This window comes from Telopea speciosissima, chromosome 9 (assembly GCF_018873765.1).
Source record: "Telopea speciosissima isolate NSW1024214 ecotype Mountain lineage chromosome 9, Tspe_v1, whole genome shotgun sequence".
Taxonomy (NCBI): domain Eukaryota; kingdom Viridiplantae; phylum Streptophyta; class Magnoliopsida; order Proteales; family Proteaceae; genus Telopea; species Telopea speciosissima.
The window spans coordinates 12,013,826-12,132,675 of record NC_057924.1 but is presented as its reverse complement, the minus strand read 5'-3'; the positions used below and the strand labels follow the sequence as shown (position 1 = coordinate 12,132,675).

Genomic DNA, 118,850 nt, shown 5'->3' with positions numbered 1-118,850 from the left:
GTGAGTTTGAGCACAACTTTGTAGAATTCGAAAGGGTTTGCAGTAAGAGAGGCCAGGTACTATTCCTCGAGGCCACTAGGCTGTTGTATATTGGAGGCCAATTTATAAACACCCAGATTGCACCAATATAGACATCTATATTAAGGAAAGTGCTCATTGGTACAACTCAGCCTTCACCATCTTCACTTGATTCAATCTAATTTTATGGAGGAACCACACTTTGTTGAAGATAGAAAAGTTATACATCTTCAAAAGTCTTTACATTACATTACTTAGTTACAACAACCCTAGAAATGGTTAAAAAATGAATTTAAAGTTTTATAAAATTAATGAATTATCATTTTCAAATTGGGCATTAGGTTCTATGAACTTTGAATTCGTTAAAAGGTATGTGAGAAACTTGAAAGTAGGTTGTGTGCCGTCCATGTAATATACGACTCCAAACCTATCTTTATCAAGTTTTTAGCTTAACTGAGCATAGGAAGTGATTAAAAGTCATTTTGGTTTCATAAGTTGCAAGAAATTTCATTGAAACTGAATTTAGTAGCATATTTTATGATTTATTGTTTTGAAGTTGTTTTAGGAAAATTATTTTTTGCCCAAGTTTGCCATGTGACACATTGACGAAAAATAGAAATCCTTATTAAGTTTAACAATCCCATTTAATAGTGGAAAAATAGCATACATAGTTAAAATAACTATACATTAAGGATTGATTTGCATTAAAAAAATTGGTAGTGATTAAGCACTTGTGGAATGATCTAGTCAACACATCCGACCAAATTAAATAGACCAAAAAAGTAAATAAATAAATAAATTCTAATGCTAATTTTGTAAATGCACTTATATGCAAATATAATTATTAAGAGTAAACCTTTCTTGAACGGTAACCCATAAATCTGCCACATGCAAATTATTTAAACCTCAAATTTTATGGACTTGAAGACCTTGAAGTATTCACATGTAAAATTGCAACCCAAATAAAGTTTGCCAAGCCAAGTGAAAATTTTAAGGTTTGAAAATTTATGGACATACATGGGGATGCATGTCAATGAACGAGAAGATACTTAATTAAATTGGATTTTAAAATTTGACATGTGATTATTAATGTATAAAATATTATTTTGCATCGAATAGGATTAATTTCTAGGTTTACGTTTACCGGTGTTGGATAGGTTTTTCCCGATATTGGTGGCATTCCTTTTGACATCGTCTGGGTTTTATATGATATCAGATCCTTGTCTGTTCGTTCGAAACAAAATATAATTCATGTCGGGATCCATTAGGGTCCATACCAACGTCAAGTGCTCTTTGTTCGACATTGGGGATGATTTGACCAGCATCCGGCATGTTGTTGGCGCCGGGCATTGTTTTGGATGTCAGAACTTGTTAAACCTCCGTATCAACACTTTGTATCCATGTCCCACACACGGTCTACTCTAGCCAATATCGAAATTGGGGAATTTGTCAGTTGAATTAAAAAAAAAAAAAAAAAAACTTTAAGAACACGACAAAGGGCAATCAAAAGAAGGTTATATAGTCTAAATACACATATAGAGGTGTCATTCAGACAATCCCTATATATTTGCAAATGGTCAACTGTCAATAGAGAAATATATAAAAATGGACAAAAAATATTACAGAATTCCATTCAGGCAATACCCAAATGGTAAACAAACCAATTAAGAATCAAATAGATAGATTAATCACCTTCGGCATCACCATCAACAAGAAAATCTATATAATGAACAAGGAAACATAAAAAAATTTAGAGAAAACAAAACCTAGATCTAGCAAAAGCATCCCACATGCAGTCAATGTCAAGAAAACTTAAATGACGGTCCGTATAAAAAAATGACAAACAAGAACGTGTTACCGCCTTCATGAAAACATCGGCTACCACATTAGCTTGTTGGAAGTTATGGGTAATTTACCAATAGATCCCACTCAAGTATGACTGAAGAACTTACCACCTAGCCCGAAAGATCCATGGAATATTAGAGGAAGTAGAGGCCAAAACAATAGACATAGCGTCAAATTCAATCCAAAGCTTATAAACACCTTTCTCTCTAGCTAGTTCCAACCCAAAAGCAAGGGCTTCAAATTTAGCAAAATAGTATGTTTGCACCTCAAGAAAATTTGGAAAACACCATAGACGAACCCCAAGAAACTTTCTAAAGATACCCCTAGTTCTAGCCTAGGTTCTCGAGAGTATGTCCATCAACATGGATTGAGCTCCTCTCCAGGGAGCCCAGCATTCCTAGGGGGCATTCAACCGTTGGATTGTGCCGCACACCAAGATGTGTGCGACACAACCCAACCCTTGGATGCCCCCTGGCGTGCCCTCTGCCCTGGGTGCTAAGGTCCTTGGAGAGGAACCTGATCCCATCAATGTTCAACTTATACCATCCTTCCTCTGGTTTGCCCTAGAAAGCTTCAAGAATTTAGGGAGCATTTGCTAGTCGAGAAAAAACTCCAAAAAATTAAAGAGTACGACCAATGGAGTAGGCAATGCATCCATAAGAGCTGCAGCCTCACAAATATACTCTTTGACAGATAAAGTCACCACACGTTGAAGCTTATAGAAACACCCTCTTAACGTTTGGAGTTTCTTTTAATCCAAATAATATTGGAGAGCAATACAAAGCCACCCACCAAAATCTATCCAATATTTGAGGACTTTAGTTTGGAATTCAACTATACCATAGCGTTCAGAAAGGACATCCGGTCATTGTTCTTTGTGCCGCAGCGCAAGATGCAGCTAGATACATGGGGTGACATTTCCACCATTCAGGGGATGGGGCGGTCATGTGGCCCACCTCCCATGTGTCTGGGCGCAGCCTGCGACCCCGACACAGAAAATATTTTCCCAAAAAATATAGAAAAAAGTAGAAAAAATAGCAGCCATTTTATTTTTAGCGTGTAACTTTTTTTTAATGAAAAATGGTACTTTAAGAAAAATTAAGGGGAAAAGAGCTTTGTCCGGGAGTGTGTGCCTTGCCCTATGCACTGTGTTGCATTAACAAATCGCTCAACGGTCCTTCGAGTGCCGTAACCTGCAAAAGACCCTGGGTGACAAAGGAGAACCGGTGTGGTTCCGGCCTAGGACTCTCCGATGCCTAAGTTAGATTTCTCTGAGCAAACACATGAATATTAGTATTCAATATGAGTTAAGATGTCCCCTGATGGGGTTGTGTACCTTGCCTTTTATAGTAGTGTATGGCGGTGTGGAGAATCCCAGTTGATGTAGAGTATTTGCCGTACGTGATAGAGTCCTTGAGTAGCAGGGCTCCTCCTTGATAGGTTGTCTTCTCGTGAGACGTGGTGTCACGATAGACTTAGTAGTCGTCTTCTTGTAAGACGTAGTGTCCTTGATAGACTTGGCATCCTTGGTGGATAGACCTCATCTCCGTGGTAGATGAGGTTCCCAGTAAATGAGTCCGTTCAGACTACGTGACTCGTGGCCTAAAGTCCTTGGTGATGTGATCTGTGTCTTGTTGATGGCGGTGATGACTGTCGTGTTCGAGGGAGACTGTGCCCGGGGATGACGTGTCCGGGGAAGCCATGCCTGGGGATGACGTGTTCGGGGAAGCCGTGCCCGAGGATGACGTGTTCGGAGAAGGGGTCCGCGCCCCAGGGGGGTTGGCGCCCAGGGAGGTCCATGCCCCCAAGGGGGTTGGCGCCCAAGGGTGGCCGCGCCCATGGGTGTTGGTGGATGGTGTTTCACTGACTCTGTCTTGGTCCACTCTTTTGGGTCGTGCCATGTGGCGATCTCTGATTGGTTGGTGTGAATTTGGGTTCATCATTTGCTCCCCACTCTCTTGGAACGGAGTGCTCAAGAGAGTATCCTCCATCTCCTTATATCAACTAGGGGGCTCCCTATAAATAATTTCTTCTCTGAGGGTGTGCTTGTGAATAATTTGGTGAGGGAGAGATCATAGGTTCAAACCCCTCCTTGCCCATCTTTTTGTCTTTTCCCACTCTTTTTTTGTAGATATATATGTCTTTGTCTTCATTTCACTTTTTACTTTTTGCTTTCCATCTTCTCTCTCTCTTTCTAACTTTTTCTTCTTTCACCTTTTGGCTTGATCTTTGGCTTGTGTCCCATGACCGTGCCCCCTAAGTGTTTGATCATTTGTCACATGGAGGGGCATTTTGCTTAGCTCTTAGGCACTTGTCTTACCCTTGGTGCTTTGCTTGGTTTAGTGTCTTGGGCCTTTGCTTATTGTGGCATATACCCTTTGCTTGCCTTGGCTTGGTGCCTTGCTGTGGATTCTTTGTTTGGGTTTTGACCTGGGGCTCGTGCTCTTTCGAATTTTAACCAACGTCTAGTGGCGCTCCGCGCCTGGTGCCCATGGCCTCGATCAGTGTCTTACCGCGCTTGGTGCCTACGACCTCGATCGATGCCCGTGGCTGGGTGGTCTGTGCCCTTGGCGATCCGTGCTTGTGACGATCCGTGCCTGGTGCCTTTTACCTCGATCGGCGCCCTGTAGCGATCTGCACCCGCACAACGATCCGCGCCCGTGGCTGGGTGGTCCGCGCCCTTGGTGATCCACACCCTTGGCGATCCGCGCCTGTAGGCGATTTTTGCCCGTGACTAGGTGGTCCGCGTGATCCGCGCCTGTGGCGATATGCGCTTGTAGGCGATTCGCGCCCGTGACTGGGTGGTCCGCGCCCTTGGCGATCCGCGGCCGTGATGATCCGCGCCTGGTGCCTGTTGCCTCAATCGGCGCCCTATAGAGATTCCCACCCGTAGGCGATTGGCGCCTGTGGCTGGGTGGTCCATGCCCTTGGCGATCCACGCTTGTAGGCGATTCATGCCCGTGACTGGGTGCTCCGCACCCTTCTTGAGGTCCGCGCCCCTGCTTTAATATACGCCCCTCTTGGCGATTCGCACCCCTGCTTCAATTGGCGCCCCTCTTGGCGATCCGCGCCACACTTGGAGTCCGTGTATATACATAGCACTCAATCCGCGGTTATGCAGGTCCGTGGTCTGCGCCTATTTACTGCGCTCAATCTGCGCCCGTACTCGATCGGTGCCCTTGACCACGTCTTGGCTGTGTTTGGTACATGTTGTCTTTATTGTCTCTTCCTTTTTTTTTGAGAGTCGACGCCCATTGATGGCACCCTCGTTCGATCCGTGCCCATTAATGCCCCTTTGATTGACGCCTGGTGAGGCCCATTGGATCTTGATTCGCGCCTTTGGACGCCCATTCGATCCGATTCGCATCTGGTGACCCTCATTTGGTCTGCGAGCATTGATGCTCATTCGATCCGCGATCATTAACGCTCGTTCAGTCCGCGGTCATTGACGCTCGTTCGATCCATGATCATTGTCGCTCATGGTCCGCGGGCATTGATACTCATTCGATCCGCGATCATTGACGCTCGTTCAATCCGCGATCATTGACGCTCGTTCGATCCACGGTCATTGTCGCTCATTAGATCCGCGATCATTGACTCTCATTTGCTCCGCGGTCATTGACGCTCGTTCGATCCACGATCATTGACGATCGTTCGGTCCGCGATCATTGACGCTCATTCGATCCGCAGTCATTAACGCTCCTTCGATTTATGATCATTGACGCTTGTTTGATCCACGGTCATTGACGATCGTTCGGTCAGCGGTCATTGAAGCTCATTTGATCTGCGATCATTGATGCCCATTCGGTCCGTGCCCGGCTCGATCGACGTGCACCTTCTCTGGTATGTTCTTTTCTTTCTCCTCTTCTTACGCTCTTCTTTTTTCTTTTTTTTTATTTTTTTATTTTTTTTATTGAATCTGTACTGATGGATGCAGGTTGGCATCCCTCTCTTCGCGTTGGTTGCTTGGCTTTGGGAGACCATTGTTCTGAGTAAGTAGCTAGTCTGCTTCATTGTTTATCCATGTCATCACCTGACGACTCTGATCCGACGATGGTCGTGGTTAGATCCGCTGAGGAGTCTTCTTTGGGGTCGTCTTCCCCTGCGTATACTTCTTCTTCTTTGCCTTCCCCTGTTGCTAGTGATAGGGAGGAGGAGGTTTCTGGAGACTTTGCCCCTAGTAGGGGTCGTAGGGCCTCCAGAGCTTCTGTCTCTGTTTGTGACCCTAGTCTTGACTTCCTTGGATTTGGCGGTTCACGTTCTGGAGAAGACCCCTCATTATGACTTCTCGGGGTTCTCGGAGGTCACTACACTGTTACCTGTGACTACTACTGTGGCTCGTGTCTCTCCTGACGATGGTGCTGTGGTGACAGAGGAGGGTGCAGTCTTGTTAAAGGAGAGTGTTGCTCACCCCACTAAGGCCGATATGATGTCCCCTGCTAGGTCAGATGTCGCCCCTCCATCAGATGCTCCATGAGTTTATAGATGTTCCTTTTGGATGTTGAGTTCGTGGATGAGAACTTTTTTTATGAGAACTTTTGGATTGTGATGCTTGCTTTTTATCTTTTGTATGTACTTGACTTTTTCTTCTGGTGATGTTGATATGACATGGATTTGATCCTTGTTGCTTTGATGGTTCTCGTATCTGTGTAATCGCATGTAGTTGGCGGTCCATAGGGATGTCTAGTCTCGGTGGTCCACGGATCTTGGTGGCATAACGCCTTAGGCATGACGCCTCGGTGGCATAACGCCTTAGGCATAAAGTCTCGGTGGTGGCATAACGCCTTAGGCATAAAGCCTCAGTGGTGGCATAACGCCTTAGGCATAAAGCCTCGGTGATGGCACAACGCCTTAGGTATAAAGCCTTAGTGGTGGCATAACGCCTTAGGCACAAAGCCTCGATGGTGGCATAACACCTTAGGCATAAAGCCTCGGTGGTGGCATGACGCCTTAGGCATAAAGCCTCAGTGGTGGCATAATACCTCGGTGGTGGCATAACGCCTAAAGCCTCATTGGTGGCATAACGCCTTAGGCATAAAGCGTCGGTTGAGTAGTAGAAGAAGCTGAGTATTCCTGAATTTTTTTTCAAATTATCCTTGAAACTGTAATGCCATCTACTGTTACTGTTGGTGGTGCTGCTACTCCGCTGTTGTTACTTCTACTGATAGTACTTCTTCAGGTGTAGTGAGTTTCAGGTACGGTCTACCTTCTTGCCCCCCAGAGTTTTCGAACGGTATGTCCCAGGACGTATCTGCTTGGAAACTATATAGGGTCCTTCCCAATTTGCTGATAGCTTCCCTTCTTTCCTTGGTTGTGATGCACTTGCCCTCCTTAGGACTAGGTCCCCCTGATGGAATAACCGTTCACGTACCCTGGCATTGTAGTACTTGGCTGTTCGCTGTTGGTAGGCTACGTTCCTCAGTAGTGCTTTCTCACGCACCTCATCCAAGAAGTCTAGGTTCGCTCGCAGTTCATCTGTGTAAGTTCTTTCATGGAAGTGTAGTACTCTGTGGGACATGGCGATGACTTCTATCGGTGCCAATGCTTCTGTTCCATATGCCAGGCAGAATGGACTTTCTCCTGTGGGTGTCCTTACTGTGGTGTGGTATGCTCACAGAACACTCAGTAATTCTTCGACCCACTTCCCTTTGGCTCCTTCCAGTCTTTTCTTTATTCCGTCCAGCAGGGTTCTGTTGGTGACCTCCACCTGACCATTGGCTTGTGGGTAGGCTACCAAAACAGGCCGATAGTCAATGTTGTAGCTCTGACAGAAGGTGCTGAACTTGGGGTTGTTGAATTGCTTCCCATTGTCGGAGACTATGATCTTTGGCACACTGAACCTATAGATGATGTCGTCACGGACGAATTTCTCCATTTCATTCTCTATGATCTTGGCCAATGGTTTGGCCTCTACCCATTCGGTGAAGTAGTCGATGACAACCACCAAGTACTTGCGGTTGCCTGATGTTGCTGTGAAATCTCCCAAGATGTCTACCCCCTACATGGCAAAGGGAATAGGGTTGAGGATCGATGTAAGTTTGGTGGTGGGTAGATGGGGTACTGGGGTGAACAACTGACATTGCTCGCAAGCTTTGACATACTGGATGGCTTCTTCTTGCATTCTTGGACAGTAGAGTCCTTGTCCGGGATTGTGTGCCCTGCCCTACGCACTGTGTTGCGTCAAGAAATCGCTCAGCGGTCCTTCGAGTGCCGTAACCTGCAAAAGACCCTGGGTGACAAAGGAGAACCGGTGTGGTTCCGGCCTAGGACTCTTTGATGCCTAAGTTAGATCTCTCTGAGCAAACAGATGAATAGTAGTATTCAATATGAGTTAAGATGTCCCCTGATGAGGTCGTGTACCTTGCCTTTTATAGTAGTGTATGGTGGTGTGGAGAGTCCCAGTTGATGTAGAGTGTTTGTCGTAAGTGATAGAGTCCCTGAGTAGCAGGGCTCCTCCTAGATAAGTTGTCTTCTCATGAGACGTGATGTCACGATAGACTTGGTAGTCGTCTTCCTATAAGACGTAGTGTCCTTGATAGACTTGGCATCCTTGGTGGATAAACCTCATCTACGTGGTAGATGAGGTTCTTAGTAAATGAGCTCGTTTAGACTACGTGACTCGATAGCCGGTGGCCTAGAGTCCTTGGTGATGCGTTCCGTGTCTTGTTGATGGCGGTGATGACTACCTTGTTCGAGGGAGACTGTGCCCAGGGATGACGTGTTCGGAGAAGGGGTCCGCACCCCAAGGGGGTTGGTGCCCAGGGAGGTCCATGTCCCCAAGGGGGCTGGCGCCCAAGGGTGGCCGCGCCCATGGGTGTTGGTGGATGGTGCATCATTGACTCTATCTTGGCCCACTCTTCTGGGTCATGCCACGTGGCGATCTCCGATTGGTTGGTGTGAATTTGGGTTCATCACACTGACACATCAGTGGCGAAATGATTGATGCCCCACACTCTCTCTCCCATTGGCCCCTGCACGTGCGTAGGAACCACGTTCCCAAATATAGAATACTTTTCCAAATATTAATTCTTGATTTCCCAAAAATTATTATTTTAGAGTATATAGACTTATGGTGTACACATCAAATATCAATATTTAACTAAATAAGACATGAGTCAGCTTCACAATTTATGTGCATATTGTAATTTTTTTGGGCAAGTGATCGCATGGTCTGTACACCCACATTGGGTCAAGGGTTGGGGGGGGGGGGGGAAACGTGTCTGGGTATCTACCCAAGGGGCAAGGGTGTCAATTGACGATGCCCTATGAGATGGCACATGGGGCACAACCAAGCAGGGATCTTTTTCCCATTTTGTAAATCTAAACTTTAAAATCCGTAAAGTTTTTGTCCATTTTGTTTTTAATAGTTGGTAAAATATTTGATTGTATCTTTACCGTCCTCAAAAATTCTGAATCGTTTTAAACATGTCTTCTCGAACAATTTTTTGTTTTATCGTTCCGGTTATGGTCTTGACCGTTTTTTTCGGGTAACATATATCTGGCGTACAAAATCTCCTACTAAAAGCATTCTCCCAAGTATCTTTCACATTGGCTGGTCAGGAGTCTGCCCGAACTCGGAATATAGTCCACTCACATAAACACCTTTGTGTCCCATCAGGACCAGTCCGGGTTCAATAGTTTGGAATCTGATCACCGTTTTCGGTTCGATTCCGTTCCAAATCAACCAGAATCAATTGAATAGTCCACCAATCCGTCAACCACTGTTTGCGGTTCCATTCCACTTCGGATCAACCAGAAAGAAATTGTATCGGTTACAAAAGCCTTATAATCGGCCTCAAGTCACCTTAGAATTGACATCCGACTGAAATTGAGATCCAGGTAGCCGATTTTCAATCTGGATGGCCCAATTGGTCCAATTCTGGTAGTCTGACCGGAATTTCTCAAATCCTGTGTACCACCGACCACACTAGTCTTTAATTTGGTAAAATATCACTAGTCCACTTCTACTGGAGAAGCTCCAGAAGCTTCAAGGCAATAAGCATCTCTCGACTCCCTCAAATCCAAATTGCCTCAAACTGTTGGTTTACATAACTAAAAAAATAGTATAATTAAACTATGGAGAAAAGTTTTCGGTTGGGCATGGTTTTATTGCACGGTATCGGAACAGGTATCGATCAACCCAAAATTGATACAGTATTGGATCGGTATGGGCAGTATGTATCAAACAATTTGCCCCTGATTCTCCTTGAAAAATTGGTTTTTTAGCCGTTTTACCCCTTGTTCATAACATGCCACCGACACAGTATTGGGATCAGTAAGGTCCAAAACTGGTACGGATCACCCAATATAGGCGATTCGATACCGATGCTTAGAACCATGATGTGGGGGGGGGGGGAGTGTACCGTCCATGCTAGACACTAAGGATGCAAAATGACCACCTCGCCCCCATGAAAGTCTGAATTCCATCCCCATGATGCCAACGTGCGCTCTGTCATTGATCCTGCACGCAGGGGCCATGCTCGGATCTTTATCCCCTACAATTCCATGCCCGTCCATTTCCTGCAATTCCTCTCATAGAGTGCGCAAAAATGACCACCCTACCCCCTGCTCGAACACACTGCCTGGGTGGGGGTAATTTATCTACTCCATTTTCTATCCGCTTCATTTTCCCAAGTTCCTCTAATAGAGGAGGGTGGACCCCACCCAAGTAGTGTGTTCGAGCAGGGGTAGCGTGTCATTTCAGCCCCCATCTATTATTAGAGGAACTTGGGGATATGGACCTACCCAAGAAATAGAGTAGATAAAGGTCCCCAGGTAACCCAGGTGGGATCCACCACCCCTATTAGAGGGACTTGGGGAAATTACCGGACAGAGAATTGCATGAGATAATTTTCCAGCCATGCTCTCCCACAAAGCCCTTAAACTATAAAATGAAAATAAAAATTATGGGTCAGTTAAGTGATTTTGGCTCATCTCCAAGGAGCCCAGCACGCCCAAGGTGCTGTCAACCGTTGAGCTGTGCAGCACACATCCCTAGATGTGCGCCGAGATGTGTGTGGCACAGCTCAATCGCTGGATGCCCCCTAGCAGCACCCTGGAGACGATCCTGATCCCACTTAAGTATTAACCTTCTTGGTCATTTTATTGCCCAAAAAAAAAAAAAAAAAAAAAAGAAAAGAAGAAGAAGATATACAGATAAAGAACCGGTCCTGATCGGCCCAGTCATCTCACCACGTGACTGAGACAAAGATTAATTTTTTTTTTTTGAGTAAGAAGAGAGACAAAGATTTATGACCCGTCTTAAACGTCAATTTGAAGTTTGAAGTTGAAGTTGGAACTTGAAAAAGACAATCAGATACTTTAAGAAATACACTTCCCTTCTAGTTCTAAAGTAAATTATTTAAATAAATTGTTTCATGAAATGCAACGGAAAAAACTTCAATTTCAAAAACGTATTTCATATTCCTCTCTTCTTCTTATAACGCGGCAGCAGTAATGAGAGTCCAAATCTTGAAATCTTGAAATTTTCAAACCAAACACACAATACCCTATTTATACGTGGAGCCATCATTCCCTCTTTCCTCACAAATCCTCAACTGTAAGTGAATCCTCTCTCTCTCTCTCTCTCGATCTGCTGTTGCTGAGTTGCTTTAGCTTCTCTTTTTCCAAAACTCATGGCCATGCAGCGTTCTCTAGCGAAGCACTTAGGACGTAAGCTTCTTGTTAACAACAGAAGTGATCGAAAACAACCGATGGCTCGGTCTTGTGGTGTTTTTATTAACCACAGAAGCATCGACACCAAACGCTCAGTTGCTGGTTTGCTTTACGATTACTTCCTTCGTCTAAATCTTCACCCTTTCTTAGACAGCAAGAATATGAAACCTGGTGATAAGCTCTTTGAACATATCGATTCTGGAATTCGATCTTGTAAGATTGGTGTTGCTATTTTCTCTCCTACTTATTGCAATTCTTACTTTTGCCTCCATGAATTGGCTCTTTTAATGGAGTGCAAGAAGAAGGTTGTTCCTATCTTTTTCAACGTCAAGCCGTCGGAGCTTGCGGTGTTAGACGATGGGATTTGTCCGGCCAAGGAGTTGCAGAGGTTTAGAGGTGCACTTGAAGAAGCTAAGTACACCGTAGGCCTCACGTTTGATTCCTCTAATGGGTAAGAACCAAGAGTCCCTTATTCTCTTCTAATTTAAGACTGCGTTTGGTATGCATTCTTGGAATTCTCTAACTGATTTTTATTATCTAACTACAAAATCGACCTAGAATGCATTTCAAGAATTCATACCAAACGCAACCTAAAATGCTCGTGTTTCTTTATTTCTTTCTGATGAATTGGTTTTCTCTTGTGGGTACGTATTAAAGGGACTGGTCTGAATTAATAAGAAACACTACGGACATTGTGGTCAAGAGTTTGATTGAGTTGGAGGTAGAAGAAGAAAGCAAACGTCGCTCCTCACTCCCAACTTCCATTACTGGTCATCACCTTATCTGATGATGGATGATTAAATGGAGACTAAATTAAGAGCCCAACAATAACTTGAAATTGATTCTTCTAATTTTATGTGTTTAATATATTGGGTTTGTGAGCTCAAAATTAAGCCTCAAACTCAATATCAAGTGTCATTATATTCATTCATTTATTTTTTCTCTTTCCTAGTCAAATTTTTTCATTGATTTTTTGTAACATGAAATAAGGAATCCTCATGGTAATCAATGTTTATGTGTGTATTTCCCCCCCCCCCCTTTTTTTTGAATCTGTAATGATGTTGATTGATTACCAAAGAAAAATAAGAATGTAAATTGATTTACTCCATGACTCAATGATACAATGGACGTAATATTTAATCTTTCTTTGTTCATTAACATTTGTTTCCTATAGTATGGATGTAAACGGATCGAATTTGGTTGGATAGTGGCATTATCATATTCATATTCGATTATATTTAGACGGATTCTATTAGTTTTCGGACGGATTTAGATAGTTTCTAGATATTAATTTTTGAATACGGATTCTCCTAAATGGATATGAATACGGATTTAGATAGTTTTCAACTATCCGTTGACATCTTTACAGTTTTGTTGATGAGGGTTAAGGTGAGACTTGAGAGCTCAACAATTACCATTTCTTCTACTCTTCTTAGTCTTTGATTTTCTTACGTTTTTTTATTTTTTATTTTACCTTGTATATATTTTAATTGATATGTGATTCCATGTATCACAATGCATTAAACAATATATAGAAACTAATAGAAAATCTAGAAAAAGAATCACATTATCTTAACTTATAAAATTATAAAAATAAGAAAACAAATACCATAAGGTAACTTATTTTGATAGAAAGACACAAAGATATATTTCAGACATTTTATTATTGTCGGATTGCTAAACGAATCGGATAATAATAGGTCGGATAGGGGGATTATCATATTCGTATCCGATTAGTTTTCGGACGGATTCAGATTCTCCTAAACGGATACTATCACGGATCGAATACGAATTTTTGAATATCCATTTACATCCTTACCTATTAGGACTCTTATGTATTAGCTAATTTAAGTTTCCCTTTCTTATGTAATTATTTGACTGCCACTGAGGATTCACGATAGTTACATACCACTGAGGGTTCACGATATCATTTTCCACCCATTCCCCCCCTCCCCCAAAAGAAGTGTAAACACCAACCCGTAGTTTTAAAACAGAACTTGCCACCAAGACACCAAGAAGGCCGACTCTGATTTTGCCCAGTTCAATGATTGCCAAAACACAGCTCACAAAAGTGTCACCCACATACTTGGATATGAGAGGATTACCATAAGGGTGGTATTTCCGCCATTAGAGGGGCGGGGCGATTATTTCGCCCACCCCCATGTGTTTGGGCACAGCCTGCAACCCCGGCACAGAAAACATTTTCCCATTTATTATTTCAACCATTGGATAAAGGATCAAATATTGGTTGGGCTGATCTGGTTACTGGTTAGCCTAGCTCAAGTAACAACTGTTTCAGATGGGCCAAAAACCTGAGCTCATCCAAACCTCGCCCTATCTTTGAGGCTTGGGCTGGAATTTTTGGTTCGTAGTCCCAGCTAGGAATGAGAAATCCCAGCCCGAGGCCAAGGGCAGGTTGGGTTAGAGTTGAGGCGTCAAACCGCGGCAATGTTCCCTGTGGCATCAGGCTGCCAATGAGTTGTGTGTCTACCTTTGCTCCACTGGTTCTTGTTTGTGCTAAGAGAGAAGGCAAGAGTATCTTACCCCTCAGCTCTTTCGTTGGGTTTCGGTCTATCTCTGCTATTGTTGTTGTATTTTGTGTTGTATTATTTGCTTTTCTTTGCAATAAAATCCTACCTTAATTGAAAATTTAAAAAAATAATACATTAAAAGACAGAAAGGCCGAGAGGGATATGCCTCCCATCTGCTAGCCATGAGAGCCTCTGAGTTTGCCCACCTTTTTATTATTCTTTTTTTTATATTTATATTTTATATTTATTTATTTATTATTATTTTTTATTTATTTACTTTTTTTTGGGGGGGGGATGGGTTTTAATCCAAATTTCCAATACCAAGATGATGCTAGACTGGAGAGAGGAGCCCACTTTTAGGGTTTTGCATGGACTTTGAAACAGATCGATAATAACCCTTGACTAAAAATACTGAGAACATTTTGAATCCATCCCTTACTGCAACTACCTCAGCACAATGGTGAGGTTACTCCATTGTGACCTAACAAAACGCAATCCAATAATTAAAGCTGACCTCAACTGGGGATCTAATTAGTTCCTAACCTCTTGAGCACGGTTCGCTGAAGACTAATAACGGTTCAGTCTCCTTGCCTGCAACATTTTGCATGGAAATACCACAGCTTGCTAGCTGAAGCTGAAGCTGAAGCAAGCTCTCTTAACTGCATTGGGTAGTCGAGTTGGTGGAGCACCTTGGAGGAGATTACAATGCCCAGCCCTTCTCCAACTCTAAAGGAGAAACAGGTTTCGTCACCCAAGACGATGTGCTAGCTCTATCCCGGCCCAGTCTTCACTGCATGCCTTCTATGGTTTCCCAACATCCACCGTATAGAGACGAATCAGGTTCCTCTCCCTGAGTTTGGATTCTGTTCCCATGTGGGACGACTGGGATGAGAACCCACAGCCCCAGAGCCCCAGAGGGTGTGGATATGTCCCCACCGACCCCACATGGGAAAGGGATCGATCTGGACTCCCCACACCTCATGGATGGTGTGACATGACATGCCCTACGATAGTTACCCGCGCGCAAGGGAAGGGATCTAGACTTATTAGACAAGATCTTATGAATTAAGGAAATGCTTGATATTCAGATAGACATAACAATGAAAATGAAAACACGACATCCACTACGTAGAAATAGAATTAATTAAAACAGATCTATGATCATGGGATCGCTTCACTTATGATTCTTCCTTCTCTAGAGGTGATCGAGGAAAACTTTTTTCTGAAAAAAAGGGAAAATGAACCCAGCCCGGTAGTATCCCCTTGTGTCCAAACACAAGAGGGGGCCAAAATGATCACCCCACCCCTTCATTTGTTGGATGCCTCTGCAAGCCCTCTCATTGGCCCCGCACTAACCATCTGGTAAAACAAAAGATATGGTTATTGTTAGATTTTGAATGGCAGTGGGGTACATTGGGTAGTTGAACTGTCCTTTTCGTAGATTCGGTTTTGATGGGGCCATCTCTAATCTATAATCTCGTCGTATGCTCTTATATAAGGTAATGTGTGGATGCTCAGAAAGAAAAAAAATATATTAAAAATATAATGACATAAAAATTATGATGGTATAATGATTGATTTATGTGTATCTCCCTCAAACTCAAAGAATGTCAAATTATTTTGATTTTTTTTTCTTATTTCCTGCTTATTCCTTCACACGTGGAGGCACCTGGAATTAGTTGGTTATAGGATTCATATATAAACCCTAAAATTACTCATCCATAAAAACACTCATACCTTGAATCGGGATCCTACTTCTGCCTGCCCGGTTCTGCCGTGTGTGCCCCCATACACAGCAGGGCGATGAAAATACTGCCTTACCCCTATCCGAGCTGGGTTAAGGCGGTCTTTACCACCTTGCTGTGTGTAGGGCGCACGACAATACCGGGCAGGTGGAAGTAGAGGATCCGGACTCCTCATTCCTTAGTAGCCCCCACGGCACGTCCACCACAAAAAGGCATTCAGGCCCTCTCACTTCATAGTTGGAGGCCCATTCAACGATTTATCACCAACCGCAAACCATCCACGGCTCCACTTTGATTTTCAAAGGTCAAAGAAAAAAAATATTACATTTGAGTGGAGGATCCATGTTGAACCAGTCCAGAGCTTACACGATTTGGTTTAACTTTTTGACTGTTCAAAGATGTCGAGCAGAGAAACATTAGTGAAAGGACTAGTGATAAGCCCATAAAGCCCATCCCCCCCAACTCTCGGGCCCAACTACTCCTTACTATTCTACAATATTTTACCTGAGAATCTGAGATGAGTGCTAACCAACTTAGCAGCACCTTAGGTCTGTGAAGCCCAAATGCAAAAGCCATTCTTCCTCGATCTTCATATACATTACTTCTTTCGTCTCTGTGGTTTCCATCTCTCAGTTTTCAACTCTTCTTCACCTGGAGTTAGACCCTCTCACGTAGGCGAGAGAGATAGTCTCCCTCTTTTATTAAATAACTTTTGAGAATAAAACAAAGGACAATTACGAGAAAGTTATAGTTTCTTAGTTCACCACTTTGGTAACAACAAATTGAAGTGTAAAAAAATGTATTATATAGGCAAAAATAAAGTAAGACTACAAATTATTTAAACGGTGTCACTAAGAAAATTATTTTTCAAAGAATCATTCTAAAGAATCAAAGTTTTTTGCCTGATACCAACCTAGTCGTGATCACTCCAAAGAAATGATACTAGCTAAAAGTGTAGTAGAGGTGACTTATCCATCTTCGTTGAGAAAATATTTGGTAGGGGATACCCTATATACGAGAGGTATTGGGACCTTATAAGGAAACCATGAGATAAGATTTCATTTCATAAATTGATGATTGTTGTTGATTACTCTAGGGAACTAATCCAAATACATGGTTAGCTAGGTGTTTCTTCTGATGATAGAGAGAATGACAAAATAGCTGTGAAACATAGTTTGGTCGATGTTGAACAAATCTCCAATCTAATTTGATCAGTTGTAAAGCATAATTTGGTCGATGTTGAACATATCTCCAATCTAATTTGATCAACAGATCTCTATTATGAAGGATTAAAACCCTCTGCAATGCAAGCATTTGGTTGTGCACTGCAGTGCGGCCCAGGGAGTTCGACACATGGTAAAAGCTTCATCTAACGGTGCAAGTTTGATGCAACACATTTTTTTTCTTTTCTAATTTTTTCAAGCTTGATACCATTGAATGTCACATCTTCCACGTATCGAGCTCTCAAACCCGCATTACAGTGCCCCAAAATAAAGGCACTACCGACAAATTTTTTTTTTTTTTCCCTATTATGAATGACACTACTCTTAAAACCCCCCCCCCCCCCCCCATCGACTTAAAGATTTAGGTAAACACATTGATTTCCATGAGACTAAGGACCAACCCAATAAAATGCTGACCTCACAGAACCTCATGATCAAATTCTTATACAAATCTTTTACTTTAACACCCCCCCCCCAAAAAAAAAAAAAAAAAACACAAAATTCGTATACCAATCAGCTATTGGAAAGAATTAAATTTTCTTTGTCATTACATTACGACAGGTGGACCCACTTTGACTTTTTTTTATCGTTTGTCTCTTTTTTTTTTTTTTGAAAAGGAAAACTTTATATTATATAAAATAACAGAAAGGGAAAGAGAGAACAAAAAAACAGAAAGGCCAAAACCACAGACCCTCACAAAACAAAAGGAGGGCCACTGGTAGACCCACTTTGACTTTTATTTTTATCGTTTGTCTCCTTTTTCTTCGGACGTAATCCCGTAAATAATCCTCTAATTGTTAAAAAAAAAAAAAATTTAAATAAATAATCCTCTAATCCCAATCCAACCAATGGAAGGGAAGGATCAATGTTTCCACCTACCCTGGGTAAAAGATTTTATACCCATGTTTGACTCTGAATGGCAGTTGGGTCCACTGGTTTGTTGAGCTTTCCTTTTCGCAGATTCTGGGTTTTGTATAATCTCTAATGTCTAATCTTGTCGTTTAACCCAAAAAAAAAAAAGTAACAACAGAATACTATCCGGTTGTGTGCACGCCTAGACACACAAAGCATCTTGAGTGATTGGAAATTTCACTTTTATATGGGGGCAAGATGGTAGTTTCTAGGCATCCAAGGCGCTTTGTATGTTTAAGTGTGGAATTCAAGTAAGGTGCACGATCGGGTAGTGATCTTTTTCTAACAAAAAAACCTCTAATATAGTCGTATGCTCTCTTTTTTTTTGGGGGGGAATAGGCAACATCTGCCAATTAGCAAAAAGATTTACAAATCTGAAAGATACAAATTACGTTAAAGAATTTTCAGGGGAAGTGTGGCCCTACATCCAGATATAGATGGGAGCAAAATGATTGTCCCACCCTCCATGAAAGATGAAAATGCCCGTCCTATTGATATTTCTGTGTGCTTCCATTGGCCTTGTGTGCATGCATGGGTCACGCTCCCTTAATGAGAACTTCTTCAATAATGTTTTACATGTAGAACCCTAACACGATGTAGAAAAGTAAAGGAAAAAACGCAAATAGAATCACACAATGCGCACAAGAATTTACGTGGTTTGACAAGGTTGGTTATGTCCATAGTGATATGAGATCTATTTCACTATCAATAGAGAATAAGGTTACAGTCACTCGTCCTCACATCTCTCTCAGATTTTTGTTACAGAGAAAAAACTCTCGTTACATGTTTATAGCAAAACCCTATACAGGAGATTTACTGAAATACCCAAGGAGACCCCACACAACAGTCCATCATCCGAAGTCAAGACACCAAAACCTCAACATTACAATCATATGTTGAAAAGATTTACCAAATCCCCATATAAGTAAAACAAGCTAAAGGAACAAAGTAAAATACCCCCAACATCTCTCTCTCTCTTAATAAAACTAATTTACCATTTAGTTCATTTGCCATACCACAAAGCTAGGCCTGTAAACGGATCGGATTCAGCTTGGATACGAATCAGATGTGATCAGATCCAGATATTCCCTGGCCGAATACGAATGCCTCTAAACGGATTCGGATGCGGATCGAATTTGGATTTTCGATCATCCATTTACATCTCTACCTTGTGTAAATCTGGATCTTCCTCTTCCTAGCGGATACAATTCACTCTCAATCCATATCTCTTAGATCATTATTTTCTTTTCCTAATATTTTAGAACCTGTTGAACTTCAAAAACCCTCAAGATCATTATTTACTTAATTTTTTATTATTAAGTTTTTGGATTTTCTTTCGACGAATTTTTATCGGAATATTCGGATTTTTTTTTCTTCTGGATATCTCTAAACGAATACAAATGTTCCAAAACAGATACAGATGTGGATCGAATTTGAATTTTTGATTATCCATTTATAGTTCTACACAAAGCTCCATTTCCACAAGTTCTAGTAACTCTGGATCATCAACATGGGATCTTTATCCTCTCAATTACATTGCTCGTACTTGACTCAAGTACATCTAACAGAGGAGACAGAAATGACTATCCTACCCCCTGCCCGAACACACTGCCTGAGATGGGATCCACCTCCCTCTATTAGATGTACTTGACGGTCAAGTACGGATAGTGTAATTGAGAAGATAAAAATTCATCAACATTCAACATCGCCTTATTTAGAAAACAGACCAATGACTCAATGATGGCACACAAAACTAAATAATGGATAGAAATTAGAAGATCCGATTCACTTAAAAGAACCACAAGAACAAAACGGTAAATTCTGGAAATTTGTGACAACATAATTACCGATAAAAATCCTTTGCAATGCAACATCTAGCGGTGCAGTGGCAGTGCGGCCTCCATAGAGCGCCACATGGCCTCTACAAATCGTGTGGTTGAAAATCGTTTTACATAATTTCAAATGAAACTACCCATTTCCCCCATTTTTACTACCCAGTTTGAGAACTATACCCGCCCGACGACTAAAATCAAAATCGTGAAATCCCCTAGGCTCTTCCTCTCTATTGATAGCTTCCCTGCGAACCCAAATCCCATTTCTCCGATTAGTAGTACAAGGAGATATGTAATATCTTAAAATTGCTAAGAGCAAGAATCCAAGGATCATTCCAGAGAGCAATGGAGGACCCATTACACACCTTTGGACAGACCAACAGTTCAAGCAAAGGAAGAATTTGAGACAACCATCCCAAATTAAAGAACCCTTTTTATTTATAGCCGCCTGATCAAAGAGAGAAGAATAAGGGAAATATTTAGCTTTTTAACTCTAGACCATGAGTCCTGCCGCGAGTCAATAATCTCCAATACAACTTGATAAAAAGATCCCTATTATGGATGACAGTACTCCTAAAACCTAAACCATGCAACCCCTTCCAAAACTTAGCACTAATAGAATCCAATTGGTTACAACCAATAATCGAAAAATGAAAACAAGACATCCAGTACATAGAAATAGAATTAAGAATAAATTTAATTAAAAAAGACCTACAATCATAGGATCAGTTCATCCATGATTCTTCCTTCTCTTTAGGTGAGGCAAATTTTTTTCTGAAAAAAAAAAGGGTAAAAGAACACTGCGAATGATCTCATCCCCACCCCTACTATTGGATGCCTCTACATGCCCTCTCATTGGCTCGCTAACCATCGGATAAAACAAAAATGGCAATGGGGTACATTGGGTAGTTGAGCAATCCTTTTCGCAGATTTTGTTTGGTAGGGCCGTCTGTAATCTATAATTTCACCGTTTGCTCTTATATAAGATAGTGTTTGGATATTGGAAAAAAAATATAATAACAAAAATTATAATGATACAATGATTGATTTATGTGTTTATCTCACTCAAACTAAAATTATTTCAAATTATTTTCATTTTTTCTTCTTACTTCCTTATATCTTCACACGTGGAGGCACCAGGAATTAGTTGGTTATAGGATTCATAATATTACCCCAACATTACCCAGCCATCAACACTCATACCTTAGTAGTCCCCCCCGCACGCACGCACGCACGCCCGCCCGCCCGCCACAGAAAGGCAATCAGACCCTTTCACTTCATAGTTGGAGGTCCATTCAACGACTCATCACCAACCACAAATAAAAAATAAAAAAATTATATTTGGGTGGAGGATTTATGTTGGACCAATCCAGAGCTTACACGATTTGGTTTGACTTTTTGACTGTTCAAAGATGTCGAGCAGAGAAACACTAGTGATAAGCCCATAAAGCCCATCCCCCAACTCTCAGGCCCAACTACTCCTTCCAATTCTACAAATTTTTACCTGAGAATCTGAGATGAGTGCTAACCAACTTAGCTGCAGCTTAGGTCTGTGAAACCCAAATGCCAGAAAGAGAGAGAGGGGACTAATTACGAGAAGGATATAGCTTCTTAGTTCACCACTTTAGTGACAACAAATTGCACCTTAAAAAAAATGTATTATATAGGCAGAAAAAAAAGTAGGATTACAAATAATGTAAAAGATGTCACTAAGAAAATTATTTTTCTAAGAATCACTCTAAAGAATCAAAGTTTTTGTTGGATACCATCCTAATTGTGATCATTCCATAGCTAAAAGGATTGTTAGAGCAAACACCAACCAAAACACGAAAAGCAACAAAAACAGATCAAGACGACATAGGGATTTAACGCAGTTCACACATTAGTATGGTGTGCTATGTCCACGGACGAAGGCAAAGTTGTTTCATTCTTTAAATCGGAGAAAGTTACAATAAAGATCCCTCAAGAACACCCAAAACGGCACTGCTACTCTCTCCCAAAAACCCTAAATCGAAAACCCCAAATCTCACTCACCTTACAATAAAGCGGGTAAAAAATATAAATACTCCATCGAATCGGATCAATCCATCAAGTCGGCCTAAATTTCTTAGATCTACTAGATAAGAATCAAAATTCCAAGATAAGTAGGTTTCAAATTTGTAGGTCTCAAAAAAATAAAAAAACTTTAAGGATTGAATAAAACAAATTTGAAACCCATTTATCTTGTAATTTTCGATTTTATCTAGTAGATTAAAACATTATTTCCCCCTCTCCACCTAAAAAAAAAAACCCTACAATTTGGTGGAAACCGTGGAATGTCAGGTCCCCATGTTGTTGTATGCATGTTGAACAATTACTTGATTTGACTCTTGGACTGTGGAAAGATGTAGGGTATCCTATTGGAAAATTATCTCCTCCAGTTCCTTGTGAGGCCTAGTTCTCAGTGCCTTTAATAAAGGGGGTGGATCCCACCGAGACAGAGTATTTGGACAGGGGTGAAATGGTCATTACGCCTCCCATGGTAGGGGCATTGGGGAACCCGGGGTTTCAACCATGTCGCTGCCCCCCTATAGTAAGCACTAACTTTGAATAATTCCTTTCACCTTTAGGTTTTAATATTTTCCAAAATATTCTTCAAGATTCCAAGTCCTCGCCTATGATGATCCAGATCTTCTAAGGTGCGGGCTGCCTGTCCTGCCGTGCTGGCCAGACACAAGGTGGTGCGCATTGACCGCCTTACATCATCAAGCCCTGAGCTTTGTGCCTCAGAAATGGATAATGAAACCGTATGTTAGTCAAAAAGGGCGGCATGCACAGCACAACCAGGTGGTGTTCTTTTTCTCATACTAATATATACACAAAATTTGAGCATGAGTAGTATCACCACATGGTATATTTAAATAGTGGAACAACACCCACCCTGTATGAGATGCGTCCTAGCATATGAATTATAGAGAGAGTTATCTTTTCATTTTCTTAAGGATAAGACAGTTCAGAACTAGAGATGACAAACTTGATGGGTCATCTTATTACTTCAAGTGATGTGCTTAACATTCTATCTTTCTTTTTTAAATTAAGTTCGGAGTCTTTTAGTTGATTAGTTCCTCATCATCATCATTATTTTTTTAGGAAAAATGTTCTGTGGAGGGGAGGTGCAGGCCATGCCAAGATACAGTGGGGGGTAAAATGACCGCCCCACCCCCATGAAAGGTAGAATTTTCACCCCTTGAGATGTCAGAGTATGCTCTCATTGGCTGTTGCACGTGCATGTCCCCTGCGCTCTCCCACATAGAACGTTGTCCCTTTTTTTGTAATTCTCTCTTTAAAATGCAATCACTAATTTAACAAAGACTTCAAATCATCTCCACCTATGTGAATCGAAATTATTATTATTCTTTCGCATACACTCTAATACGTCATTTGTTCCCACCATCTAGATAGTAGAGAAAAATCGTCAATGATAATATACAGGACCTTAAGACAACAAATTTAAAAATAGGGAAGAAGAACGTGGCTCCTGCACCACTGCGGGGCCAATGAAGATGCTTAGGGGCATCCAACAAAAGGGTAGGATGATCATTTCACCCTCTTACGTGTGGGTGAAGGGAACATGACTGACACCATTCTTTTTCCCTTAAAAATAAGTAGTGTTTCCTATGGGGAAGTGTGGCTCCAGCACATGCTGAAGCCAATGGGAGAGCATGCAAAAACATCAACAAGGGTGTCAATTCACATTTCATAGGGGTGGAGCGTCGGAGTGGTCTTTCCGCCCCCCCACTCCATGTGTTTGGGCATGGGTGTCACTCTCCCATAGGGATCAGGATCCTCTCCAATGAGTGCATCACCCAATGAACACCCAATGGCTAGACTGGCTGGAAGTGCTAATACGATGCGTGCCAGCCAGCCCAGCCATTGGATTCCTCATTAGACACTCATTGGACGATCTCCTCATTAGAGAGGATCTAGATCCGGGTAAAAACCAATGAAGCAAAACTTTATTTTCATGAAATGAACATAAATCATTGGTTTTAAATCTAAGTATCCTATCGGTGTATGGATCGAAGGTATACGTATCGATATTAGTCAGACGGACCTGATTCTGATACAGCACCATTATGATCAAAAAGTGATTTTTATTAAACCAAAAAAAAATAGCCGTTTGATTTGAAATTGATCCAATACAAACTGATTAAACAGATACGTATTGGTATTGATATCGGCAATGACAGACAAGTTAATTAAAACATTGGGAAAATTTCACGGACACCCCCTAAAATTATTTAATATCTCAAAAACTTACCATATTTGGTCAAAATGTCACTGACACCCCTTATTTGTATGAATTTATTTCAAGATAGTCCACTCCGTTAGTCTCTGCAGTTAAGTGTCTGTTAACTCTTTTAAATGACGAAATTACCCTTATCACAGTGAAATCCCTATAATACCCTTAATGATGAATTAGTGATGTAAGAAGTTAGTTTTTTAGAAAAGACAATTTTGCCCTTGTTTTTATTCAATACTTTTTTTTTTATTCCTTTTTTCTCCCCTTCTTCTTCTTCTTCTCTTTCTGCTGTTTCTTCCGCCGCCGCCACCACCACCACCGCCAACCCCTCCAGCAGGTTTTTTATGTGTTGTGGCTTCCAGTTCCAGTGCATAAAAAATAACGAAATGGACATAGTCACAATTTTTCTTGAGTCACAATTTTTCTTTTTTTTTTCCCAGTGCATAAAAAATATCCAACCCATCTTCCCCAAACCTCTGCAATTTTTCTTTTTTTTTTTTAAAACCCTAAACGATTTTTAGAGGAAGAACAGAAAAATCCTCCATTATCCCAAATCTGTGGTCATGATCATCATTATCCAGTCCAAGGAAATCAAAAGGACTAATCTCATCAAGCTCTCGCACAAAACCGCCTTCACAATGAGGGCAAACTGCATCTCACCGACGAAGTTGCACAGGCTGCCTGCTCGACATTTTCCCCTCTCACTGTGACAGGCCACCGTCGAAGTTGCACATCTGTGATACCAATGTGTGTTCCCACTGCTCGACATTTTCCCCTCTCACTCCAGTTGGATCTCTCAAACAAAACCCCTAATCGGATGCTCCAATTCCTTACTTTTCTTGTAAATCATCTCAAAAGCTACCAATACAACAAAAAAACAACAATAATTAAACTAAATCATTTTTATAAAAACCATCCTCACTTGGGTTTGGCTCCACAAGCCTGGGTTGCTGCCGGGGTGGTTGTGGCCATTTGTTGTCGCTGCTGCTGCTGTGGTTGCAGAGAGAAAGACCCAGACGGGTTAGCGTTAGGGTTTTTTTATAAAAGCCATTGCCGCCTTTTTCAAATTTCCATTCTGATTTTTAGTTTTCTCGTGTGCATCAATTGCTTGAGTCAAAGATGAGTCTGTTTGCCTCCAATTTTATAGATAAAATGAGATAGATGGACAATTCACCTTGCGAATTAAGAGAAATTTACTTTTGTTGTCATGCCTCTGGTTTCCGTGGAAGTTAATGATATATACACACTGTGTATACACGATAATCCTCAAATTCTTCTAGCAATTTGGAGCTGTAACCAAAACAAGTTATTAAGCTACAAGTGCAATTCAAGTAACCCACAGATCAAGAGAAATTTCAGTATTTGCAATTGCAATTAATTAGGCTGAAATCTCTATTATGTTTTATCATTTCTCCCTACAAAATGACTTGCAGAATGAGTCTCTTGAATCAGATTCAAACTTCGATTTACTAGTCTTTGAGAGCTGTATAGTTTCAAACTGTCAATAATTGCCCTTAATTTGACTTTCCTCCTGCTCCTTGATTCTCTGTTGTCCCCTGTGGAAACAAGTAGTTATGCCACCCAGAGAAATATTATTAGCTTCAACAGAATTTCTAACCAGAAGGTGGGCAGGAAACCCCATCGACGACTGTTGGAGATGTGACCCAAACTGGGCAGCCAACCGGCAACGCTTAGCCGATTGTGGGATCGGATTTGGAGCTGGGGCGCTGGGTGGAAAGGGCGGTCAGATCTATGTAGTCACAGATTCGTCGGAGGAAGAGGCGAAATCAGGGATGGTTGCCACTTCCCTTCATCTAGGCCGGAGCAGGTGATGATCGCCGGAGCCGCAGCCATAGAGGGAAGAAGATGAAATGACAGTTTTATCCTTTTATTTAAATAACTAAGAGGGTAAAATGGATATTTAGAGAAGAAGATGAAATGACAATTTTGTCCTTTTATTTAAATAACTAAGAGGTAAAATGGATATTTCACCTTTGGGTACTAACTGTGCTTAACGTTTGGGATGTCTGTGACATTTTGATCAAATATGGTAAATTTCTGAGATATTGGATACTTTTAAGGGATGTCTGTGAAATTTTTCCTACAACATTTTGAAAAGTCTATAGACAACTGGTTGGTTTATTTCTCTATCTGATTCATTCAAACCTCATTAAGGGTTTCTACTTTCTTCGTTAGTTAGGTTTTAATGGTTATGATGATTACACGTGGCATATCTCCATAAAAAAAAAGTTCTGAGTTTTTTTTTTTTTTTTTGAATTGAGAGCTTTATATATATATTTTGAATGGGGGGAATGGAACCGGGGAGAGGATAAGGTACCAGCAAGGAGATTTGAACTCGAGACCTCCTGGTGAACATGGGCATGAGACGCACCACGGCTCACCAACTGAGCTAGGCAGTTGTTGGTAGAAATTCTAAGTTAGATGGGGGTGGCTGGCAAGTAGATTATATGTCCTGATCATACTGATGGCAATGAAGGTATAGTGATCACTGAAATGCCACGTAATTTATCTTCAAGCGGGGGGTAAGGCAGTCATTGTGCACGGTCTTATGTCTACGCAGCACAAGCAGAACAGGATACCGCGCCATAGAGGATCCAAATTGTCTGTGTTGCACCTATGATGGGGTCAGCTGGAACATTGCTGCAACCAGGGTAGCAGCCAAGTGTTGTCCGGGAAGATCCCTATATATCCTACTTGCTCAGTGAGCCCTCTCCCTTAAACTTCTTTCTTTTGTGTGCTTTCTATTCCATCTCTTCTTCACCCCTTACAGAGTCATAGTCACTCCGAATCAGAAACTCTCAAGCAGGAGAGATTGAGAGAGAGAGAGAGATGATGAAGCAAGAAGAGTTGGTGGAGGAGGAAGGAAAACTGCAAGGGCAAGCAGAGATATGGAAAATAATGTTTAGCTTCGCAGAATCCATGGTCCTAAAATGTGCAGTTGAGCTTCGCATAGCCGATATCATAAACTCCCATGGTCATCCCATTACTTTATCAGAGATCGCCACAAGCATCGGCTCTCCTTCTCCAGACATCAACTGCCTCGCACGAGTCATGAGGCTATTAGTTCGTAAACGCATCTTCACCTCATCAAAACCCAATTCCGACGACAAAGAAGCTGTCTATGGGCTAACCAACTCCTCCAAATGGCTACTAAGAGACTCCACCGAACCAACCCTAGCAGCAATGGTGTTAGCAGAAGACCATCCATGGCTTATGGCGCCTTGGCATTACTTTACTAAATGTATCCAAGAAGGCGGCACGGCTTTCGCCAAGGCTCATGGTTGCCACATCTGGGACTTCGCTGCGGCCAATCCAGAGTTCAACTCTCTCTTCAACGAGGGCTTGGCTTGCACTTCCATGGTTGTTGTTAAGGCTATGTTGTCGGCGTACAGAGAAGGGTTTGCTGTTATGGAATCTGGGACGGTGGTGGTGGATGTGGGAGGAGGGATTGGGATGGCGGTGGCGGAGATCGTGAAGACTCATCCGCATATACAAGGGATTAACTTTGACCTACCACACGTCGTTGACACTGCACCTCAGTATCCAGGTGTCTCTCACGTTGGAGGTGATATGTTTGCTTCCGTTCCAAAAGCTGATGTTCTCTTCCTCAAGGTAACCTTAACTACTTAACTCTCTCTCTCTTAATAATGGTTAATTAACATCCTTGCGACTTTCCATCATTTTGTGTTTTTCTTTTGATTGGATTCCATGCGAAAGCAATTATCTTAAATTGGATGTGAATAGTTAGATATGGATGAATTTTATTTTTTTTTGGGTTTTTTCGGTAAAAAAAGCTTTACTGAATTACAAGCTTCATAAAACCATAGAATGGAAGGAGTTCGGCTCCTCTGCACGAATTAATGTGTGAGAGGTAATCATCTGTCCTATTTTTGCCATTTATAAAGGGAGTATGATTATTTATGAAAAACAAAATAAACATGGGATTGGCTCTGAGATGTACGTTCACCTACACATACGTGCAGATGATCCATTGGGTCAAAGAGTTAATTCTACAGTTAAGATCTGAGCCTTCTTAACAAGGGTACTCAGTCATGTTGTTTTCCTTCGTCTTTAAAATAAAAATGAAAATACATGATTTCAAACTAGATGCCAAATGAACTGTAACGACCGCATATCCGTTGGGGCATTATTCTTAGAGGGTCCTTGTAACGTTATGGCATTTGACATTTCATTGGTCACTTGTGTCAGTACAGTTAGTGCATTTGATTGTTGAGAAATTTAAGGCTATTATGATTCATATTGATTGAAGAAGCTCATTTCCACTAAGTGTAACGAAAATATATATAACCATTTCTTACTTGTAGAAATGAAATTGTGGAAACTTATTCCCATTATGAGATGTTAAAACTGATGAAACTGAAGGTATATAACCACTGGTCAACTATGAAAATTGGTGATGTAACCAATGACTGTATGTTGAGCATTTAAATGAATAACCGTTTGAATAAAATTACAATCATTTAATGCAAAAATTGATTGAAGGAAACAACCATGAAAAATCATAGTAACAATATCGACGATTAACGGATGAGTTTTTTCGAGTTTTTTTCACTATGAATCAGGTCCCTAGTAAGTCCTTCATTTTTTCAATATATATATTTTTTTCAATTTAAAAACTCAAATAGAGGGGTAGAATTAAAATTCGACCGGTGAGTGTAGAGGAACTTTGTCTCCATTCACCTACCATTTTTGAAAGACCATGCTACATTGCTACAATCAATTGTGTTTTGTTTTTTTTCTTTTGGGAAAGGATTTCTTTCACGACATATATATACTTATTTTTCTTTTATAGTTATCTTATGATAAGGATAAAGGACACGTTGACAGGTAGCTTGCCACGTGTAATATATGATTCAATGATTGATGGGATCTCTCCGGTGCATTGGGCCTACCGATTCACATTATAGGTTTGGACTTTGGAGCCATCCATGCTTGTCATTTTATGCATACATTTGAGGCACTACTTAACGGTCCAAATCAACATATGGTAGGATCAGGTTCGTCTTCAGGGAACAGGGAACACCCAGTGTGTTGTCAATTATTGGGCTGCAGCATACATTTCTAGGCGCACACTGAGATGTGTGCGGCACAGCTCAGTCACTGGATGCCCCCTGACAGCACCTTAGGAGTACGCCTCCCTAGAGACGAGGTAAATTCCATATGATATATATTTGACACTTCAAATTTCCATTTTTAAACCAAAAAAAAAAAACAAAAAATTGACACTTACAGAAAAAACTCAAAAAAAAAGAAAAAAGAGAACGTTGTTGGTGCCTCTAAAGTCTGCACGTGCATGTTAATCAATGGGAATGTGTAGGCAAACATTTACTTGGATGGATTTTTATCTTTTTATGAGGGCAGAGTTGTATTTTTCATGGGGATAGGGTGGTTTTGTGTCTAGGCGCAGGAGAAACATTGGCCCCACGCAACTAGGTAGAGATCTTTTCTCCAAAAAAATGAATTTTTTTTGGTGGGGGTAGTAGAGGATTCTTAGGGTAAATGAGGAACAAAACGTGTCAAACCTCCTAGGTGTTAGGCTGTACTACACTCGGCAGCCCTCAAGGGCAACATATGGTATCACTTGATAATTTTTTTTCATTTCTATTATGTGATTAATCTGCTTTTGGTTCTTACAATTTTTTTCAATGTTCTATTTTGTCATGTGAATGTTTGATTTAAAATTTGAACAAGATTAAATAGAAGCTCAACTAAATATATTAAGACAGTGTTTGGTATGCATTCTTGGAATACTTTTTAGGTCAATTTCACATTCTTGGATGATAAAAATAAGTAATTTTAAGAATGTGAAATCAGCCTCCAATGTGAGATTATTTCTAACACTTGCTAATGCCATCTTCTTATATTTCTTTCATAATGTATAGTGGGTACTGCATGATTGGAGTGATGAAAACTGCATAATTATTTTGAAGAATTGCCGAAAAGCAATGCCAGAAAAAGGTGGAAAGATTATCATTGTTGAAGTGGTACTTGAGCCAGAAGGTGAAGGCTTATTTGCTGAAACTGGACTGGTTTTTGATTTACTTATGGTTGCACATGCCACTGGAGGGAAAGAGAGAACCAAGATAGAATGGAAGAAGTTGTTGGAGGAAGCAGGCTTTCCTCACCATAAAATCATCCAGATTCCAGCTCTTCCATCCATTATTGAAGCCTACCCAGAGTGATTTAATTTCTTGATTATTGTGCTTAATTTGTCTTCGAACCCTTGGCAAGGATATCCAATAAGTAATCTAGTTTGATGAATTTTAGTGGTATTTTCTCTTATAGAGGTTTCAGCTAATGAACCTACCTTTAGTTCTATTTCTATAAACGTGTTTTGTGATGACACTAAAATCATATATGAGCTTGTTTATTTCGTTGTCATTAATTCTTAGACATTGTTTTGAGAAGTTTACATTTGATCTTAGGGAGTTACATTTGATCTTAGGGAGTGTGAAAACTAAAACCATGAAATTTATCTTGATTTTGTATTCCAAGTTGTTTTCTAATAATGGAACCATCTTACAACCATTAAAGTTCTTCTTCCTTTTTTATTGGGCCTAAAACCGTTTAAGAACTGGTACCATCCTGTCCCGTTAATAATCTGGACTGGGACTTAGGTATGGTCTCGTTTACTAAATGGAATGGTACTGAGATTGGCACCTTTGATATCGGTACTGGTATGGATCCGTCCCGAATATTGGGAACTATCCCAATTGACACCCTTAGCCATAGGTGAAAGGAATACCACCACTGGGATGCCACAATGATATGCCCCTTCAAACTATCCTTATTTCCCACTGTGTTCGGGCCCCATCCGTTCATCGTGCGTGACTGAAAACTCGGTCTAATAAGTTTTGGAGGAAGTTTTAAGGTCATCAATACTTGGATCGGGATCCTCTGCTGCTGCCTGCCTGTGCGGTCAACGTGTAGCCTCACACAGGCAAGGGCGAAATGACCGTCCTACCCACTGCCCGAGTAACTTGCTTGGATGGGGTCCATGCCCCTACCTGTGTGAGGCTTCACGCCAGCCGCACAGGCAGGCGGCACCAGAGGATCCAAACTCTCTCTATATATACCCTTCATTGTTTCCCGATGCACATCCAACACCAATGAGAATCATCGGTGAGGGAATTCCTCCTTCACATTGGCTTGAGGAAATTTTGGTTATGTTTTAATCTCTAGCTTAAAGTTTGCAGTTTTCATGAATTGGGTAGGTTGAAGAGACAAGCCCAGGCCCATATTCTCCAAGTTTGGACAAAGCTTACGACCAACTGCTGGCCTATCGCTTTAGAGCTTTGTAGTTCCTTTCATAAATAGGTTTGGTTAGAGAGGCAAGCCCAGGCCCAGATTCTCTAGATTTGAAGAGGCTTGGACGAACTTCAGCCCTGACTCCCATTAACTGGGCCGGTCCATCAAGGAGTAAGGTATTTTGTACCCTTTGACAGTCCTTAGATATAAAGGGTAATAAAACATAGGGGAAAAGTTCTGTCTAGGAGTGCAGCTGTTGCACCAATGCAGGAGCCAATGGGAGCACACATGGAAGCATCAATTGGGACAGCATTTCAACTTTTCACGGGGGTGACAGAGTCATTTTGCAGGGCCTGAGTCTGGTGCAGGAGCCATGCTTCAGGACAAAGTTCTCTTTCCCCTAAAACATATCACATGTATTTACAAGCATGATTTCCTGAGCTTGCCTCTTTCTTTTTATTCTTATTTTTTTTTCATTTTTCTTATCTTATTTCTTCATTTTTATTCTTCATTCCTCTAACTTTACTTGCATTTTGTGAGGACCTCAGTCCCAATCCACTTGGTTTGCTACTTTAATTTGAAATTTTAATTAAGAACCATTAGATCATTGTCAGTCCACGTGACGCCCTAGCTTTGGAAGCAGAGGAGTCGAATCCCCACTCAGGAGATATTCTTGTCTCTATCATTTATTAAGGAAATTATTCTTGTTTGATTAAAAGAAAAAGAAAAAAAAAAAAAAAAAAGATTGTTATTTGTGGATCGAGTTTCTCTTCACCCACAGTGAAGAGATTCTCTAGCTTCATTCTCGTTGGATAGGACTCCTAAGGGCAATGACAACTTTGTACAATAGAAATATATTCATGACCAAGACAAACAACAAACAGCTCCGAAACCCAGAAAACTCACCTAACGCAACATTGGACCCAACCCTAGATATCAGTGGACATTGCCTATAGCTTCTAGTTGTGAAATGAGAAACCTATTTCTTCTAGAGTCCGTCCATGAGAATCTCTTCCCTCCACCAATACTGCATTATATAACTTGTCTTATTTCTCTAAATTCTAAAATTCTTCTCACATCAGATATGGATTAAAATCCTCTACTGTGGAGGCATCTTGCGGTGTATTGTGGGTCTGAGAGTTCAACACATAGAAAAATCTTCATCGGAAGTATGGGTGGAGGATGTAAGATAGTTTTTATTTTTTTCTTTCTTATCAAACTTGGCACTATTGAATGTCACATCTTCCACATGTCGAACTCTCAGACCGGCATTGTAGTGCACCGTAAATTACGGCACTATAGAAGATCCCCCCCTCCCACCCACCCACCCACCCGTGGCAGATATGACTAATGGTAGAATAAAAGACTAGCTTGGCTAGGGTAACAAACAAATTACCTCCAAACTCACGAGCCACATTAATAATTGTTCTCTTGTCGCATCATAGAGAGCAGTTGAAAGTTCTTAGTTTCCTTTCTTCACATGTTGACGGAAAATTATCACCTCCAGTTTGCTGACCGGCCCAGTTCCCCAGTTCCTCTAATAGGGGGATGGTGGACCCCACCCGGGCAAGGTGTTTGGGCATGGGTAGAGAGGTCATTTCAGCCCCCCTTTGTTAGAGGAATTGGGGAACTGGGCCGGTCAGCAAACTGGAGGTGATAAAGATCCCATGTTGACCATGACAAAAATGTGTTACTCCCCATAATTCATAGATTTTTTTTTTGGTTGAAGCTCTTTGAAATGACTCTGGAAAATAATAGATTTTCAGTTTTCAAATAACGTGATTATATAAGTGATTCCCTGAATCTCTGCCCCACTGTCAATTTATAGAGAAATATTGTAAGTCCTTACTTACAGGCCCATCGTCAGGGGAGAGGGAGTGAGAAACAGAGGGGGTTTTATATTGAGTTTCAACCGTTGGATGTCTCAGCTGTCACGTATCGGTATCTTCACCTAGTATTACCATATTATCGAGTTTTACGAATTAAAAAAACTAATTTTTCGATTTTTTAAAAAAGAAGAAGAAGATATAGAGAATATTCATGAATTTATGGATTGAATCTAGACCAATTTGATAAATGGTGGAAAAATTCATGAGTTTTTTTAGCGTTTGTAAATAATCTAGAAAATGAATAACCTGACCAGCAAATTTCTTGCTTCAAAATTTTGGTCCTTATAGATAATTTGGGAATCAAATTATTTTGTCCCAAAAGTAATGATTATTAACAAAATTCCAATGAAAAAAATTAAGAATGAACCTTCTATTTGTTCCCAAAATTTTAACTAGAGCAATAATTAATCTGCCATTTTTTTTTTTTAAACATTTCATTTTTTGAGATGGAATTTTCTAATTGAAAATGGAATTAAAACTGAGTTGTTCTCCTTCTAAATTATTCTTGAATCCAAAATTGTCACTATTTTTATTTTTATTTTTTGGTAGAAAAAATTGTCACTATGATTGTATGGTACTTCAATAATCTAGAGATCAATTAGCTGCATGTGACCCATGGAGGAGAGTTCAGATCCTCCCCAACGTGCCAATGAGTGCAAGGCACATCAGACAGTTGGAGTTGTCCTTGGGGCGTGTGTATGTCGAAGAGAATTTTTTCATCATGGGGGAAATACTCATGTTACATATGATACACATTCTTATTTTTTTTCTAGGTCAATAATGCATTTCAACAAAAATATATCAAACACAACCTTAATTTCAAAAAAATCTACTATTCAATTTTAAAAAATGAGTTTTTGGATCAGCATGCTTTTCAAATGGACAGAATTAAGGTAAAAAATGATCGACATATTCCTTAATCGATGGTTGAAATATCACATCAAAGAGATTAAAATGTGGTATAATTGTTCTCTTCCTTCCCTTTCACTTGTCTACTCTGTTTTGGCATTTACATTGCAACAGGTAATCTATAGTAACCAAATACTTCGGCCCTGCTACAAATCCATGACCAAACAGGTCGAGTTTAACTGCGTACGGGTTTCATGCATCAAATAATTAAGTTGGAATCGTATGTAATTGAGGTGAAAACTTTCTTAAGGATTTACATACAGATTAAATTTGTTGACTTGTATCGGATCGGATCGTAAGTTCATAACTCATACCTAGAGATAAGGCCACATAGGGGGAGAGTGGCCTCGGCACGGGTCAATGAAAACGTGCGGGTTGATACATTGGGGTGTGGGATTTCTGTCTTTTATGGGAGGTGGGGTTGTCATTAATTTAGCCCCTCAATGACAATTCAACCTTATCCCAACTAAATGGGGTTGACTACAGGAATCCTTATCCTTCAATCGACTTTGCTCAATGTCATATTTGATACAACGCATAAGTTATGCATGTCTTTACTCATTATTTCTCTTAAAATCATTTTATGTCTGTCTCGATTAAACATGGTCATGTCACATCAAACGACTTTCTCGTAGTTTATCATGTATCGGAACTATTCCCAAATTAACTCTGATATGATCATTCCCTCTTTTATCTTTTTTAGTTTTGTTACACATTCAGCTCAACATCCTTATTCAACTACCCTAAGGTTATCTATAAGATGCTTCTTAACTGTCAAGCACTCTACGCTATACATCATAGCCAATCATATGATTGTCCTACAATTTTTTTTTATTTTTTTATCTTCTTCATGTTCAACAAAATTAATGATTCCAATCCAACAAGTTTTGGATAAGATCCACCCTTCTTACATTTTAACCATGAGGTTGATGAAAAATTAGGGCACTTTGGAGTCTTATATGTTGGGAAAAATAATCCTTTAATATATGTGTGCAAGTTAACAGAGATCTACAATGATACCCAAATATGTATAAAGTAATAACACACCAAAGCAAATTAATAATTACAAATTACAAATGCACACACCAATTTTAACGTGGAAAAACCTTTTAAAGTGAAAGGAAAAAATCACAGGACTTCGTCCAAGTAAAACTTCCACTATGATAAATAATTCAGGAATCAAATTATTTTGGCCCAAAAATTAATGTTTATTAACAAAATTCCAATGAAAAAAAAATTAAGAATGGACCTTCTATTTGTTCCCAAAATTTTAATTAGGACAATTATTTATCTACTAATTTTATTTTGCAACATTTCATTTTTTGAGATGAAATTTTCAAATTGAAAATGGAATTAAAGCTGGGTTATTCTCCTTCTAAATTATTTTTGAATCCAAAATTGTCACTATGATTATTTGGTACTTCAATAATCTAGAGATTAGCTGCATGTGACCCATGAGGGAGAGTTTGAATCCTCCCTAGTGCGCCAGTTAGTGTAGCGTGCATCAGATGGCCGGAGTTGTCCTCGGGGCGTGTGTCGGAGAGAATTTTTTCATCATGGGGGAAATACTCATGTTGCATATGGTATGCATTCTTATTTTTTTTCTAGGTCAATAATTCATTCCAAAAAAAAACATATCAAACACAACCTTAATTTCAAAAAAGTCTACTATACAATTTTAAATACTTCCAAAGTTGCAGTCTAGTTAATTCTCTTTAACCCCGATTTTGAATTGAGATCGTCAAGCGTTAAGGTGTCCAGAACGTATAAAATATTGAGGTTGAGAAGATGAGATCACAAATATATATCAAATAAAGAACTAATGGGTTCAGATATTTAAAATCATGGTTGGAAAATTAAGGTTGTGATCTTTGGTTCCAACTATGAGTAAGGGTGTCAATTTGGGACCGGAACCGGGAACCGTCCCATTAGTAAATGGGACAGTATTGATATCTGATTTTGGTACCGAATGATAAATGGGACGGGACGGTTCTGGGATGGAATTTCTAACGGTACCAGTACCGAAATACCAATTAGGTACCAAATGGTACCGAAACTACTAGTATCTTTTAAAAAGAAAGAGTATATAAGATTAAAAAAAAAAAAAAAAAGGATATAAGAATTACGATTTATTAGGGTTTTACTAATTGTCTTTTGAATACGAAGAGGAACAACAGATCAACAGTCGTAGCATGAAGTCTCTCCTCACAGAATCTGCTACATTGCTACTCCCTCCTACCTCCTCCCTCCTCCCTCGACCAACTACATCTACTAGGTTCTTCCTTTTTGCACTTCATACTTCGTACCATATTATCATATGACATGTGTGATAAATAGAGTTTTGTTTGGGAAAATCAAAGAGGAAACACAACAGGATTCTTCCATTTTGTAGGACTTCTCTAGATTTAAAAAAATGAGAAGCTTATTATATGTGTTCTTAGGGAGTTTGAAGAAGTAAAACTATGATTTCATAATTTAAGTTGTTTTATAAAAAGCAGTAGACAACTTAGATTTTATGATAGTGAAAAAATTCCGCAACACTAATAAACCCGCATTGATAGAAACAATTAAACTTCTTCTTCCTTTTTCTACAGTGCCTAGAACCGTTTAAGAACCGGTACCGTCCCGCCCCGCTAGTAATCGGGACTGGGATCTAGGTTTGGTCCCGTTAACTAAATGGGACGATACTGGGATTGGCACTTTTGATACCGGTACCGGTACCGTCCCATCCCAAATACCGGGAATCCTCCCAATTGACACCCTTAACTATGAGTCAAGTGTTGACGGTTGTTGCACTCGCAGTTGCACCTGCGAGTCAAGTGTTTGACAAAACGTCCCACCCACAATGAAAATTTTCTCCTCTTAGGTTCCCTGCCCGGTCAGGTTCGTAGGTTCCTCTCATAGGGAGGGCGAAAATAACGACCTCACCCCACCTGGGCAGGGGGTGAGGTTGTCATTTCCAACCCCCTATGAGAGGAACCTATGAACTTGACCGGACAGAAAACCTGAGAAGAGTTAGTTTCCCCACAATGACCTTTTCAGCATGCTTTTCTAATGGACAGTATTGAGGTCCAAAATTATCGACATATTCCTGAATCGATGGTTGCATTATCACATCAAAGAGATTAAAATGTGGTATAATTTTTCTCTTCCTTCCTTTTCGCTTGTCTACTCTGTTTTGGCATTTATATTGCAATAGGAAATCTCTAGTAACAAAATAGTTCGACCCAGCTACAAATCCATGACCAAACAGGTCAAGTTTAACTGCGTACGTGTTTCACGCATCAAATAATTAAGTTGGAATTGTAAATAATTGAGGTGAAAACTACCTTAAGAATTTGCATATAGATCAAATTTGTTGACTTGTATCGGATTGAATCGGATCATAGGTTCATAACTCATACCTGGAGAGAGATGAGACCAGGTAGGGGGGAGTGTGGCCTCGGCACGTGCAGACCAATGAGAGCGCGCGAGTTGTCACATTGGGGGTTGTGGTAGGGTGGTCTTTTAGCCCCCTCAATAACAACTCAGTCTTATCCCAACTAAATGGGTTCGGCTACAGGGATCCTTATCCTCCAATCAACTTTCCTTAATGTCATATTTGATACAAGGTATAAGTTATGTATGTCTGTCCTCACCACTTCTCTTAAAATCATTTTATGTCCGCCTCTAGCTCTTTCAATTTGAATCAAACCACTCTTATATGCTAGAGCATCCAAAGGTCTCGATTAAACATGGTCAAGCCACATCAAATGACTTTTTCGCAGTTTATCATGTATCGGAACTATTCCCAAATCAACTCTGATATGATCATTCCTTATTTTATCTTTTCAAGTTTTGTTACACATTCATCTCAACATTGAACATCCTCATTCAATTACCCTGAGTTTATCTATAAGATGTTTCTTAACTGTCGAACACTACACACTATACATCATAGCCAATCATATGATTGTCCTATAAAATTTTCTTTTATTTTTTCTTCTTCATATTCAACAAAATTGATGATTTCAATCCAACAGGTTTTGGATAAGATCCCCACCCTCTTGCATTTTAACCATGAGGTTGATGAAAAATTAGGGCAATTTGGAGTCTCATATGTTGGGAAAAACAATCCTTTAATACATGTGTGCAAGTTAACGCAGATTCACAATGATACTCAAATATGTGTATAGTAATAACACACCAAAACAAATTAATAATTCCAAACTACAAAAGTACACATCAATTTTGACGTGAAAAACCTTTTCAAGGTGAAAGAAAAAAACCACAGGACTTTGTTCAAGTAAAGCTTTCACTATGATAAATAATGGGATTACAATTTCTTTTCTCTAGACAATATCAAAGGCTACCAAAAACATTAAGAACAATAACCCTTCTTGGATTACAAAATAACTCATCAAATAAATGTCACTTCACAAGATCACAATTCTCTCACCTCAAATCTGCCATGAAAAATACGAAAAAGCCAAAATACTTTCATTTTCGTCCCTTCATAGAAAAAACGTAATCATACCATAACCCAAGAGAGAGCACATTTTCTTCTTTCTTTCATCTCTTCTTTCACTCACAGAAAAAGCAGAGATTGAAAGAGATCTCACTCACTAAGGAAACTGACTAAATGATCATAACAGTGGGTCCCCCTCCGAACGTGAGGAGGATCTCAAACACCAGACGCATCATCTTATTGGACCCATTTGCAAAATTAGAGCCCAACCTACAGCCAATCATTATTTAAAGGCGCTTGGTTTCCTCTCTGTTTATGTGGAAGAACAGACACAGAGGAAACCAAGCGTGACCAAAATGTCTTCTTGGAACTTCATTGCAGTTCTACTATTACTTCTAGGAGTGATGTACTGGTGGTTTACTGGTGGCCGGAATGTAATCGGCCATCGCCGACTGCCGCCCGGTCCTCGAGGACTACCAATCATCGGAAGCCTCCACATGTTAGGCAAGCTCCCACACCATAGCCTCCGTAAATTAGCCAATAAATATGGACCCATCATGTTCATTCGACTTGGCCAAGTCCCAGCCATGGTAGTCTCTTCCCCTAAAGCAGCTGAATTGGTTCTCAAGACCTATGATTCCATCTTTGCTAGTAGACCCAACACCATGGCATCCAAGCATTTGTCTTATGGTGGCAAAGGTATAGCCTTCACCCAATATGGCCCTTACTGGACTAAAATGCGTAGGCTATGCACAACTGAGTTCTTTGGCCACTCAAAGATTGGATTGTTCAAGTTAATGAGGGAAGAAGAGCTTGGCCGCCTTGTTGAAATACTCAAGAAAGATGCCGAAGCCGGTACCATGGTGGATTTCACTGCTAAGGTTGGATCACTCATCGAGCAAATGACTTACCTCATGGTATTGGGCGAAAGGGATGATAACTTCAATATCAAACCAGTTATTAAGGAAGCTCTAAGGCTTTCTGGTGCCTTCAACTTGGATGATTATATTCCTGGCTCACTTGATATTCAGGTAAGTTTCTGTGACTTTCAAACACTGTTTTAAAACCAGGTGAGTCAAGGATCCAGATCTTCTATGGTGTGCTGCCCATAGCGGCCTGTGCGACGCAGACTGGGCCGCGCATGCAATGATCGCCTTACTCTTGCTCGGGCAAGGTATTTGGGCAGGGGTAAGGCAGTCATTGCATGCACGGCTCAGTCTACGCTGCTCAGGCCGCTACAAGCAACGCACCGTAAAGGATCTGAATTGGGTGAGTCAAGCACCTGACTCTATCCTCCCATTCTCAAATGGGCAATTAATAATTTTTTTCTAGGGTTCAGGTAGAATCTGACCGATTCCCAACAGATTCTGACCAATTTAGAACAAAATTAATTAGATCGGAATCAGCTAGATGGGTTTGTTCGAATTGTTACAACCTCTAGCAGATGGTTCGAAATTGATTCTAAAAGAACATATTTCACCATGTAGTGTTAATTTATCCCTTTTTAGAATGGCTTCAGTGGCCACATTTATGTTAAGTCTGGTCGGTCGGGCTGTTATACCTTTTGATTATGGTATGGTATTGTCAAATCTGAACATAAGGCTACTTTATTTGTTTGAATCCCCATTCCGAGTATAATTAGTATGCCTCTAGTGAATAAGTGGGCTAATTCTAAAGGGCCTTAGTGATACAAGGGTTTCGCTATATGGGTATTTCCATAAATTGTACCTATCTAGGGTTTCGCTATGTGGGTATTTGCACAAAGTATACCTATGTAGGTTTTCACTATATGGGTATTTCTGTAAAAGATATTTATGTAGGGTTTTACGATAAATTTGTAGTGAGGTTCTTTCTTTGTAATCGATCTGACAAAGGTGTGAGGATGAACACTAAGTTTTTGCTTTGTGTGATTGTTGTTTGTGATTTCCATTATTTCTTACTTTGTTATAGGTTCTTGTATGTTATAGGTTCTTACTCTTTTTATGCTAAAAGCCAGCAAGAATATATTAGAAAAACGAAAAGAAGAATTAGACTCATCTCTCCTGACATGAAAAGAAATCTAGGATTCCACCTTCGACATTGCCATCAGTAGGAAACTAGATCCCAAAAACAAGCTAACAAAAGCTAATAATCAAAACGAAATTTGGTACAATATTGAACATCCCAATTCAACTCATTCCACACTTGAGAAGGGAGATTGGAAAAAGCTTTAGAGGTCCCATAAATAGCCACCTCTTTAGCAAGGTTGTCTACCACCCCCATTAGTTTCCCTGTAACAGTGAGAAATTTTCCACGCAATAGAGACAAGGTACGATTTCAACGCCCATCATTTTTTACGACAGAACCAAGGAGCTGAATTAGACAGAACTGACCCAACCTGTCAATTTTTGACCTAATTGACAGCCTTGGGCTCATATGTTACATTTGAATCCAAGGCATTTCCATGACTAGACTCAACCCAAATTTGTCCAGTTACCATTGAATCAGTTGGGTCCATTTTTCAAACATCGTACACATATATACCACAAAATGGAAGCTCAAGATAAGAGAGTTCCTAAACCACACGTTTGCTAGCTAGGGCTCAATAATTCAATTTCATGTTCCAAAAATTGATTGTTCTCTTGTAACACATTAATTTGATTCCTTATTGTAGGGATTGACTCGTCATATGAAAGCTGTGAACAAAGTTGCTGATGAGTTCCTAGAGAAGCTCATTGACAATCACCTTCAACCAACTAAAGACCACAAGGATCATCACAAGGGCTTCATAGATACAATGTTGTCTTTGATGTTAAAATCTGATGGGAGAATAAAGGATCAGCAGCAATACATGATGGATCGAACAAATATCAAAGCAATCATGGTTGATATGCTTGTTGGTTCAATGGATTCAACAACAACCACAATTGAATGGACATTTTCAGAACTCTTGAAACATCCAAGAGTTATGAAAAAGCTTCAAGAAGAGCTGAAGAATGTTGTTGGTATGGATAAGTTTGTGAAAGAAGAGTATTTATTAAACCTAGAATACTTGAATATGGTGATAAGGGAAAGTATGAGGCTTCATCCTCCTGGACCATTGCTTGTTCCTCGTGAATCAATGGAGGATGTAACAATTGATGATTACTACATACCTAAGAAGTCTTGTGTTATTATAAATGCTTGGGCAATAGGTCGAGACCCTAATGTATGGTCCGATAACGCCGAAGAATTTCTCCCAGAGAGATTTATAGGCAACGGTGTCGACATTCAAGGACATGATTTCCAACTTATCCCATTTGGATCAGGTCGTAGAGTTTGCCCTGGTTTGCAATTGGGATTAACTCTGGTTCGACTAGTTCTTGCACAATTGGTTCATTGCTTCGATTGGACGCTTCCGAATGGAATGTTACCTAGTGATTTAGACATGAATGAGATGTATGGCCTAACAGTGTCAAGGGCGAAGCCTCTCCTCGCTGTTCCAACTTATCGTCTTCATGTCTCTAAGTTATGAGAGGAGAGTCTATGTATAAGCACTAGTAGTAGCAAATCTATGAACCATGTTGACTACATCTCTATGAGGAAAGGCTATAGCAAGAGATCTGCATTGCTGAAACATAAATCAAGCCTCCAATTCAATAAGGTATCCTTGAGCCTTAAAGGATGCTTGCAACTATAGACTTTCTATTCACAAGTGTGTTTTTCTGAAGTAGTTCCTCCTCCTTCTATTCTAAGAGATCATATGTTGTAGTTATGTGTGTATTAAATCCAATAATTTTAGTAATTGTTTTGCATCGTATTATATATTGAGCGTATGTTTGTACCTTGACCTTAGGTTTAAACCTTAAATTGTTCGCTAATATGGTCAATGCATTATGTGTTATTAGGAATAATGATTCTAAACAAAAGAAATGTGAGTATACATATATGTGTATATTGAACTGCATCACATCAGAGTCCTGAATGAATAACTGTCAATTGTATTAGGAACAAGATCTTTAATGCTATTTTATAACTAGCCCCTAGACCTGTGAGGTCCTTATCGCTGTTGAATATTTTGGATCTTGGTGTTCAAATTGTTGATGTCCTAAATGAATAACTGTCAATTGTATTAGAAACAAGATCTTTAATACTATTTTATACAATGTTACTTTTCTCCTCTCTACGCATATGTGTCAGCCCGACAGCCTCTCTCTTGTTTTGTGAGTTCTGAGTGTAAGAATTATGGGCTTAATTAATTATTTAGGTTGATTAATTGGTGAGAATCAATTTGCACAGACCGATTCAGTTCACTCTTCAATTTAGGGATATACTGGCCCAATATAACCCATTGTCGTTTAGGGTTTAAGGTCTATACAGTATTATATATATACTATATATGTTTTGGGTCTTTGCAGCCCTCATTCTATTCTTCTCCACTTTACCATAAGAGCGAGAGAAATGAGAAAGAAAAAAAAAAAAGATGTCTGAGGTGCTATGTAAGACTCAAATCAAGATAGAGTTTTCTTGATTATTCACCATCCACATACAAACGGTGTAAGGTAAGTTCAATCTCTTCTCTATGAATTATTACATCGCATTCTTAGTTTATATTGTATGGTTTGCTATGAGAGTATTGTGTTGTTTTCTATATGACGTGATGGATCATTGGATGAACCCAAAATCCAATCTACTTCCAACAATTTTGTAGGGGATTGTGTTATTTTCTATAGGATGTGATGGATCATTGGATGAATCCAAGATCCAGCCTATTTCCAACAATTGTAGTAGAGAGGAGAGAGAGAGCTGGCAATGAATCATCTCTTGATCTTAAAATGCATGTGAATATTTATAGCAGAATAGAATATGGAGAACAACGGAAGAATAGGAAATTCCCAAGAGCGCGGCAGTCATTTAGTATGGTCCTCTGTGGCCATTTAGTAAGGTCTTGTGTCTAGAGTCTAGACGCAAGGGCCATGCGCGGCACATGACCAGGTAATATTCTTTCTCCCTTAACATAAAGTTGCCCACCAAAATCACAGAGAGAGAGAGAGAGAGCTCAGACACCCAAACCCTCTTTTATTGCTCAGGTATCTCATGAGGCAAAGCAAAATCAAAGAATCTTAAATATCACCATCTAGCCGCGTCTTCGTCCATTGTTTCACCTTATGCCAATCGACTAGGGCTGGAAGAGACAGAGATGGAACTCTCAGGCGTGGACAGAGTTGCAGACGTTGAGAGCCCCGGATGAGTGGGCTCTGAAGCTCTAAAGCCTTTCTTTTAAGAGGAACCAAGTTAGATGGGCTGTCAGCAATGGGCTCTAGCTCTTCACTTATAAGTTACAACCGAAGTAATAAATGGATCGGGCTTAATGAGCTGTGTGGGCTGAGCATCTTTTTAGTCTAATTTTCGAAATTTTCGTTGAGGCTGAGGAATCATAGGCCTGGGCCCTAACTTCCAGAACCTTATCGTCCAACATACCTGCAGGCCCAGTACCTGGATGTGGGCCTCCGCCTGAGAAGAACCAGAACTATGGGCTTATGCCTATCAATGATAAATCCGCCCAACTGTAGAGCTCAGCCCTATAGATGGAAAGGCCGAGAGGACTGGCCCTTGTTCCCTGGGCTAACCTTCAGGGTTCCAATCCGTGAAGGCTCTTCCTGCTCCGCCTTGCAAGGCTGAGACCCACCACAGCTAGGTAGTGGAAGGTACTCAGGTAGGGGTGTCAATTGGTCAGGTTCTGGGCTATTGGTCTGGTTCTCTAGCTGTTCCGGCTCTAAGATGTCAAGACCATATCCGAACCAATAAGCTCACCGATTCCAAATCTGCGATTTAGGACCATTAAGTAATGGGTGGTTCGGTTCTGATTCCTAAGCGGGTCCAAACATTATTATAATGTAGAGCCTAAAACAAGGACAATAGGAGTTGCTCTAGAGAAACGGTAGACGTTCCAATGTGTCAATGTATATATTATCAACTCGTGCGAACAGATATGTTAGACTTGAACTAATTTTGATGTCTACAACTTTCACATAATTCCTCATATTTAGACTTTGTTTATGCAAAGAAAAAGAGAGCGAGTTTAAAAATAGCAAACTATTATAATAATTCGCCATTTGTTATCGCCAATTTGGTGGTTCGTGAATGAAGATTTTTATTGAAATAATAATCTATACATTGCACTTGTTAGGTATGAGTGGAGATAATACCAAAAACACAGCTTCTGAAGTTGTTTTTCCTTTATATGACATAATTCGTCAGATTTTATTACATGATAATCTAGTCCTGGTCATTTTTTTTTATTTTAATGGTTCCTTAACAGTTCCTGGGACCAGACCAAATCCGGACCAAGAAGCTATTGGGTGGATTAGTTCCGGTTCCTAGCGGGACGGTTCCTATCCAAAATTGACACCCCTAGTGGAAGATGGCCATCAAACTCAGGCCACTGCAGGGAATTATCATGCATACTACTAGGAAACTGTCGGAGGAGATGGAGTTGAGAAGCCTACGGAGACAAAAGCCAGTGGAAATGTTCCTCAAAGTTGTAGTAGCATCAATAGGAGTGAGATGTTTCGCATTCATGGGGGTGGGATGGTCATTTCGCCTGCTTTTGCGTCTGGGTGCAAGCGCCCACACTTCTTTTGTCATTTTGGCCGATGCATGTAGTAACCCAGTTCATAAAAATTCAAAACTTACTGGCTGATATGCCTGTCTTTGTCACCCCTTCCCCACTGCATTTATCATTTTGTGACTTCTTCTCGTCTTTCACCAGTATCTATGGGCACTCTTTTGTGTACAAAAAGTATGTTGTATAAGTCTTTTTGGTTATTTATCTTTTATTATAAACAAAAAAAGAATTGGTAGCAAATAATTTCTTTAACAGATAATTATCCAAATTAAAAATGAAAATTTCTTATTGACACCCCTTAAGGTGTTAGATAATTTGAAATGAAACTTGACTTTTTTACCCCTTTAATATAACATTTTTTTTCTACCAAAAAAATATTACATTTTTTTTTTAATGAGGATAAATATTGTCATTTTACATATGCATTTGAAAAATATGCAAAACAATGACAGCTCTAGATAATGACATAACAATAAGTAATTTTCTAGTTATTTTTTAAAACTCTTTTATATCCCCCAATATAAAGATCTTTTGGGAATAAGAAAATGGGCAATTAGAAGGTGTCAAGTTTAAATACACCTATAGAGGTGTCCTTTAATTAGAGCCCTATTAAAAATATATGAAATTTGCTACTAGGAGCCTAGGAAGCAATAACCAATCAATGCCCAAAGTCCATACCAATGAGTTTAAAAGTTTTTTTTCCCCACCTTAAGGGGAAGGTATTAATATAAAGAGATTCTCTCATTGACTCTGTAAAATATGAGGCAACGACATTTTGTTATTTTGGGTGGACATTTTTACCATTATAACTGCATTTAATACAGGTCATACACATGCATGGTCGTGCATGAAAACTTATCAATTTTTGTATAACAAAAAAAGTATTTGTTAAACCAAGATTTCTAATATACTTATCTATGTAAATAAAAGTCATATGACCAATCAACTATCAGAAAAATAATCTTTAATTTTCTCTCCACCTATTTTATGGGTTTGTAGTGTCAAAGATCTTGTTAATGTATTAGACAAAGTTTTCCTTCACCGCAATGAAGATTCAGTCACCATCCTATGATTCACAAGACCCTTATAGGGTTTAACCATCGAGGTTCATTGAGAACAAAGAACTACGATAGTGTGTAGTCAAAGTGATAAGGTTGGTTTCACATTCTTGTTTAGATAAGATGAGAATGGTCATGAGCAACCATATATGTATAAGGCCAAATAAGATGGCTGCCCTCCTTTAGGTCAAAGTGGATAAACCAAAATGTTAAGTTGTTATAATCTTAAGAGACAAAATAAAATCTTCTTCTTATGTAAACGAATTTCTTGTACCCTTGACAATTGTGAAATGCGATCAAATTAAGGTCTCAAATGTCAAAGGTAGTGAAACCATCAATTCATGACACATACAAAGGGCAGCTTTATGTTATCTCTTCGTTCAAAAAAGGACATACCCAATGCACGAAGTTTTTGGCACGGTAGGGTCTGATGATGGTTATAACGTATGCAGTCTTATCCCACTTCCTGGAGAGGTTGTTTTCCGATTATATTATCTCTTCATTTATAGAATAATAATCCTTACTAGGGTATGTTTCTTACGTTCTATCACGGGGCACCATGAGATGACGTCTGCCCCCTGAGTAGATACCCAGGCGTGCTCACCCATTGGCCCAGTTGCTTATGTAGAGACCATGCCACCAAGTAGAGATCTCTTACCCTATTTATTTATTTATTTATTTTGGGGAGGTGGTGTTGGGGTGGGAGAGGGTGTAGTAAGCCGTGTTTAAACTTTAACCATGCATAGCTTCATTACATATTATTATTATTTTTTTTTTTGGGGTAGAAAGAGGGCTATTCATTCATGCGCGCCCAATGCTAGAAAAACACGAAACATAAACTGGATAGATAACATGACAAGCACAAGGACCTCGTACACAGTAGCCAGGACCAAAGAGTGAAAGTCGACCCGATCGCACATGCTATTGACCCCGTACACATAACATACTACTTAGACTACCAACAAATGGAAACATGAAACCACTTGTGATTAACCATGTGTTAATGCATTAAATGTACGTTAACCAATTTGGATTAGACACTTGGCGTGAGTCTTAAGATATTGGTTAATGGGATTAAGATCAATAACTCATACAGAGCCATATCTGATATCATTTGTCATAGAGAAATTTTGATCATCTAATTAATGGCAATACATGCAATTAAGCACAATAACTAGAAATAAGACAAGCCAAATTACGTTTATTGTGATCATAAAGTTAATGATATTTTTATTAACTGAAGGTGTTAAGTTATAAGTACACCTATAGAAGTGTCATTTAGTCACATACTCCTATTAGGTTAATTAGTCAGATTTTTATCATTTACGTTGTAAAGAAGTATTTATATATATATATATATATATATATATATATATATATATATATATATATATATATATATATATATATATATATAAAGGTAAATGACACCCAGGGTACCTAACGTTTTAACAAATTGTAACTTTAATTCCCGATGTTTCAATCTATATACTTATTACTTGTCGTTTCTATTGATGTTCAAATTTTGTTGAGATATTCTTTATATAATCAACTAAAAAATTAATTTAGAAAAACTTTAAACATTTATTTTGACATATGAGAAAATCAGAATAACTACAAATATTAAATGAGAAAGAATTATACCAACGGGTACAAGTTAGGTTGTGCTAACTTCACATGAACATGTTTAATTAACTGAAGACAACTTCACATGGCCATACAATCTTTCGCGTATGTGGTTCATAAGATTTGAGAGTATGATTTCAATCTCATTTTTTTAAATAAAATGATTTCAATCTCATTTTTTTAAATAAAAAAAATTTTGAATTGGTTCACAAATGCAAGACATTCATATTCTTGTAGGGAATGAAATTCCCTCTCTTCTTCTTAATCAAGAAGGGCATCTGTCTTTTTCCATAGACTTCATCAAAAAAAGAACATCTTAGGAGCTCCATATGCTTTTCTCTCTCTCTCTCTCAAAGTCACAACCTCAAACTCTATTCAAATCAATTCTCATCTAAAGAGAAAAGTAGGAACATATGCCCTCAAAGGCCAAACATTTAAAAAGAAAAAGAGAGACCACTCAATCAGAATATACCTTCCAATCAAATCACAGCTGAAGTGGGTCCCAAGTGGATCTCATATAACTCCAAACAAAACACAAAAAAGGATGAGAATCAACAGCAAAGTAGTTCTCTTTTTGTTTTGTATTTCCTTGTAAAGTTAAAGTTGGGGTTGGAGTAATTTGAACCAGAAAGGGGAAAAGCTTTCTTGGTGGTGTTAAAATTTGATACATTAATTTTGGTTCATCCATGACGATTCCTTGTGAAGTAGCTAAAGTCATGGTGTTGAACTCTTAGCTGCTTTAGCCACGAATCTGCAGCGCTCAACATTGACATCAACCTCTCTTGGTCCCGACCACCACCACCACCACCACCACCACCTCCACCTCCACCTCCACCTCCACCCTCACTGTCACCCTCACTGCTTGAGACCCACACGTTGCCTTGCATCTTATAAGTGGCGAGCCCGAAGGGAGGAAGAGCGATACCTTCCCTTTCCTTTCGCTTTCTTTTTGAGCTTCCAATCTCTTCTTCTGGTTCCATATCTATATTTTGACATTGACAACTCATGACGTTAACATCCATTGATATTTATTTCACTCATTCACACTTCAATTCCTTGGCTTTGTTTTATTAACAATTGAGCTGAGCGTATATATATACATGAATGTGATATTGATATAGAAAGTATGAAAGCATGGACAATGCTATTAATTGTATCATGTGCATCTTGAGCCCAGACACATGGGGTGGAACAGGGACGGAGTTTGCATCATAGGGGGAGGGGGGGCTGGTCATTTCACCCACCCCCATATGTCTGGGCGTACCCTATGCCCCAGTGCAGAGAACTTTATCCCATATTTTATGGGGAGAATGTTCTCTGTGCCGCAGCGCTGCGCCCAGGCACATGGACAGCCTGTGCAGGGGGGCAGGGTGATCATTGCACACACCCCCATGTGCCTGGGCGTAGCCTGCACTGCAGCACAGAGAACAGCATCCCTATAAGAAAAAGTTTCCCACGGTGCCAGTGTATTCTCATTCTCTTACCATGGATTATTTTTTTTTTTGTTATTTAGATGATACTATTCTACATGACACTATTGATACGACAACTCTCTAAGAAAGTGGCTGATCTAAACCGTCCATCAGGAACTCATCACCAAGGTCTCATCACTCATGGTATGATGTAATGAAGGGAAAAAAGAAATCATGAGAAGAGAATCCATGGAAGCATACCTTGGAAGGATGATGAAAGAGTGTGGTAGGTGAGAAAGCATGCCGACAGATCCTTCACGGTTCTCCCTGTGGGAATGTGATAGATTGGGTACCTAAAGCACAAACAAGACTTCATCAGCTTTGCTTAATGTGTCTCTTAAATCTAAAGATCATAAGAATAGGGAAATTTTAATTGAAATCAAAGTTGATAAAGAAAAGAAATTGTGATTTTTATTTATTTATTTTTTTGCTCATCGACATAATAAATAAAAAAAATGTACAAAACAATGAAAATGACATGATAGTAAATCATTTTCAATTTATTTTGAAAACCTTTGTTTTTATCCTTAACATAAAAAAATTTTGAAATAAATACAAAGGACAAAAGATATTTTTCAAAAGAAAATCATGAACAATGCTCATGTATTATGGGGATGTTTAGAGCTAGTGTGTGAATCATGGATGATGTTGGCCCTTCTGTAAGCATTTAAACAAAATCTTAGATGTGTTGGGTGGTAGGGTCCCTACAAAAATGATCAGTACCATCTGATCTCTCTAAAGTTACATCTAAATAATCCACCACATTTGTCCCACAAGACATGAACCATGAAAAGTCCTTTTTTATTAACAGGATTAATTGCATTATCCATCACAGAATGGTTTTGTACCTTTGCATTGGATGATGTTCTTCAAACCACAGTAGAATAGGGCCACCACCTAAGGGCATCTTAGGGTTTGATTAAAGAAAAACCATTAATCTATTTATTTAGGTCCCCCCAAACTATTTCTATCCTCATCTATTGGTTCCAAATACATCTCACACATTTTGGACTTTTTTATAGAAACAAAAACCAACTTCTATTTTTTCTAAACACCCATTCTAGTATGCATTCCTGGCACCCAAATCCCTACAACTAGGTCCTTCCAAAAACTGTTTCTAATGAGATTCTGTTTCACACAAGCAAGGCCAAAGGCCAAAGGCATCTTTTATATCCATGTGTGTGTTTTTTAAAAGAGAGAGAGAGAGAGAGAGACCAAGCAACTGCCATCCAACTAGCTGGGGAGAGATCAACACTTCTCAAAGTCATTAATCCAGGATATCTTCTAGCCAATCCATTGATCTGAAAAATAAATATAAAAAATGGAGAAAAACCCAGTAAGATTAGGTGATCATTTGCAAGGAAATGGTCAAGTCAATTACTTGATTTAAAAGAAATAACTGAGATTATATTTGAGTTAATTAGCACCATTCTTTTCCTAAATGACAAGTGAAATTCATTTAACAAAAGTACTACTGACAATAACATCACATATTTAGGATAAACTTGAGGGAAAGAAGTGAATTTTTCCAAAAGAAACAAAATAGAGTAACATAGAATAAGGTGAAGCAATAATGTGAGAAAAAAGAATTATAAGAAAATTTTTTTGCATCTTTTCAAAAGTCAAAAAGTTTTTATCAAATCAGAAAAAGGATTCTAACTAATCCATAAGCAGCTTCACTAACCTGGAAAAAACCTAGACCATTCTAAAGCTCGAATTAGTAGTGCTCATGGGGTAAAAAACATAAATAAGAAAAAAAAAAAAAAAAAAAAAAAAGGGTACCTTATCCATGAGAGGAACTCTTCCATAAGGAGCAGATCGTTCAAAGTACTGAAAGTAAAGGTAACCCAACCGATCACTAAGATGCCAAAGGGTTTCTCTCTCAAAACCATATTCTTCAGAGGAACCACCATCCCATCTCCACATCTTCTCACTCTCACTTTCATCACTACAGGAATCACTGAAGGAACATCTAGTCTCACAATCCCCTGCTTCAGACTCTTCCCTGTAAATAAGCTTTAGAACATCAATTTTTATTCCCAAAGAGGAACCCATCTGTTTTTTTTATTTCTATAATCAAATCAATTACAGATAGAACTCACTTGAAATTAAAGTAAATATGGAAACTATACAGGTGTAGTTCATGAATCATCAATTGAGATATGATCTTTCTGATCAGAAAAAAGGGTTGGTTTAGAATGGAGATTGGGAAGTTTAGGTTCTGATATGGTGGTATCTGGGCTCTAAATTTGTTGAACTGTGAAGAACAAAGGAAGGAAAAATGTCTTAAAAGTGAACAGTTTTGAAGCTGGAACTTGAAGCATTGTTAACTAAATAAATCCAAAACAGAGAAAGAAATCTAAAACATAAAATATTGAATGAGGGCTTACCGGAATCTGGTTAAGGTTGCATTGCTTGTGAAAATCTGAATTGCAGAGAGATAAGGAACATAATATTGAACAACAGTTTCTTCATTGTTCAATATAATTGGAGTTCCTGCCCCATAAGCGCTCCATTCACCAAAACAACTCCATAGATCTTCCAATGTGAAATACTCAACTGTTTCTCTTTCCCAAGGATGCCAAAGCCGATTAAGATTTTTCATGGCGGTCTGCAAATCAAGGAAAAAAAAAAAGGGAAAACCCAGAAAAGTTACGAATTCATACTCTGTAACAGAAAAGGAAACAATTGAGATGAACAACAATCGAACGAACCTTCGGTAGAAACTGTGATCGAACAATTGGTGTTGTACATTCTAGAAAACATTCGAGGTTCGATTGCGTTGGCCCTCTCTCGAAAATCATTCTGAGAGAGAGAGAAAGAGAGAAAGAGAAAAAGAGAGAAATTTCCCAGTACCCACCCCTCCCCACCCAAGAAGAAGAGGTAGAGAGAAGATTGAAAAAAGGGATTTCTATATATTGCTATTTGGACAGCTAATTTATATTTAGAAAAGTGAAGAGATGAGGAGAAATCGGTCCAAGCGATTTTCTATTTTCTAATATTTGGACAGCGAATTATAAAGGGAGAATCAGCAAAGTTCCTCATAATAAGGATATTAACAAAAGCATCTCTTTTAAGGGCTCAATCCCATGAAATCCCTATAAAAACTGAAATCATCGAAACCCAAATTCCTACTAAAAGGAAAGATATTATTGAAACCTGAGAATCCGTCAAAATTTTCCCAAACGAATCCAATCCTTATAAAGACGACACAAATATTTCCGATTACCGGAAAATCGGCCTCTCTGGTTGGAGACTTGAATGGTTCTAATCTGATCACAGCGAAGGAAGGATTGAGGAAACTGGAATCGAGGGTAATCTTTCCTGTTGAAGAAAACCCAAAAACAAAAAAAACGAAAAAAACTTAAAAATGAAACCTTGCAGAGAACTCCAAGATTTCAGCTGCTTTAAGCACGATTCAAGAAATGCCTTTCTTTCTAAGAAGTGACGGAGATTCAGGGTCTGTACTTGAAGATGAATCAAACCCACTTAGAATGTGTAGTAAAGAACGGAGCCAGAAAAAGACATTCATTCACAAAATTTAAAAATAAAGAATAAAAACGCGCTATGGTCTTTTTGTAACCCAGAATTTAACAGGATAAATGCATTTTATCTGTGAAAACGAGAAAGCAATTTGATTGGATGAGTTCATAACTTAATAAGAAATTAAAAAAATAAAAAACTGATCTAAATGCCTATAATAAGTCAAATCTGATGTATTTTATTATTTTAGTTCGTGCTACTTTTCTCCTGACCCCCACAGAAATGAAAAGGAACGGTGAATCCAATCAGCCATGGTTTCCGCGTAAATTTTATCTTTAATTTGTAGAATTTCAGAAATAAAGAACTGGAACGACCCCATACGTTGAAAATAACAAATCAGAGTAGCAGAAAAGTGAGTCCTTGACTGTTCTTCTTCCTTTTTTCCAAATTTAATTTGATTTTGGAGTTCGAAAGTCGACTTGGTCCATCAATCCATGGCTTGTTCATAAACACTTTACTTTTACTTTGGGTTTCTCTAAAACACAGTAGATTAGAAGATTTAATTCAGAATGGAATGTCTGTAATCTGAAATATCTTCCGTTAATTGTAGATTTACGCAATTTTGAGTTAATTGTTTTGAGTTATCTTTATCAACAAATCAAGAACAGTGGAGATCTGCAAGTGTAGGGTAGGCAGGGTACCGTAACTGTTGGGAATCAATTGTGACCGTTCAATTTTAGTGAGCAAATCCGTTTTAATGCCTTTAACAAAAGGAAATTCTGTACTTTTGGATACACATTATAATCTATTCTGATCATGAATTGTCATTCTTTAGGCCGTTCGATTGGTATCTTTTGAAAGTTGAAAACAATGGAAGTGGTTTTCCTAGACAACATGTTGATTTAATGGATTCTATTGATGAGACAGATATCTCCCAACGCATTAAAATCCTCTGTAGTACCAGCAAGGCGGCAGTGCACATCCGACGGCACAGCAGAGGCCATGTGTACCATGTGTGCGACCTGGCCTCTGATGTGCCGTTCGATGTGCACTGTCGCTCCGCCGGTACTACAGAGGATCCTGGTCCATCTCCCAACTCGCCGGTTGGTAGATCCCATGGTTTTGTTGAGGAAAAAAAGAATGTATTGAAATTACGAAGTATGAAATTTAAAATATGACTATTAGTGATATGTGACGGGGTGTACAATTTTATTTTTGAGTTGTCGTTGTACACAATTTTTACCCTTAAAAGATTTCCACGATATCCAATGATCCGAATTAAGAAATCATCTCTTAACATGGTATAACTAGATGTTTAATCCAAAGATTCCTATAGCAAATAGGTTGTCTCGAAATTCTTTTTATCTAAAATCAATGCAGTCCTTTGGCGACCAGTCATAACCATTGAACCCACTAAATAAAGGGAAGAAGTTCCCCACAATGTCGGTTGGGATGGAGATTATTTTCCAGACCCTATCACATGATGAGCCATAGGATTCATACTGATACTCTGACAGTTTGACTCCTCAAATTTATTATGGATCTTCTACTGAATGAAACTGTCTCTTGCCCTCTCATTAATGTGGTTTTCTATTTTGACATCCTAGAAAACCATTGATCCTAATAAGTTATTGAAATTAAGAGAATAAAATCAATTTATTTTAATCAATAGAACCACTTTCCGCTTGGAACCTACAATTAGGGATGTAAATGAATAGTCGAAATCTGTTTCCGTATCTATGTCTGTATTCATTTAGTACTATTCAAATTTGTCCAAAAACTAAATGGATACGGATATGGATAGGCTATATTTACATGTAAACGGAGAAAATATTCGATCTGTATCTGTGTCCGTATCCGTTTAACACTATCTGAATCCGTCTGAAAGCTAATCGGATCCAGATGCAGATATAGCACTATCCGCGCTGAATCCGATCCGTTTACATCGCTACCTACAGTCATTAAAACTTGGAGAGAGTTTATCGTAAGCCATGGTGAAGGGCCTTATACTAAGAAGACGGATGTATTGGCTTGTTAAAGCCAGGGGAGAAGCGAAGAGAACTTGTTAGAATCCACAAGGTACAATTACGACAGGAGATAGCAAGACTCACTGAAGAGTTGAATCTAATGATTGAAAGTAGCACAATCGGTTATAGGGTGACTGCCTGATAATTCATATATAGCCTAGACATCCTCCTCTTTCTTTCGCATCAAATGGTATTTTACAATAGCAAGGGATGATGGAGGTAAGTAAAAAGGGGGAAGGATGCTTTAGGACCCTAAGATGGTGATTGAACCTTTTCCAACCGATCATTGAGATGGTGGTGATGGTGGGATAGTAGTAGTAAGACCATCAGTAGAAACAGAAGGATGGTTTTTTTATTTTTATATGAAATTATTGTTTTGCCCATCAAATAAACCATGTGCTCTTCAAAACATAGTTGGAAAATCGGATTTTGACTAGGACGAGTTGCCCGAGTCGAGTCAAAATTTTGGAAAACCTGGTCAAGAGTAATGTAACTAGGTCGAAGTAGAAAATGACGAGATTGGATCATACATCGTCCGAGTCGAGTCAAATTTTTGGAAAACTTGGTCAAGCGTCATGTAGACTAGGTCAAAGTAGAAAATGACGAGATTTGGTCATAAATCGTCCGAGTCAAATAAGACTCGGTATTTTTATCCAAGTCATGACAAACTTGGTGAGTTTAGTCTTTTTTTTTAAAACCATAAAGCCGATATTCACTTAGAAAATAAGTTGAGTAAAATAGTAAATCTCACTTTCATCAAAAAAAATTTGTGTTGTGTGCGCTGAGTGCGTGAGTTTAGTCCCACATCATGTGTGTGCATGTGGTGTTTGTTGTGTATATCTGTCATTCCACGGTCCTAAAAGTCGGTTAACCTTTTGGGATTGGTGTGTGGCTTGTGTGATTACACTTTCATCAAAAAAATAGTAAACCCATATTCTAGTAAGAAACCCTCAACTCCTCGATTCCCTTCTCTTGTTCAATGGTATAAACTCAAAATGCATTGATATGTGATCCTAATTATTATTATTTTTATGGTTTTCTCATATTTTTTCTGTATTTTATGACTTTTTACTAATTTATACATATTTATTGCATTAAAATTTTAAAAAACGTGACTCATCTTAACCGGGTTTGACAAGGCCAAGTCACCAAATTTTTCTAAAAGACGAGTCAAGTTAGAAAACCTAGTTTTCCAACTATGCTTTAAAGAGAAAAAGTGAAATCTATTTCAATTACAAAATTGAAACAACTCTTCAGTTATTTCAAAATTTTTATTCCATTTTGATTTCTATTTCACTGAAATAAGGTGCAAAAATCAAACCAAATAATTTTTGAAATAGAAATCATCCCAATGAAATTGAAATAGAAAACATGCCAAATCAGTCCTAAGTGTAGAATTTTGAATACTTCATCCTTGGGCTGAAATCCGACGTGGGTTAACAAAAAACGTCGACTCACTTGTTCTCCCTACTTTAAGAACTATTTTGATCAATAAAAAGTAACTTCAAAGTTGATCCCACAAGATTAAATATGTTTTTTTTTTGTTTTTTGTCAAATATGGGATTTAAATGAACTCATTTTCAAACCAATTTTGAGTATGAACATGTTTACTGCAAAAAAAAAACATTTTATTTGAAACTTAGGCTGATTTTAATGTCGTTTAACCATATTTTAACCTAGTTAACTTTACAAGGGCCTTTTGGTTATTTTAACTAGAATGATTTCATACACAATCGAGATTACATGGAAAATTTCAAATCACAAAATTGAACCTTCTCACAATTCTCAAGCATTTGTTCATTGGCCCCAGCGCGTGTGCAAGGGCCACCTTCAAGAAGGAATTTCCTGAATAAGATAACCATGCATATAACCTAAAGCTTCAGACGTATAAAGTCTTGAAAGCTAAGGAATAGAATGAGGCCATTCTGTCCTACACATGATGGACAACGCCTTCTTAGCCAAGGTATCTATTACACAATTCGCAGTGCTTGAAATACAAGAGAAACTAATGGATTGAAAAGATGACAAAAGTGATCTAATATCCTGTAGCACAACTGTAACCTCCAATGGTTTGAGTCTTGAGGGATCATTGATCAGATCAATTATCTCCTTATTATCTGATTCGATTTCTTGGCGAGTGAAGCACGATTCGAATCCCTAATACATTGCACTTCTAGACGAGTGTAGCAAACTTATTTGCGCCACATGGAAAGGTGATGTGGCTATTCCAACCATTGGATATTGGATATCAGAACATAGTCCGGACTAGCTACATGTCATATTTCAGAGCCTAATTCAATTAAATATCATCCATGGATTTGTCTGCATCCCCATGTATGTCCAAGTACACATATTTATACTCTGACTACTATTTTGTATTCACCCATGGTCATGCTTTTCAAAGCTTAGTCATACATGGCAAACTTTGTTTGAACTCAAATTAAATATTTAAAAAAATATTTAGGGGTCTACCTGTACACAAAATTTTGACACTCTCTGAGTCGCCATTAGAAGAACCATTTCGGTCTATCCACCAAACTATAAATCACATGCCTTTTCTAAGGATTGAATTCTTTTTTCCGGCCGACCTATTCACCAATTTGGTAATTGTGATCAAGATATTCTCTCTCTCTCTCTCCATTTTTGAATACCATGAACATGTTGTCCCACATGATCCTTTTACTTTGAAAATGTGAATCGTTAATAAACCCACTTGACCACTTCATTTGTCGACTCTATACAATCTGATATTTCTATCAAATATAATTCTATAATTGAGTATCAAACCTTTGGATCTATTCCCTCTTTTTTGTTTTACTTGTAGTCAATGGATTAGTTCTTTACTAGAAATAATATAGAAATAGAATAAAGATATCTTTTTTAAATGAAAAAGTAATGGAATAATATCTTTAGATATCTCAATTGGTCAAATTTGAAGCAATTGTTTTCGAAAAGGAAAAATAACTCTACATGGTCGTGTGCATCATGTGCCCAGATATAGGAGCACGCAAAATAACCTACACCTCCATGAAATAAAAAAAAATTATCATCAATGTTGATGACCCTACATGCGCTCTCATTAATCTCTTGTCTTTCAAAAAAATATCTAAAAGAATATTAAATATTATTTAGATTTTGATTTCGAGACGAAAGAAGTTGAATAATTTTTCCATGTGATGTTATGAAAAATTGAAAATTGATTGAACAGATATGATTTATATGATTAAGGTGGGATATGAAAGTTTTCTCAAGGTCAATCTCGACTAAAGGAGTACCAATCTTTTTTCTTTCTTTCTGTTTTTTTTTTTGGGGGCGGGGAGGGGGTGTGGGGGTTAAAAGGAGTAACTATACAATTGTTAGACTAAAAAAGTCACCACTCCACAAGGCCTAGGTAGACTATAAAGCAAGCTCGCCTTCTTAAGGCTTTATAAACAAAATTTTCCCTCAGAAAAATGTTAATATTACTGCAATACACTTTGACATCACGGATCTATCAAATGTTAGATAAATTTTATGGGCAAGCAATCTCTACTTGGTCACATGGTCTCTACACAAGCATCTGGATCAATGGGTGAACACACCAAGGGAGCAGAGGCGTCATCTCACGGTGTCCTGTGAGAGGGCGTAGGAAACATCACCAAGTAGAGATATTTTTCCAAAGTTTTATTTATTATAGGTAACAGTTGATTTAATAGGAGTCCAAAATATACTATTGGTTCGGGCTTAGATTACCTGGGCTAAATTACTAGACCTAGATTTTAAGGGAAGGCCCAGCCCAACATGTATCAGTAGATCATGTGGGTTTATTGAACTGGTTGCACACTGCAACAATCTCATCCAACTCTTTTTGGTTTTTTAAATTGGCTATATGTCTAAACCCGGCTGGATTGGCCGAGTAGCCCAACCTTTTAACCCATATATAAAAGCAAGGAAAAAGAACGCTAACCAGGCCAGTAGCCCCTGCACCTAAACTCATGCTGGTACCAAATGACTACCCCACCCCTATGGAAAAGTAGAAATCCTACCCCCATGATTCTTCTGTGTACCCTCTCATTGGCCCGCGCATGTGCAGGTCTTAGAGGCTTGGTTAGAGATCTTTATCCCATAAAAAATGGTTGGTGTTTTTCTTTAGGGGAGTGTGGCTCCTGCGTGCACGGGGCCAATGAGAGTGCACGCATTGGCATCATGGCAACAAGATTTCCTCCTTTCATGGGGGCAAGGCAATCAGTTTGCCGAATTTTTATCCTATCTTATTATTGCACAGTGCAGTGCTACATCGTGTGGTGGTTGCAGAGGCCATGTGCATCATGTGGGGTCCACTGTACCACATGGCCTCTGTAGCACTGCACCATACAGTAACAGGAGAGGATAACAATTCCAGTTTGCCTCCCTCCTCGGTGTCTGAGCGTATGCGATACACTCTCACACGGAGAATTTTCTTCAATAAAAATGTGGGTGGGGAGGAGGGGACAGGTTGGGAGGTGGATGGGGAAATGCTTGACCACTTAGAGTTGTAAATGCCTAACATATAGCACAGGATGTGAATCCACTGCCCAATGACTGGTGACACCGAATTAAGGGTCAAATGGTCGGTTCAGTTACAGTCCTTTTTCTTTATATATCAATTGATAAGGAATTAGGTTTATAAAAGCTTAATTCCGAAATCGTTAGCTATTGATTCGATCAGTTCCGATCTGTTATTGCTGTAGTGAATGAATTTACAAGAAGAAAACAAGTTTCTAAATACATTTTTTTTCTAAATCTCCCATAAGGTTTGAACACTAGAAGAAAGATTTATATTGTATAATAGTAAAGTAGTGAAAATCTTTAGTAGAAACTACAAGGGTTACGGTGCTCTAGCTAGGGTTCGTCGTACGACTTTAAAATCCGTCATTATATATGAAGGTTGATCGTTACTTATATGAACATTCCATGATCTAGACAGAGTCGATGTAAAACTAAATTCTGTGATACAACATTTAATCCAAATAATCGATTTGATTGATCTCATCACTCAATCCAATCTCTTTTTTTTTCAGTTTCTTAAAAACCAAAACTAATACCAATCCAATAAGGATTCGATTCGGGTGTAAATTTTAAATACCCCTACACCGAATCATAGGTTAGTTGAGAAAGGATTAGGTAACCTTTGATGAACTGTTAATTAGCCTCAATTAATCTCTCTCTCTCTCTCTCTCTCTCTCTCTCTCTCTCTCTCTCTCTCGTCCGTCTTTAAGAATTACTTGGAAGACATTTTCTAGAACTCATGAATGATGTGAGCAGTGAGTTCATATTCAATTAGAGAACAGGCAACATGGAGATGTTTGACTTTTTGGGTTTGTTTCAGTGGATGAGTGGAAGATTTTCTTATTTGACAATGGAATGCAAAAAAGTGACGCCCAAGTGTAGTTGCAGAATTGGTCCTCTCTCACTCTCTGTCTCTCTTTCGCTGTGTCTCACTAGTTAATGCTCTTTATAATTGGGGCAGGAGTTAGTTGGACCGATGGACAGGTGGACTCTACAGCCACTTTAATCCATTACTTATTAGATAGTGATAAGAAAAGAAGGAAAGCATAAAAAGACACACACATGAGGATGGTTGAAGGTTTCTCCTTTTCACTTTTCATAAAGAGCCAAAGCCCAAAGGGAACGTGCCCAAAGGCATGGTATCTGCACACAAACAAGAAAGAGAAAAGGCTGGGCGCATTCTGAGGGTGTAAATTGGTTGGGTTTTGGGTTATCGGTTTGGATTCTTAGCGGTTTCGGCTTTAAGGTGTTAAGATCATAATTAGATCAATAAGCTTATCGCATCTAAATCTGAGACTCCGGATCGTTAATTAATGGGTGGTCCATTTTCGATTCTTAATCAGTTTCAAACATTATTGAACCTAAAACAAGGACAATGAGAGTTTCTCTGGCAAAACGGGAGCTTCATCATACGTAGATATAGTCTTGTAGAGCCCAAAATAAAAATATTGATGCATATATAAATAAAGAGACAGCTTTAAGAGTTCATAATTTTCATTTCAAACTCAACTCATAAACTTATGGCTTAAAGAGCAACAAAAGAATGCCAGTTAAAAGTCTCAAACAATGTAATATTATTAATAGGTTAGGGTTTAAAGCCTTGTAGGGTTTTTAGAGATCTAATTTTCCATTCAATTTGTTTACATATCATCTGGTTCCAATGGTTACGGTGCTACCGGGTCCTAAATGGGCTATCAGTTCTAGAACCGTTGGGAGACTCGGACCAGAACCAGCCCAGACCAATAGTATATCATTAGGACCAGATCCGTCCTAATAAGCTATTGGGCTGTCCGGTTTCGGTTCCGGTTTTCGGTTCAGATCCTAAATTGACACCCCTAGGACATTGCTCGTATACCGCAAGTTAGTATCCGTTGTGTCTATCTCTCTCTTCCCTCTTTTGTAATGATCGCTTACCCCACTTGTATATGTCCCATCCCACCCACCCACCCACCCACCCCCATTACTATCAGTGGCACCCGTTTGATTGTTGCACGTAGGCAATTATCCCTCTCTCAAAAGATACAAATGCATGTAGGGGGAGGGTTTCCTACAAGGGTTGTGTAAGAAGGAATCTACACACCGAAGCCCACATGGTTAGAATAAAAAAGAGAAATGTCGGTGTGAGGCCTACTGATTATTATGTGAAGAGGGTATAAAAGGACTTTGGACTTAGTTTCCCTCTACCCATAGAGGACGGTTCACCCACCATCCTAAGGTTCACAAACCCCTCCTTATACCATTTCCTGCCCTCTCCTGCCCTACAGTGAATAGGATCCCATTCACAGTGGGTGAAGGAAAACTCGGTCCATAAAAGAATGTGTAAAGGACAATGTAGCAATCTAATGTTTTGAATTGAGGATTTACTTAAGGGTGCATCTGTTTGTAACCAACCAGGTTACAAACAGAAACTTGTAACCGGACATTTTTATCCCCCATTATAATAACATAGCAGTAGAATAGAAAGGCTAAAAATGTGATTTCCCAACAAAAGAGAAGGACAGAGAATTTGTGCAGGGGAGGGGGAGGGGGGAGGGATTTCCATTGTCGACGCTCTAATCCTGTGGCTGTCTACACCACCAGACTTGAGCCACCGTCCTCTTGCTGACTCCATCTAACTCATTAAGTCCCTCTGGTTGTTCTGGCAATGAAGACAAAAATAAAATAGCCTTTACCTTGCTCGTCTCGCTTATGATCAACTGATCGATTAGTATATCGTGTTTTTTTTTTTTGTTTTTTTTGGTAAAGATTGGTATTGTGTTGCTGTCATCTTCAAAAGGCACTCAACGAAGCTGCAGCTCTTTGACAAGAGAACGAAGAAGAATTATGAGCAGGGATTTGACCAACCGATTGTGCCTCTCAGGCTTCCCTTCAAAACCACATAATCCTCTACCTTTCCTTTTCCATCAACATTAACAATTTCTGTCCTTTTATCTTCTCTCTGACACTTAAGTAGTAATGCAGAAAGACGTAGAGCTAGGGAAAGCAGGGGAGCTGAGATGTCGGTGGAGTTGGGGAGAGCAGGAGAGTGAAGGTGGAGATGGGGGTGGGGCGGGCAGAGGTTGGAAGGACGAGGTGGGTTCAGGGAAATACAGGAGAGGAGGAATGACCAGAGCCGGCAAGGTAGGGGAAGGAAGAGGGAGAATCAGAGGGGGACGAGTGCCGGAGACGGAGAGGGAGAGAGAGGGGGAGAGGGTGAGTGACATTACAAAAATAATTCCACTCAAGTAAAGATTGAGAAACAAAATAATGGGTAAAAAAGGAAAAGAAAATGATTGTAACCAGATTGGTAACAAACAGCTTTACCCTTTACTTAATGGGTGGGACCTATAGTTTAATAAGGAGGACAATTTGACTAAATTATTGGGCCTCATGAGATCCGTTGTACAACAGTACAGGGGTTGTGTGTCATATTATGAGGACCAAGGGCCACTCATGTCCTTAGTTAGTAAGTATGCGTATAATATGTATATTATATGTGTATCCGAACGTTTGGATGGAAAATATTTTCGTCTACACATTTTTTCATATTTTTATAAAAAAATATGTTTTTTAATCGATCTAGTATTATACTCGTATAATTCGGATATCATACGGTTTATACTTTTTAAGTTTTAACCCTAATGTTTAAAAAAAAAAAAAAAAAATCCAAAGAAATTCAAAGAAACGATGTTTCACACTTTCACTTTCCCTTTTGCGATTTGCGTCGAACACTCGAAGTCTCGAACCCTAGCAGGCAGCACCGCAGCAGCAGCCCCCCTCCATCTCCAATCATTCTTCCCATCTCCGTTCAACAGCCACTTGCGATCGTTAAAGCTTCAACGGCAACGGCAACGGCGACGTTTCTCCTATGTGGTTAGTATCCCTTTCTTTATTTCTTCTTCCACTGTTGTTCTTCTTCACCATCTCCGTTCAACATCCATCATCATCTTATTCCTCACCATCTCTGTTGTTGTTCCTCATAAGTTTGACAGTAGATGTCAAATAAAACCTGCAAACCCATACAACAGAGAAGCAAAATACTGAAATCTAAGTAGAATTTATGCAAATGTTGACATTTATTAAATCAAATCATTCACAACACCTAGCTAGCTACCTCTTTGTGCCAATTTATTCCTGTCGATCCATATGCCCAATTTGCCAGCTAACTAGTTATTAGCCATGCATTCTGCATACACTTTAGTTAAAAAAAGGGTCCCCCTCCCTCCTCCCCTCCACTTTGCTGATTCTCCCAAACTGAATAAAATATCTCGGGAAATATATCAGAATCAATTCATCTCTTCTTTCTTGAAACACACCAATTGATGGATATAGACGTGATCGAGGATATATGAACTACTACTAGTTATTGTGTTTATTTTAGTTCATAAAATCATGATATTATTTTGTTTATTAGGTGGTGAATGCATGTTACATAATGAATATATGCCTTTTTTTCAAAAGTATTATTGCCTTCTATGCCGTATTATACACGTATTAAATACGTATCATATTATTACTATATACATTTTATTAAGCCGGATTTTTGAAAAGTATTATTACCGTTTAGTCCATTTAATTGCCGTACGTATCCATTCCCATTCAATTGTCGTTCCCAAACTTACTAACTAAGCTCATGTCTCCCTCCCTGCCTAACTAAAAAATAGGGAAAAAGAAGGTTGCTTGATCATGCCCTCTACACCCAGACACATGGGTGGCAAAATGATCAACCCACCCCCATAATAGATGCTTGGGTGTACGCTCCTATTAATCCACGTACTGGTACAGAGGCCACACGACCAAGTAGCGTTCTCCCTCCCTTAAAAATGTGTTAGTAGTAATTGGTCAGTATGATGACCCTTTAAAATAATATGCGGGAAACCCATATTAATCTGAAATTCTACAAGATTGCTAATTCTATTTTTATTGTTAAACTGAATATGATTTCTTATCCAATATGCTCTGCTCACCGCTATGTCCAAATAGTTTGTTAACTTCTAAACTTGTTGCTTCGTTTTTATCCAATAACAATACTAGGAATGGTCATTTGGAAAGTTCCATGGAAACTTTAGGCTCCGTTTGTTTCGGCATAAAATTTTACTTGAAAATTCCCATTTTAAAATAATTTAGAAGTGAAATTTAAATGTTGAAAAGTGTTCCAATGTTTTTTTACGGAAACAAACATTAAAAATTTTGCACCATGTAAAACTTGACATTTACAAAGTAAAATTTGTCGCGAAAAAATTTTCAAGTAAAATTTTGCATCGAATCAAACGGAGCCTTAAGATTCATCCAAAATGGCATGGTAGAATCCCCATTAAAACAATTGGGATAATTTATTCTGATTGATCATACTTGTGGTTTGTGTCATGTTGTTGATGAATCTTAATAGCATATTTTCCTCTCTTGTAAAATTTTCATAACGTTTGATTTGCAGGACCCTTGGACTTGGAAGACCGAAGCTCTCTAGTCTACGGATTTAGTAATCTCCAGATTGGCCCATTTCGGTTTGGATCGAACGAATTCACCTTGTTATTCTTAAAAAATTGAACTTTTTTTAACGTTTTTACCTTGGTCCTCAGCAATCCGCCAATACGGGATTGGCTAGGAATCGGTATCATCCTCTATCGATATAGATACAAATCGATCGATTCAGCCGATTTGATACTGATTCCTCAAACCATGCTCTAGGTTTTCTGTCTTCTTCATTTATTTAATCCTCCTTCTTTCTAATACTAATTAAGATAGCACTTATCATTATATAATCTTTATTGTTGCTTTTGTTAATTTCTATTTCATTTGAATCGCTCGTGATCAATGTTGTTTTGGCAAGCAAGCACCCAATCCCTTACTCCATGAGTTCCCTTCTTATCAACCCTTCACTTTCCTTCCATGGTTACTTAAGCCTTCCATCTCAGGATGCTCAATCTTGATATTTAATGGCTGTTTTGAACCATTAAATGGAGGATTAAGTTGGGCTGCTTTAATCTTATTTAACCATACATTTGCTTGGGGAGTTGGGGGTTATATAGTCCTTCTCTTTACCTTAAGGGATCACTTAAGCCTTCCATCTCAGGGTTGTCCAATCTTTATGACTCCTCCCCCCTCCCCCCACCCTCCCGCCTCAAAAAAAAAAGTAGAAATAAAATAAAAACTAATAAAGGACAGCTTTCTTAACCTTTGGTGAACAAAAAATCTTTTTAGCTATGAGGACCTTTGATTGAACCCAGGAAGGGTATTATGGTCCTTCACTACTAATGGGTGGGAGTCAAATCACTGTGGTTGAAGAGATTCATTTAACCTTTGGTGACACAAATTTTTTGCTATAAAAGGATAAACAAATTTGCCTCCAACTGGAGCAAAATGAGTCCATGTGGTTAAGGTTGTTGCTACTTGGACCGCAAGAAAAAAAACATCTTTGCAAGTTATTTTATCCCAATTTTCAACTTGGGCCATATCATGGGCCCATTCAGTAAGAACCACTAGGATTGGCTCTAAGGGTGTTAATTGGTTGGTTAAGTCTATTTTTTTGTTGGGCTGAACCGATTTCCTTTTGGGGTTTCAATTTGTTATTGGGCCAACCTGGACCAAACATGGGACATGCATGTAATTAAGTGGGAGTCCTAAGAAGAAAGGGGATGTTGTGGAGTTGTGGGTTCAGTAAATAGGAGTTGTAATTGAATAGGGAATTAAAATCCTCTATAATACACCGATCTTGCGGTTCACTACAGTTCAGGCTTGGGAGCTCGACACATGGAAGATGCTTCATCCAACGGTGTGAGCTCAATTGAACCACATTTTTTTTCTTCTCGAGCTCAGCACCGTTGGATGTCACATCTTCCACATGTCGAGTTCTCAAGCCCGAACTGCAGTGAAGATCGGTGCACTACAGAGGATTTTTTTTCCCTGATTAGGAGTGTGTTGTATGTATGGCTAGTGGATAGGTAGTTCTTTTATTTGAATAGGTAGTGTAATTGTGTGTAATACTTTAAATAGTATAGTAATAAAGGAGACATCGATTGTTTGGGTTCCTACAATTTCATATGGAGAAAGAAGATTAGTGGCCTCCAAATTACGCCACGACGTCAGGCTTCGTCTTTAAAGCCACATGTTATTCTATTTTTATCTTATTTAATTTCTTAGTTATCTTTTTATTTTTTATTTTTTTATCTTCTTCCACTTATCATCTCTCTTTTCTTAACGTGTATGTAACAAATGGTATCAGAACCCAGGCGGTGGATTCCGAATCCATCCTATTTTCCAAAAAATAGGAGATGCCCAATCAATACAAGGAGAATTGACACAGTTCAAGAGAAAGATAACATGCTTTATCTGCAACCTTAAGGTGTTTAGATCAAAGGGTTCACAAGCACCGGCCACAAATCATCCTCATCCATTGACGCAGATTGTCACCCACAGATGGAACTTGGGAATATCTATGTGCCAACAATTTCTTATATTTGGCCTTGAGGACAAGGCAGTATTTTAAGGGGAAGGGAATTGTTATAAGTGATATACAGGACATGCATGTAATTAAGCGGGAGCCCTAGGAAGAAAGGGGATGTTGTGGTGTTGTGGGTTCGGTTAATAGGAGTTATCACTGATTAGTAGTGTGTTGTATAGGTGGATAGTGGATAGGTAGTTCTTTTACTTGAATAGTTAGTGTTACTATATGTAATACTTTAAATAGATTATCAATAGAGGAGATTTGTATAGATTTTGATTGTTTGGGTTCCTAAAATTTCTCTGTACATGAAGAAAGAGAACCTGCGGCTCCAAATTACGCCACGACGTGAGGCTTCTTCTGTAAAGCCACAAGTTATTATATTTTTATCTTATTTAATTTCTTAATTACCATTTTTTTTTTCTTTCTTATCTTCTTCCCCCCTACTATCTTTCTTTTCCCACAATTGGGCATATCAGAGTCCAGGCGGCGAATTCCTGAATCATCCTATTTTCCAAGAAAAAAAAAAAACAGGGGATGCCCAATTGATACAAGGAGCATTGCCACAGTTCAAGAGAAAGACTAACATGTTTTATTTACAACCTCAAGCTGTTTAGATCCAAGGGTCCACATCGACAGCCTTGGGCTGAGATACCCTGGCCCTAAGGGCGGGTCAAGGTTGAGAATTCTTGGCCCTAACTTAGGGCCTGGCCAGGGTTGAGCCCGACCCGACCCAGCCCGACCCTGTCTTCTTTTTTTTCTTGTTGTTAGTATAGCGATAGGGCTCATCGTTGTCCATGTAATTCCATTATGGATCGTCCTGGCCATAATCTTTGGCAGCATCTACATTGTTGCCTTGATTGCAACCATACTGATCACAATCAAAACCCATACCCATGCTGCCACCATAAGAACCAGACGCATAGCTACCATCTCCACTCATTAAGGAAGCACCACTAACAAAATTATCACTACCACCGCCACCACCTGCAACATCATAGCTTCCACCACTGGCGCTGCCTCCATACCCAGCAACATTTCTACCACCAAAGCCACTTCCATCATCACCTGTGACACCATATTTAGGGCGAATTAGGGTCAGCCCGGCCTGGCACCAAGGGCGGGTCAGGGTTGGATTTTTCTGGGCCTTAGTCAATGTTGGGTCGGGCCTGGGCCCAGCTAAGAGGACTCAGGGTTGGGTTGGGGTTTTAAAAAGCTCGGCCCAACCCAACACTGTTGCAACCCTAGTTCACATACACCGACTACAAATCATCCTCACCCATTGACACGGATTCTCACCCACAAATGCAACTTGGGAATACCAATGCACCAGCAATTTCTTATATTTGGCCTTGAGGACAAGGCAATTTTTAAGGGGAAGGGAATTGTTACATGTGATACATGGGACATGCATGTAATTAAGTGAGAGTCCTAGGAAAAAATAAAAAGGGATGTTGTGGAGTCATGGGTTCAGTTAATAAGAATTGTAACGATTAGGAATGTGTCATATATGTGGATAGTGGATAGGTAGAGATTTTATTTCAATAATTAGTGTAACCGTATGTAATACTTTAAATAGGTTATCAATAGAAGAGATTTTGATAGATTTTGATTGTTTGGATTCTTACAATTTCTTTATGGAGAAAGAGGGTCGGCGACCTCCAAATTATGCCACGACATCAAGCTTCGTCTGGAAAGCAACAAGTTATTCTATTTTTATCTTATTTAATTTCTTAATTATCTTTTTTTATTTCTTTAGCAGAAACCAAACCATAAAGGAAGTTGTTGGTTTCGGTCTGGTTTCTTACTGGCTTTTTGGTATGGGTGTGTAGACGTGCTACTGGGTTCAGGCTGGTCCAGTTTCTGGTTCACATGGATACATAAGAAAATTAGTGGGGAAAATCCTTGTTTTGGGGGGGGGTTTTCGGTTTCTTATCGGCCATGTCTCTGTTTTTATTGGGTTCTATCCAGTTTTTAATTTCAGAGGGTTGCATTCAGTTGGTCAGGTTCGATTTCGGGTTTTTAACAGTTTTATAAACCCCAACCCAAAGCCAAAGCAATAACAATTTGATTCAATTCGATCGGGGCTGAACCAGTCTATATCGGGTAGTTCTGCCCGGTTCGGGCTGAACTTTGACACCCTTAATTGGCTTCATCAGAGCCTAGTCGATCCCTACAATATGATTCTTGTGCAATTTTAATTTAACAAAACATTCAAGAAAGTACAATTTCAGTCCATATCTTTGTTCATCTGGAATCTGGATGCTCAGTAGTTGTGTTTCGGTTTGGTGTTCTGTGAACTCGATCTAATTGGGGAAAGTGAGGGTAAGGTGTGATTATGTTGCTTAATATCATCTTTAATCTAAAATAGATACTAATATGTCTTCCAATCTTCTCATAATACCAAATGAATCAAAACAAAATGAACCTAATATAACCAAGATCTCTCCATAGTCCTCACTGAAACTGTAATTCACATTCGAACATGGTTTTTATATTCTCAGTTCTAGAAAACATAAGAATTAGTAGCAAAAAGGAGAGATTTCAGAAGAAAAAGAAAAAAAAAAATTGGGTTCTCTCCATGAATTGAAAACCCTTTTTTTTTTTAATTTATCTACCTCTGAGTAGGGATTTCTCTGCAGACTCCATCTCTTCTAAGATCCTTGCCTTGCGCTTAGCAGGAATGGGAGCAGAAGGTCCAAAACTAATATAATGCCCAGAGACTGCATTGAGTGCAGAGTAGATATCTCTGAATGAAGCCCGACCCAACAATGCTTTCTCTCTCCTGTACTTAGCTACCCATGAATTTGATGTCTCTCGCAGCTCAGCAACCGCAGCAGCTACATTTGGGTCATTTTTATCTATGTTAATGGTGCTCCGAACCTTGTTGATCACCTCCTCTGCTTCCTTCACATACTCTTCATCCGAAGCTGCTGAGGCCGGCAAAACCTGAAAAATCAATGCCGGTGAGAGGATTCCGGCTATCAAGGTGATAAATTCTCGCCGACCCTTTTGCCGAATCGATGTAGAGGCATCGGAAGTGATGCTAGTAGTGGTGGTGGTGGTGGTGATGGAGGTGGATTTGGGTCTGAAACCTGCAAGTAATTTTGGTTTGCTACTGGGAGTTATGAGAGTAGGAGAAGACATTAGTCTTTAATCTTTACTACTGAGGAGCAGATTGATTATCAGAAAGAAAGATAACCAAATGGAATAGTTCAGAGGGGAGAGTAGGATTTGTAAGGAATGGGAAAGGGATTTATAGTTCGCCACGTGGGCTTATCACCTTATCCAATAGAGATCCAATAAGAAGCTTTGCTTCTGTTATATATCTATCTTGAACTGGCCTATTCAGCTTTCACCTAGTCTGGGAACCTGCTCGATCTCATGCAAAGAGCCATTGACATTTTGGGGCGAACCAATAACCATTGGTCCGGTTGGTTTCGGTCCCTTATCAGTGTCTCTCATCGTTTGGTCTCGATTTTTCATATATAAAAAGGAAAAAAAAATATTATCGACCAAGTGGTCATGGATTCGAGTCTGGAAATAGTCTTTCTGCAAAAGCAAAGGTAATGCTGCATACATTATGACCCTCTTCAGACCTGCAGTGGCGGGACCCTCGTGCACTGGGTCCATTAAGTTGTTCTTAACAGTCATTTTCAGTCCTAAAGTGGTTTCTACAAATCAAAACTAAAAAAACCAACCCTATAAGGAATTTGGCCCAGTCGGTTTTGATCTGGTCCAATCTATCTTTTTGGCTCGGCCTCCATTTACACTCTTACTATTTGCAGCCTCCTCTTAGAGAAGACGCAAAGCCCATATCATCCATTTGGGTAAGGTTGCCTAAGCAGCTCAGCCCGGCTCAACCCAATTTTTCCCTGACAAAGCCCAGTTCAAGCCCTTACAACTTGGAATGGCCTTTGAAGTACCACACAGTGTTGACTGGATACAGTGGAGACTGATTCAACAATCCAACATTTGCATTCTCCGATGCAAAGCTTGAATCAAGTTATTATTTAATTCCATACAGAATTTCTTCTTTCAATATAGTTCTAAGCCATTGCCAATAACCTATTTGCTTTACCTCACGAAGGCTCTATAGTTCTAAGTCTCATGCAATTGGGAGTTGGCACCTATCCAATATGTAAGTGGTCAAATAAAATCCATCCCACATTAGACCAAATTGATCAATCATATTTCCAACAGTTTTGGATACTCAGTGGTCAGTACAAGCAGGCAACAAAGCAAAACAGAAAATAAAGCTTGGCTTCTTGTCCTGAATTTGGCCTGAGAGAAATATTAAAAGGTACAAGGTTTTTTTTTTCCGATAAAATAAATTTATTAACGTTGGAACAAGGTTCCAGAAGAATCATAGTACAAAAGCAAGCTTAAACAGTGGGGAGAGGTTTGAAACCAAACAAAGTCATCTTGAATAGAGGCCCCAAAAGAAGCCAGGCAATCCGCAACTGAGTTGACTTGCCGTAGGATGTGATTGAAGTGGATGTTCTCAAACTGCAAAGCGAGTTGAGAACAGTCGGCTAAAATTGGAGCAACTTTCCAAGGTGAAGCTTGTGATACTTTATTGTGGATGTTGACATTCATGGAGATGGCCATCAAGATAGCTTTGTGAATAGCAAGAGCTTCAGCTACCAGGGCAAAGTTCCAACCAATACCACTCGCAAAACAGCAGATGAAGGAGGCACCCGAACCGCGACACACACCACCAATACCAGCTCTGCCTAGGTTACCTTTGCTTGCGCCATCAGCATTGAACTTAACATAAGGAATGGGAGGGGGCATCCACTTGATGAATTTGTGATTACGATGAAGCTTGGTCTGTAACAGAGGAAAATGGTCTCGAGCTCCATTAATAGCCCTCCTAATGATGATATCAGGACTGAAGGTTTGCTCTCTGAAAATAAGGTCCCAATAGCCCATCCAAATGTGCCAGATGATGTTGCAGAAATAGGCTAGCATAACTATGTTGTCCCTAACATTTAAACTCGAGTTCTTGATGAAGAGGTGAATAATGGCAATAAAGCTTTGATCAGTGAAGTGATGGTGAAGTCCTGCTTGCTGCCATAGATGTTGTGTCACACCCCGAACCCACCCCTTGGGAGGATTCGATGGTTGACCCGAATATCCGAAGTATTCGAAGACCTCCAGGATCCAGATGCAGTAAATACACGTCACAAGCACAACACAATATCGAGATAACAAGTGTTACATTGATCAAAGTGCAAGGAAATTAATTACTTACAAGTCCTATATATATTATTTACATTAAAGTTCCAACAGCTCGATATTCCCAAGTTCATGACCATCGAGCTAACACACAACTATTTTAAAATATAAACAGTGGAAACTCATCCACCAAAAAGGATGATGTTTAACAAAAGAAAACATAAAGATAACACCACGTCATCAGTCCTTGTTCTCCAAGGACACCTTAATCGTCCGTATGATTGGGGTCACAACCCTCTAGGTCTACACCAACACGTTTACAGTGGTCGTCAGCCTCTGCCTCGAAGTAATTCTTGTTACTACTATCACATCCACCTGCAAGATAATCTAAAAGAAAACATTCCACGAGGGTGAGCTTCACCGAGCCCTGCGAATGAAAAATAAACCATGCATGCAGATGCAACACAAACATGACCCTGTATGCATGAGGTTTAGTTTTATTATTTAATCTACCTAATGACAAAACTAAGTCCAGGTAAGAAGGTACTACTATAATCCCAATACATGTATCCCTGGTACGGGCTTCCAACTCCATCCGCGATGCATCCATTGAGTTGTCAGAGAATACTAATCGGCTCCAGCATCCCTTCCCAAGGTCAGCCCAATCAGCCCTCTAAGTTACTACTGTGCTACCACCAGTCCTATTGGCTGATGGAACAACCGACACCACCTGTCCTAATGACCCGATGAGTCTACTGAACGACCAATGCCCTTTTAGGACTTTGACCTCACACAATTGTGGTATCCAACTCCTTAACCCCTGTTGGTAAGGGTTCGTAGTACGGGTGATGTTGATCCCTAGCCACATGTCATTTTATATGAACATAGTATGAAGTGTACGGTACTCCCGCATCCCATACTGCGGTACACCATACCTTTTATATCCAAGCCGACTACGGCATTTATTCTAACAATCACATGTAAGCATGTCAACAATATATCAAAGCATGTCAACAATAATATCATCCATCAAGAATTTTCATATAAATCTCATAACAATAATAAGAAATAAGAATGAGAAATAACGTAATCAATTACCATATTATAGCACAACAGTTGTATTACACCTACATGTATGGCATATTCCTATTCACCTTGATTACTTGCGTTCGCGTAGCTAGATTGGTTCTCGAGTTGGTTGCCGATAGGTTCGAAGACCTAGAAGCTATGTCCTATGATTATTAAACCAATACACATGTGTTGGAAGGTGTCTAAGTACATGTGGAGTCCAAGGGTTACCTTGTGGTGAGGTTAGGTAAGGTCCAAGACGTGTTTATGAATGAAACAGCATCTCAGGTTGATGAGGCAGTCAACCGGGACATCAACCTGAGATGGCAGTAGCTGCAGAAACTTAAATAGTATTATCTAGTTGATGATCCAGTCAAACGGGACATCAACCTGAGATGGCAGTAGGTATAAAACTGAGACAGCATTCTCTGGTTGATGCAGAAATCAACCGGGACATCAACCAGAGATGGCAGTGGTTTAAAAGACTGAGATAGCATTCTCAGGTTGATGCAGCAATCAACCGAAACATCAACCTGAGATGCAACAGCAGCCCAGAATCGCAGATAAACATGGTTTTGATGGGATTTTGGCCGATTTCCCATCAAATTGTTTAGAGGATGATGTTCAGATGATAAATACCATGAATTGGAATCATGATATGATCGATTTGCATGGGAAATTGGGGTTTTGAAAATGGGTATAGCTATGAACGGAGTTTCGTGAATTAACTTTGGATAAAACAGTTTTGTATGGCTGAAACATGAATCAATTGCTTTAATTCAAACATCAGAGATGTGAATAGGTTAAAATTAAGGCTAACATAGGGTTGGGGTTTAGGATTTGAACATGCATATGGGTTTTAGGTTTCAATTCTATAAATTCAAAACCTAATTTCATAAGAAAACATGAACTGGAACAGAGCATGGTTTATTCCAGAATTTTAACTTGAGTAATAGATCTAAGAGGTTGAATTGGAGATTGGTCTTTCCAAAGAGTTGGGTAAAAGAATTGTTGATTCTTATCACACAATTTCTCTTTTCTTAATAGAATTTTGAAAATCAGCATGAGTTCAATAGAGTTCACTATAGGAAAAATCGATTAGGTTGATGAGAAGATGAGGAGGTGAGGATCTATACCTTAGGTCAACAACCAATTAGTCCAGCACCTTTCTTCTCCCTTTCTTCTCCCTTTCTTCTTCTTCTCTTTTCTTTCCCTTCTCCTTTGTTTTAGTTTCAATCGGTTGGAACAATGTAGATGAATAGATTATATATTGGAATAGTGTAGATGAGAAGATTAGATACGTTTTTAATTTTTTTTATTAATTCTAACATGGGTCGGTTTGGGTTTAGATAGGATTTAATTTATTTAAATCTTCATATCCCAAAATAGCCAACTTTAACAGTAATCACTAAGTTTGTCTCTTAGTGATAGTTTGCATATCCTTTATTAAATATTATATTATTTAATCGGCTAATAGATTAGATAAGAATTGAGTTTAGTTTTATCCAATGTTTATTTAGATAAGTAATACTTATTCAGTCGGTTTGGTTAGATAGGATTACATTAGTTTAATTTAGTTTTTCTTTTGTTTTAAACAATCAATTAATACTAATTACAATGTTTGTTTTTAGTGGTTTGTTTGTAATAATTTAAATTTAAAGCCGACACTAACACGGGTAGTCAGATTGGTGGGTCCCATGGGTCCAAAAATGTTGGGGAACATTCTAACCAACTGTTCGGGACGCCGCGGCTAGATCCCCGACTCAAAACACTGGGTCCTGCACCTCTAAGAGCAAAATTCGTGGTGGCAACAAATCTCTGGTCGATGCAGTAATCGACCAACACACCAACCTGTGATTGCTGTCTTCATTATCTTCGTGCCAGAACACCCAATAGTCTATGCGATCCATATGCGAACCCACACGGACATACTTATAACGCTAAAATTACCTAATATGCGGTTAAGATCTCTTACCACGAGTTGTACATCTGGATGTGGATCCCCCAACCGCACAGGGAAGATATCTGTCGTTTTACCGCCAAGCGGTGGGTTACCACCAGAATTCCTTCTTTATCTTCCACCCATTCGAACATCAAATCAATACTCTATAACGTATACGATGCCACTACTTCGGGTTCCGGATCTACATTTGGATTCGGGTTAGGGTTCGGGTCAAAAATATTCCAAGCCGTAACATGTTGAATGATAGGACACTCAAGGAAAAGATGGTTGGGTGATTGATTTTGAGTTTGGCATAAGAAACTGATTGGATTTGGATTCAATCCCCTATTAATAAGAAAATTTGGTAGAGGGAGTTTCTGAAGGAGAATTTCCATATAAGATATTAAACCTTAGGAGTTGTTGGAAGGTGCCAAATCTGCAACCAAATCGAATTCAAATGATGGTCAAAACCATTGATTGCAATATTATAAGCCGATGCCATAGTGAAACAACCATTAGATGTAGCCGCCCATATGACCTTGTGTTGGGTGGGAAAGATGGGGATTGGGATGGATAGGATCCTGAGCACAATATCTGGAGGCCACCAGTGGAAAACCATATCTCTGTTCCATGAACTGTTTGAAGAATCAATGAAGTGAGCAACTGACGTTGGAGCATTACTTGGTAAAGGAAATGGAGCTGCCGAAGGAGGAGAGTTTGGGATCCAAAAATCCAGCCATGGGTTAACATTTAGACCATTACCGATTCGATAGAAAATCCCTTTTTTTAGAAGCACCCTAAAAGAACACACTGACTTCCAACCCCAAGAAGCTGTGGTGGGGCAAGCTGCATTGAGAAAAGAAGCTGAAGGGAAATACTTATCTTTCATTAGTTGACCCCAAAGAGATAGAGATGGGTTGAGGAGTTCCCAGACTTTCTTTGCTAGAAGAGCTTGATTCATATGAGCTGAGAATTTGATGTTAAGATCTCCAAATCTCTTGGGAAGACATATTGAACCCCAAGAGATAGTTGGAACCATTTTGGAAGTTCCATTTGACCAGAAGAAGTCCCTGCTAATTGAATCAAAGGATTTTTGCACTGCTGATGGGACTTTGAAGCAAGACATTGTATATAGAGGCATCGCAGAAAGGGTGGACTGAATGAGCACCACTTTACTTACCTGACTGAGAAATTGTGATTTCCAATGATGAAGCTTGTTAGAAACTCCAGAGATCAGACTAGAACAATGACTTTTAGAAATCCTTCCACTGATAAACGGAATGCCAAGATAGGTATCAAGAGACGCAGTAGGAGTAATCTGGAAGAAGTCTTTCAATTGCCTCTTGATAGATGAAGAGACGTTGGGGCTGAATTGAGCTCGAGTCTTGTTGATATTAATAGCCTAACCCGAATAGTTACAGTAAGTTTGAAGAACATCTTGTAAGGCACGAGCTTCCGACATTGTAGCTTCACCAAAAAGAATTAAGTCATCTGCGAAGGCCATATGAGTGATGCATTCTCCACGCCTACAGATTTGGAGACCCCGAATGTGATTATTCTCCTTTCCTAGACCCAAATGAGTAGATAGGACTTCAGCACAAAGCATAAAGAGATAGGAGGAGAGGGGATCCCTTTGCCTAAGGCCTCTTGATGGCTTGAAGTAGGGAAGGGGAGAGCCGTTTAGTAACACACTCATTTGTGTACTTTCGACATAGAACATTACATGCTGCACCCAAGATTGATCAAAGCCATAGCTTAAGAGTGCTTTTCGCAAAAATGACCACTCAACTCGATCATAGGCTTTGTTCATGTCTATCTTGATAGAGAAATAGCCTTTCTTGCTCTTTCTTGATTTCTTGATCTTATGAAGAAGTTCATAGCAAATAAGAACATTGTCTTGGATATGCGTACCTTTAATAAACCCATTCTAATTGCAAGAAATGATTCTATTCAAGATTGGCTGAAGTCTTCTCACCAAGATACAAGAGATGATTTTATACACAAAGTTGCACAGACCTATTGGCCTATACTCAGAGATCGAGGAGGGGTAGTCCACTTTAGGAATAAGAGCAATATAAGTATGGTTCATCTGCAAATTGAAAGATCCAGTTAGGAAAAAATTCTTGACACAAGCAATGACATCCCTACCAATGATAGCCCAAGATTTGTGGAAGAACATTCCAGAATACCCATTGGGACCTGTAGACTAGTTGGAAGGCATAGACATGACGGTTGAAAAGATTTCTTCCTCAGTGACTGGACTATGAAGATTGGAATTATCAAGCTCTGTAACTCTGCCCTTGGTATGATTGAAATAACTATCTTCAAGCTTGGGGTTTTGAGAAGTGTAGAGATCTTTGTAAAACTCTGAGATAGCTCTTCCAATGTCCACCTCCTCCATCAAGGTGAGTCCATTGGTGTTAATAAACTTGATCGTATTCCTTGCTCTCCTTTTCAAAGTGGTAAGATGAAAGAACCTAGAGTTGCGATCGCCAAACTTATACCAATCTGCCTGGATTTTTGTTGCCACAAGATCTCTTGTTGATGAGCAAGCTTTTTAATCAAAGCAATCTATAGCTTCTCTTGAAGGTACCAATGGTCGTTCCTCAGATGGAAGGGAACCTGGTAGAGAGAATTGAGATCAGCCTTAGAATCATCCAACTTTGAAAAAATATTCCCAATATGAAACTTATTCCAATCTTTGAGAATATGCTGGAGAGATTTCAATTTGGAGCACATCATGAAGGTGGGAGAGCCTCTGAGGTGGAAGGAGTTCCATGAATTTGAAATGACATCAATAAAACCTGGTTCTGAGATCCAGAAAGCCTCAAATATGAAAGGGCGAAGTGTTCTTAGCCTTTAAAAATCAGTCTGAAGAATGATTGCCTTGTGGTCAGATGTCGCCAAAAATTCATGTTCGACAGTAGCATTTGGAAACTGGTTGAACCAATCTGCATTAGCCAGGTATCTGTCGAGTTTTGCTTCAATTCGTCTGTCGCCGAATTGGTTGTTGGTCCAAGTAAAATGGTTGCTCGAATCACTCAAATCTGACACACAAGCCAAATTAAGGAAGTTGTTGAAAGTGACCAGTTGGGCATCTGTAATTGGTCTTCCACCCCTCTTATCAACTTTTGATAAATAGGAATTCCAATCCCCTGCTAAGAGCCAAGGAAGTTGAATGAAAGAGGAGGGAGTCAGTAGAGAATCGAATTGGGCCTTTTTGATACTATCCATGTAACTCAAGTAGACAAAGGTCACATTCCATTCCTGATTCAAATCTGGAAGGTACAGTTCAACATCCATACACCAATCTGATTGCCAAGCAAGCAATAAAGCAGAAACAGGAAATTAAGCTTGGCTTCTTGTCCTTTATTTAGCCTGACAGTGAAATACCAAACAAAATTGAATAGGTTAGAAACTGTCTCCAAGTGTAAAAGCCAATAATTGACCACCAAACACTCATTGGGATAGTGACTACCATCAAGTATTTGCAACCATTTGCTCGAGTGCATGATCAATTGTTCCTTCTTCATCTGATGCAGACCTAGTCCCATCCTTTGGAGCATCTGATTTGCCTTCCACAATCAACTTATGTTTACCTCCCTCCAATGTGCCCTCTCAGCCAATTTCAGGTCTTTGAACCCCTGCTCAAACTTGGCTTCATCCTCAGGTGAGAAGAATACCACATCCATCCCCCCAAGCTTTTCTTACATCTTTTCAATTTTGGCCTTCCAGAATAACCCCATCTCTGTGTCCATCTTTTGATAGGGTTTCTTCAGGAGGTACTCGTCAATTCCACCTGTCTTCAGCATTATGTAAAATAGTACACTTAATCAGTTGACGAACAAGTATATAACAGTTCAGTTCTATTCAATCAACTAGTGAACACCGAGCCTATTCTTGAATCTTGGATCCCTAAACACCTGGTTCTCATCTGAGTACTTAGCACTACTGAGGTTCTTGTTAGATCCTTTTTAAGTTTTGTCTATCAACATTCTGACTCATATGTTTCCAACTTTGTAAATGCATCAAAGACCAAATTCTTGGTTTGCAAGCATCGTCGGAGCCTATAAATCCAGGCCCCTCCACTTTCTTATGTCTACCGCAATTTTTTGACCTTTCCTTCTAGTAGTGCAATTTTCTCTCTCACATCCTATCATTCTACAAACCAAACACATTTTTTCAAGCCTTCATATTAAAGGATCTGACATCACTGCAAAACCTAGGCTCTTCCATCATCAATGTGACCTCAAGAAGTTGTTCTTGTCATTTTTAATATCTATTACACGTATTATAAACCTCTCTATGTATATCTCTAAGGAGAAATGCAAAATAAAGAAGAAAGAATTCCAATCAAGCAGCTGATAGCCAGTTACGCAATTCAGGAAATAGCATCAGTATAGTCATTAAAACTTTATCTATAGTACAAGGCACATCTATAGTCATTAAAACTTATCTATAGTATGAGACATCCTCGTGTTAGGTGCTAGTGACGAATAATTTAAAATTCACAATTCAAATTTAATTATGCAGTAGTTAAAGGAAATGAGAACAAGCTGAAAAAAGTTTGTGCTCGAACATTCACAGAAATAGATTTTCAGTGGAGAATTTCATCAAACACCTCCTAATCGCTATTCAAGAATCAGTGAAAATATTACACATTGAAGATACGACAACTATATGCAGAATAAAAATAAAAAACTATTAAGGGGAAACATCAATTTTGCACCAAACTAAAGATAAAACCTAGTCCACCATTGAAAAATAGCATTAGTTCATTCATTATCTTTATCCTGGTCCTAATACCATTTCATTACAACCGAAGAGAATGAATGTCGCATGTGGGTTTCTAAGATCAAGAGAGACACGGAATAACAGACAAGTACAAAGCCAATTTGCAGAAAATGGTGAAGAGCTTACAAAAAATAACCAAAAACAAGTATGTGAAACTACATCATTGGATCCGCATAGGCAAAATGAACCGAAAATAACAAGAGAAAAACTCACAATCACAAGCAGAAAATTGGTGGAATCATGCTGCGTCTTCCAGGGGCTCAGCCAGGACAAGAAGAAAGACAAAGTTGAATACTTGAATAGGGTCTAATGGTCAAAGCCCTGAAGCTGGAAATGACAACAGGGAAAGACAACTCACAACCATCAGAATATGGATCCCCGACTCCTCTCCAACAAACCGACCGACCTCCCTAGTCAGTCCAAATCTCCAACCCGACACAAGCAAAGGTGGACCCCACCCGAGCAGGGGTAGGGCGGTCAGATCATCCAAATGATTCCACTCAAATTTGCCCACACAAAACCGACCCAGGATTGCACATAGCCCAGGTTTGAAATGGACTGGGGTTAGTTTTCCTGGGACCTTTTTTTAATAGCATCTTAGAATGCATTATCCACTTAGAATGATCGATTGCTTTTTTTAGGGGAAGAGTTTCAGTCGTCAGCCACCACTGATATCATTGGGGAAAGGTCGAACGGAGCCGGAGAAAAGAGGGTTAGGCCGCTAGTGTTCCAGGGTGGTGTATTTTGACTTCTGAAGGGCGACGCTTAGGGGAGCTCGGTTAAGGGATTCGAGGGTTAGAGGATTTCACGAATTTAGGGATTGAATGATTGATTATTTTTTTATTTTTTAAACATAAACGTATTTTGGACCTTGAATGGTACGTATAGTCCTATATCAGTGCATTTGTATGGGAAAAAAGTACCTTTTTTTAATTATATGTTCAGATTCACGTATGATACGTGCATAATACATGACTTTAATAACTATGGTTTTGATCAAATTTGGATTGACCACCCAATCTAGTCTCTTAAAGATATAGGGTATAAGGTTTAGGGTTCAGGGTTTTGGGTTTTGGGAATAAATAGGGTTGAAGGTTTAAGGTTTAGGGTTTAGGGTATAGGGTTTAAGGTAGGGCTGCAACAGGGTCGTGTTGGGCCGGGCTTTTTAAAACCCTAGCCCAACCCTAAGTCCCCTTAGTTGGGCCCAGGCCCGCCCTGACCCTGACTTAGGGCCTAAATACCTTGACCCTAACCCTGACCCTGACGGGCCAAGCCCAGCCCCAGCTTGCAATTGGTTTTTACACAACACAAACTACCAAGTACGCTAAACACTTGATATATGAATAATAACTTCTATTTTTTGATAAATAAAGAAATTTCTTTAGAGCCAAAATCAGGGTCAGGCTAACCCGAGGTCTCAACCCTGACCCGACCCGACCCTAACTCAGGGCCAGGAATTTCTGGCCCTAACCCGCCCTCAGGGCCAGAAATCTTAGCCCAGGCCCTGTTCGGGCTCAGGGACGACCAGGGTGGGTTCGGGCCGACAGCGCCAAACTTGCAACCCTAATTTAAGGTTTAGGGCTTTGAGTTTAAGGTTTAGGATTTAGGGTTTAGGGTATTGGGTATTGGGTATTGGGTTTAAGGTATAGGGTATAGGATATAGAGTTTAGGGTTTAGGGTATTTGGGTTTAGGGTATAGAATATAGGGTTTAAGGTATAGGGTTTAGGCTTTAGGCTTTAGGCTTTAGGGTTTAAGGGTTTAGGGTTTATTATCTAGGGTAGAGGGTTTAGGGTGTAGGGTAGGGTTTATCATATTTAAATTTATTGAAGTTTTAGATTTGAGAAAAAACATCAGTATTTAAAAGTTGAACATTGCATCTACTGTCAAAATCCAACTTTTGTTCTTGAACTGGGTGTTCATTTTCATCCTTTTGGAATTTGATTTTTAACTATTTTTATTTGATTCAATAGTCGGGTATTTGCTTATTTATGAATAGAGTAATCTTCCATAGCACTATGGCAAGTGAAGTGGATTGTTTCACTATCACTTTTTTGCCCATACTTTTTATTCATGTTGTTCAATTTTAGGGGGTGGTTATAAGAATTTTACACACAATTAAATATTGTACCAAACCCTACGTGGCTCCTCCCCCTCCCTCTCCCTCTTCGGCAACCTCCTCTCCTTCTCCGCGTGTAGGTCTGCCAACCACACTTCCCCAATCCCAGTGGCATAGGCCTCCCACTTCAGGAATACACAACCAATATCTCTATAGGAACCGACCCTCTCTCCTCCTTAGTCAGCTTCGACTACCTTTGCATCTCCCTCTCTGTCCATCCCAACCCTAACCCACCCCACCCCTGCACTCTACCCCCCTCGAATTGTTCTTTAATTAGTTTACCCTTGCATGGGAATGGCCAGTTATTCGTACCTGAGTCCCAACCCATAATCGTTTGATCTATTCACATAAATGAGAACAGGTACTTCACCTCTCTCTCTCTCTCTGAAAAAACAGGACAAGAGAAACCACTTGGGAAAATTGCTTTTTACACCCTAACTACGGTTTCTAACTTACTATTTGAGTATTTAAAAAGGGAAATAAGAGCAATATTACAAGAAGAAAATCCAATCAAGAACAATACTAATGAGATTGCAATTTGCAAACTCCATCAATAAGGCTTTAAACAACCAACCACAAAATTGGAAAAAGTAAAGGGAAAATAAAGAATGCATCGGTGATCCAGATTTGGAAAACTCAAAAACACGGATGAATAACAAACCTGAATCTCACTTCATTCAAGGGTAGGATTATAACATAAAAACTTAGTTAAAGGACATCCAAGACCACCCGTTGGATCTCCACTATATCTGATCCACTATGCCCAATTCACATGACCCTATGCTTCATCCCTACCCTCTCTGGACTCTGCTTATTGTGACCATTTCACTTAAATATATCATGAAAAAAGAGGAATTACACAATTTCTTCAAGCATTATTTGTAGTAAAACCAATATCTCCATTATTTCACAATAAAAATTACCGTTACCATTTATCATAGTTGCAAGAATCATGTGCTGCATTTTGATTGCAGAAAGGTAGACGGAGGGAGAGGAAGAGCCAGATCGAAGAGGATGATTACCAAAACACCCTGATTCTCTGCACCTACTCCACCTTTGACTACATCGAATTTAGAGGCCTGAGAGTCGTAGTGGAGGGGATAGAAAGCAAGAGGGCAGGGAAGGGTGTCGGAGAGGGAGAGGGGATCAGAGGGGCCAGGGATGTGATACAGTGATTTATTTAAAGTGAATGGTCAAAACTACCCTTGTACTTCGGCCCAGCAAAAACTAACAAATATAAAAACATTTACTTCAATGATGTTTGACCTAAAAAAGTGTTGTCCTGATGGGGATAAGTGAATCTATATAGGTGTTCAAGTCGAAACTTATGAAATTACTGAAATATGGTCGAAATACATTGAAACATTGCATTTATTAAAATTTCCCTTCAACTCGTCTCGAGCAACTGTGAAACCAAGATTTAGTTCCATGGTGAATATAGGCCTGTATTTTTTCTTACATAGCGAAGGTATTAAGCAAGCTGTACAACCGTATCATTGCCGTACACAAATTTATTGTATCAGATTTTTTTTAAATATTATTGCCGTCTAACCCGTTTAGGCTGAATTTGATAACAGTCATGGGAAACGATTTCATTGATTTCTTGGTCTTCGGCGGCAGATTGAACCGGTTCATTCTTTTTGGTCACACTGAACAGTTCTGGTTCAAAAAGTGCCCAATGAACAATTTTGCCAGAGCAAAATTTTTTGGCTTTTGCCGCTCATGAACAAAATTGCGCGAACTGTTATGATTAATTGGCCTCGACCCTACTCTCACACACTTCTCTCTCTCGACTGAGACGCTCGAACCAGGAGGCAGACGCAAGAACCCAGGTATGCTTCGGCCATGGCCTTCAACCTTCACATTTCTCTCTCTCTGTTTGTGTGTGTGTCTTCTTCATCTCCCACTCCAGTCGCTTGTCTGCAAATCCATTATTGGGTTGGGTTTTCAATCCCAAACCCTAGAACCATAAAGATTAAATCTGTAATCGAGCATGACCTTACCCTTCAACCGTTTACTTTTTTTTTTCTTTTCTTTCAGAGTCCATTGCAGCTATGCCTTATTCAAAATCTGCTACTCAAATAGCAACATGTATTCTCCAGAATCACCATTTTTATTTCCTTTTCTTTCTCTTTCCCTGAATTTCCATTCCTTTTTTCTGGTTGTGTGGGTTCTGTAAATTATGTTTGGCTTTCAATTGTTTGGCCTATACGATACAGGAAGATCAGATTTTAACTAATAAGATTCTTGTTTACTGATTATTGCTTGTAAACTTAATATTAGATTGCTTGTATAATCAATTAAATATTTGTTTAGCCTATTGGTTTTCAGAGTATTGCGTGTATACTGGTTGTATGGCTTGTATACTGAGATTTTAGTTTGGCCTCTGGGTTTTGAGGTAATTGCTTGTATACTGAGATGTTATTTGCACTATGGGTTTTCAGAATATCGTCATAGGCTTAGGATTCAGTATATCCAGAGAGTGTTAACAAATGCAGCCATACAAGCATTTTTTTTTTGTTCACAAGCCAACTGTTATGATTATAACTCCTTTATGTACTATTATCTGAATTCAAGAAAGGCCTTGATACAAATGTTGTTGAAGTGTATGTCTGATGAGAAGATTTGGGCCACCTCTGAATATGCCTTCCCTTGCAATACTCTTTTGAGTGGATTACTCTCTTTAGGGATATTGGAGTATGCATTTTGTTTCATGTAGGAGATGCACAGAAATGATATACTATCATTCAGTCTTTTGTCTAAACCATGGAGTGGTGTGTTGTCTGTGGACAGTAGAGCTGAGCAGCGACCTGCGGAAACAGGTTAGAAATCTTAGAACCTCTCTCTATTCTCTCCCACACTCTGTGGGCTACACCGACCTGCGGCACTGTAGTGCTCCATGGTAAATGCCCTCAAATATTAATATCTGTCTCAAATTTCGTATGGGTTCCTAGCCTCCTGAGTTGCAATGCCAAAGAGGGAGAGAGGGAGTAAATCACATACAATAAATATTTTTGTCTGTCTAGGAGTAAATCCCAAGCCTCCTGGGTTGTAATGTCTTGAATTTCTCTGTCCCTATTGTTGCATGCTTTAACAATATTTTGTTAGTACATCCCTTCTGAGATTTGCATTCTGTAATTCTATATGATGCAACTTGCAATCTGTAATTTTGTATGTTGCAACCTTTTTTTTTTTTTTTCTGGAATTCTCTATGCAGTCTATTAATCCCTTCTGAGATTTTGACAATTTGTAGTCCAATTCTTTAATAATCGGTTCCTTCTGAGATTGAAATAATTTTAGTAATTATTACTTGATATGTTTCAAATAAATTCTTTGGAAGTGCTATAGTTGATTCTGATATTGGAATGATGTATTTTGGATCTTTTGTTGATCTTTGGATGATGTGTTTTGGATTGTGAAATTTGGAATGATACTATTTACATTTATTTTGGCTTTATAATTTGCTTTGAAATTTGGATGCAGGCATTTAGATAATTATTTCCCAGTGTATGCTTGTATATTGTTCAAATTTAAACCTTTAAAACTTGTACCATCTGTTTTCATTTTTTTGCCGTTCTTGAAATATTTGACCGTATTTTTTACTGTTCTGTTCTGAGCAGTTTAAAACATGTCTGTACCGAACACCCTTTTTTTGCCGTTCTTGTTTTAACTATGGGTAGGGCAATGTCAACCTTGAATCTTTTGCCGCTACCCAGGTTTTTGCGTAAACTTGTCTCTCTCACTCTCTCTTTTGTTTGCTCGCTTTGCATGCGCTGTGACTGCGTCTCTGTGCCGTAATAGACTGATTCTACTTTGTTATAGGGAAGAATCATGAGGAAGCTCAAGTTCCATGAGAAGAAGCTTCTGAAGAAGGTGAATTTTCTAGAATGGAAGAGGGAAGGTGGACATAGAGAGGCTTATGTTATGCATCGTTACCATGTAACTGGACGTGATGACTACAAAAAGTAATTTCTTCTACTCTCAAGTATTTTCTTGCCTCGTTATAAAATTCAATTATTTGATTTGCGTTTTGAAGTTCAGTCAGTGTTCAATATTAGAGGGGGAAAAGGACAAAGGCGGCCTTTCGAGTTGTGGGTTCACAATTTTATATCATTTATCTTGCCTGTTATATCTAGATTATGAAGAGGTTTAATGCTTCTTTTGTATTTTAGATATTCGGGTTTATGTCGAATGGCGCAGAAGCTCGTGAACATTTTGAAACAGATGGACCCACGGGATCCTTTTCGGATCGAGATGACTGAAATGCTCCTGGAAAAGCTGTGAGTTTTGCTTAGTTTACTAGTGAACTGTCTAACCAGCATTTTTAATGTATAAATGTTATTTTTTTGAACTCCCAGTCTCTCATCTTTTGATTCTTTTATTTCTATTTCTAATTTCTGTACTTTACGTTATTGTACAATTTGTTCTTTGTCACTTCAAAGTTCAAACACACTTCCTTTGTGACTGTAAACTAAATGTTTTTATGTAGAAATGAAAGGGGACCAACTCACTTTCCTCACCACAATATCACACTTATAAGCGCTATGAGTCTTCTTAACTGGCTTTGTTTCCCACTTCTTAGAATCTAAGATGGCATTTGGGGTGTGTTCTAATCTCATCGAACAAGTTTGTTTTTTTTTTATTCAGCATCCCAAATAACTGAGCAATTCTCTAGTGGATGCATTATGCTATCTTGGATTTTTGCATGTATCCTAAGCATTTCCATTCATTTCTTGACAATTTCCATGTGTATCTTGACCATTTCAATGCGTATCTTTACCATTTCCATGTGTTTCTTGACCAATTCTATGCGGATCTTTAGTGAATCTTGTGTCTCTCTGATATGTCTCTTAAAACCACCCTCCCAATATGTTGATTGATACCAACACTTGACACCTTGGTCTTGGTTTCTAGGTTCCATGTTTAATGGACTTTACCCACTGATGCAATATGCATCAACTTCAGGGCTCTTTGATAGTTTCAGCATTTTTAAAAAAAAAATTTATGAATGCAAAAAATGTTGTGTTTTCATTTTATGGTTTATATATTCGGATACAAAGATTCCGTGAAGCGGGGGTAAGGCTGTGTACATTATGACCCTCCCCAGACCCCACAGTGGCGGGAGCTTCATGCACTGGATAAACCTTTTTTATAGTCTAACACACACACACACACACACACACATGAGATGCTGATCAAAGTGGGCAAGGTTTGACAATCCCCCCTATAATAAAAAGTATCAAAGAGAATTGACGAAAAAAGAGAAGAGAGGATCTAGGCTATAACACAAACAAAAACAACTACTCAGCCTCCTTATCCCAACTACATGGGGTTGGCTACATGGATCCTTACACTCCAATCAACTCTATTTGAGGTCATACTTGATACAAGGCCTCAACTATGTATGTTTTTCCTCACCACTTCTCTCAGAGTCATTTTAAGTCTCCCTGGCTCTTTTAGATCCTTCAATATGAATCAAATCACTTCTCTGTACTGGAGCATCTGAAGGCTTCCATTGAACATGGCCAAGCCACCTCCAACGACTTTCTCGTAGCTTATCATGTATCGGAGCTACTCCTGAATCAGCTCTAATATGATCATTCCTTACTTCATCTTTCCTAGTTTTGCTACACAGCCATCTCAATATCCACATCTCAGCTACGCTGATTTTATCTATAGGATGCTTCTTAATTGCCCAATATTTCGCACCATGCGTCATAGCCGGTTGTATGACTGTCCTATAATTTTTTTTTTAAAGTTTTAACGGAATACGTCGATCACACAATACTCCGGATGCATCTCTCCACTTCATTTATCCTATTTTAATTCTCTGTGGAACTTCATCCTCTATATCGTCTTCTTTATTTATGTGGTTGAGTACTATCGAAGGGAAAGCCCAATGAGGGAACTATGGATCTGTCAGCCATAACTGGAGTTAGAAGGACTGAGATATGCTGCAGAGTGCAGAGAAAACTCCAACAGAACTCTACCACAGGTAGGGTAAAGCCTTCAGTCCCTGTTCTTGGTATTGGATCGATGGGAACATCTCTTCAATTTGTTTAACAGCAGCACAACACTGAGGTATGGATGAATCGATGCTTCATAGGATAGGGACTAGTAGCAGTAAGAATAGTGTTGAGATTGGCTACGTTACCCACTTGGGGTAACCTAGTCCTAGTTGCCTTTTATTACTTATTTTATTTTGTTTATGTTTTGATTGTTTTATTCCTGTTTTTCCCCTCTATACGATTTCTATTTGGGATTCCTAGTTATAGTGGGAATTCCTAGTAGGAATAGGATTGGGGGGAATTCATATCTTGCTGTAATTTGTTTTTGTTATAAATAAGAGCCTGGGGTGATCGATCAGATCATCTAAGCATTAATTCCCAAGGCTGTTAACATGGTATCAGAGCAGAATCTGATCTAAGAACAGCTTTCTCGATTTCTGGTTCTCTCCTTCTCAGTTTTCTCTGTTTTTTTCTTTCATTCGATCCCATCTTCCCTCCCCTACTTCCACTCGATCTTCTTCATTTTTTTTTGGTTTCTTCTTCTGAATTAGGGCAGATCTAATGAGGTGATCTGTTGTTTAGATGCTGCCCTAATTAATCACCTCATCCCTTGATGCTTTAAGAAGCTTTTTGGATCGATAGCTGCTGCACATTCCTCTGCGATTTTGTTTGGAGTTCTCCCCACCTGCTGATCAGTCTCCTCTATCAATTTGACACTGGTTTGATTATTGGGATCCATTGGACAGCTGTTATCACAGCTACTTCATCAACAATCAGTACCATCGATGCAGGTTTTTTCTCAGCCTTTGAAGACCTTATATCTGCAGATTTTTCTCAGCCTTTGAAGACCTTATATCTGCAGTTTTTTTCTCAGCCTTTGAAGACCTTATATCTGCAGATTTTTCTCAGCCTTTGAAGACCTTATATCTGCAGATTTTTCTCAGCCTTTGAAGACCTTATATCTGCAGTTTCTTCTCAACCTTTGAAGACCTTATATCTGCAGATTTTTTTCTCAGCACTTGAAGACCCCTAAAACCAGATCGATTACCTTTCTTAGGGTTTTTTTCTTAAACCCTGCTTCTCGGTTTTGGTTTAAGGGCAGTTGGTTGCTGTATTCCAGCTTTTGTTTTTGTTACCATAGGGCAGATCTGATTTTTCTGCCTGGATGAATCATGGGTGACTCAGAGATGACTACTGCTACTTCTGGAGGGGATCAAACAAGGTCTGATTTTCTTCCCTATGCTGCTGCCATTAAGCTTGATGGTACCAACTACTTAATTTGGGCCAGATCATTATCCTTGACAGTGGCTGGTAGGGGATTCACTGGCCATCTTACTGGCACCACCAAACAACCTACTGAAGAAGGTGCTGCTCGTACTAAATGGGCTGCCAATGATGCAATGGTAATGTCCTTTGTTCTGAACTCTATGACCACTGACCTCTCTAGTCAGTATCTTCTCCTTGACACGGCTACACAAATATGGACAGCTGTCAAGGGGACTTATGGTCGTTCAGGTAATGGTGCTCAGGTATATGAAATCAGGAAGACACTCCAAACCACTACTTAGAAGGAGATGTCTGTCACCAAATACTATGCTGCCCTCAAGTGTTTATGGCAGCAATTGGATCACTATGCTCAGTTTTAGCCTACTACTACTGCTGATATTACTGCCTACCACACCTATGTAGACCAATTCCGTGTCTATGATTTCCTGGCTGGCCTCAATGATGACTATGATCCTATTCGGGTGCAAGTTCTTGGACGGGTTCCTTTCCCCACTCTAGAGGAGACCTTTTCTTGTGTTCACAATGAAGAAACACGAAGGGCTGCCATGATGATTACTCCTAAAGTTGAGCGATCAGCCTTACAGACTGTTGGCCCCACTCCTGTTGCGTCTTCTGACAGTGTTGCTGCTTCTACTACTACTACCAAAGAGCATGTTAAGTGTGAGCATTGTCACAAACCATATCACACTAAGGCTCAGTACTGGAAATTACACGGGAAGCCGGCTGATTTTGAGGCCAAATGTGGTTGTGCTAAGTCTAAAAACAAAGCCAATCATACTGAAAGTGTAGCTCCAACTCCCACTGCTGACATTGGTTTCTCCCAGGAAGAACTTCAGGCTCTGCGTCGTATGTTGAACACATCAACTGCCTCTACTACGTCTGCTGCCAATTCAGGTTCCTTCTTTGCCCGTACAGGTATTTCTTTTGCTGGTCATTGTGCATCAGTAGTATCCACTCCATGGATCATAGACTCTAGAGCTACTGATCACATGACAGGTTCTTCTAGCCTTTTTAATACATATTCTCCTGCCTCTGGTAAGGACAAAGTCAAAATTGCTGATTGGTCCCTCTCCTCCATCTCAGGAAAGGGATCCATTGGTTGTTCTCCTTCCCTTACACTATCATCTGTGTTGCATATTCCCAAATTTACAACTAACCTTCTTTCCATTAGCAGTATCACTAAATCCCTGAATTGTAAAGTGACATTTTTTCTCAGTCACTGTGTCTTTCAGGAACTGGACTCGGGGGAAGACGATTGTATCGGGTAAAGTGTATGGTGGATTGTACCTACTTGATGGCGATCCTAAACATACTCAGACTTTACCTTCGACATCTTTCTCCTCTGACTTACATAAATGGCACTCTAGACTAGGCCATCCCCCCTTAGGTACTATATCAAATTTATTTCCAGCATTAGTTAAAGACTGTAATAAGGAAGACTTTTTTTGTGAGCCTTGTGTTTTGGTTAAACAGACACGTTCAACTTATCATATTTCTAATAAAAGATCATCTTCCTTATTTCATATCGTTCATACTGATGTGTGGGGGCCTAGTAGGAAAGCTTCCCTGACTGGCCATCGGTGGTATGTCACTTTCATTGACTGCTATTCTAGGTTCACTTGGGTATACTTTATGCACACAAAAAGTGAAATATTTTTATGTTTTCAGCACTTTCATCAAATGATTAAGACCCAATTTAATGCCCCTCTTCAAATTTTGAGGAGTGACAATGGGAAAAAGTATATGGAAGGTCAGTTCCAAAAATACCTTGTTGCACATGGAATCCTCCATTAGACTAGCTGTGTCGACACTCCAGCCCAAAATGGTGTGACTGAGAGAAAAAACCGCCACCTCTTGGAGGTGGCTAGGGCTCTTATGTTTGCTCGCAATGTCCCTTCCCTTTATTGGGGGGATGCTGTCCTTACTGTGGCCTATTTAATTAATAGGCTGCCCAGTCGGGTTCTTCTTTCAAAGGCCCCTATTGAGCTATTACTTGGTTCTTTTTCCTTTATAGTCCCACCTAAGGTGTTTGGCTGCGTTTGTTATGCCAGGGATACAAGGTCCCCTGGTAAACTTGACCCACGTAGCCTCCGCTGCATTTTCTTGGGATATTCTGCTACCCAAAAGGGGTACAAATGTTACTACCCTCCATCCCACCGGACTTTTGTCAGCATGGATGTTGTCTTTCATGAAAATGTTCCATATTATGTGTCCCCACCTCTTCAGGAGGAGAGTGTTAGTGAAGATGTGCTGACTATTGACTCTCCACCTCCACTTTAGTCTGTTTACCATGAGTCTGAACCAGTTCGGCCTGCCCCTAGTACTTCCCCCGAGTCAGGGGGAGAGGTTCCTATATAGGGGGAGACCATTTCTATTCAGGGGGAGCAAGCTACCCCGATCCAGACTCCTATCCAGAGGACTATTAGTGAATTTTAGAGGAGGATTGATGCCAGTAATATGAAGACCTATGCAAGGAAACATAAGCAGGTTCAATCAACTGTTGCTCCAGTACCCATCCAATTGCCGAACCCGGATCCAGAACCTACCTCTCCACCTGGTAATGTTCCTGATTTACCTATTGCTCTTCGCAAAGGTGTCAGAACTTGCACTCAGTATCCCATATCTCATGTCGTTTCTTATGATTCCCTTTCCCCATCCTTCCGTGCCTTTGTTTCTTCTCTTTCTTCTGTTCGTATTCCTAACAATTGGCAGGAAGCTTTATCAGACGGAAAGTGGAAGGCAGCTATGATGGAAGAAATGAAAGCCTTGAAAAAAAATAACACATGGGAGCTTGTGGTTCTTCCACCTGGGAAGAAAACCGTTGGATGTAAATGGGTGTTTGTGGTGAAACAGAAGGTGGATGGCATTGTGGATAGGTATAAGGCACGACTCGTGGCCAAGGGGTTTACTCAAACATACGACATTGATTACCAAGAAACTTTTGCACCGGTTGCCAAGTAAAATACTGTTCGTGTGTTATTATCTTGTGCAGTCAACCTTGGATGGGATTTGCAACAACTAGATGTAAAAAATGCCTTCCTAAATGGAACACAGTATGAGGAGGTGTATATGGACATTCCACCAGGGTTCTCTTGTGACAGAAACCAAGGAAAAGTATGTAGACTGAAGCGTGCACTTTATGGGCTGAAGCAGTCACCTCAAGCATGGTTTGGGCGGTTCCACAAGGCCATGATTTCTGTGGGCTATAAGCAGAGTAATGCTGATCACACACTCTTTATAAAGAGGGTTGGTGAAAAACTCACTGTTCTTATAGTCTACGTTGATGATATAGTGGTTACTGGCAATGATGGTGATGAGATCAGATGGTTGAAGACCTTCCTTGGACAAGAATTTGAGATTAAGGATCTAGGGAAACTGCGATACTTTCTTGGGATTGAAGTAGCCAGATCTTCTAAAGGCATTTTTCTCTCCCAGAGGAAGTATGTCCTAGACTTATTGGCTGAGACTGGGTTGCTAGGCTGTCATCCTTCAGATACTCCTATGGACTCTACTGTTAAACTCAAGGAGAAAGAGGGTGAGCCTGTTGATAAAGGTCGGTACCAAAGACTTGTAGGGAAACTGATTTATCTTTCACACACTCGTCCTGACATTGCTGTTGCCGTGAGTACTGTGAGCTAGTTTATGCATGATCCCTACTCTTCTCATATGGAGGCTGTTCTTCGTATCTTGCACTATTTGAAGTCAGCTCCTGGAAAAGGAATTCTTTTGTCTACACATGGTCATCTACGGATAGAAGCATACGCTGATGCTAATTGGGCTGGTTCTTCAGATCGCAAGTCTATTTTTGGGTATTGCTCCTTTGTAGGTAGAAATCTTGTCACGTGGCGTAGTAAGAAGCAAAATGTTGTTGCTCGTTCTAGTGCCGAAGCTGAGTTTCGAGCTATGACACAGGGTATTTGTGAGTTACTCTGGCTTAAAGGGTTGCTACAAGATCTTGGTGTTCCTATTCGTCTTCCTATGATGTTGTACTGTGACAACAAGGCTGCAATCAGCATAGCACACAACCCAGTACAGCATGATCGTACCAAGTATGTTGAGGTGGATAGACATTTCATCAAAGAGAAGTTAGAGGCAGGGCTGATTTGCATTCCCTTTGTGACGTCTACTGATCAACTTGCAAATATCTTCACTAAGGGATTGTCTGGGTAGCTGTTTCATCCCAATCTAGTCAAGTTGGGCATGATCGACATCTTTGCTCCAACTTGAGGGGGAGTGTTGAGATTGGCTACGTTAACCACTAGGGGTAACCTAGTCCTAGTTGGCTTTTATTACTTATTTTATTTTGTTTATGTTTTAATTGTTTTATTCCTGTTTTTCCCCCCTATACGATTTTTATTTGGGATTCCTAGTTATAGTGGGAATTCCTAGTAGGAATAGGATTGGGGGGAATTCATATTTTGCTGTAATTTGTTTTTGTTATAAGTAAGAGGCTGGGGTGATCGATCAGATCATCTAAGCATTAATTCCCAAGGCTGTTAACAAATAGAAATAAGAAGAAGAAGGAAAAAGGATATGTAGGTATCTCACTTACTGCAGAGAAGGTATCCCAGCTATCTCCAACTTGGAATCCCACCAAGAGCACTGCATCTCAGGCCATTTAATACAATTGCTCATCAGAACTTGTGTTGAATCTTGAATTAAACTTGCTTTAATTTTGTTTGCTATTTTTTTTTATTAGGAGAGGGTTTCCCACAATGCCAGTGCAGCGAGGAATCTGCATGCCACACCAATGGCAATACAGAGAATGGTAGACATCTCATTATGTGAGAGGGCACTGGCTGGAATCTGCACTCTGGCATTGTGCACCTTATTTAGTTGGTAGTGCTAGTGGTATTGAATCCCAAGTATTTAGTAATGGTTATTGCCTATTCTGTGTTGGTATGTGTATGGAAGGGGGGGGGGTGTTCTGTGCAAGGTTCAAAATTTTGGATTTCGGTGGGATTTCGACCCCTATTGAACCAAAATATTTCAGTCATTTTTTGTTAAATTTGAAATATTTTGCAAATTTCGTAAATTTTAATACTCATTTCTTTTCGGCCCTTCTCAAAACCAAAATATTTCGCTAAAATTTCAAACCATGGTTGTGTATAGTGTGTGTGTGTGTGTTTTGGGGTGTTGGGGGGGGGGGGGGTGTTAACATTTCAATGATGGGGCTTTGAGTTTCGTGATTTATTAGTAGTTGGAACTGTGTTCAGATTTGAAAATTGTACAGCATCCCTCATCTTATAATTATTTATAATCTGTTTTTTAAGTTGAGTTATGAAAAGAATGCAACATAATGCTAAGATAAGCTATGAAAAGCATGCAACATAATGCTCAGAGAGAACACTGAAGGATAAAAGCTATATGTGCATGGAAACTTCAAGATCCAGAAAGTGAAGGTTGATGGCTTACATTGATCAATTGTGTGACACTGAGGTTATTTGAGGTTGACCGTAACAGCTTTGGCAAGGGCGCTGCTCTACGACCTGCCGTAATTTAGGAGTAAAGTTTTTAGAGAGTTTCATTTACATAGCTTTGATTATTGTGAGAGCTGATTACTGAAAAAAAAAAAGATTATAGTGAGAGCTGCTGAATTTGGTGATGAAAGATCTGAATGCTGAATTTGGTGTTGAAAGATATGAATGATGTTTCCCTGCCATATTAATGTTGGCATTAAGAGCAACTTCTTTCAATTGTTAGGGGTGCTCAAACTCCTTTCAGAGTGTTATTTTGTTTCAGCTTTTGTCTTTGTGTCTATTTTTGTTAGGGCTAAGTTAGCTAGGATGGGATGTCCTGATAAGCTTGTCTGAAGGGCTCAATTTCTGCCATGTGGCAGATCAGAGGGCCCCCAAAATTTGCAGACAGGTAGATCTCAAGTTCCGCCTATGCGTCAAGTTTCAGACTCAGCAAAGTTTGCCAAGTGGGCAAATGAAGCTCTGAAAATCTAGGGACTACAAGAGGGTGCATGGGCATACACGGACGGCTGTAAAATACAAGGATGCATGCCAATACATGAAAGTGTATTTGATTGAGATAGATCCTGAAATTTAACATGTGGTTAATTAATGCAGGTCCGGTTAAAGTTGGGTCAGGTTTTAGTAATTGTTTTAGTTGGGCTGTAGTGTTTGGTATTTATTGTTGTAATGAGCTGAAATATAAAGTCCAAAAGTGGGGGTCTTAAGGATAACACGGTAGCTATCCCTAGAATCTATTGATAGAGTTATCCTATTTTAGCTGTCCTAGAGTCTTATTGTTAGTAATGTTACGCAACTAGAGTTTTTATTAGAAAAGTGTTGAGAAGTACTGTTCACATGACACTGTTCACGTGAACAGTGATTTGGTTGATATGTGTATCTTCTATTTTCCTAGTCCTAGTTGGAGTCCTAATTTCTAATTATGTCAAGTCCTAATTCTACTGTGAGTTGTTAGTCTTAGTTTCAGTTTGAGTTGTTAGTTCTAGTTCTTTTCCTATTATAACTCGGAATCCTATCATGATTAGGAATTCCTAATCTGATTAGGAGTTCCCCTTTCTATTTGTAATTTCCCCTCTATTATAAATAGAGGGACTTTCCTATCAATAAAGACAACAAGTTTAATTGTTCTTTCCTCTTCCTCATCTTTTCTTCTCTCTCAAGTTACTGGTTACAGGTCCTAGGTTTTCTACATGGTATCAGAGCTAGGCAACCAGTGACTGATTCTCTCCAAGATTGCTGTTTTGAGAGTCGATTTTAATTTCTGGTTTGAAGAAGAAAACCCTAGTTCATAGAAAAAGAAGAACTAGGGTTTCATGTACTCAATTCATTTATTCGATTCTGAAAACTCTACATCAGATTTCGAATCTGATTTCTGCTCTTTAGATGAGTTGCAGATTAAATACTGATTTGTTGATCGATTAATGAAGAACCTGGTTCCGAGCTGTAGATGCTTCTGAAGAACCTGCTTTCGTTGAAGGAGCAATCCCTTTTTTGACGGTGATCGAGGGGCTGGAGTTCAGGACCTGCCCTATTTTTGCTCAGTTTCTCTTTGCTTATCGTGAGGAAGATCTCTGATTTTCTGGTTTTCGTCTTGCTGAGTGTTGCTTGGCTTAGTTGTTGGATGGGCTCTTGTTCTCTGATGTTGGCTATTGATTTCTGGTGGTATCGATTCTTTGCTGGTATTTTGTTGCTGCTGGTTCGATTGAAGCTGTTCTTCCACGGAGTCAAATATTTATTGCTACTGTTCCCCTACCGCTAGATTGGAGTTGCAGGTTGAAGTTGCAGCTTTTGTTCCGCCTCCTCCTTTCCCTGCTTTCCGATCTGAGTTTTTGGAGATTACATTAATTTTCTCCATGAGCTGCTGCTGTTTCTGATCGAAGAATCAGTTGGCTGCTGGTTCTCGTTTTCCTCTGTGGCTCGTTTTCCTCTTGTGGTTGGTTCTTTCTCCCATCGTGAGGTTGAACCGTTGAAGACAGAGTTATATTGTTTTTGGCTGGTTGCGCTAGGAAGGCATCCAATATCTCAAAGTGGGTTTCCTTTTATGAGTTGGTTTCCTTTTTGGTTACTCTACTTTATTCCTAGCGTTTTATTTTATTCTTTAAGTTCCCTTTTATGCCCTTATCACCTTTTCTTATCTACCTTTGTCCTTATTTTACTGCTCATTCCAACATTACCCTTTTGCCTTGGGTGGTATTTGTAAGTAGATTTCATCTAAATTATCTACCCAAGAGCCCCTTGACAATTCTGGTTATTTACAAGATTGTCACTCTCCATAGCCATTATTTTACTTATTGCATCCCATTGCTTTTTGTTTACCAAAAAGGCCCGTGCAAAATTCTGGTTTTTTACGGAACTGTCATTACCTTTTAATACATTCCCCTATTTGACTACCCAATTGACCCTTGAAAATTCTGGTTTATTACCAGTTTGCCCTTAGGCTTGGATTGTATTTAAAAGTGGATTTCCACCAAATTACAGTCATGCCATCCTTTTTTTTTTCCAACACAGTTCCATTTCAATAATTCTAATTCCCTTCATATCTCAAAACATACCTTTGGCATTTACCCATAACACCATTGGAAACTTCTGGTAAATTACAATTTTGCCATTCCTTCCTTTTTAATTACCCATAGCACTTTTAGAAAATTCTGGAATATTATGTTTTTGCCCTATCTTTTACATTATCTCTGTTATGTCCACGTGTACTACACGTGAGGGGGGGATTATGTACAGTACACCTGCAGACATTGTAGAAGCAGAACTTGCAGGAACACTTGGTGCAAAGCATAGACGATCAGAGTTTTCACCATTGCCAATGGGTATCTACTTTGTTATTGGGTTGAGTCTGCCGTAAGGGGGAGATTGAAGTATTGAAATATTGAAGATATTTGGTTGTTGCCTATTTGAGGACTTTCGATTGGGTTGATACAGTTTGTTTTCGCTACTTGCTGCTCTAGTTATTTCACTTCAAGATTCTACTATGACAATCTGAGATTCATCACTGGATAGCTATTGAAGATCGTTGAAAGCTGCCTTTTTTGGAAGACATTCCAGTCACGGTTTGCTGATCATGTCTATCCAAGTTTTGAAGATCTATTTTTTCAAGTTCTTGAAGGTTTATTTGGGAGCTGCAGTCATATGTCTAGCTGGATTCTACTACAACTTAGTTTTTTTTATTTTGTTCAAGTTGGGCATTAGTACCTTATATGCGCCAACTTGAGGGGGAGTATTAGCATTATTAGGAGTTCTTTTGTCTTTAGTTCAAGCTGGATCTTCTTTATTTATTTATTTGTATAATCCAGCTTGAGGGGGAGTGTTGAGAAGTATTGTTCACGTGACACTGTTCAGTGATTTGGTTGATATGCATATCTTCTATTTTCCTAGTCTTAGTTGGAGTCCTAGTTTCTAATTATGTCAAGTCCTAATTCTACTGTGAGTTGTTAGTCTTAGTTTCAGTTTGAGTTGTTAGTTTTAGTTCTTTTCCTATTATAACTTGGAATCCTATCATGATTAGGAATTCCTAATCTGATTAGGAGTTTCCCTTTCTATTTGTAATTTCCCCTCTATTATAAATAGAGGGGCTTTCCTATCAATAAAGACAACAAGTTTAATAGTTCTCTCCTCTTCCTCATCTTTTCTTCTCTCTCAAGTTACTGGTTATAGGTCCTAGGTTTTCTACAAAGTCTATTAGCATTGTACCCCCTCATATGGTGGATTGGATTTAAGTTGATATGAAAGTTGAGTTGTTTGGTAGGTGCCAAACTTGTCTCTTCTCTTTCCTCCCCCACCCCCACTGTTACTCTCTCTCATTCATCCCCCATGGTAAGAATTCTCCCTATTTTCATCCCCTTTTTTCTCTCATGCTATTTCTACCATTCTCTTCTAATTGATGGCCTTCCCTCTCTCTCTCTTTTATCGATTGTTCTAGTTTCAGATCCTATTTTTGGGAAGGTTTTTTCCCTTTTCCATGGCTTCAGTCCACCCATCGCCACCTCTTTCTGCCCTCTCAACTTCTCCCATCGGTTCAATTATTTGAGATTTTTTTTTCAGATTATAATTTTTGAGGCTAGTTGTTAAGATCTTGTAGTTATCATCTTAAAATCTGACTGTTAGATCTTTGCAACCTTATCCATCAGATCTGTATTTTCTCGGATTATTTTATCGATGGGACCAGTACCTGTAGGCCAATTAGATCCTTTGGATCTAATTTTTCTGCATCAGTTTGGTATCGGAGCCGAAACTCTTTTTTCCCATGGCGATTAATTATGACCTACTTCAATCTCAAGTTATTTCACTTCAACTTCAGATGGAGAAAGTATGAAGAGATTTGAGGATGGATTTCTTGATCTTTGAGCAAGTTTTCGAGAGCTTGCCAATAGGACCAAAAGCCTATGTGATAAAGTGTTGGGAATGACAGAAGTGGAAGAAGTTGGAGTAATGTAGGGCAAGGTATGGAACATCCCTAACCCCAGATAGGATCACTAACCAACTCCAAACAATTACCGATTACAGAACTAATATCAATATAAATCAGCAAGTAGACAGTATATATGATAACATCCTAAAGTCTCAATAATACCCTACACTTGCAGGATCTAACCTCAGCCCAAATAATTCACTAACAGTAGCACAATTTCAATCTCGCAGGGTATAAACTGAGGGTAAACCCAGAAAACTGAATGTGATCAGAACACTAACCAATAGTCAACTGTAAGGTCTCAAATTCCAGTTGGGTGCAGGTCTTAATAGGATGAAACAACTGCCAAAATTTCAGTGCAAACCCATTGGGTTGATTTCAGTTTACCTGAGTTCTTGATTTAGGGCACAATATTAGGAGAAACCACAGAAACTTGATCTTCAATATGGGTTTCAATTGAAGAAACCAGTAGCGTCCAATAGGCTCAAATGATCTCAGCTATGCCCAGAAAATAAACCCAGAACAAGGGAGAAAGAGGTATCAATTGGGAAGGGAAAAAGGAAGACGAAGAAGGGGTTTAGAATGGGTTTAGCCTCTCACTCTGCCTGGGCCTCTCACAGCCAAAGTTTGCAACAAACTTGTTTCTCTAATCTCAAAATCGTGACCTTCTGTCCAGCCCCTTCTCTTTATTTATATTGATGCATGGATTACAAAAATAGAAAGTATCTAGAAACTCTTTTACAAGGAAATAATTGAGACTTGATCCCTACATAATAAAATCCTAACTTAGTCTCCACCAACTAAAAGGAAACAAAGACTGAAATAAAAATAGAAACTTTTTAATTCAGCCAAGGTTACAAAAATAGTAACTTAAGAAAATAGAAACTAAATCTTACTATGGCTGTTGCATGAATGAGGAAAGGACAAAAAATAGAAGGTAGACTATTCCTCCTCCACGCAAATTGCCTTGGATGGTGGGCCCCACTGAATCTTCTAGAAGCATTCCCCACTCAAGAAAAATATGGTTTGGGACACTGTTCATGTGAACAGTGTTTTGGGCTTCAATTCAATCTCCACAAGCTGTCTTGAGGCCCACTCGAGATCTGAAAATACTCTTTCAGCTGCTGGCTTGATGTGACAGAGTACGGACCAAGATATGGCAGAATTCAAATGGGAATTAAAAGGGCAGAATTCGACCAATGAGATGGGCCAAATATTTTGGCCTACTTGATAGCCCAATCGATGGACTTGGACTGCATCATGGAGATATTCAAGAGAAGAAAATGGACCATGACTGAAATTGAAGTTGAAGTTTTGAAGTGGCAAGAAAAGATTTCAATTGAACCTACACAATTTGACAATTATATTGTGGAAATTAAGACCATTGGAAATTAGAGAAGGCTACAGGTTCATCTGTTCTTGAGGAAGATGGTATGGATCCATCTTGGGAGCAAAAGCTTGTGAAGCGTTACTATGATAAACTTTTCAAAGAGTATCCTTTGCTAATATATACATCCTAGTGTTGGATTACTGAATCATTTGATTTAGTGATTCAGAATTATGATAATGATGATTTGTGTGGGTTGCATTGCATAATATGACCTGTTCACAACTGTTATAGGGTCTAAGGGTTATGGAAAATATTACAGATAAATGTCCGTATGATTTAATTCCCCCCCCCCTCTGGATAAATCCATTTCTGCTCTTTTGTGTCAAATTTTTAGATTTTATGATCATTTGGTGTATGTTCTTCGCCAATGATATCGTTTTGGTGGATGAGACAAAAGAAGGGATTAGCTCTAAGCTAGAGCTTTGGAGGTGAACCTTGGAAACAATAGGCTTTAAGATTAGTAGAACGAAGACGGAGTATATGATGTGTAATTTTAGTCACACTATAATTGATACTGATATGGTGCGAATTGATGAAAGAGAGATACCGCAAAGTGACTATTTTAGATACTTGAGGTCAATCATAAATAAAGAAGGGGGCATTAAGGATGATGTTTCACAAAGAATTACAATGGGATGGATGAAGTGGAGAGATGCGTCCGGAGTGCTATGTGCTATGTGACTGGCATATTCCTTTAAAGCTTAAAGGAAAGTTCTATAGGACTGTTGTTCAACCGGCCATGATGTATGGGGCAGAATGTTGGGCAGTTAAGAAGTGTCATATTGATGAGCTTTGTGTAGCAAAGATGAGGATGTTAAGATGGATGTGTGGAAAAACAAGGATAAAATACAGAATGAACATATAAGAACAGACTTGGGAGTTGTCCCGATCAGTGACAAGCTCCGAGAGAGTCGTTTAAGGTGGTATGGTCATTTTCAACAAGGGCCTAGGGATGCCCTAGTAAGGAGGAGTGAATGAGTGATATGACTCTGATCGAAGGAGCTAAAAGAGCTAGGGGCAGATCTAAAATGACCATAGGAGAAGTGGTGAGGAAGGACATGCATAGTCTAGGTCTTGTTCCAAGTATGACCTTGGACAGAGCATATTGGAGGGCAAGGATCCATGTCGCAGACCCCATTTAGCTGAGATTCTCCCGATGTGCTGGGCTATGCCTCACCCCTCTTACTATCTTTCATTTTTCTATTTATTTCACATTTTTCATTTCTCATGTCTTTCCCCACCCCTCTTTGCCCATCTTTTCTGTCCTTTTTTGGTTAAAACTCTGTTTTCCCTATTTTGTTTTGTTTGGATCAATGTAGCCGACCCCATTAAGTTGGGATAATGCTAAGTTTTTTGTTGTTGTTATTATAGCGGACCCCATTAAGTTGGGATAAGGCTGAGTTGTTGATTTTGTTCTCCCCCTTCAAGTTTTGAACATGACAAAGCTTGCCATTCTTGATTTTGATCGTGAGAGCGCTGGAAGATAATACCATTAAAGCTGAGGATTATGGATATTGTTCGAGTGGTGGAGATTCTCCCTCATTATAAGACTCGATGATGAATCTTTGTAATAAAGAGGGAATAATGTAGACCCAGTTTAAATTTGGGTCATGCTTTAGTAATGGTTTGGGTTGGGCTATAGTTTGTGGTCTTTATTATTGTAATGGGATGAAACATAAAGCCCAAAGTGGGGGGGGGTTTCTTAAGGAGAGCACAAAAATTAATATTTTATTAGTGGGTCCCATGGATGGAGTCATCCTATTTTAGCTGTCCCAGAATCCTATTGTTAGTAATGTTAGGCAACTAGAGTCTTTGTTAGAAAAGTTGACTAGCTGTCCAAGAGTCAGCAACTAGAGTCTTTATTAGAGAAGTTGACTAGCTGTCCAAGAGTCCTAGATTTTGAAGTCGATTAAGCTAGTTTTAAATTAGGGAAAAAGAAGCCTGAAAGGCCAGCATGGCCCCTGCACCCAGACACTGGAGGGCCGCCCCCCATGAAAGTTAGAAATCCCACCGCTGTTGATTCTTCCGCTTGCGCTCCCCTTGGCATAGGGGCCACGCTGCCTTTTCGGGAACTCTCTCCCTTTAAATTATTAGGAAAGACTTGAGATTTATTTTATTAGAAATTGAGTTGATCTAGAATCTTTTGTTTTCTTCAGATAAGCATCCCCCCATACGGTAGGTTGGATTTGAGTTGATAATGAAAGTTTGAGTTTGGTAGTTGGCAAAGTTGTCTCTTCTCTCTCCCTAGTCCTCAGCCACCCCCACTATCACTCCTCTCTCTTCTCTCTCTTTTATCCATTGTTCTAGTTTCAGATCCTATCTTTTTGGAATTGTTTTTTTTCCCTCTCATTAGTCCACCCATCGACCCCCTCTTTCTTCCCTCTGAACTTCTCCCATCGATTTAGTTATTGGGATTTTTATTCTGCTTTTTATTATGAAATTTTGTTGTTAGGATCCTGTAGTTACCATATTAAATGCTAACTGTTAAATTGAAGATCATATCTTAGCAACCTGAACCATCAGATCTGATTCTTCGCATCCTATTTCATCCGTTGGCCCATTTCCTCAGGCCAATCAGATCCATCAGATCTAATTGGTCTGCACCACTAATCCAATCCTAAACCTATCTATACAACAGTCAGAATTGCCACATAATCCTGCCAAGTAGCTGAAATTGGTGAGCCATCTTGATAAGCTTATCAGGTCGGTTCATCTAAAATGACTTTTTGCCTTTTTGGTTTTTTGGATAAACGATAGATTACTGCAGAGAAAACCTGATTTTGTCTTAATGTTTACTTCTTGTTAATTAATACCATTGCAATTTTACGCACAACACAGTCAAAGTACATCGGAATACTTGAGCCTTCTTAATTTCACCGACAATTAGTCCATACTTATCCTTTTCCCCATAAATTCTTTTGATGCTGTTCTCATATCAATGCCAGCTATAATATCGGCGTGATTCCCTCCAGAAAGAGCTTGGCTTTGTGTGATCGCTTGTCTGTGTCGTCCTTTTGCAGGTATGCATTCTTCCAATGCATTTAGGTTCTCTTGTGAATGCTTTCTTTGAAAGTTACAAATATGGGGATCCTATGCAGTCATCCTCTCCTGGTGACTGATGATGTGAAGGATATTCTACTTTGTTTTCCATTTCCATCTTTTAGCGATGCCTATTATCAGCAGCCTTAAGTCTATTAGGTTGTTACGCTGACAGCTTTTGCCTTATCATTTGTGTATGTTTGCAGGCGCAGACTATCAACTGTCCTGGTGAGGTTGAAGTTTGCAGAGCACTTGAAAGAAGCAGTAACATATATTGAACAGGGGCATATTAGAGTGGGTCCAGAAACAGTTACTGACCCAGCATTTCTTGTGACGAGGAACATGGAAGACTTCGTTACATGGGTAGATTCATCAAAGATAAAGAGGAAGGTGTTGGAGTACAATGAGAAGTTGGATGATTATGATGCAATGAACTGAGCATACAGGTTCTTTCGTCTACTTGTGTGATCCTGTTAGTGTTCCAGTTTCAATGTCATGGTAAGTTAATGAGGGTATTGGAAATGAATCACACAGAGGTTTGATTGTCCACCATACAATGGATATGTTGAGATCATCTGGTTTAAGAAATGGATGATGCGTAAGTGATTCACATTGTGCACTGCAGTATTCAAGTGATTCAAATTAGCCATCAAAGTTGTAAAAGGGAAAGGAGGGAGGGGAGAGAAAGAAAAAACTTCACCCAAGTTGTAGACCAAAACTATTGATTTTCTACCAAAAAATACTCTTTGGGGGAGGTACATCAGTACTGATTTCATCTTTCCTAAACACTGACCTCTTTGGTTCCAATAGGAAAAGCTATGGGTCAGGACTTGGAATTACAATTTAGGAACTTAAGTTTCTGGTATGGTTTCTTTATAGTAGAAACTTAGCCAAGATTTTAGTAAGTCTCTTAATCAAATTATTATGCTTGGGGTATCAATATAACATATGAATTCCCGAACTACGTATTGGATAATTGCTGTTGTATTGAAAGAATGTAGAGTTCGAGTCTGGGTTTGATGGATCAGCTTAGTTAGAATTAAGTAGCCTCGGACATTTTCTGTTAACCTCTCAAATATGATAAACAAGACTTCTCCTCGAGAACTTGGCAAATAATTTCACCAGCTGCTACATGCTACTTGTGAAGCCCTCTTTTCACTGTGCTACTAACTGTTGTAGCAATCAACTGTGTTTTGCACCCAACAAAATCTATCTTCCTTTGGTTCTACCATCATGTAAAAGTGAAGAGTTTTGTTATTTTCTGCACAGTTCCCTTCTACCAGAAAAGCAGAGAGGAGCAAGCATGGTTCTAATTATCAGTATCGGCAGATATGGAAGCACAACTAGAGTCCCTTGTTTAAACCCCAAATTCTGGGTTTCGCACACAGGGTTTGAAGAGATTTCCCCAACTTTATGAAAATGTTTCTACATTGCCGTGATAGTAACCATTTCTAGAAATCTATTTCAAATATTAGCGCTATCATGTTGCATATCAAATGAGACCCTAGTTCTGTGGAGAGGAAGACACTGTTTTTGGATTTTTTTCCTCTAAGGTTCCCTCACCCATACGGTTGTGAGGTTCTCTTTAGGGATGTTCGACATGTGTCAAAGAGAAATCCAACGGTTGTGAGGAAAGAGTGGAGAGAGGAGAGAGAAAAATCTGATTTTGAAGAAAGAGTGGAGATAGGAGAGAGAGAGAGAGAGAGAGTCACACGTTTATTGGAAACCACCAACGTAAACTATATTTGAAAAGCCAGCCCTTGGATTTCTCTTTAACATGTGTCAAACATCTCTGAAGAGAACCTCACAACCGTATGGGTGAGGGAACCTTAGAGGAAAAAAATCCCACTGCCTTTTGCTTACATATCAACATTGTGTTTGTTTGGTATGCATTCTTGGAATGTATTCTAGGTTAGTAATGTATTCCAAGTATTTATTGTATATCTGTGTTTTTTTGTTCCCCCAAATGGTTTGTCGAAAAGTGTGGAGTGTAGAAGTAGGAAATGGTCTCTTCTGTCATGGTATAGGTTATATATATGCCAAAGATGATTTTGTGTGGGAGGGGGGGAAGGAATTGTTAATTTTCGGTTGTTTTTTTTTTCATCATGTAGCATTGTTACTTAAATTAGTTTGGAGGCTTTTAATTGCTAAAGACGCTTTATATGTTAATGTTTTGAAATCAAGATATTATCCTCATATTTATTGCGTAAATCTACAAGTGCTAAAGGTGTGGGGTGTTGGGAATATAAGACAAAACTAGGTGACACAATGATTGATTTATCTGTTTCTCTTCAAATTCAATTTTTTTTGAATTTTCTCTACTTTTTCTCGGCTTCCAAACATAGCCTTGGGTAAAGAAAGAGTGTATTTTTATTCTGCATTATCAAAAGAGATATATATCGGTATCAGCCGACACCGATACCAGACCAATACTGGATTAGTGCACGGTACGGTATGAACATGGGGGTATAATGGTCAAAATACCTTATGGTATTGTTATCTTTGAGGGTAAAACTGTCCGATACTTCTGATGTCGATCGAAATTCTCTATTCGTTCCCATATCTAATCCGATACATATACCCGATACTGATCCGCTGATACTGGATACCGATAACCACGCCTCTTTCTCTCTCGATCGACCCCGCCATCACTCCGGCACTCTGGTCCTGCCCTGTATTGGAGGGCTGAGCTAATTCCCGATAAACTTATGAACCCAAATGCTTCCGAGAAATTCTTCCCTTGTTATGAGGGAGTTCACTGCTTCAACAGCTTCTCTCAAATGGCGGAATCAAATCAAAGGACAGCTGCTCGCCTCCCAAATCTCATCCGTTCTCTTGCAGAGACAAAATTGGACTTCAATTCTTAGTAAACTCAATCTATCCCTCGCTTTAACTCCTGACCTCTTCCTCCAAGTTCTCCGTAGGATCGAAAACAACTCAGAAATCTCCCTTGCATTCTTCAATTGGGCCAAAACTAGTCTTGGGTTTGAATCAGATATCAAGTCTCACTGTAAAGTTATTCGGATTTTAGTCCAATCCCAGACCTTCGACCTGCTCGAACTCTGTTCGATTCTTTAATTCCATCCCAACCGGCGCCGGCGATCCTCGATTTAATGGTGGAAGCATGCAAAGGTAGAGACTCTCAATCTATTGTTTCTAGTTTTGTTCTAGAACGTTATTCCACCAAGGGTCTTGTTTTCCAAGCTTTAACGATATTTAGCAAAATTAGGGCTTCTGGATGTCTACCTGGTACCCGCAGCTGCAATTCATTGCTAGATGGTTTGCAGCTGAAGGGAGATATAAGATTGGCGTGGAAATTTTATGCTGCCATTATTCGTTACAGAATTTTACCGGATTCCTATACTTGGTCATTGGTTAATCGTCTTCTCTGCAATGAAGGGAAGATCGAGAACACAGTGAGATTGTTGAATTTGGGTGTGTGTAATGCTGCTATGTATAATCTAGTTATTGACTGCTACTGTAAAAAGGGGAGCTTTAGAGCTGCGATTGATCTCTTGAATGAGCTGCATAGTAAGAATCTGATTCCTGGTTTTGGTACTTACAGTTCAATTCTTGATGGGGCTTGTAAGTTTGGTGATCTTGGAGTTGTTGAGACAGTAACTAGAGAAATGGTTGCAAAGGATTTGCTTCCAGCAATTCCTTTCTCGGAATATGATCCAACCATTCAGAAACTTTGCTCTTTGGGGAAGACTTACGCAGCTGAAATGTTCTTTTGGAAAGCTAGGGCTGACAATATCACACTACAAGATGTTTCACATGGGTGCATATTAAGGACTTTTTCTAAGGAAGAAAGATTACAAGAAGCAATAGAGGTTTATGGTATTATCAGGGAAAGAGGCATTACAGTTAGTCGTAGTAGTATCTATGCACTTGTGGATGCTGTATGTAAGGAGGAGCCAGCAGAAGAATTATATCAATTATTAAAGGAAATGATTGGGAAGGGATTTACTCCTTGTGCTTCAAATCTTTCCAAGATCATAGCTGCCCAATGTAACAAAGGTAGATGGAGGGAAGCAGAGGAACTGCTGACGGTAACTTGGGAGAAGGGGTTCTTTCCAGATTCCTGTTGCTGTTGTGCACTGGTAGAGCATTACTGCTCTAATAGACAGATTGATTCAGCCCTTGCTTTGCATGATAAGGTTGAGAAATCAGGAAGAAGTCTGGATGTAATTACTTACAATGTGCTTCTTGATAAGCTTTTTGAAAGAAAGGAGGATTGGAGATGCACTCAGGGTGTTTGATCATATGAGAACACAAAATATGGTGAACAGTGCAAGTTTTTCAATTATGATTAGGGGAAATTGTCGAGTGGAGGAAATGAGGAAAGTCATGAAGATTCATGAAGAGATGTTGAAGATGAAGCTTAAACCTGATGAAAAAACATACAAACGTTTGATATCTCAATTTGTATAACTACATTCTTGCTGGTTTACTGAAAATTTTAGTCTTCTAGGATGCGTGTAATGTAGATAAGCTTATGTTTTCCCTTATATCCCACTCAAGCATCATATTTAGATCAGTTATTAAGAGGGAAATTTCTTATCTTGAATTTGAACAATTGACTTCTTTCAGTTCTATGTAGTCTTGGTAAATATATAAGTGAAAATGGCATTTTTGTACATATATAAGTGAAAATGTGAAATAGCATTTTAGTAAATATACATGAGTGTTAGAAGTGATTCTGTTAAAGTGCCTGCTAGAGTCCACTTTGTTTTTTTTTTTTTCTCCCTATTCCGGAAGAACTTTTTTGCGCCCAGTTACCAAACACCAATCTACTCCCTGTAATACTCTCTGTGAGAAGAATCAGGAAAAAGTACTTTCTAAGAGCAGAATTGTTACCAAACACAGCCTTAATGGGATGATGTAAGTCACACATGTTTCTACTTTCTACTTGTTATTGTTTTAGTTACAACCTTGTGGTGGTTAATAAGTAACAAAAGAAGCTATAGAGTGCTATAATTTACTCACCACTTCTTATATCCAAATTTATAGTCTAATGCACGAAAGTGGAGCCTCTATCATCTACTAATAATCGCTGAAACAGCTCCAATGGATTCGACAAATTCATTATTTCAAAATCAGAAGTCCTTTTTTCTTGATGAATAAGGCTTTTGAAATGCTTCGAAGTGAAGTTTCCGTTGTGCCATCATCCATTTCACAGAAGCCGCTCTTCTACCTCTCAGGTATTAGCTGTTTTTTTTTTTTAAATGGTAGAAAGGTATTAGCTGTTTCGATTGCCATGTATTTGGTCATGTTTGTTTCGTCTAGACATTTGATATACTATGTGAATCGAATATTCGTTGATAGTCAAAGTTGCTGATTTTTCTGCGTTTGTGACGTGGCTGGGCGCTCTGCAAATTGTATGCTCGTTGTTTTGATCGATTGTTGTAACATTCACTTGGTTTTGATGGAACCTGACGAGTGATTATTCAATTGGATATCCTTCCCCCTACCGCCCTCTTCACTTGTTTTAGTGTGGAGTAGGTGGGTGAATAATGCTAATGAGGGGACATGAGTCGAAGACCATTAAAATATTTTCTGGAATTTCCTGGATTTTCTCTTTTGGTGGTGAAATGGGCTATCCGATGCGATAAAGATTACCAGGGTTGTAGTTTGATTTATTTTCTTCATGGGGGGTTAGATAGAAAGAGTGTTCTTTTATTGCTTTACTACATGTGTTTTCCCGCCATATACCCTTGCAGCTGGACTAATGTAGATTTTTTGAATGTTCTGTTTACTCCTTCCGTTCCTCATTCTTTGTCTTTCCTCTCCTTCCCCACCACATATTTAGATGTATTAATGGTGGTCTTGGGGTTAGATTTTTGTTTCTTAAATGAAAATGAATGTGTTTTGGATTCAAATTACTCAAATCATCCTTTGTAAATCAGAGTGGTGAAAATGACGGGGAAATTCAACAAACCAAGAAACTAGAAAGGCTCCCAGAACTCTTTGAGTCACTCAGAAGCAGTGGTTCCAACTGATGCTCCATTGAAAGAGAGCACTTTAGACTCCTCCAATACTGATGCTAATGGAATTCCTTCCAAGGAAAAGTCAATGGATACCAAGTTAGAAGCAAAAGATGCCACATTAGTGATTTCAACTAACAATTCAAAACAGGGAGAAGGTAACCTCTCGGTTATTCTATTAGATCTTGTATTTTGCTTCCTACCGAACAAATATGCTCTGAAAAATCCAACAAAGAACTTTGTATAGCCTGTACCATATGCTCCCCCCCGCGCCTTTTCTGATAGTGACATTACCATATACTTGATAGTAAAAAATCTATTGGAGTTAAAACTTAAAACTAGAAAAGAAATAAAGAAAGAAAGGGAGATCTTAAATGTTCTACAAAGGAAAGCTTGAAATGTTAAGCAGATTCCTCAAGTTCTTTAACAGAAGCTGCAATGCACTCTGTTTCCATTCTCTGATTTATTTAGTTTGCGAAGTTCTTTAACAAGCTTTGTATTTGTTTGATTTTGTTTGTTTCCCTTCCCCGTGTATGAGTTTTTTATGTAACAGATTGGTCGCCCTGCACTTCTACTTAGCCATTAACCAATGTTTTATTGACACATGGTGATTTGTGATTGATGGCTATAATTGTTGCTAGGTTGCTGATCACCTATAAATAGGACTTGTGACCTTATTTTTAGACAGAATCACGACGTAGGAGTGCGATAAAGTGTGAAAGAGATGATTTTTTATATTCCAGCACTAAAGGAAATCCACACAACTATATTCTCAAGGGTGGAAAGCTCGTACTCCTTTATTCAAGCACTTCTTTGGAAGCAGCATTGACCTTTGTTTGTTCTTGATTTGTTATTATTTGGAATCACCTCTATTGGACACACTTAACTTGCTGGCTCCATGAGCTTTCTTGTTTTCAATGGGTTTTAGAAGACCATCTGTTGTGTTGACTTGTGAATATAGGGATTACCTCATGGATGTGTAAAGATAAAACAAGTCTGAATTCTCTATTGCATTCCACAATCCTTTATTGCGCTTCCTATTCTTTAGCACCAAAATGATTTCAGGCGTGGTCACCTTCATGTGTGTTTCTACATAAGTAATGTTTTTTTGAAGAGGATGATGTTTTTGAAAATAAAATGGTGGGGAAGCTTTAAATTGTAGTTATTATGTAAACAAAATAAAATTTGGGGCTTGAGGGGACCCTCAAGTGTAAAGCCTACAAGCAGATGGCAATGTCAATACATTGCCTTAAGAGCTTTAAGATGTTTCCATCGGAAAATGCAAAAAGATAAAGGAAAACTATGCACTTCATCGCAAGAGGCACGTCAGGGGATTGACCCAGTTCTTAGTTTTTTCTTTTTCTTTTTTCGAGCTTGGCACTATTGGATGTTGCATCGTCCACGTGTCGAGCTCTGTCCGATCTAGAAAGCACCACAAGATTAAGGCACTTCCGAGGATTTGTTTTCCGAGTAGTAGTAGTAATATTGATAATAACAAAAATAACATATAGGCTAATCATCAATATTATTTAGGTCCAGTCTGGTCATTGGTTTTTATCAAACTTGTATTGACCACGCACTCTAGTTTCTTAAAAATTATGATATGGTCCAAAAATGGATTGTTTCTACATAGTATTTTGGGAAGATGGTAATGTATAACGTCACTACTCCATCTTTCCATGTGGCACAATAGGCAAGTCGTGCAAAGAATCTTTTGCATGCCCTTTCAAAATTTTCATGGACTGGGTTCCTAGCTGTAAATCATTTTTCTTGAGAAGGTGAAGTTTATAGGATCTATCTCAATTAACGGGAAGAGTTTTCTGTCCACGAATGTGGCACTGGTGCTACTGCAAAGGTCAATGGAAGAGATCACGGAAGCATCAATAGGGATGAGATTTTTGCCTTTCATGGGGGGCAAGATGATCATTTAATTCCATCCTATGATTAGGTGTAGAAGCCACGCTCTCAAACAGAGTCCTTTTTGCTCTCAATTAATTATGAAAAATATAATGATCATATAATTATGGACGATAGCTGGGGTCGATTCATTTTTTGTGGTAATTTGTTTCCTTCTTTTGTTGTTGTTGCCTTCTATTTTCTTTTTCTTTCAAAGAAAATTAAAAAAAAAAAATGAAAATTCAAAGTTGCAAAGATAAAGATTTGCTGATGTACTCTTGGGAAAACATCAACAAAACTTTGGTTTTATATCCTCCAATCTCCATACCCCACCCCTTCTCCAACCCCCCCCCCCCCCCCTCCAAAAAAAAAAAAAAAAAAACTTGGTAAAAATATATGAGAAATGTAATAGATTATGGATCCATCAATTCAACTTCATTAGCATAATTTTGGGGAAGGGGTTATTATTAGTAACTTATTTCATTCTTGTTATAAAACCAATAGATGATGTCTCTATAATGGGAGGAGAATAGGGGTCTTTTTCGAATTACAATACCATTTTTCCACGAAGCACATCAGGTGAGGAGTGCAAAAAAAACTTAAACCTATTTTAAATGGCAAAATTTTGATTTTTAGATAAGCTCTTATCTGAATGGTACATCATTTTAAGGCACGTGAGTAATTAGTTATGGTCAACTGGTTGTATGAATCCACCTGTACGTGTCAAATTTGATACTCAATTTCAATCAAATACTTTTCCATGTATGTCCATGCATCCTCGTATATTTTGACAATCCTTTTAAATATTCCATGCACCCATCCTTAATCGTATATTTTCAAAGTTTTATATTTTTCCACTTGAAAACTCTATCTTTACATAAACTTGATGTATGTATAAGAAATCTTGGGGTCTACTTATCTACAAATTCAAACCCATCTGATTTACCACATGATAGTTATTTGAGCCATTCAAAAGTTTATCTGAACCGGTAGTTCAGGAAACCTTTGTTCATTTTAAATTCTCCATCTCAATCATACCTTTTGAAGATGACTTTTTTTTTTTTGAATATTTTATACCCACTTTTTGAATAGCCATTTGTTTTGGTTTATGTATACAAATCCATTATTTGAATATTTCTGAATTTTTTTTTCTTTTCATATAAAATTGATTTTGATCACGTGGGTATTTTAAGGGTTACAAGAGATAGGGTAAGGTTGAAAATTGAAAGCTGACTTGATTGATCCTAGAATCAATCTTATTTGAATTTAGAACATAGGTTGAACTTAAGCATAAGTCATAAAAAAACCCACAGAGAAGATATTTTAAGGATGATTTCCATCTTGTCATGTTGTCCCTTCAAAGCACAGACTTCATATGGATACTTTGAATCAAAGAAGCTCTTTTTTTTTTGGTAAGAATCAAAGAAGCTTTTGTTGTTATCTATGGAGACTGATTTTTCCCAAAAAATAGAATAAAAAATTCAATTCTGTCCAACCCACCTTTTTTTACTAGCAGACATTCATGAATTTCAACTAAAAATTAAATTTTGAAACCTATATTCTATGAATTCGGCTCTCCTCCATCTGTGGCGGGAGCTGGAGGATCAGGCTAGCCAAAACAGGGGTGTTTCATAGGCGAGCCCACCCTATAAAATGACAAACCCACCCCCCCCCTTATTTTGGCTGGACTGAATCCTCCAACTCCTGTGACGACGAAGCCAGGTCCACATTCTACACACATGATGTAATAGCTGATATGAAGGCTTTGAACCTTAACTATAAACACTTGAAGTATTCACAATCTTTATCAAACTCTTACTATTATTATTCGTCACGAGAACATTGAATCCTCATCCACAGTTTAATTTGGGTTGTTTAAACTTCAATGAAACAGTATTAATTAACAAATGTTGACATTGCCCAAACGCGTTGGCTTGGAAGTTTGAAGAGTAGTTAAGAGGTATATAACTGTCATTAAAGACTATTAATCTCATGTTTTAGGTGAAAATTTAGTGCATTAGCTATATTATGAACCAAGACGTACTGTGTGATACACAGTTCTAATTAGTTCTCATTAATGCTTTAATTTGCTGGGTTACCCATAGTTTCGGTTTGGAAAATTTGGTCATAGGGTATTAATGAATGGGGTTAATTCATGGGGGGCCTTTCCTAATGAGAAGAGGACAAGTGAATAGTGATGATCAAGAAGAACATGTGTTTCATGTTTGGTGATGGAAAGCTACTTAACCAGATTTCCTAGTGTTGTTTTTGCTATTGTTGATTAGTTAGCCAGTTTTGACCCCTTTAATTTGGTGGTGATCGATGTGGTTCTATGTTGAGCAGTAATTAAAATAATATTATAATAAATTTAAATTATGCAGCCTATTTCATATAGTAGTGAAAATATATGGATATGGCATAAGATTTGTTGGTCAAACAACGGTTCAGGGATGAAACCATGGTTCCCTAGGGAAACCAATATACAGAAAAATTAGGGTTTGGCACACTCTGGGTTATCCCATGGTGTCTCATGGGTGCCCCATTTGATTTTAGGGTTTCCCATGGTCGCCCATGGGAACCCTGGTGCATCCCTATTAGGGTTTCTCATTCCCTATTGCGTCCCATAAAATTAATTATCACAATAGGGACGGAGAAATTCATCTCTAGTCCATCACATGGCAAGAGGGATCCATCCCATACTCGAATGCGCAGTGAAAATTAATCGATTCGAGTTTCTTTCGCATCCCATAAATATTAATAATCAATGAACAAAAGGAATTAATAAAGAACTGCTAACCTGGTGAGCCTCAAGTGTTGCTCCTCCAATAGACAGTGGTTCTTCCTCCAGTGAGCGCTCCAAGCAAACAGATCTGAACCTCCAATGGTGCTACCAAGGTTCTACACGCTAATCCCAGATGCCCTCAAACTCTTCAGCACAGATCTAGGGTTTCACAAACCTTAACTCTCAAACACAGGTGAGAGAAGCAAGAAGAAGAAGAGAGATCACAAGAGGGAGAGAGATAAATCAAAAACGTAGGAGAGAGAGTGTCTGCTCCAAAAACGTGGAGAGCTTCCTCTTCTACATTTTTTTGGTCCCCTATTTATAATAATAGGGTTTAATTAAATCCTAGATAGATTTAATAGAGCCCTAGTGAGAGTCTGACTCTCTCTCTCTCAGTCTGGCAGTTCTGTTTAAACTCAAAGTGCTACACAGGTGAAGAAGCAGAATCTAATAGGGAAAGTATTAATTAGATTCTTTATTTAATTATTAATGGATAATTACAATTAGCACCAAATCCATTAATTATATTAGCAAATTCTACATAACTCCCTATATGATAACAATTTATCATATACAACCCCCCACTAATCAACACCATCATTATGGACTCTAGGGCATGTACACATGTACTGCTAAACCCCAATCCATAGTACATGTCCATATAAGAGCGTCTGTGCTTCCGATCGGATCCCGCAAAACTCGATAAAACACTTTATTTGAAATAACTATAAATAATGTATCATTTTATGTAAAATAAATTTTGCAAAACCATTTCCAAAGCGATCTGGATCCGAGTTCGATCCGACCATGCAGAGCAGTCTCTATCTTGGTGTTCCCCAATCGGGCAGTGGTGGTTGTGTTGGATAACTCCTTCACTCACAAAGTGTTCACGCATTCCCAGAACACTGGCTTTGACTCGCTTGAGTCTCAGTCATTGATGAACCAAAGAATACAATCACACTTGCAGTGACAGGGTTCCCTCAGGTACAGGGTGTCGTTGACACATGTCTATCCCTTCCTACATCTGACAGTAATACATGAGGGAATTGACAAAGTAGATTCTTCGCCAATGCACACATCAAACATGTGAGCACTCGCATTCGTACCCTGACATCACATGTCTAGGCATACCCAATGCGATGACCATATGATAAGGGTGCCCAGCCCAAACCCTAGTCATGACTACCATTTTAAGTATAACTTACGGACACATAATGCTCAAAAAGTTTATATCGCATGTGATAATATTAAACTAAAATGTATAAATGTTCAATACAAAGGTGAATCGGGTTGAACCGGACTGAACCGGGTTTGATGGACACACACTTGTCCAACAATCTCCCACTTATACATCAAAGCCAATTCCCCATACATTTTAAACCCATGCCCTCCATGTGTTTCTCAAACACTCCTGGTGACAAACCCTTTGTCATGGCATCAGACACATTTTCAGTTGTGTCTACTTTGGAGATACTCACGTCGCCCTGCTGGATAATCTCTCTGATGAGGTGATACTTTCGCTGCACATGCTTATTCCTCTGATGAGCCCTAGGCTCTTTAGCTTATGCAATGGCCTCTCTGTTGTCACATAACAGGGGAATGGGGCCCTTGACAAGATCAGGGACTACTCCAGAAATGTTAGGAACTTTCTAACCCAAACACCTTATTAGCCGCATCACATGATGCAAGGTGTTCATAAAAATAGGGATCGGCTGTAGATTTCTATTTTGTACTCCTCTATACAATGGCACCTCTACTCATTAGACTCGTAACGACTCACAATACCTACTGCATAGCAAACGTCCGGCCTCATACGCAACATAGCGTACATTAGACTTCCTACTACTGAGGCATAGGGAATCCTCTTCATCTCTTCAATGTCCATATGAGACTGAGGACATTGAGATCTGGAAAGACTGACTCCATGCCTGAAGGGAACACTTCCCCTCTTGGAGTTCTCCATACTAACTCTGGCCAGGACTTTGTCTATATAGGTAGCCTGTGACAAGTCTAGCATCCTTTTCTGACAATCTCTTACAAGTTTGATGCCAAGGATATAGCTAGCTTCACCAAAGTCTTTCATCGAAAACGTTGTGGATAACCACTGTTTTACTGATGAAAGGAATCCTACATCGTTACCAATCAGCAATATGTCATCTATGTATAAAACAAGAAAACATACTGCCCTCCTACTGATCTTCTTGTAAACGCATGGTTCATCCATTCAAAACCAAACGATTTGATTGATTGATCAAACCTGATGTTCTAGCTCCTGGAAGCCTGTTTCAGCCCATAAATGGACCTCTGCAATTTGTGCACCCATCTACCATATTTCATAATCAAAGTGTGCAGCGATAGCTAATAAAATCCTGATGGATTTCGTCATCGCCACTGGTGAAAAGGTTTTCTCATAGTCTATATCTTCTTTCTGGGTATAACCCTTTGCCACCAGTCTCGCTTTGAATCTTTCGACCTTTCCATCTGCGCCCTTCTTCCTCTTGAAGATCCATTTACATCCAATCGGCTTAACGCCAAGTGGTGGATCGACTAGAGTCCAGACCTTGTTGGAATGCATCGAATCAATTTCAGAGCGCATTGCCTCCAGCCACCTAATGGCATCAACATCCTTTAGAGCCTCAGAGTATGTCATCGGATCATCATCCGATTAAACCGATACCATGTGGAACTCTTCCATTGTTTCCTCTTCGATTAGAAGAGTAAGCCTGGTGGGTGGTCTAATAATCCTCCCACTACGTCGAGGTTCTTCAGGTATTGGTATTTCAGTGGGTATGTCAATTGGTCTCACTTCAGGAAGTGACGCTTCTGAGCCATCTAATAGCTCCTTAATGACTACTAGTTCGGACCTCTGGGTCATCATTTCTTCCTCCAAAAATGTGACGTGTTTGCTTACAATGACCTTTTGGTCAATCGGGCCATAAAAATAATAGCCTATTGTGCCTTTGGGGTAGCCTAAGAAATAGCATCTCAAAGTCCTGGATTTCAACTTGTCTGTCTGTTGCTTTCGCACATGTGCTATGCAACCTCATACCCTAAGGTGTTGAATACTGGGCTTTCACCCTTTCCACAACTCAAAGGGTGTCTTGGCTACAGACTTAGATGGAACCCTATTCAAGATATATATCGCCGTCTCTAAAGCGTACCCCCAGAAAGAAAGAGGCAGCTCACTATAAATGAGCATCGTCCGAACCATATCCAATAGGGTCTGATTGCGTCGTTCGAATACACCATTTTATTGTGGTGTACCTGGATTAGTTAGTTGACTAACTATCCCTTGTGATATGAGATGATCTTTAAATTCTTCCGATAGATACTCCCCTCCACGATCTGATCGTAAGGACTTGACGCGTTTGTCGAGCTGTCTTTGGACCTCGGCTTGGAATTCTTTGAATTTATCAAAGGCTTCCGATTTCCTACGCATCAAGTATATGTAACCATATTTAGAGTAATCATCGGTGAATGTGATAAAGTACTCATACCCATATCTTGCTTGTATGTTTATGGGTCCACATACATCAGTATGTATCAACTCCAACAGATCTGTGGCTCTAGCACCTTTATTGCTAAAGGGTTTCTTAGTCATTTTGCCCTGAAGACATGACTCACAGGTGGGGAATGGTTCCACCCTCAGACTCTCTAAGGGTCCATCCCTCACTAATCTATTGATTCGGTCCACATTGATGTGACCTAATCTTAGATGCCACAGGTATGTTGAGTTCCCTAGAGCTGCTTTCCGTTTCAAATCAACATTTGAAAGAACATTCGTTCTAACAGGGCATTCTAGAAAATACAAACCACTTTGCATATAACCGGATGGCACAAAGGAATTATTAAAACGAATAATTAACTTAGTATTAAAGGAAAAGCTATACCCGTCCAAAACAAGTTTTGAAACTGAAATAATCTTCCTCTTAAAAGAGGGTACATAATAGCAATCCTTTAAAACTAAACAAGCAGAACAAAAATTTAAAATAAAAGTTCACACAGCCATTGCCATGGTCTCAGCTCCAGTGCCCATCTGAAGATGCACTTCATTTCTTTCCAGGTTCCTTATCTCCTTGAACCCCTACAAATCATTGCAAATGTGAACAGTGGAACCACTATCCACCAATCAACAATTGATCGGTTCAAAAGACAAATTAGACTCATAAATAACGTGAACATCACATGTACCTTCTTTAGCAGCCTTTGTTTCATCTGACTTCTTGTCTTTCACAGTAGCCAGGTAAGCACGACAGTTTTTTTTCCAGTAACCCTCCTTCTTGTAATAGAAGCACTTGTTTTTGCCTTTATTTTCAGACTTCCCACCCTTAGCTTTCAGGGTCTTGCCCTTACTTCCCTTTTTCTTCTTCTTCCCATTTGAAGAAGGCTTTGCCTCAGTTGCATTGACCTCAGCCTTGTCCTTTTTCAAGGACGCTTCAACCTCTACCAGTGCATTAGCAAGCTCGGTGAGCTCCATCTCCTTCTCGAACATCTTGTAGGACATCCTAAAAGGTGCGTAGGCAGAAGTGAGAGACGCTAAGATCACATCAGTCTTGTATCACAGGCTGAAATCAGTCCCCATGGATTCTAGTTTTTCAAACAGATTGATCATTTTCATTACATGATCCATCATTGGAGTCCCTTGGGACATCTTGGAGTTATGGATTT

At 39.3% G+C, this 118,850-nt stretch overlaps 6 protein-coding genes and 1 pseudogene across 8 annotated transcripts; 5 read left to right on the top strand and 2 right to left on the bottom strand.

Moving 5' to 3' along the window:
* The first annotated feature begins 11,498 nt into the window (after positions 1–11,498).
* LOC122638644 (TIR-only protein-like) lies at positions 11,499–12,325 on the top strand. Its single transcript, XM_043831501.1, has 2 exons — positions 11,499–11,989; positions 12,196–12,325. The coding sequence occupies exons 1-2, from the start codon at positions 11,499–11,501 to the stop codon at positions 12,323–12,325; spliced, it is 621 nt and encodes a 206-aa protein (XP_043687436.1).
* Positions 12,326–26,890: 14,565 nt separating this feature from the next.
* LOC122640418 ((R,S)-reticuline 7-O-methyltransferase-like) lies at positions 26,891–30,300 on the top strand. The gene is made up of 2 exons (XM_043833601.1): positions 26,891–27,696; positions 29,988–30,300. Exons 1-2 carry the CDS (start codon positions 26,914–26,916, stop codon positions 30,285–30,287), a joined length of 1,083 nt encoding a protein of 360 aa, XP_043689536.1. The 5' UTR covers positions 26,891–26,913; the 3' UTR covers positions 30,288–30,300.
* On the bottom strand, positions 28,868–52,545 carry LOC122640419. 3 transcript variants are annotated; one of them, XM_043833603.1, is made up of 8 exons: positions 52,055–52,545; positions 51,731–51,951; positions 51,123–51,345; positions 50,556–50,641; positions 49,542–49,633; positions 48,537–48,850; positions 42,252–42,261; positions 28,868–28,879 (listed from the first exon to the last, which is right to left on the bottom strand). In XM_043833603.1, exons 1-6 carry the CDS (start codon positions 52,142–52,144, stop codon positions 48,549–48,551), a joined length of 1,014 nt encoding a protein of 337 aa, XP_043689538.1. In that variant the 5' UTR covers positions 52,145–52,545; the 3' UTR covers positions 28,868–28,879; positions 42,252–42,261; positions 48,537–48,548. The 3 variants fall into 3 exon arrangements, with proteins under 3 accessions (XP_043689538.1, XP_043689539.1, XP_043689537.1); XM_043833604.1 differs by lacking the exons at positions 28,868–28,879; positions 42,252–42,261 and having other exon boundaries at positions 48,055–48,688; positions 48,722–48,850; XM_043833602.1 differs by lacking the exons at positions 28,868–28,879; positions 42,252–42,261 and having other exon boundaries at positions 48,055–48,850.
* Positions 38,992–42,229, top strand: LOC122640416 (cytochrome P450 CYP736A12-like). Its single transcript, XM_043833600.1, has 2 exons — positions 38,992–39,629; positions 41,252–42,229. Exons 1-2 carry the CDS (start codon positions 39,003–39,005, stop codon positions 42,089–42,091), a joined length of 1,467 nt encoding a protein of 488 aa, XP_043689535.1. The 5' UTR covers positions 38,992–39,002; the 3' UTR covers positions 42,092–42,229.
* A 16,693-nt stretch (positions 52,546–69,238) lies between the features above and the next one.
* LOC122638835 (photosystem II repair protein PSB27-H1, chloroplastic) lies at positions 69,239–70,023 on the bottom strand. The gene has a single exon (XM_043831683.1). It carries the CDS (start codon positions 69,942–69,944, stop codon positions 69,408–69,410), a length of 537 nt encoding a protein of 178 aa, XP_043687618.1. The 5' UTR covers positions 69,945–70,023; the 3' UTR covers positions 69,239–69,407.
* Positions 70,024–85,643: 15,620 nt separating this feature from the next.
* LOC122639409 (U3 small nucleolar ribonucleoprotein protein IMP3-like) lies at positions 85,644–104,074 on the top strand. The gene is made up of 4 exons (XM_043832261.1): positions 85,644–85,864; positions 86,072–86,179; positions 103,424–103,498; positions 103,724–104,074. Exons 1-4 carry the CDS (start codon positions 85,731–85,733, stop codon positions 103,953–103,955), a joined length of 549 nt encoding a protein of 182 aa, XP_043688196.1. The 5' UTR covers positions 85,644–85,730; the 3' UTR covers positions 103,956–104,074.
* Positions 104,075–106,233: 2,159 nt separating this feature from the next.
* LOC122639559 lies at positions 106,234–108,152 on the top strand (annotated as a pseudogene).
* Positions 108,153–118,850: the final 10,698 nt, after the last annotated feature.

What these genes read in the sequence shown, in the direction of transcription:
- LOC122640416 (XM_043833600.1), top strand. Translation starts at nt 39,003, where the DNA reads ATGTACTGGTGGTTTACTGGTGGCCGGAATGTAATCGGCCATCGCCGA. An exon ending in CTGGCTCACTTGATATTCAG is followed by an intron (nt 39,630 to 41,251) that starts GTAAGTTTCTGT and finishes TCCTTATTGTAG; the next exon opens with GGATTGACTCGTCATATGAA.
- LOC122638835 (XM_043831683.1), bottom strand. Translation starts at nt 69,944, where the DNA reads ATGTCTTCTCCTACTCTCATAACTCCCAGTAGCAAACCAAAATTACTT.
- LOC122639409 (XM_043832261.1), top strand. Translation starts at nt 85,731, where the DNA reads ATGAGGAAGCTCAAGTTCCATGAGAAGAAGCTTCTGAAGAAGGTGAAT. An exon ending in GAAATGCTCCTGGAAAAGCT is followed by an intron (nt 86,180 to 103,423) that starts GTGAGTTTTGCT and finishes TATCAATGCCAG; the next exon opens with CTATAATATCGGCGTGATTC. An exon ending in TCTGTGTCGTCCTTTTGCAG is followed by an intron (nt 103,499 to 103,723) that starts GTATGCATTCTT and finishes GTATGTTTGCAG; the next exon opens with GCGCAGACTATCAACTGTCC.
- LOC122640418 (XM_043833601.1), top strand. Translation starts at nt 26,914, where the DNA reads ATGATGAAGCAAGAAGAGTTGGTGGAGGAGGAAGGAAAACTGCAAGGG. An exon ending in CTGATGTTCTCTTCCTCAAG is followed by an intron (nt 27,697 to 29,987) that starts GTAACCTTAACT and finishes CATAATGTATAG; the next exon opens with TGGGTACTGCATGATTGGAG.
- LOC122640419 (XM_043833603.1), bottom strand. Translation starts at nt 52,144, where the DNA reads ATGATTTTCGAGAGAGGGCCAACGCAATCGAACCTCGAATGTTTTCTA. An exon ending in AGTTGGATGGCAGTTGCTTG is followed by an intron (nt 49,634 to 50,555) that starts GTCTCTCTCTCT and finishes TTTGTGCTTTAG; the next exon opens with GTACCCAATCTATCACATTC. An exon ending in TCTTTCATCATCCTTCCAAG is followed by an intron (nt 48,851 to 49,541) that starts GTATGCTTCCAT and finishes GTCAAAATATAG; the next exon opens with ATATGGAACCAGAAGAAGAG.
- LOC122638644 (XM_043831501.1), top strand. Translation starts at nt 11,499, where the DNA reads ATGGCCATGCAGCGTTCTCTAGCGAAGCACTTAGGACGTAAGCTTCTT. An exon ending in ACGTTTGATTCCTCTAATGG is followed by an intron (nt 11,990 to 12,195) that starts GTAAGAACCAAG and finishes TACGTATTAAAG; the next exon opens with GGACTGGTCTGAATTAATAA.